The following is a 137,934-nucleotide window of genomic DNA, read 5'->3' on the forward strand; positions in this document are numbered from 1 at the left end:
AGAACCACAGACCACGGGAAGCAAATGGCAGCTTCCTCACATACACCCATTGGCCAAGCCCGGGACTTGAACCCTTGCGGACACAGGTGAAAATGCTGTGATTCATCATAAAAGCAAGCGATATAGACCACAGCACCAGCTAGTGATCCTGACTGGCAAAGAAATTCGTCCTGTTTAAATCTACCCACCTTAAGGTTCGAGAAATGCATTTTTGAGTCACAGAACGTGATGGTTGCCTTCATTAGAATTTTAATACCGAAGGGTGGTTTTAGAAGGAAATGCACTTCCTACAATATATAATAGTCAGTAAACGGCTCTAACAATGTATAAATAACAACAAATACGTACCTTTAAACAGACTGATACAGTCTAGCGTAGGCATCACCTATCCAAGCTCAAAAATTGAGAAGAAAGAAAAAACAGAGAGAGAGAGAGGGAGAGAGTTACACTAGTTACACCAATGTTTACTCGGAGAAAAACTACAGAGTTATAATTCGTATCAAGCACTAATCTAGCTCTTGCCACGAGAAGCGTCATCTATTACTAAGTTCGCGTGACTCATCGCCCTAACCCACATGGTCGCGCGCTCATCTACAAATATCGGATAAGTTCAATGAATAGGACCCAGATGCACAAAAGCTCAATCGCTAGGCAATAGCATTTGAACACCTACCAGATTTCTATTTATAAATGCAAGATACAGACATGAAATGATAACTATAAATTGACCGAGTCATACCAAAGACTTACAAAAATGGTACTAACAGCTTGCTCGCTTGGCGTTCAGCATTAAGAGGTTAGTGTTAGGACTGGTCGGCCTGGTGTCAGGATCAATTAACATAAAACGCACGGACTTAAATAATAAAAATACAAATAAATGACCTTATACAGTACAAGGAAAATGGGTGAATGATTCACTGTGATTTCACAACGGAAAGATTGATGTGTTTTACTCAAATAGTAAAACAAATGTAGTATTTTACTCATGTAGTAAAATCTATTCACTCAGACAGTGAAATTATGTAAACAATAGGGACAGACATACAAATTATCTTTACAGGCCCCAAAATACACTTGGTTTTACAAACTCCAAAAATTGGAACGGCTAACACATGTATGGAGTTACACATTCCGTCACCAGCACACTCAGCTACCAGTCACACTAGCCAATCAAGCCGTCAGTATTCCAGGATTGGTCAATCAAGTAATCAGCGCCCACCAATCTCGGTCAGAAACGCCCGATCACCTGCTGATCGACCAGCAAGCACCGTTCAGTGACAGACACAAGCAGGAAGTAGAGGAGGTCAAAGAGTTCAAATACTTTGGCAGCGAAGTCACAATTAATGGTGACAGTGAAGCAGAGGTCGTACCTCGTTTGATTAAAGCCAACCAAATCATCGTCATGCTACATACAATAATGAAATCAGAAATGCTCTCTCAGGAGGAAACTAAAAATCTACAAATCTGCTGTACTAAGCATTCTTCTTTGTGGATCCGAACACTGAAAGGCCACCGGAGCCGTCCCAAGGAAACTGGACTTATTCCGTATCAAGATCCATATAAGTACAAGTCATTGTTTTGCCTAACATGGTACAGAATGACGAACGAAATGTTGACAACGTGTAATGCAAGGCCTCTGTCAGAAGCATGTCAAAATACAAATGGCTTGGACATGTCCTAAGGATGAATCCAGACAGTCTGCCTAAGATGGATTCGAGGAAGTGGAGAAGAGGACGCCTGAAAGAAACCTGAAGACTCTCCATGGAAAAAGAGCTTAAACAGACATTTGAGCTGAAGTTTAATAATATCGACCTCCTAAATTTAGACTTTTGAATCTTTCAGTAGTTCAGGCAATAAGCATTTAGTACAGTATAATTTCAAATGTAATTTCATAAATTAAAATCTTCTATTTGAAGACCTCTTTATAGGTTAAATAAATATTCGAAATCATAACAACTTCTGCTGAAGGATTTTATCGGGAAAATTGGAAAGTAAACCTAATGCTGCATTTGACAACAGTAAGGACCATTTCAAATTGACATATATTTAAGCTTGTTTACTGGTATTTCATCAAAGAAAGGATAAGCTGAGACTGTTATTGATTTAGAAGTGCACTCGCTAAGGACAATAGTAATAAAATATAAGAAAGCTAAAAGCGCATGGATTTTGAGAAATATTGCCGCGAATTTAATTGCATCCGGTTATTTGAGAATGAGTTGGATGAACACAATTATGAGCTGGAGCCAAGTATATTAATTAGGCTTCTTTACATCTGATTTGCTGCGAATGCTGCATCTCTTAGCATCTATATTGGATAACTTCGATAATGAGCGAGGTTTATGGATTTATGGATATTAATTTTGCGTTTTTATAGATAATAGTTCTGATGACACTAAAGCAAAATAGGTAAAATAGACGTGACAGAAAGTGAGGAAGATTTTAAACACAATGTTGACTTCTTGCAATACTCCATAAATATGCTTAATAAAATACTTGAGTTTGTTTTTGATTACACATGTACGCGTACATTGTTGATTGGACAAGGGCAACCTGAAAAAACAACTGGTGACTCGATAGTGTAATGCAAACTAAGGTAACATGCTGAGTAAATGTAGTAAATATACGTGTGCCATAAAGTAATTTCACGTTCATTTCTGGATAAATCTACGTTTTGTAAACGTATAAGTATGCAAAAAGAACAAGTGCTTTAAAAATGTATTATTACTTGATTAAAATAAAAATGTCACGACATTTAAGAAAGAATTATTTTTTTGCTAGGTGAGAATAATCGTATCTTGTCTCAATATAATATACTGCATTGACAAATAAATACTTAAATAACGAACTGCTATTTTGAAAATATTACATTGCCTGACAGTTAATGTTTCTACATCGCTGTAACCCAAATGTTAACGACTCGACTTACGAGTTGGCTCGGTGAAAGTTTATTATTTCCTCCAAACTCGTCGAAACATAGATCGGACTGATTAAGTCTTGTTAATCTTTCTCGCCGAAGAACACTCGCATTGACACCATAGCTCAGTTATCTTCGTCCTCGACATTACCACGATACCATATATATATATATATATATATATATATATATATATATATATATATATATATATATATATATATATATATATATATAATTCGTACTGGTTGAATGAAAGCCACCTCTGAGCGCGAGCTGAGCTCCATTACGAGTTTCTTTAACTGTCAACACGATTAAATTTCCTAGACGGCAGCTTACAAAATGGTTGTTGTGGAAATTCGAAACGTGTTATTGAATCGTCCCTAACAACAATGTATGATAGGCTGATAGTCACAAAGTATGGGGCAAAATAGGATCCTGGAAAGAAACCTGCCTTTCTTAGTCTTCTTTTCAACTTTTTAAATGTGACAATATTCAAAATTCTATGGAGCTGGTGTCTAATCAGGAAAATATGAAATGCAACCCCTTTATTGTATCATGTTTTTACCATTTTGGATTCTTTTAAATCGAGATATGTGAAATCTAAAACAATAAAGGTCATGAGAGATTAAATCCGCTATCAAGACTGGGAACTAAATCTTGATGACTAAACTCTCTATAAAGAGCTGAGCAGACGTCCATAGGCTTATCAGCCTAACAAAATGCAATCTGTAAATACGATCATGGCAGTCAATTTCCCAAACACTACAAAAGCATAAGCTATATTTGTTTATCTTTCTGAAAGGAAAATGATCTTGATGCGTTTACCTGTGTTTAAGTTTCAAATATAAATGTACCATGATGTGGATACGTTTTATTATAATTGTGTATCATTTGCTGCCCAAATTGAAAGACGGATATTGTCTGAATACTAGTATATATATATATATATATATATATATATATATATATATATATATATATATATATATATATATATATATATATATATATATATATATATATAGTACGAATTATCTTTCTATTTAATGATACGGGTGACTCAAATCATTAGATGACTGAGAATTAATTTACTGCTGCAGATTTTCTAGCAAACATATGGAGGTGAATCAACAGATTTTGTAATAAATAGGACCATGACGCGCACTCACTACCACGATATAAATGCATTGACGCATTGACTGACTCCTTACTTTAAATGTTGAAAGATGTCAAGTCAAAGTTAGATCGAAATCCCGGATATTGTCCAGTATGGAAGATACTGCATACACTTGTCAGGATTTTTTTTAACGCCAGGTTTTCTTTTCGATTTTCAGGTAATATTTTGGTTGAAAATCAGATGAATTTATTATACTTTTATTGACACTGAACTGATGTCAGTGATTGGCCAATATTTTAGATTGTGTTTGTGGTCACTGAGTTCATTTGTAGCAATGCTGTTTGGTTTGAATACAACGGAAGCATATGGATGTTAAAGAGTCTTTCGATTAATTAAAACATCAAGCTTGTTTAGAATCTTGTAATAGAGCCCTCCACCCAATCCCCACCCTTTACCACGGGAAATTTTCATCGTTGTGACTATTTATGACTATTTTAAGTTATTTATTGTCATCCCTGCCAATCCATCCAATTTCCTTTTTTGTTGTGTTTGGGTCAGCTTTTCAGACAATATTGCTTGTAGTCATGAAAATTTATAACGCGTACAATTTTAAAAGTAAATTACGTATACTTTCTGAGTGCCAGTGATCATGTTTATTGTTTACGTCTGGGTAGGTTTCTGGAATACAGTTGCTAGCACAATCCTGACAGTAGATCTGGGTAGGTTTCTGGAATACAGTTGCTAGCACAATCCTGACAGTAGATCTGTACATGAAAGATTAATAAACAGCTCTGACACAAGTTAGTCACGGTGTCCTACGTTTACGCTCTAGTGATTATGCATACATATTAAATTTAAGTCGGCTTCTGTCACACTGATACTTGTACAGTCCTAATATTATCTGTGCATGCATCCCGAAGAGTACTGCACTATATGCTAAAAGCAGGTCACTACTAGCTACTTTGCAACCTCCAGTGATCATACACACATTTCTTGTGTAGCTGAGTTTCTTGACAACTGTTTTTGAAACTGTCATGATACATGGTACGTGCATGCATCATGATAAGTACCACAGTGCGATATCAAAAGTAGATCACCCATCTATTACATCTACTGATTGTGTATACCTTTGACCTTTTAAGTGAAAATACTGGACATTGTTGCTTGTTCAGTCATCAAACATTCTTGGAGGTGAATATCAAACAATAGAGGAACCGTGACCTACATCAACCACTTAATTTGTCTTCATCATTCAACATTTGATCATCTCGTATATTGACAAATATAAAATTATTGTTTCAGACTAAGTATGCACATGTCCATTGTCTTCTGAGAGTTTCATTTTCTTTTTATATTGGTCACGAAACATAATTAATTATTTTATGTCAAGAAAAGAACCAAAAGAAAACAAAATCCTGTTGTTTTCCCCAACAGTATTTCTTAGGCTTGGTGAACAAATTACAATGAATGGACAAATAAAATATTGTGCTACACAATTGACATGCTACTACATGTAAGTCAAGTCTGACGATATACCAATATTAATGGACCTAACTAGATCAGATGGCATATACGGTTTCTGTGTAAAGATAACTATTTGTCAGCAAAACATGGAATGGTTGGGTGGAGAACAGTTCTTCAAGTCTAACAAATGTTAAATGTTCCGTGCTTGTGCAAAGACAGACATCTCCACGTGCTTCAGAGTTGTGACAACGTTGCAGATACATTACATCTGTGCTTGCTTAGTACGTATTTTAGTAAACTCTTGGTAGACTGTTCCATATCTGAGAAAGTTGACCATTATATTACTAGTGACGGATAATATCAAATTATGCATTCTTTCAATGTAACAATAGACCAACTTGCTCAGGAGTACTTTATTTATACACTTAATGAACATAAATATATGTTGGATGGTCATATTTCATATCTTTATTTTCCCTGCCTTTTTGTATTTGGTCGCATTTAGTTTGCTTTATTTTGTCTGTCGGACTGGTGGTTCAATTAGTTAGTTGCTGGTTTGACTTGTTGAACGTGTGGTTAAATTAAAGCGCTGTTTGTTTATTCTTGTTCAGATCATATTATCATATGCACGTGACACTCAAGCCAAAGATTATCACATGTTTTAAGTTATAATCTAAGGCTCCATGTTTGTGGTTTTGTTAAATCTCATCCCAGTGATAGCTTGCCGTCAGCCACTTCGAGGATTTTGTTAGGGCATACAAACCACCGTGTTGTGGCTAACCCTAAATTTATCTAACACCCATTATGAGGCACGGCACTTCATCTGACGAGATAATTTGTAGCGTAACACCAAATAGGTGTTAGGATTATTTCCAGGTGATATCTTTAGGTCATAAAGCTATATGTTGTCAGAAGACAAAATGGTTGCTTGTCAGCATAAATGTATAATGGACCAATCACCACAGGTATCTGCTACTCATTTGCATAGAACATCATACTGAGTCAAATTAACTTACCCCATGTGAATTAGTGTGAATGTTTTAGTAAATGCTGAAAATGTTCGGAAATGATATGATATATAGTTCCAGTGTGATACATAACGGATATAGGCATAAATTTGTAGCACTTCGTTAGTAGCTAAAACCACAAACTGACCATCACTTTTGACTTGCGCAGTGACCAGCCAAGTGACCTGTGTATCATCTCGTGGCATGGGAGCCCACATAATTATTGGCCGGGTGGGGGTGGGGGTGGCAAACATGTAGTCGTCGCTATTAAGATTTATGGATCTGGGCCAAATGATATTTACAGGTGAAATCCGGGGTCGGGAGTGGGGCTGTGGATTGGCAAGCCCCTATGTGCGGTCCATAGATACTGGCTCGTGTTTGAGTTTGAGTGACATACGTTCTGAGCTTGTCATTCCTGACTGATCTGACAACACATCTGCAATTTTTTATCAGTCCGTTCGAGATTTAAAAGAACCACGCCCGTGTCATATGGTGGGAGTGTATTAAAATAAGATACGGATAAAACGAAAGAGTCCTTGAAAGATCGATAACGTATTGTTGTGAAACAATTTGGATAGCAGTAGTTCTCAGGGAAAGTGTCCAGTTAGAACCATAAAGAGATTACTGTTGAAAGAGGATATGTACTTGACTAATGTAAGCTGTCAAAGCAATGTTTAAACATGATAAGGAATATGTACCTAATTTGAACTAATGATGCCAAACTTTTGACATTCAGGGGTATACTTGTTCGATTAAGTCAACCACACGTTTCACAGTATCGACAACTATATCACCATTTACCAAACCCACAAAGCAGCTGGCCACAAACCCAAAAAGCACCTGGTCCGGTTTTAGAAAAAGGTATCGATTACATATACATAAGTAACTCAAGTTTTTCCGGACTCTTTATTAGGAAAATTAAGGCACAAGCATGGCAAATAACTTATATAATGGGGCAGTCTGGATATTTTTTTAAAATCACAACAGCAATGTTTATTTCTGTTTTTTTAAACTCTTTAATTTAGTTGCCATGTTTTTGAAGAATTCTATACGGAGCTTATTATTTAGTGAGCGTTGAGAAGGTGCATTGGACTAAATGGTTTGGAATATAAGGTGTCACTGCGTTTGTTGTGTCAAGTACTTCATTAGATTTTGGTGTATGACTAAAACTGTTGATATTAAATCCATAACACTCGTTGAAAGATAACAATCAGATTCAAATGCAATTTCAAATTCAGTAGGTTTTCTGACTGCTACGATTCATTTCTGATTACATAAGATATCATAGAAAAACTCAGCGTAAATGACACGTTCACGGGCGATAGAAAGTAATAGGTCAAACTCTTGCAATCTTTAATATTGAATAAGTAATATATCTGCTATCAAGCAGGCTCCCATATATATATAAATATATGTAAACGCGAGTTTTAAAAATTAAGTTCTTTTTGGTGATTTTATATTCATTTCTTTTATTTTTATTTGTGTTATGACTGAACCTTTAACTTGTTATTGTTTTTAAAAAGCAGAGGAAAATGCTTTTCCTAACGACACACTGAGGCAGCCGAGATGACCTGGACGAGTAGCGAACACTTAACCATTCAGAATACGAACACGGCGCTCTATCACATAAACTACCACCCCGTAGAAATTGTAATGTGATGTACGATGATAGGAAGAAGTCCTATGCTTGCAAGGAATGATGTGATTGGGATCACATAAGATGAAAATGTTGGTAATGGTGGTGGAAGATGACGTTCGCTTTTCGCTGGAGACGTAGTTTTCAAAGAGCGTTTGAAAGAGAGCTGAATTATCCTAGCGACCCACCATTTACTTTTTTGGTGTGGGTGTGGGTTCGGGATGCAGAGTTTGAGATTTTCCTTCGAGCCGGAATACTTTTCTTCCTTTTCCTTCAAGACAATTTTATATTGAACGAATATAATGTAAAATTCTTTTTTCTTTCTAAATGTTAGTGCTGGAATATTTTTAAGACTATTTAAGGGAGGAAAATTATTATAAAAAATATCACAGGCGCTAGAGAAACGTAATGGTCGGTGGGACTCACTATTTAATTTTCGAGGGAAGACTGGACCTGGGATTTGCTTTCGAATCGGGATATTTGTCTTTTTTACGGCAATATATATTTTTCAACTAATATAAAGGCTATAATTGATTATAATTTTCTCCAAGTCAGAACAAGATTTATTGTATAAATCTATTCGAGGGCTGAAATAATTGGTGGTAAAAAAAACATAGTAACACCCCACCACCCATCCTCCTTAAAATTAAATATTCGATCTTTAAGCTTGTGACTGATCTCAAATTTGTAGCGCATAAAACAGCCGACTAGTTATTAGTTATGATACATCTGTATGGGTAGCATTGATCCTAAACAACCACCAAACCTGTATTACTCACGGTACTAATTCAGTTCCCACAGTAAACCTATGCAAACATCATGATATTGAAAATTCAATAACTTTAAATTTTTGAGTGCTCATGAGCAAGCCTATATGTATCAGTACAGATGAAACCTGGATGGTAGCTTTTTTTTATAGAGAAGAGGATATGAGCCGCGGCATTTTCTGGACCTGCATGTGTTTGAAACGTGTGCTTTCAATTCCGCGCCAAAGAGTCAGGTGCTAATTTTAGTAATAAGTGCTCCAAACTCAAGACAGTTAAAATACTGAAATTCCATCAACAAAACAATGTATTGATTTTGTTTCACTTACAACTAGGATAAGCTCTCAAAAGATTCTCAATCCTACAGAATAACTTACATTATCAAACAATCATGTCAGCCCAACCCATATATACTCTATTTTATTTTCACCCATTTCCAGGCTGGTTTCCATTTTTCCATACCATTAGTGCCATGTGTCCTGTATGTGAGGTTGTCTGCCCGAGGAGGCAACTCTCGATGCATTTTATTTGTTTCAGCTAGTTTCAAAAGAGATTAAAATGTATGGGCACTTTATTTTCCTCGGCTAGACAGGCTTAGCAGAGATAAACCATATAGTCAATCTGAACATGTATTTTATATTCCATTGACGTTTCCTTTATATCATCCGGGTTTATGGGCCTCTCAACAATTCCAGTAACAGAAGTTATCACATGAAAGATGCTGATAATATTTGGTTTATATTTACGAGTTTAAAGACCCCATAAATTTAACATGTTCGTATCTCATATAAGATGCAAACATATCTACATATGCATATACATATATACATTCATACCAGAGAAGCATTACTTTCTTGTTTTCATACGTGCTTGAATTAAAAATTTAAATGCTTATTTTGAGACATCAGGCATTTCTCGACTACACTTGAGGGCGTCTCTGCAGATGATGCTATGATTCTCTATGCCAGTTGGGATATAATAGCAGAGAAAGGATACTGCTGTGAGATGACCTGTCTGAAAACTATATATATCAAGTTCTTAATAACCTCGTTTAGCAAATGAATCTGCTTCAAGATAAAACTTTGGACAGAATATCTCAGGGGTATTGAGACATACTGTTGTGTACATGTATGTGTCTGTCATGCATACACGTAATGTGTACGATACTTAAACATGTTTGCGGCGTTTATGATTCTTAATGTTAATATCTTACCTTTATCAACATATTAGCACTAAAGTTGCTAAAACCTATTCTGGTTAAATGTTTTAGATGACATTGTTTAGGACATCGGTGACATTGTGTAAGGAAGCAATGAGTGTGTAGAGCAGCAATGACTTTGTGTAGGGCAGCAATGAACTCCGCTAAATTCCTTTTAACGATGCAAACTTGAGATACGTTTTAGTCCATGCCTTCCCTTCGATATTTATTTGATGCGAATAAGGATTAAACCAGAGATGTTCTTCATGGTGGCATTCGATTTACACTTGTTTATTATATTTATCATGCGCATTTTGACTAATATTCGTGTCTACCTTCTGTTCATTTCGGAACCTTCTAAACAAAGAAATCATATGGATATTTGTATGTTTAAATATTCTCATAGCAAACAGGTACTAGAAATTGTGTTGCAAACTATTTATTAAACCTGTGTCGCAAATTTATAAAGTCCATGCCGGTCCTAAATATACAATACCCATTTGATAATTCATATTAATTCATATTAATTTAACACTTCGTTAAAATAGCAAAAGGTGCCAACCGAAACTGAGCATTACATTTCTTTTTGTTTTTGAACCATGGAAAATTATTGCATTATCATCCTAACATTGTATTTTGCACCGCGATAAAATAGGATGTGTCGCCAACCGAAACTCTCGTAATCGGCTTCTAGTTTATTTTATATCCATGTGTTTTGATTGACCACGCTAAATAACTCACATGAAATATAATCTGCGATATCAAAAAATAACTGGAAGATTGCATTTTACTTAGAAACAAGCTACGTATCTTCCTAGACAAACACATATAGTTAATTTCAAATAATGACCCAAAATGTTATCCTTAGTGTAGTGAAGTGTCACGAGCCTTGTTCCTCATTAATTAATAATTTCTGCCTTACTGGTTACTTATGACAGCGTAGTTAAAACCTCTTCACCCAAAAGTTGGACCATGCCATCTTGTATGTGTACAACATTCCATAAACAAGAGTAATATTGGTACTTCAGAACAGTACCAACAAGGTCGCGAGTAAACTGGCATAAAAGAGAGTTGTTACTGTGTTTTCCAAATACAAAATCATCCCTAACTAAAAGATTTCTTCATCTTTATGCTTATAATTTATACAAGCTATTAGGTATTTGATAAGAATATAATGTTCTAATTTAAATGCTACGTCTCAGATGGTACGCACACTTCGAATGTAAATAAAACAAAAACAACTTTACTATGGAGTATGAACATTACTAATCAGGGCTTTGTCTGATCTTACCGCCGTGATTTAGAGGTTTGGAATTTACGTTGGGAGGTCAGAGCGTATTCACCGATACCACGTGGTAGATGGATATGGTAGTCATTCTTAATAGGCTAATAGAGGTTAACAACCTTAAGCGACATTTTATCGAGAAACACCTCTCTAATTTCGATAAAAAGTAGCATAAGGATATTCTCATTCATGATAATTACAACGTAATTCGTCTTTTAAAAAAAAACAAACAAAAAAAACAAAAACAAATCAACGATCGAGCGTGTGTGTATGGGTGCGTGAGAGAGAGAGAGAGAGAGAGAGAGATAAAGTAATAATAATAATAATCACATAGCATAATATAACCCTGCTGAAAGCCTAGTAGTTGTCAGAACTAGTAGCACAATCCCACTGATTATTTGTTCTATACCATTGCCTGAAAGTACAAATATGTTTCCTGTCTTAGTGACGCACGGACCGTAAACATTTTTGGACACACTGCTTCAACAAATGAGATATTTATCAAACAGGAGACCACATTTCAAAATGAATATTGTCTGATATGATTCTGAAATGGATATTTCCAACATCATCAAGGGCTCTCTCTCTCTCTCTCTCTCTCTCTCTCTCTCTCTCCATATATCTGTGTGTGTCCATTAGAGAGAGAGAGAGAGAGAGAGAGAGAGAGAGAGATAAATATTGACAAATGTGCTCAAGAGATTAATGCTCTTTTTGTCTGGGTTTATCGTCATATAACTCAGAATACCTCAACACCCATCAAATAATACTGGAATGGCTTTACGGTCATGTAAGCACCGTGTGATTGGGCATTTTAAACCACGATAAAAGCGTAACAAATAACATTAAAGACTCTTATTAGTGCAATCCAGACACACACAAATGAACATTTTGCTATTTCTTGGTGATTAGAAACATTGCATTTAGTCGCCAGTTTCGCTTTAGAAATTCCATGTAAGATAATTTCCTAAGTTTAAACTCATATGGAACTCGATCAAATTAAGCTAATTCTTGAGAAAAATCAGCTTCTGTCACATTCGGGAATATAATTTATTCTAGATATATGTTTGAAAAAGAAGTTTCATCAATGAAGAGATAAAACGCTAAATTAAACTGTTTGAGCAATTTGGCCTGTTCGATTTAATAAAGACTTCTTTTATGACTTTTTTTCTGATATTTTCAATCGATATAATTGCGCTTTGTCAGCGTGCCGAAATCATAGAGGAGACACCGTCTAAGACTATTTCCATCTAAGTAGTACCAATTGTTCTGAATCGTGTCGCTTTGTGTATCTAAAGACTACCTTTACATTCACGGAAGATCTAACGGTGATGACATCTTGAACTGTTCCGATTTCCGCGTAAGAAAATGATAGACCAAGTATATCACACCGAAGCAGCGACTTGCTTCTGCCTCATTGAACGTCTTCTTCAGAGTGTAATAAGGTTTACTTGTATGTATTAGCTGTGAAAGTGTCAATTTGTCTCTTGATACGTGGCAATACTGACAGACGTCATGGTGATTATTAGATGAACAAGGTTACAAGTGTCTTGGGTTTAACTGGGAAGTCTCTATCTACTTTGGACAGGAAATTAATGGATTTGCAATTAAATTCTAAATCAAAAGAGAGGTAAAAGAGTTTCAACTTCAGCAGGACGCAACATAAATACAGAAGGATGGCAGAATAATGCAAATACAAATGCAAGAGAGGGAGAGACAGAGAACAGTACAGAACAAATGGAGACAGTGCATATGCAAAGGCATAAATGACGAGCGGGATGGCAACTTAAATTAAAGGAATTAGAACAGACAAGAAGAGCACACTCTTCACATGTATGTACAAGTTCAGGTTTGGTGCTGTCTAACGTATTAGGTTGGTACCCCTTTTTAAGAAAAGGAGGTAGATAAATATTTTCTTAATTTTGAACAAAATGCAGGAAATTCGAAATGGTACATATGTTAAGAATCAAATTTCTTATAAGACTGATCAGAAATCATTATTTCTTCCTACATCCATCATCGAAAGAGGAAAAAGCACGATATTTCTGATTGCCGTTGGTTGGAATTTAGGCAACATAATAAGGATAGAGCTGTTCCAAATGAGGTAAAGATCATGTAGTATAAGAAATATATTTGTTTGGGTCTAGCAAGGATGATTTTATTATGTAGAATTATGAACCACTCAAGTTGAAAGGTTCTGTATTACCTGTTGGTGATTATGCCAAATTTCTTCCAATTAAAATATTAAGAAAAACAGGAGCTTTTCATAGACCTTTGTTATCAAGTATTTTGTCTTTTTGAGAAATCTTCTAGTGCAAGTGTTATTATTCAGTAGAGTGCGCATTTTAAATGTTTATCTCCATTGTGTTAATTTGTCATCGGACTTAGTCTCAGGACTCGTAACTATAAGAGAGGTGACCTCTTTGCCCATTCAGGGTGTTCGTTTATTAATAGGCAATGGTTTAACTGGGGAAAAGCAAGTGGTTAATCCACTTGCAGCTGACAAACCTTGTATGGATCAAAGTTTTAATCCAATTGAAATTCAAATCCCTGGTTTATATCCAGCTTGTGCAGTTACTAGAGGTAAGGCAAATAAAGCTCTTCAAAATAAAAATGATCAAGAGGTCATTCTTTTAGCTGACATATTTATGGGTCTGTAAATGAGGTCACCTTTGCTCCTAGTATGGATCAATGAAGAGGTATTTATCACAGTACTAATCGTTTTACAACTCATTCTCTTAATAATAACCAGGGTGATAAATGAAAATCACTTGTTGTCTCACAGGAACACGATTCTGCGATCTCCTGTTTGTTTCAGAGCGAAACTGAAGATACGCAAGTACCAACTTCTTAAAAGTGATGTTTCTAAATACTGTAAACCTTGTCACAGTTGTGAAATTGTAGGAAAACCCAATCAGAAGATACTTAAGGCTCATCTGCAACATATTCCTTCATCTGACGAACCATTCAGTAGAATAATGGAAGAATGAGACCAAGTTACGCAACCAATACTTGTTGACAATAACAAGTGCACCCATAAGATTTCTAGACTATTCCTTTAAGGAATATAAAAAACAAGGTCGTAGTAAAAGCATTTGTTACGTTTTTGATACATTTTGGCCTTCACAGAAATACAGAAAAGGATGATGACGGAAATGTCAATTTTCTGTTGTTTTCTGTTAGGGAATCAATTCAAGATTCTCTTTAAATTAGATAGTATGGTCCTTATGGAGTTAGTAAGAAAATAAGTGACTTAAATTTCATTACTAAGACTCCTGGGAGGCAAAACCAGAAATAATTTTGTCACGTGAATATCCAAAAAGAGTATATTGATAGAGATAGCCCTGTAAAGTATTCATCCAATCAAGTAGTTCCTGTTATTCACACTGAAGATTTATACGAAGATATGAAACAGGTCTGTAGTGTCTTTGGTTTAACCAGTCTTCGCAGTTCGGAAATATTGGACTATTCGGACACATTTTTTGACGTAGAAGTAAGCCATGCATCGTGTCTTTTTTAAGATGGTTTGAGCTTGAACTTTTGTACTCATACGTGTTCGTGAATAAGGGAGCAGTATTCCAACTCCGTATTTATATATATTAAGCAAGACACTTGGTTTGAAATGTCGTTGGTTGGGTAATTTAAAAAAAAAAACTTTATTGGACATATGCATTAAATATTGTACTTATCTACAGCAAACACAACGTAAACTTTGTACAGTACTCGAGTTTTTGTGTTTTGTTATGTTGTCGTTTGTGCAATTAGTTTTGTAGCTTTGTGTCCTTGAAAAAGGAATCAGTAGTTTTCTTAAGCGTTTGGTCTGGTTTCACACGTTTTGCACTGTTCGTTTGTTAGTGTTTCTGTCATATATATTATTTAATTGGTGAACACGATCTTTCTTGATCCAGTACTTTTGGAAAGATTGTTATTTTTCCGTGTGAATTGCAACACATTCTCTCTCTCTCTCTCTCTCTCTCTCTCTCTCTCTCTCTCTCTCACACACACACACACACACATAGTGCACGCCTATTAAGTAACACTGACATTTAACCTTCATATCTATTCCCAGAGTTGTTACATCGTCATGCGTAGTCTGATAAATCAAGCCCCCCAAATATGTCTTGACACCGATGGACAACTTGAGTCTTATCATTGCAGATGTTAGTATGATTTATTGATCTAACTGAAACCGTGTTTATGTTTTACATAATTTAATAGTAGTTGATAACATAACCTGATGTCCGTGTCGCGTGGTTCGCGTAATGTCTTCAAAGCTCGTCATTACCTTGTTGCAGACGACACTGATAACCACGCGATCAAGGAATACTTCAGACATGAATAACAAAGCTTGCGTGAAGTTTCAACAACGATTCATTTTTCCTTCAACCTGCTTTTTGAATATATACTACTTTATTTAGTTCTTCAGCTCTTTAGTTTGACACGCCTGGTCTACAGTATCTTGAATGTATGACACAATACAATCAACGAATTGCATACAGACTGTCTTTGATTGACTGCAGGGTATATAGTAGTCGGTTATAGTTGTTATAGCGTTTGCTATTAGTATTAGATTTTTCTTTCAGTTGCATTATCCAGATTCTTGATGTCCAGTATAACTTGGGACTTAGTATGCAGAAGACCTGTCTATATTTGCAAAGAACGTATCCCTTCTTCTGAAAACCTTTTTGCTGTAAGACTAATAGTTACAAGTGTTGCTAGAAGGTTTTAAAATGAATGAATTTTAAAATCAAGACATTTTCTAAAGGCATGACCTTATTATTCCTGCCCCCGCCGATGACGGACTTGTGTGAGATGTTTACTTAACCTTATCGAATTTGTTTAACAAGTTCATACCAAATCTCAGCATGCGTGGAAGCACATACATGATGTCTTTAAATTCCATCAATTATATACGAATAAAACTTAGATTTATCTCAGGATACATGCTTTATTAACTCAAGAAATACGTTATCGAGATCGTTCGACTGCAATAAAGTCGTCACTCGCCTTTAGTCGCCTATATTTTACTGTGTATGCTTTAGTGCACTAGTGAGTGCAATACCCCCACCCCAGCGAGCCATGGACCGCACTTCGCTTCAACTGTCTGCTGCGACAGCTCCTGTCCTTCCAGCCGTTTATCCGATCTGGTGATAGTGCATTAAGTAATACATAACATTGTCATATTGAGTGACAGGAAACTCGTGTAGGTCATACATTTGTTCGCTTGTGCCAAGTTGTGGTATAAGGAAAACAGTGGTAGACCTGACAATGCGTAAGTGGGCGTAGCGTGTGTATTGATTGGAGGCGTGCCATCAATGAATGAATCGACGCTATAAAGGACCCGAGCGCCACGCGTAAGCGCACAGGGAATTCATATTTTTGACGGATGCAGTTCTCAGCGACAGGCGAAGTGAACGTTTAGCTTTGAGTTTGCTAGCTTTTAGACAGGTAAGATTATTTTGAAGTTCTTAACTGAATACGCTAAATTCCTCTACTATAATTTCTTAGCTTTTGAATTATATTAACTTCTTGAATTGTCAATGATACTCAAACTCCTGCTCGATATCTGCCTTTTTATTTATCTAAAAATACGGTAGTATGCACCATGCTTCAAACGATGGTTACAAGTATTTCCCTATAATGAAAGTCAAAGTAAATCAGTACGTTTAGTTTTAAGACGTATATCTTCGCACGCCATTGATCCAATAAAGTTAGACAATATATCCTTAATTAAAACCACCTTGAACAATTATCAATGTGTGAAGTAGAATTGTGATTTTAAATGTTAAACAAATCGCTAGGCAAACACTTTAGCGCATAATCTTTCTTGTTTTGTCAATATTTTAACAATAAAATATGCCCTCGGATGCGGGAGGTTGTGGGTTCGAATCCCAGCCGAGTCATACCGAAGACTTATTTAAAAAATGGTACTTGCAGCTGCCTCGCTTGGCGCTCAGCATTAAGAGGTTGGTGCTAGGATTGGTCGGCCTGGTGTCAGAATATTGGGACTGGGTGGTGCATGATGTCACATGTCTGCGGTATGATGCCTCAGTGCTAGACAACACTATCAACTGCCACACTGCAGACAACGTAGCGATATGACTGAAAAATTGTTAAAGTTACTTTAAAAATCCAGACCACACACACACACACACACACACACACACTATAAAGTATAAGTCACTTGTAATTTATGCGTTTCGTATTATTCTTGTTCAGTAGGATGTCTACAGAAAAGACGATATATTTTCCTACGAAAAACGATGGTCGCACGAGAATGGTTGCATGCAAATATGAACAAAGGGGGTGCAATGTGAAACTACCGATTGAAAGCATGGGTGAACACATGGGGAGTTGCCGATTTAGAAGCGCGACAACTCAAATCGATATCACTTCAAGCAGTCGAGCTTCTCCACCAAATTATGCCAAGTGTCAATTTGAAAGTATCGGGTGTGATTTTGCTGGAACTGATAGAGAGCTCTTAGAACACGAATGTGCGTCAATGATTAGTCATTTGAAGTTCATGCTTATTTTTTGTTTGGAATCAGATTTGAAAGCCCTAAAGGCACATACAAAAGTGCAGTGTATCTCTTCTGATCTCCAGCATAAAATAAAGCAGTTTTCTAACAGCCTCGGAGATACTCAAGGTGAGCGTCAAGTGGACCACACAATGTTGGTGAGCCTGATGGAACAGATCGTGGTGCTCAAAAGAAAATTGGAGGAGAATAATCAATATTTGAATGAACATCTTGTTGCCACGGAAGATAATTTGAGACGAAAGGATGAAGAAATAAGCGCTTTGCAAAAACAACTTCAAGAGAAATCTGACTTAGATGCAGTTACCCGCTTCCGAGTAGGAGTACTGGAGGATTTCGTATTTGAACACCTTGCAAGATTTTGTCCTCATGCTCTGCCACAGCAAATGACAGCAGATCGAATTCAAGATGCGGAGCTCAGAAGTGGCGTTAACATTATGGCAATCTGTAAATTTGAAGAGAAGAAGCGACATGCCATGGCAGACAAATGTTTGGCCCTCGTAAGCGATCCATTCATCACTTCTAATTGTGTGAATATGAAATTAAAGATCTTCTTAAATGGCGATGAATTTGAAGGGGAAGCTTGTATGACAGTATACGTTGTGATCGTCAAAGGCCTGAACGATGAAAATCTGAATTGGCCATTCAGGGGAAAATTTACGTTGTATGTCTTTGACCCAGAGTCAAGTAAATATAAATTTGTTGACAGTTTCGACGCCGATCCAAACCATTTTAGCTTCCAGAAGCCTTGCACAGAAAGAAATATCGGCTACGGATTTCTGAAATCAATCCGTCACAGCGAGTTGGGGAGACTGGTAAAAGATAATAAAGTGGTCATCAAAGTCACAGTCGATGCACTGAACTGATTTCGCATTTGATAATTGCTGTGTTTAATTGAAATAGAGTGCTGGGAAAAGAATAACAATATTACAACGATATTGCATGTTCAGATGGAAGATTTACCTGGCAGTATATGCTATATCAAGATCTGCTGGATACCCGTTTAATGGCACGGAGTGGTAGCTAAGGTGTAGTAAACAATTTGCCATTGTCAGGTACTGTTTTTATGAGAATAAAAAAGTTGCATATTTCTAGCATTGTTTTGCATAAGTGAGAGATCTGTTTAAATCTTTTGAACACAAGACCTAGACATATATTACTTTAATGATATGACAGCTCACTGTTCGTTCAAATATTTTTTGTTTATGATTGATAATTTGTATCTACGGACCGGCCCAAAGTTGCTAGATGTCGCGCATTGGAATAGTCACTCAGCTAAACAGGAATACCGAAAACTATTGTGCTTAACTTATACAATGCATTGGGACTGAATCAAAATTTTTTTTATAAAGAAGTCTCTGCAAATTCCAACTTTGTTAATCGGCGAAAGGTAGAGAGATAATTATATATTTCTTATGGATTAGTGATTAATGGAATGATTAGTGATCATGGAAAGGACCCATCCCCATATTAACAAATTATGGTAAGACGTTTCATATTCGTGGCCTTTTTATGGAAGTACTGGTCTGATAAAAGTATGTAAATAGGTCATTTTTATGCTTTTCAATTCATATGGAGACTATCAAATATTTTCACTCAATATATGGTATTCATCCTTCATAGAAGTTATTCCGGATGGGGAATTTCCAATTTTTTTAATTTTATTATTATTTTTGCTGGAGGGGTCGGGGGCAAACGTATTAAGCTCGAAACTAAAATAACCATACATATTAATTTCGTGACCAACATAAACATTAGATAATGTTAGTGTTTGCATTTTTGCTGGATGCCCAAATTTGGTTTACAGCCAGGAGTACGTACATGAAAATATCAGTTATACTCAAAATCAGATTTGGTTCACTTGTAGAACGCGCTATCGTTCTTTGTATGACTGAAAATTTGGGAAACAAAATGTTTCAATCTGTTGCATGAAATCACTGCGATTTACAAATATGTCCTGGTACTGTATTTTTAATTATACTGACATAGAATGTATAGTGGTACTTATAGTCCAGTGGCTTTTTCAGTTTTGACATCTACATTGTTTTGTATTGCGATTTAAAACAAATAAAAAAACTAACTTAGATGATGTATCGTTATCACAGGTTGTTTTGAGGTTACGTCGCCATACGTAGTCTGATTAAATTAGTTGATAACGAGAACCTGATGTCCGTGTCGCGTGGTTTGCGTAATATCGTCAAGGCCTGGCTTTACCTTGTAGCAGACGACATTGATAACCACGCGATCAAGGAGTACTTCCGACATGAATAACAAAGCTTCTGTGAAGTTTCATCAATGATTCATATGAAATAGAATGTGTTTACGATCCGGTATTGAAGAAAGGCTTTATTTCCAAATTCATTTTTCCCTCAACCTGGCTTTTTAAATATCTACTACTTTATTTAGCTCTACAGCTCTTTAATTGGACACGCCTGCTCTACAGCATCTTGTCTGTATGACAATACAATCAACGAATTGCATACAGACTGTCTTAAATTGACTGCAGGGGATATCGTACTCGGTTATAATTGACTGCAGGGGATCTCGTACTCGGTTATAGTTGACTGCAGGGGATATCGTACTCGGTTATAATTGACAGCAGGGGATATCGTACTCGGTTATAGTTGACTGCAAGGGATATCGTACTCGGTTATAGTTGACTGCAGGGGATACCGTACTCGGTTATAATTAACTTCAGTGGATATCGTACTCGGTTATAGTTGTTATAGCGTTTGCTATTAATATTAGCTTTTTATTTTAGTTGCATTATCCAGATTCTTGATGTTCAGTATAATTTGGGACTTAGTCTACAGAAAATGTGTCTATCTTTGCAAATAACGTATCCCCTCCTCTGAAAACCTTGTTGCTGTAAGACTAATAATTACAAGTATTGCTAGAAGGTTTTAAAATGAATGAATTTTAAAATGAAAATATTTCCTAAAGGCATGACCTTATTATTCCTGCCCCCGCCGATGACGGACTTGTGTGAAAGTTTACTTAACGTAATCGAATTTGTTTAACAAGTTCATATCAGAACCCAGCATGCGTGGAGGCACATACATGATGTCTTTAACATCTATCAATTATATAGGAATTAAACTAAGATATATCTCAGGATACGTCTTACTAGCTCAAGAAATACGTTATCGAGATCGATCGACTTCAATAAAGTCGTTACTCGCCTTTAGTTGCCTATATTTTAATGTGTATGCTTTAGTGCACTAATGATTGCAATGCCCCCACCCCACCCCAGCGAGCCACGGACCGCACTTCGCCCCAACTGTCTGCTGCGACACCTCCTGTCCTTCTAAACGTCTATCCGATCTGGTGATACTGCATTAAGTAATACATAACAGTCATATTGATTGACAGGAAACTCTTGTAGGTCATAAATGTATTCGTTTGTGTTATTAGAAACACTAATATCAGAGAAGACGTGACAATGCGGAAAGTGGGCGTGGCGTGTAATTGGTTGGAGGGGTGTATATTACTTGGAGGACATCATAGACTGGTTCCCTGGTTAGTATGCTCCTTGCGTTGCACACCGCTATACTAACTGGGCGAACGCCAACGCCATATTGTAACGTGATGAAAACAAATGACCTCACATGGAGAGATCTAATTAATCTAACCGTGTCACATTTATTCCTTTAATATTCTCTTTCTTAATGACACAATATGAAGTTGACTAATACTTTTGATCTGAAGTATAGTAGTCGTTATCATGTGTTCAAGCTTAACCACCATTTCGTCATATAATTATTTTTCCAAATATTTTTAACTAATAGACGAAGATGAAGGAAAAGGATACAAACAACGATATTTTGATAATATTGTACATTTTAAAAAGCGTCATCTCAGAGATTCCTTCTCCAATCGATTCTTTGATAAATTTTCCGTTGAAAGTAATACACGTAGTCAGTATTGTTAAAGGTTCTGTTAAAAAGAATGGTGTATTTTAGTCATTATGTTGCAGTGAACAGTGCACTTGATGGTGGATTTTGACCCATACTGTTTCTGTCAAAGGAACATCTTTCCAAGCTCCAATTGACACAAACACCTGCTCTGAGACAAATTATAATAACAAATATATTTAACCACAATCAGATTCTCCCATTTAACAAAGACTAGTCAGAACAGAAAACTTGGTTACAATTGATTTAACCCGTCACAACATATATCAAAGTGATATGAATATGCGACCTTTTTGATGCCATAGACAGAGCCTTATATTCTTCAATCACACGTCACACGATAAATACAGTTATTGAAAAATCTGCTAAGCCCACAACCTAGCTTGTCCTGCTTTCAGACAACGTCTCCACTTTGTGCTGATAGGCTGCTCACATTTTCAGGACTAACTATTGGGAAACTTGAATACAAACATGACATCCAACTTATATTTTGTGATAGATCGCTCGTTTTATATAATTATCCGAGAATCTTGCCCCCTCCCCCATTTCAATTTAATTTTATTGAGCGACTATTATTTGAACTGAATGCAAATATATGCTCCAGCTGAGAAGGTTTAGAAAACTGGGGCTGATCTGACTTTATTCGATTGGTTTAACGATCTTATGGTTGCTTTGCGATCGTTGGATCCTTTCAACTCCTTTCCAAATCTGGACGTACTGGAACTAAAGGGTTCAGAAGAATAATTAGTTACACCGCTCATGCTGTGTCAAAAAGTTCTCTACCGTTTGGGCTATTAGTTGAGATTCAATTATTACTTCTTTAAATACACCTAATCATCGGACATGAAGGCAACGCTCGACATTCTCTGATAGCTTAATACGATTTTTCGAACACACCTAATCATCGATCTGACGGCAAAGCTCAAAGTATACAGGTGGATATCGCAAGAGGAAAGGTGTGTGCCGTAATTATTCAGAATTCACCTCTTGCGGATGCAGGAAATGTGAAATTGTTGGAAATCTTGTTTTTTATGAACCCCTCTTTATCAAAATGTGAATGATGTTTCAGTCTTGTGAATAAATTCGCAAGTATAAGGGGCCGGCCGTTTAATTTTTCTGGATGGGGTGGGCTTAAAATATGGCCTTGTAGTGTTGTAAGGGGATTTTAAGTCAGGGCAAGTGATTTTCATTAAAAGCCACATGTGCTGGTACTCTGTCTCAAACAAATTTCTCTGAGCACTGGAGCAGTTGGACAATAGTTGACATGAGGACAAAGAAGAAAACATCTTTTAAAAGAAATAATTTGAGAGTCAATAAACACACGAGTCAAGTTACAATGATTTTGTTTATTTCTTTCGTATTTAAATTATATCAGATCTCAAAAATTATTTCGAAATAATGGTGCCATTTTGATCACATGGAATTGGAGTTGAGGCTAGCGAAATTTGAGTCGGGGGTAGTGATTTGTTTAAAGTAACTTTTTCCGGGCCTGCGTCTGGAAAACAACATTCTTTAAGCTCTGTTAAACAGCAAAAATAAAATTGAGCTCTTTTGGACACATGGAAATTGAATTAAGGTTTGTTCAATTTGAGCCAGGACTCGTGAGGTTCATTCATGCTTATCTTTTGCCTTGAATCAGATTGGAAAGCCCTAAAGGCGCATACAAAAGTGTAATCTATTTCCTCTGATCTCCAGTATAAGATCAAGCAGTTTTCTAACAGCCTCTGTGACACTCAATGTGAGCTTCAAGCGGACCACATGATGCTGATGAGTCTGATGGAGTTGATCAATGTGCTCAGAAGACCATTGGAGGAGAATAATCAACATATGCATGAACATCTTTTTGCCATGGAATATACTTTGAGGCGAAATGATGAAGAAAAAAACTGCTTTACAAAGACAACTTCAAGAGAAATCAAGACTTTGATGCAGTAATCCGCTTGCGCATAGGAGTAAAGAAGGATTTCATATTTGAACACCTTATAAGATGCTGTCCTCATACTCTGCCAGAGCAAACGACAGCAAACCTAATTCAAGATAGGGTGCACGGAATTGGCGTTAACATTATGGAAATCTGTAAATTTGAAGAAAAGAAGCGGCAGACCACGACAGACAGACGTTTTGCGATCCTTTCCTCACCTCTAAATGTGTGAAGATATATTAAAGGTCTTCTTAAATGGCGATGCAGTTGAATGAGAAACTTGTATGACAGTATACGTCGTAATCGTCAGAGGCCTGAACGATGAATCTGAATTGGCCATTTGGGAAAATTTACATTTTATGTCTTTGATCCAAAAGCAAGTAACTATAAATTTGTTGACAGTTTCGACGCCGATCCAAACCGTTTTAGCTTCCAGAAGCCTTGCACAGAAGCACGCGCCATTAGGCTTTTAAGTCTCTGTATAAATATTTCAAAACAGTCAATAATGACGGCCCCTTTTTCACCAAAGTCTTTCCTAAATTCCATGGGCATGGTAACCTGATGCCCCTCCCTCTCGGGCCAAAATAAAAGAGGCTTTAATCTGATATGTAAAACATGAATAACATTTAAAAATGTCAGTAGTGAAGGGGGGCACATTAGCGACAATGGGAATTAGCATTACAGACCCCCCCCCCCCGGTCAGATTAGCGACAATGGAAATTTAACATGGCGAAAAATCGTGGGTCAGATTAGCGACAAGGAAAATTAACATGGGAATAAATCGTGGGTCACTCTAGCGACAAGGGGAATTTAACATGGAACTATAGTGTGGGTCTGTCTAACGACAAGGGGAATTTAACATGGGAATAAATCGTGGGTCACTTTACGTACAAGGGAATTGAATATGGGATTTTTTTTTTAAAAAAAAAATTTTTTTAAAAAAAAAGGGGTAGGCAATTGAAAAGTCATTCTCTTTTCGAGAAATATGGCTGGCCCTGAAAAGGGCCTTTGGTTTTTTCTTCTTCTTCTGCTTCTAATTTCTTCTTTTTCTCAACCAACTTCTTATTTTCTCTCCTACACTCTTTCTCTTCTTTTTTTTCTCCTCTTCTTTCTTCTCTTCCTCCTCTTCTTTCTTCTTCTCTTCCTCCTCTTCTTTCTTCCTCTTCTCATTTTCTTCTTCTTTTTCAATTTTTTCGTTCCATTTGCGTATTCTTATCCTTTCCTCTTCATCCTCCTTCTTCTCCTTTATCTCTTTCATGACACCACTTATCATGTCCTTTACCTTTCTTAAGTTATTAATTTCCATCTTTACACGATGGGGACTATAGGAATAGTGGTCTTCAACGAGTCTTATTAACATCTGCTCCATCATTCCTAAATTGTCTAAAACGTCTTGCAATGTTTGCATTTTGTCAACTTGGTTAGAAGCCATCTTCTTTGTAGAATGGTTTGAACGACGAATACTGTGGGTTCTTATAGTGAAAGCGCGTACGTGAAGGAAAACATCCCCTAATAACATAAAATTGATCTTACCTAGATCATGACCAAACAACGCGCGGACGTGAAGGAAAACATCCCCCTACTTTTTCATTTCATATAATAAAACCTAAACTATACTCTCCACATATGCTAAGAAACAATAAATAAACCCATAATCTACTATTCACACAAACATACCTGAGCTCTTACAAACACAAACACACAAACACATACCCTCACACAATGAAAAAAGAGTTAGTGTTTATATTCACACTACTTTACCTACACACATTGGCAAATCGATCGTTATTTCTTTTCTAGAGTATTGGGTAGCCCTGAAAAGGGCTGTTTTTTTGGAACTTCATGGACACCTGGTTAATGGTGACACCTTCCAGGCCTGGCGCCACATACACATCTTATCCCCCAGTTACTTTTTACCTTTTGGGGGGAGAGAGCAGAGGCAGGATATGTGGCTTCAGAATCCCAATTTTCGGTTTCTGGGATTCTGAAATTTTTTCTTCTCTCCTTTTCCTCCTCTTCTTTGTATCTTCTCTCCTCCTCTTTGTATCTTCTTTCCTCTTCTTCTTTATATCTTCTCTCCTCCTCTTCTTTGTTTCTTCTTTCCTCCTCCTCTTTTATCCTTCCCTCTTCCACAATGGCTTCCGCGGCCAGTTCATTTAATATGCGCCTGGCATATTCCAGATGCACATGAAGTTCCAACAGTTTAGACAGTCTCGTGTTCATTTTTGGTGTTGATCAATCAACAAGGGTAGCTAGACTGCCGAACGAGTTTCAATTTATAGTGAAAGCGCGGACGTGAAGGAAAACATTCCCTAAAAAACATAAAATTGATCTTACCTAGATCATGACCAAAAAAACAAAAAAAAAAAAAAACAACGCGCGGACCTAAAAGAAACACTCACTCACTTTTTTATGCTACCCATCACTATTTTAAAATTTTTTTATAAATCACTTCAATAGACTATCCACATACGCAAAGCAATCCAATCTAACTCCAAATATACACCTCAAACACCAAAAAAGACATCATTTTAATCTACTATCCATACCAACTTACTTAAGCACTTACAAACACAAACACACAAACACATACCCTCACATTTTTAAAAAAAGAGTTAGTGTTTATTTTCACACTACTCTACCTACACACATTGGCAAATCGATCGTTATTTCTTTTCTAGAGTATTGGGTAGCCCTGAAAAGGGCTGTTTTTTTTGTTTGCTATGGCATTCTTTTTTAGTTTCTAAGAATGCGATGTCCTCTGAGGATAGACTTTCTGGCGATAGGTCTGCTTCTTCGGAAAGAGAAGAAGAACTCTTTGGTGTCGATACGACAATCGACAAAGCCTCTGTCAGCTTCAGGTTGCTGCTGTTGTTGTTGTTGTTGTTGCTGCTGCTGTTGCTGCTGTCTCTGAAGTCTGTACTTCTCTGTCCATTCTTCTTTTTCCCTGTTCATTTCTTCTCTGAAGAGCTCTTCTATCAGGTCTTCAGTGACTTTTAACATTCTCACATTCTCTATCTCTTCTGGCTTCGGTATCAGACTGTGTCTGACCCTATGCAAATTCACGTAGGCTTCATTGAGCTTAGCTAGTTTGGAACACATCTTCTTAGGAGGATGAGTCGACAATGGATGGTTAGACTGGAAACAACCCCGGTTCCTAAAGTCAAAGCGCGGACGTGAAGGAAAACATCCCCACACGGTTTTCGAGCCGCAACGTTCAGTGAGTGTCATGAGAGGGATAGTAAGAAATGAAAGAGCATCAATCCAACATTCTTATAGCTAAACAAAAGACAAAGGCATTTTTTTTCAAAACACAACATTTTTTATTCAAAAATCACTTAACACTAAACAACAATTCTAACATTTTTAACAATAATCCAACAATATAACATCAAACAATTTTTTCTCAATTTACAGTCTACTTTAAACAGGGCTGACAACGTTGTGAATGAAATTGTGATTTACACTGTTGGAAATCATTAGGCCATTGATGGACACTACGTTTCCTAGCTTGAGACAAAAGATAAGCATAATGGTCACAAAACCATCGATCTACTTTCACATCGTTTCTAGTAGAAGAACGAGGATCAAAATGAGTCACTAAATGTTCTAAGGAATAGCCCAGGCTGCGATAATGCAGAAAATACACACAGTACTGTCCACACACCAAGGAATCTGTGCCTTGTAATTTCACATTATTGAATCGGGTGGTTTGAGCATTTCTTCTCATAAAGTCGATGATATCGTCTTCCAAAGGGGGCAATCCGTACGAATCAAAATATTCCACACATCCTTCTTGAGGAAAGTAGACGGCTACCCAGTGGGTTCCTGGGAGATGACTGTCGTCCGTGTTGATCACGTAAGCTTGATGGTCTTGAGGTTTGCGATGAGGGAGTTCATCTTTAGCACAGACGACAGGATTCCAAGAAGCTGTATACGAACTGTGGTTCAAAAGGTAATAAAGTTCCCAGGTATCCATGTTCTGTGTGTGTTTTTTTCTTCTTCTTCACAGGTAATAATAAGTCGTCAATTCGATCCTGACTTTTTGCTTGAAAATGTCTGACGAATAAACGGTTATTCGTTCTGTTTCCTCACTCTGATTCAGGAGAGCTTCGATACGATGGATCTCTTGAGTGGTTAATGGTGGACAAGAATGTTCACGCAAGTCTTTATACCACTGATGCAACATGTCTTTGTTCGAGATGAGACTCCAAGCTTCGTCCAGATACTCGTCCAATTTTTCTTCTTGACTTAACATTAGGCATTTATCGTGTTGAATTTGACTGGGATGATCGTTTTGACATCCGTAACAATTTTTCTTGATCAATTCCGTCATTTTTTCCACCAAGTGTTTGGCAAAACAGGAGACTAAATGGGCTTCTTGTTCTGGCCATCTCGACTTCATCATGATCACTTCTTCCACAGTTTACTCACATTTCATCTCCAAAGTTTCTCCACTAGGTAAAGAGGGATAACAGTCTTCCATGGCTTCTAGTAATCTAGAATGACTTCTCTCAAACTGTTGATTTCTATCGTATTGTCGAATTCTGCATACAGGATGACGTTCACTGTGTTTTCTGCGCGTAAAGCTTCTGCAAACTGAATTTCCACACGAATTTGGCCGGATTTTATAGGGTGGAAATGTCCCTCGTCGCTGCCTTGGTCTGGAGTGAAATCGAAAGCCCACAAAGCGTAGCCTCCTGCATAATCGTCGTACGTAATGCCGTGACTGGTGTTGGTTCCTAACTGTCCGGTAGCTTCGTACAGGGACAAGTAGGATCTCAAATAATTCTTCGCGGCACCAAAGTTAGGCTCAAAAGGTCGGGTACACAAGGTCTTGCCATCGCGACTGACTTCGATCTTGGACACATTGTAATGATGAAAGTTGAAAGGATTTTCATTGTAGGCTCCATTGAAAGCTGAATTCTTGACGATACCAACAATCAAACGCTTGGGTAACTGTCCTTGGAACAGATGATCTTCGATCATGGATCGCTGTCCAGCAGGAATGGTGAAGGTTTTCACTTCCACGCGACGTATCGGATACTTGGCCGTCGTTCTGCTCAACGTCTGACTGATGTCGTTTCCCACTTTAGGTAACACTTCTACGCGACGCACGTAGAGTCTGGCTTCTTCGATTTTGGTTTTGTAAGTGGCATCATTAGCAGCCATCAAATGGAAAGCGGCACTGCTGAGATTCAGTCTCAGGCGGATATCCACCCCGTTCAGCAAATACTTCTCTTGCAACCACATGTCTAGATGCAAGCGATCCATCAGTTCTAAAACACGACTTCTAGCAATTTTCGTTCGTCTTTCTACAAATCCCATTGTATTTTGAGCATCCCCAGCAACTGTAATGCTGTTGAACCTAGTCGCTTGGTCAGGTTTCCATACCACGCAAGCATCCAGATGAGTGTTCTTGGCTTCTTTTCCGTACGTCAAGAGATTTTCCAGGTAGGCTCGATAAGGGTAAGTATCCATGCTGCTGCTGACCAGTTTGTTATTCAAGTACAAGTCCACTTCGCTAAACAAGGAATGCATGAAATTATTGACGGGAGCTACTACATCATCATCGGCTAGGTCAGCATTGGGTGGTTCGATCACTTTCACTTTTAAGTATAGGTAACTGCTATTCAGATCGATGTAATCTTCGGGCTGTCCTTTGATTTCAAACTCGATGGGAGCGGAATCGGTCAATGAGGAGACCGGGTGAAATTCCACCCACTGGGATTCTTGCATGGTCATCATGGTGGGGGGCATGGCAAACATATCCAGTTCCGTCTTGGAACAAGCGCAAGACTCTCGGTGCATCATTTTTTCTGGGTTTTTTTGTTCTTTCTCAATAATCGAAAACGTCTAAGTCTCGAACGGTTCTTCTTTACTTGGCCTTTCTAGCTTGAAGTCTGGTGAAAGGGTGTTTTCTTCTTCGTCGTCTCTTTCTGCCTTGTCCTTGCTGAATGCCTGACTCGGTAGCGTGCAGGGCATTTATAGGTGTGTCTCGTCGGCCTAAAATGTCTTTGCCCGTTTGCAGCAAGACATTTTTGCCTGCCCTCATGAAGGCTTCTTTAGGGTTTTGTTTGTCGATGATGACATTTTGGAGAAATTCTTTGCCTTGCGTCAGTGCCGCATCTTTCAAGGCGTTCAATCCGCGTGTCACCATCGGTTTCAACACTGGGCCACCGAACGAAAGGCCGATTTTAACATGTCTCCTAAACCGTGTCCTCGCTGTCGAGCAACCCCTCGGTACACTGGATACATGACTTACTTACGAATCGTGAGAGAACCGTTTTCGAAAATGTAGTTTCACCGTGACTTTTCCTTTGGTGAATGGAATATTCTGTCCCAAATCTCCTTTTATAGCAATGTTGACCGTGTCCAAATACGACTTGCTGACAGGCAAATAGTGAGGATGGACAAATTCGCGGTGAACGTGGTAAGTGTTTCCACCTTCCTCGTCAGCGTTCGTCGCAGAATCCACTTTGAAAGGAATGACACGCAGTAACGGCACGGAGGTGTGTCCCACCACGTTGTACTCCACCACATCGGAATACACAAATATCAAATTCAGTCATTGGTTCAGTTCTACCGGGGTACGAAAATACTGGGCAAAAGTCTCGTTGTCGTAAATGACTGGTAATTCGGGTTGTCCTTTTTGTTCTAATTTCTTCCTCAGCTCCATGTCTCCGCCCAACATGTCAAACAATTCAGGACAAAATACAATGGACATGATTTTACTCCGCTCAAATTTCATCAAGAAGCGACGAGCTACTTTGTGGTACTCCATGGTGACACTTTTGTTCTTGACATTCTCAAAAGCTTTCCCAAACACGCCATTAAACCTGGAGGCTATGGTGCTGACCAAATGATGACCACTAAAATAATAGCCTGGGAGAATGGAGAAGTGGTAGGTCGTGGTTTTCGTTTTCTCATTATAGGTTTTAATGTCAGATATGGTTGTTCTCTTATTCAATTCCTGTGCAATTGCTCGTCATGAATTTCCACATCAAATTTATTTTGATTGGGAAGGACATTGAGGACTTGGGTCGGGTGAATCATTTCTACTAAAGCCACTTCCCAATGGGCTTCGTGATCTAAGGGGATGGCTTGAGGTAATTTAGCCGTGTAACAGCACAACGTGTTGTTGGGAAACACCTCCATGGAACTGTCACTGGGTAAGGTTAAGTAAAATTGGTTTTGGTGACTCATAATTCCAGAGTTCAGTAGCTGTCCGAGGGGATATTACTGGACGTCAGAGGCGTGTCTCCGCCCAAAATGAGGTTCTGATTGTGATTGTTGGAGTGGTGACTGACACTGGCACTGGACACAAGGTTCCCGTTGGAAGAGAATTTCAGGGAGGGATTGGGAAGCAGGTAACCGATGCAACTGCTCAATAAAATGGTCCACAATTGTTTGTCTCCTTGTTGCAAACTCAAATTGGCGATGGCTGCCCCGATGACACAATACACCACGAAGATTTGGCAGAAAAAGACGATTTGCGTTTTAGGCACACGTTCTCCACACCACACCCACAAGGGTTGTTTTTGTAAATCTTGCACAGAAGAACTGGGTGAAGGAGGAGTGGTCGACGTAGCTGCGTCTGTTGTGTGAAAGGGCATGATGGTCACTTCTTTTTATAGTCGATGACTTGCGAAGCGTCGATCCAAGAATCGAAACTGGGTGGATATCCTTTCCAACGTACTTTGACTTCTTTGACACGTCGTTTGCCCACTTTACGGGTTCTGCGTTCGAGAATGCTTTCGATGTCGTACACGTCGTCTTCTTTTTTGGTGACACGTTGTAACTCGGGCAAATAAAACGTTCCTTTGAGCACTTCTCTGTTCATGTCTTCCAATTTATAGACGGCAGGATGACGGCCATGCACTCGTCCAGTGACGCGAAACAATTCGGTCGTCCAGTTAGGTAAGTAACCTTTGTCGAAAGTGCGTTTGGTTTTGCCAATGCGCACCCAATCTCCTACGGCCAACATTCCACTTTTCTTGGGGACAGCCCTCGTCGGGGACGTACCGAACAGGCGCTCAAACACCAACACTTCGTTGTCGGGAGTTACATCTTGCGGGGCACGTCCGATGCTTCGATGGTAAGATTGGTTGTACGCTTGCACCAGGTGCGGTAAGATGTCGATGTACTTCAGAGTGTGGTGATGCGTAAAATATTTCCACATGCGTTCTTTCAAAGTGCGTTGAAAACGTTCCACGATGCTGGCTTTGGTTTCGGGATTCTCGGTGGTAAAAAAATGAATGTCACGTTTCTTTAATTCTTTTCGGAAAGCTTGGTTGAGAAATTCGGTGCCTTTGTCCGTTTGCCATCGAAGAGGGTGACGACCGCTTTGTTTCAACACCCGTTGCAGGGCTCGCACTAACTCGCTGCTCGATTTGGAAGTCAAGGGCACGACCCAGGCAAATTTGGAAAAGACGTCGATGACACAAAACAAATATTTGTAGCCGCGATTGTAGCTGGCCAAATGAGAGACATCGGCTAAATCGGCTTGCCATTGATGATCGATGCCTTCCACTCGGGTGCGACTTCTGGCAAACTTGCGTCGAATGGGTTTGTGTAAAGTGTAGGTAGCTTGTTCTTGTAACCATCGTTGCACTTGAGGTAAACGGAGACTTTTCAGTCGCGTTTTGGCAGCACGATACAATTTTTGAACTCCTGCGTAACCTGCAGGATGCGAAGGATCGTAGTAAGTGCTGGCTAAGACTTTTTCCATTTTTTTGTGTTGGTTGGTGTGTTAATAAATCACCCACTCTTCGGTGATGCTACTTTGGGTGGGTCGAAAGGGTGGTTTGGAAACGGATTTACGTGTCCGATGGGCTACGGGAGTAGAAGTCGAAGGTAGTGGTGGTGGTGGTGGTGGAGGTGGCAATGGAATGGCTTTGGTTTTCTTTTCTTTTTTCACTTCTGGTTTCCCTTCTTTCTTTTTCACTTCTGTCGAAGGAGGCGTGGACATCATCTTTTTAACCCAAGCTTTCATTTCTTCTCGTTGGGGTGTGGGGGACGGGGTCAACAAGGATGCTGCAATCTTACTCGAAATGGGAGCTGCTGACGGTGTTTGAAACACTTCTCGCATCTCTTCTTCCTCAGGCCTTCGTGGGGAAGCATCTCTGGTGACCCCAGGGGATGGTAGTAGTGGTGGTGGTAATGATGATGGTGCTGGACTTTTCATCAAGGTCTTAAAATCTTTCAGAGTGGGTAAAGCTGTTTCGTCTAAAGCTTTCTGGTGAAAGAGTTGCAGTCGTTGCAAGAGTTGACCGTACTTTTGCGATTTTTCTGTTTCGGACAAATCTTGGCGATCCATCAAGGACTGCAATTCGTGTTGTAACTGGGACATCTCGCTCAAATTGGGATTGGGAGGTAAATGCGGGGTGCGTTGTTCTTGCCACCGATGGTGTTCCATCCATCGTTTGTAAGGCACTAAAGCTAGTTTTCGTCCTTCCATGGGGTTGTCAGCGGTCGATTCTGAGATCTTGGGACTTCCGAGGGCCTTTTTATCTTGCTCCCACCAGTCCTCCCAACATGGTTCCCAAGACTCCTTTCAGTATGGGGCCTAACAAGAGAGGTAAAATGCCTCCACGTTGCACTAACTTCTTCTTTTCTTGACGAATGGGAATTTTCTTTTGAACCATTTTCCGAAGAACGTGACGATATTTACCTAAGCATTGTTTCTGGTGTTTGGACAAAGGGATCGTGCCTTTCAAAACGTTCAAACAACATTCGCACACGGTATCGATGACCTCTTTGGAGGCCGTTTGAATGAGTTTTTTTCGTAGGGGTGGAGAAGCTTTGGACAGGACAGATAACATGTCCCCATGTTTGGCTAAACGTGGTGGCAGTCCTTTCCTTTCCTTTCCTTGGGGTTTTCTGGAGGGTGACATCTTTGAGTCTTCAGGAGCACCAAAAAACACTGATACCCTACTTGGTCACAGGCCTTTTTTATACTGGAACGCGTCGCCACTGATTGTCTTTACGTCGTATCAGTTTGAGGACAGGCATGACACGTCGTGCAGGGGTACGTAACGGACTAAATCGAGCCAGTTCTTGCTTGGACAAATCCAGTAAACTTTGTAACATGCCCGATCTTTCATGGACTTTGATTTTGGGAGAAGGTACTTTGTGAGCAGCAGCCACTGCCACTAAATTGGAGGGTCCTGCCACTGGGGAAGTTCTTTTGAGGGTCATCAACGGAGAAGTTCTTGGTGTGATCAACGTCTCCAAGTACTCTTCAGTTCTGGGTGTCATCAACGGAGAAGTGGATAAACGTGAGGATGCCGGAGACGCAGTCACCGCTGTGGCAGGTCGTGGTTTGCGAGTGTAAGGTTGTGTCCTAGCCGAAGTGCCTCTCTTGCGACTAGTTTTCTTCTGTGGACTTTTCTTTTTCTGGGGACTTTTTTCTGTTTCTTTTTCTGGGGGCTTCTTTTCTTTTTCCGGGGTGGTGGTGTCTGGTCAGAGGAGGGTCCTGCCACTGGAGAAGTTCTCCTTGGGGACCTGGTCTTTTTCTTTTTCTTCTTGGGGCTTCGTTGGACTTTTGTCTTGGGGATAACTTTGGGGGCATTAGGATCCCATCTTAAGAGAGAGCGAATGATGACCCCTCCTAGAGTACCGCTCCCTCCAGGTTTCAAAATGATTTGTTTTTTGGTTTGAGTGTCGATGTGGGGATCTGCCAGTTGGACCAAAGCGACTTTGTTTCGATCGAAAAAGCGTTTGGTTTGATGAGGAATCTGAATGATTCCTTGGAGTAACTGACGTGCCGTCACCGTGAACCATCGTAAGACTTTTTTGAGACTAGCTTCTAAGACAGGAGCTCGTGTTTGTGGATTTTTTTCTCGACTGATGCCATACAAGGCACGAATCAATTTGACGGGAAGATGCGACTGAAGGGACGTCATGTTCACACTGTGTGAGACAGACGAAAAAGGGTCTGAGGTTTTTATAGATTTTTTTATGGGGAGTGAAATGAAGTCGAGGACGGAGACGTGTACAGGACAGGCCCTCCGTCTTGGCACCAGTGGTGAAACAAGTGGGTACGAAATCGCAAATCCTCGGGGGTGGTAGGTTTCAAATCGACGAGTAAATAGGCGTGTGTCGTTTGAGTGGCATCGTCGTACGCCTGAGTCAGCCAAGGCGTTCCTAACTGTTTGGCTAAGACTTGCACTTGCGATTTATCTCGAGGGCTTTTAAACAAGACTGATGGTGCGATGGGCTTTACTTTGTTGAAACAAATTTTGGGTGATGTAAATGACACTGGCATTACGGTGATGCCCTTTGCGCGTGAACCACAGTTTAATTTCTTCTTCGTCTTCTCCTAACATGTCGTCGAAAATGACCAAATGGGTTTGACGGGAGTCAGAGACGATGCCGTCGTCTTCTTTAGGAATGCCTTCCACAAACACGATGGAATCGCCTTGACTTTCTCGCAAGAGGTTGTACGCCGATTGCCACTCTTTGTAACACCACACGATCCGTTGAGGTGGCCGATCGATCAAATGATGTTTATGTTCGATCAAACGTTTGACGAATTCGGTTTTGCCTGAACCGCTAGGTCCAGCAATGAGCATGTTAAAGGGATGGCGAAGATACAAAGCCTCCCAACTGGCACGATCTAAGTGTTCGTCGATGACTTTGACAGTAGAGGAAGAGGGAGCAGAGACAGCAGAGGTAGCCATAGTGTGAGAAATGTCACTTGTGACACGAAAACAAACAAGACAAGAGTTTATATACTTTTTCAGAACACGTTTATTGAATGTTTTTTTTCAAACATGAATACGAAAGACAAAAATACATAAAAGCCAAAGGCTTAAGTACAAGGATAAAAGGCACATGATAACTATGAACGTGGAATAAACACAAGTGTCTGTACAACATGTTTTGGGTAATGTTCTAACCAGTTCTATAGTAGGGGGTAAGGTCACACAAGTGTCCTCCCGAAAGGATCTTTCAGGTCTGTCCACGACAGTCCTGTCCTGGGTGACGGGTTCTTCTGGCACCGTCACTAACACGGGTTGAAAAGTAACTTTTTTCCTTGAACAACTCTCGTGCATACTGGGCCACTTCTTGGGTCCAAGCCTCAAAACCCCATTCTTTCCAGGCACGGACATCTGTCCAATGGGGATGTAAGTCACAAGCTACACACACATCGTCATACACGTCTTGGGTAGCTAAAAGTTGACGAATCTTTTTTTCCTGTTGAGGTCGAGAAGTATCCAGATGAAAACGCAAGGCTTTGAGCAAAAGGAGTTTTTCGTGACCATTTAAGGCCATTGAGGTGGTAAGTACTGATCGTAAAGAGTCCACAAAGAATCGGCTGGTAAACGAAATCCCAGAAAACAAGTCACTAAGACACACACCACTTGTCGTCCCAAATTGAATGGATACAGTTCTTGTAATAATTGATGGTAATGATCCACGGTTTGAATATGGTCATTGAGTACCTTCCACGGAATCTGTTCAATGATATGTGACATAATCCGTGGCATGGCAACTTGATTTTATAGTGTCTTTGTTTCGGAAGCAATAAAGGTAATTTCTAACCAAACATGTTCGTTCTCCAGTAGGGAATTTAAATGTTACATACTGTAACTGAAACGTCAGAGTTTGTCTAGATGTTTCGTCTTTTTCTAAGCAGATTCCATGTAACAAATGTTGGTAATCCTTTAACTCGTCTTCCTCAATACGTTGCAGTAAGTGAATCTCGAAGTAACCAAAATTACGAACGTCTGGTCCATCATCATTCACAAACTGAAAGTGTTCAACAAGGTCTGACCACTGAAAAAATTTCTGACGAATCAGTCCTCTTATACCATTCAGGTACCAGTGGTTAAAGATCTGGTGACGTAACGGATGCAATTGTTCTTTACGTTTCACTTGTATTTTGACCAGCTCTCGGTAGATCCTTTCTCTCAACTCCTCAGGCAAGCCCAAAATGTTCTCTTGTAAAGTATCCATAAGTATATACACTGTTTTTGGAATCGTTGGGTGGTGGCCAATAGCCTCGTTTAACTTTGTGCCTAATGTAATATCCACTCATAATCAGTCTTCTTGTCCTTTGGAACAGAGCATAATTTAAAAACGGATGAATCACTTTGCGTTTGCGTTTCACTTGTATTTTGATCAGTTCTCGGTAAATGCGTCCTCTCAACTCCACAGGCAAAGCACGAATGTTCTCTAGCAAAGTATCCATGAATAGGTCATACTAAATCCTCTTTGGTCTGACACAAGAAATGTACTGTTTGCACAAACATGGTTTTACTTCAGTGTCGAATTTGAATCGTTCAGTCACTAATTTGCACATTACAATTCGTTCAGAAGTTTCCTCTTTCACCAAGTTGACATTGTGTTCAAGATGTTGGTAATTCGTTAACTCTTCCTCTGGAATTCGATGCAGTACGTTTACAATGTAGGTAGAATCGTCCATACCAAACCAATCCTTTTTAAAACTAGAGGATCGTTGATTAATGTCTGTCCGATGGAACACTTTCAATTGAATCAATCCTTGTATAGCCTTCAGGTACTAGTGGTTCAAACACCGGTGAGGTAACGGATGCAATTGTTCTTTACGTTTCACTTGTATTTTAACCAGTTCTCGATAAATGCGTTCTCTCAACTCCACAGGCAAAGCACGAATGTTCTCTTGTAAAGTATCCATCAATAGATTATGGTAAGAAGTTACTTCAATGTCTCGGTCCCACTAAGGGTAAGTAATGACAATTCGGTGACCATCGAGCATGTTCAATGTAGGCCGAATCTTGCGGTTCCCAGTGGTGAAGTGACACACCGCAACTGAAGCACTTGACTTTATCTCCTTCGCCCAAGTAGAAAAATCCGGCTCTGGCTAATTCTTCGGGGGTCGGTCCTCCCAGATACTTAGGCCATTTTCCTTTGAACGATTGAAGACGATTTTCAAAGTCGCAGTATTCCGACAAACGCACAGGAAACGAATATTCGTCTTTCACAGGTTCGTTTCGATGAGGGTTGGGTGACATGAACAGGAGTTTCCTCAGGGCTGGATGACATCCGTAAGGGGGTAGACGTGAAGGTGAACATTCCCCTTTAAAACGAAACTCAGTAAAATGTCCAAGAGGACGAGCGACATCACTTTCGCATCCCACAGGTTTGACACGCACAGCATCACTTTCCATCATAGGGGTAGGGACACTAAAGTTCCCATGATGCTTTACGCCATCGCTCAGGTCACAAGGTACAGCATCGTATCCATCGCAAGGCTCACAATCGCATTCCACTTCCGAAGTCTCACACTTGAATTGTGCCTTTCTAAACAACTTGTTTCGTGTTTCTCTGAAAGTATTCATCTTGTTCGCTCGGTCTTGGTAGTCCCAATGAACTATTGATCTTGCCTAGGGTTCCTTTTATATACAGACCAATACCGACGTGTCCATACGGTAAGGTGAAATGATTGGGAAGTCGCACTCGCTTCTGGTACACGATTTGATAGACTTTTTCCAAGGGTCGACTGACGATGTGGTGAGTGGGTAAACGTACAATCTTGTTCGGTTGATAGGTGGTCACTTTAAAGTTTGCATCCTCTCCCGACTGCAAGGCTTCTTTCAATACGCCAAAGTTGACCACTCGACTGGTACGATAATTCAGAGTCAGTCCTTTCACTTTGCACGTCGTGTGCACTTCTCCTTGTTTGTCACGGTATTCGTAGCCGTAATTTTTGGGACCGCCACTGACGAAACTTAGAATCTTGTCGTCGGGATGCTCGTCTGTCCAGGCTCCTAAACGGTCTCCTTCGACGTCAGGGTGATGTTGAATCGGGTGATGGATGTAAATGCAACTGTCCGTGTCAAAGTACAGGACACGTTCCCCTAACAGTTCTAAAGCTTCGTACAAGTTTAAGCGAGCATGAGCTGTCACGTAAGCCGCAATGATGACATTTCCAAAAGGGTCGTCTTGTACAAAGTCCAGATCTTCTTCGTAATTGACCAAGATTAAATCCTCTCGAACGACGTCTACGTGTTTCATGTATTTGGTTTTGTCGTGAATCATCTGGAAGTAGCGGGAAGGTTCTGTCAAATATTCCGTCTTGGGTAAACACGGTCGTTGTGCCATTTTACCCCACAAGCAATTTAACATCACTTTGGCAAACGATCGCCTGCCTTCGTTTTTTTCGATGTGGTCTAAAGAGATGCCTTCTTGTTCGTAGTATTTCTCTTTGAATTGTATTTGGTCTTCGGGAGTGTGACACCAGGAAGGATAGCCGCTGGCTTCTTGCTTCAGTTTCAAAAAGGCATCCACGTAGTCAGCGAAAATGCCTTTCTGACTGGGATCACCCTTGTGGTATTGTTGTGTCTTGGGAAAGTGGCAAATTTCGTACACTTCTAACAGTTGGTATCCCATGTCCAGAGCTTTGAACAATTCTACGCTGACCCAGGTTCCCGTCAAGGCCCGTTCTTCCTGGCTGTGCTGACAAGGCTGATCTTGGTTGCACGTTTCGGCACAAGTACGGCACAAGGGAAACATCAGTTTGCCTTGACAATGGTGAGGTAAGACGGGATGGTATAGGTTCGTGGGAGGCAAAACTTTACACTTGATCAAGCCTTCGTATTGTCGAATGTTTTTCAGGTCGATGTGTTCCGTCAGCAATTACGGGTGCCCTACAGGAAAGCGACAATATTTGCACACGTAGGGATAGAGCGAACACACGTCCAAGTATTTGATTTCTTCTCCTTTCTCTTCGTCGGCTTGGTACAGCAAACAGGTGGCATTGGTCCTTCCTCCGTACAAACTATCCCTCGGGTTCAGCGGGTCCATGAACTGGTAACTTTCCACGAGGCGTTTAAACTCGGGATCGGTTTTCAAACGGTGATCGTACTCGTCTTCCCACATTTCCACCACTTGGTATCCTTGCTGTTCTAACTTTAGGCGTCGCTGACAAGTGTCCTGGTACAAGTCTTCCATGGTTCGTTGTAAAAACTGATTTTTAGTGCCACGGTCAGGGTAACAGACGGGACATCCGTGAAATAAGCAACCGTTAAACTCGTACACGATCTTGGGGTTTTCTAAGTCCCAGCCATCGACCGAATACGTTCCGATGGTCTTTTCGCCCCCTCCGTTGCGGGCATGCTGAATCGACTTGTCTTCCTTGTCGCACAAGTAATGTAACCAGCGTAGGGCTTTGACCGAGTATTGGCGCTTGACAAAGTGGGTCGTTTGAGGGCTGATGACAGCCACGGTGTTTTCAGGCATGAATCGTTGTCGATACACTAAGGAACACGCTTTGGCAATGGTGCAAGCTTCTTTCAAAGGATCGACCCCTCCGTGTTCCATGAACAGTTCTCGAAATTTTCCACAGCAACGCCGTAAAATGTCCACGTCGGAACGACAATACTTTAGCATTTCTTCCTGAAAGTCGAAAGGGTCCGAGGCGTGAGCCTGGTACCAAGCGTAGAAAGCTTCTCGTTGTTCGGTACGCATGTTGTCGAGGTCGTAATAGTGAGCCTCAGGCAAATGGGGTAGAACGGCATGTTGATTGGCTTCCGTATTGAAAAAGTGTCGAAAGTACCCTTTAGCCATTTCTGTCATTCCAAACGTTTTAGGCATTCGACTCAAAGGCATGGCCAAATAGCTCATCGAATCTTTAAACTGTACTTGTCCCACTTGCATGAAAATGATTTTGGCTCCGTTCAAAGTTACTTTAGGACGTTCGGTGCCTTGTTCCGTATAGTATCTGAGAAGAAACTGTCCATCGCATCCGGAGAAATTGTGAGCCATCACTGTGGCATGACAATGACAATCTCCGTAACGTTCGATGTCCTCTTGGCTCCACGTCTTGTCTACGGGGTCTAAGACCCATTGGGCAAAATCGGCTAACGTGTTCGGTCCCCGAAAGATTTTTTCACGCCCTCCGGGAATCTTGCTGCAGTGAGGGCAATGACTGAAGATAGGTTCTTGAATGCACTTCTCGCACGCTCGATGAGCCACGCAGAAATTAGGAATGTGAATGCCGGTCTCTTGCATGCATTCGAAATCGAAAAAGATGAAATTGCCTTTCTTCTTGTGACCATCCTCTTTCTCTGGTGGGGGTTGGTATTTTTGCACGTAACATTGGTGTTCCAAGTCCACGATGTGGTGACAAATGTGACATTTTTTCTTTCCTGAACATACGTGTGCCTTGGTATTATTGGTACGTATGACTTGTCCACACGTAGGGCACAATCTCAGGAGTTGACAAGCACATTTCTTCTGTGAACCTTGCGTTTTCAGATGTTATTGGTAACAAGTAGGGCTGACAAACGTGCGCAGACAAGTTGAACAAGGCACTGGTTCTTCGCTCAGACAGGGTAAAGAGGCCAAACATCCTGAGCATTTCAATCCACAATGCTTGTGTTGCTCTCGATTATTATAACCATGGTCACATTTCTCACAGTAATAACTGTATCCCAGGAATCCGGTGATACTGGTAATGGTATCGAAATGGTCATCGTGATAATAAACATGAATGTATTTTCCGTCCTTAAAATGTTGGCCTCGAAACAACAGAGGCCCACGCATTTCTTGAGGGTGCACTTTTAAGGTGTATCGTGGAGCTAGGGCATCTTGCAATTTTTGCATCTCAGGAATGCCACAGGGTGTGTCTTTGGACAGGCCAGCTTGTTGCAACAGGAGTTCTGCTTCGTTTCGTTGTTTGGCTCGATCGGATCGTTGAATAGTTTTCCAGGTTCTTTTCCATTCTACCGTGTCGTTCTTGTTGGCATAGGTTCGTCCCACCACGATGGCACGGGCTAAACACATCTGGTCATGAGGGTTGTGAATTCGGACGAGACTCTTTTTGGTGTTGCGAAGGTCGTCCACCAATAACATCTTTTTGCGTCCAGTCCCTTGAGGAGGAGAGACGTGGGTCATGTCCAGTGTGGCTTTACCATCGGTGATGTCAAACTGATCATTAGATTGTTGTACGTGTTGAATCTTGTCCATGACTTTGGAAGCAGTCAATTCTGCAGGGGTGCTAAACTCGATCCAAACAGGGGATTTCAAACCGTCGTGTTGTATGGAAAGTCTCAAGCGATCGTCTTCTTTGGGTTGACATTGTCGCTTGAGTGCAGTGAGCAAAGAATCCCACACCCCAGTGATAAACACTTCTGCTTTCTCTAACGGCACTTCAGCCTTGAAATCTTTAAACTTCACCGTGTATTTGTAAGCCGTGGTTCTAAATTTTCTAGAGGAGCGCTTTTCCGTCTCTCGAATGGAATAGTATTTTTCTGGGTTGACTAAGGGTGGTGAACTTGGTTTAGAGGTTTCAAATTCTGGTTCACTCATGTCCTCTTCAAAATCACTGGCATGAATTTGTGCCAAGATTTCAGCCCTGGTACGAGGCGATAGATCACGTTTCTGCCTCTTACTTTCTTCTTCTTTCTTCTCGAATGAATAGGATCGTTTCATCTTGAGTGAAAAACGTCAAATGACTCAAGTTTAAACACCATAGACTAATTTATAGTCATGGCAGACCAGCGTATATAAAAGGGTGTGTGTCTTGTCCTTTCACTATTCATTTCACTCTCAAGCCGAGCACAACGATGGAAGAGACTAACCAAATCGAACGTTTCGTCAGAGCTTTGCGAGGGGTCATTAGAAAATTCTCTTCAGACCAGCCCACGGACTACTCTCCTTCCTTTCGAGATAAAAGTCAAGATACTTGCTATATCTGTCAGAAGAAAGGGCATTGGTCTTCAGAGTGTCCAGACCGTCAAAAAAGAAACAAAACAGGGGCTAAAAAGGACAAAAGTAAAGATACCTGTTATTATTGTAAAGAAAAAGGACATTGGTCTCCAGATTGCCCAAAAAAGAAACAAGAGGAATCAGAAAAAAAGAGGAATTCTTCAGAAGAAGAGAGGGATTCTTCAGAGGAAGAAAAGGATTCTTCAGAGGAAGAGATGGATTCTTCAGAGGAAGAAGAGGAAGAAAGAAGACAATTCTATTTACAAGAGGCAAAGAAACAGGAGAAGAAAAGAAGAAGGGAAGAAAATGAGGAAAAAAGGTGAAGAAATTCAAAAAACAGAGAGACTAAATAAGGAGAAACAAGAAGTCAATGAACTTTTAATTAAAGTGTTCCGTTGTGAATTGTGAATTGGATTGTAAAAAAATGGATAAAAGAATAAATTAATGATATAAGGTAAGTGTCTTTGAGTTATGATTTTAAAATAAGAAGCTACACTCACGCACTCATACACAGACACGTACTAGAGGGGTAAAATGGGTGGGGTTTTGTTTGAGTTATTGGCAAATTGAAATTGTATTTCTTTTCGAGAAATGTGGGTGGCCCTGAAAAGGGCCTTTTATTGGTGTAGGGGTGAGTTTAAGCAATCAACTTTAACTGCCTTAAGCCTTTGCCACGGCCAAGCCCTACTTCTGGACTGCGTAATGTTGATGATGATTGGGTTGAAATCACTAAGGGTGGTACGGTAGGCTTAGTCACAGGGTTGACGTGTTTAGCTCGGGAAGGTCGTATTCTCTTCGGTCGTAATAAAGAAGTCTGATACATTTGTTTCAGACTTCTTAACTCCGCTAAAATGTCCAACAGTACCGTGACCGTTTGATTTTCACCCTCTTGTTTCTTTGCTGCTGCTACTTCTTCTTGCTGTTGTTTTTTTCTTACCTCTTCTTCTTGCTGCTGTTGCTGTAGGAGAAAAGCTTGTTCCGCTTCCTTTTGTCGTTGTATAAATTTCTCCATTTCTTCTTTCTGTTTCTGTCTAAAATTCTCCACTTGCGGTAATGAAGAAGGTAACGAAGGTTCCGGAACAAATTCTTGCGAGGAGAGAAAATCCACAAAATCCAAATTCACCTCTTCTGAAAGTAAGTCCGGGTTCCCTTGGGCAGTCTCCCCTGTTGGTGCACCCCAATGGATCGTTTTCTGAGTTTCCGTCATGTTGAATCACTGTCGCATAGATTGACTGTACACAAGCGCTAGCAAATCTATATAGACTACGTGACGTCACAGACTGCTCTCTTGGATTGGATGCGGGCTGACTGAATTTTGTAACGCGTGTTTGGATTGGTGAATGAACTCAATCCGTTTCAATCCTACCTCTACCTATAAATAAGCGCAGTTCACTGCATTGATTCACCTGTTCTCGTCGCTTCAAGATGTGGACCACAGTTGAGTCATCCACCCTTGTGTCTTCCATGATGTTTAGGACGGACATGCTCATGTATGTCCGATCCAAGTGGACCGTTGTCCACGGGACAAACACCAGCCTGTGGATACGTAGGATCTACGTTGAAAGACAAGGATGCCTGAAAAGAGTGCTGATTTACGGACCAACAGTAAGACGCAGCCTAAGGACAAGAAGAAGACCAATGCGGTGCCCTTTATGTTAATGAATACATTAACATAAACCCAAAGGCCCTTTTCAGGGCCAGCCATATTTCTCGAAAAGAGAATGACTTTTCAATTGCCTACCCCTTTTTTTTTAAAAAAAATTTTTATAAAAAAAAAATCCCATATTCAATTCCCTTGTACGTAAAGTGACCCACGATTTATTCCCATGTTAAATTCCCCTTGTCGTTAGACAGACCCACACTATAGTTCCATGCTAAATTCCCCTTGTCGCTAGAGTGACCCACGATTTATTCCCATGTTAATTTCCCTTGTCGCTAATCTGACCCACGATTTTTCGCCATGTTAAATTTCCATTGTCGCTAATCTGACCCGGGGGGGAGTCTGTAATGCTAATTCCCATTGTCGTTAATGTGCCCCCCTTCACTACTAATGTCCTATACACGGTTCATGTTGATACCTGAAATCTATATGCAATATCTTGCAATGTCCTTGACACAGATGATGTTGATACCTGAAATCTATATGCAATATCTTGCAAGGGGAGGTTGAGCTTAAGTCTCATTAGTGTCATTATCATTTTTTCAAACTTTCCAACTTCTAATCCTCTACTGGTTGGAATATATAGAGCAACACATTCAAGCCGGGTCACCAGGGTCATGTAGCTCTGTATTTCAGTCTAATATTTAACTTTATCATCATTATCACAAAATGAGTCCTGATTCATTTTGTAGCTGCTTAATTCATCTTTTAGCAGTGTATTTTCAGTAATCAGGTGTTGCATGTCACTGTCAACTACACCCTGGCTAATGGAGTTAGTTTTTGGTGTCAGTTCTTGATCTGATTCCATCTTTCCCTTTACTGTAAAAGAACAAATAGAATTGCCCCTGTGATCAGCAGATTTATCCCCTTCCTGGGCAAAAGATGTTTCATGAAAATGCTGCAAATCCAGCAACACTTTAGCTATGTCATGTTCTTCTCTGGTCTTCTGTCTGTGTTGCATTCGGTTGTACCTGTAATTTAAAAATGTTTCAGCCTGAAGCTCTATCAAACAGAATATATGAGAGTACAATCAGGGGTGTAGTGCTGTGGGAATGGTGTTCCCTTCTCTCTCTAGCATTACGCCACTGATTATACTACATATCAGCTTTTTTAAAAACACATTTAAGGAATTCATAGGAAAGGCAGCTGTTTCTTTAATAAATGGAGTATATGGTATCTTAAATATTAACAACGTAATTAATATTAAAAAAGTAAAACCTTAGTAAATACATATTATTAAAAAAGTTCTTATTCGGTTATGAATACAATGTACGGTATTAAACTGAGTGACATTGGTCAAACTGAGGAAATGATACAATATATAAGGGAAACTTTTTTGACAGGTGAGAAAAAAATCCAAATTTGTAAAGGAACAGGAGACTGTTTAACAATACTGTAAATATCGTCGGATGCACATATTTATCGTAACTTAGGCCGTAGACATATTCAGAAAACAATTACCATGAATTGTCCGTCAATCTATCTTGTCTTTCTTCTTCGTCATCTTCATCTGCAACTTCGGATTCGTCGGTATTGTAAATATAGGGTTCAAACTGGTACGGATTAATTTGGGTGCCGGCAGCCGCTTCTACACCATTATCAGAATCTTCCGAGCTTATTAAATCCCCATCTTCGAATGGCGAAGACCCGCAGGACAGTGACAATTCACTTCCTTCAAAATCGCAGCTTTCTGAAGACTTTTCCATAATAAAACGATACCAAGTCGGCCTTTGTTTACAATAAGTGTTCAAAATGTGACGTCACGCTTTGTTTTCACTAAATGCCAGAAGTGGTCGGCGGTTGCATTCGGTTATTATTGTAAACAGGTGCAAACGCGATATTAGGTAGGCTCCCACGGTTATTACTGAAATTGTTTCAATCGGATTTTTGTACATTCGTATTTTGAATATCTATTCTCTTTCACCATGAAATAAACTGAACAAATGTAGATACACTGTTATGGCACTTTAAAGTATTCGCTTGCTCTCCTTCAAATTTATTCACAACAGGTATAGTGTAAAATTTACGTTTCACGGAATCGTCTGCACGGTTTGTACAACCTTTACCCAGCATGTATTAACCACTGTGCGACTGCAAATTCTATTCAGTGATGAACAGCCCCGCAAAACAAAATCATTGACCCACAAAATGGCGGATGACTTTACCGTGCCCATATGTTATGACGTTATATGATAACTCTGTATTCACGGCGACATAGAACTACATCCTGCTAATGTGTTTGTTATTATACTGATTTATCTAATACATATAGGTACTTACGGTACTGTTGCTTTCTCAGTTTTGACGTCCACTTATAAGTATTGCGATTTAAAACATTTTGGGATGATGGATCGCTGTCACAAACGTTTCTATTTTTCTATCGATGTCGGTTTAACAGTTCTCTCTCTCTCTCTCTCTCTGTCTCTCTCTGTCTCTCTCTCTCTCTCTCTCTCTCTTACACACACACACACACACACACACACACACACAAAAGTGTTAATAGTGGTATCCTACCCACAAGGCTATATTTTTTGAAAATGTTGTATTACTTTAATCATAGTTAATCAAGCAAATTAATATGTTTTATACAAACTTAATAGGGTCCCGAGTGGCCGAGTGGTCTAAAGCGCTTTCCGTCACGGATCACTGCCATCTCACCTGTGTCTACATGGGTTCGAGTCTCGGGATCGGCCAATGTGGAAAAGTGAGAAAGCTTGCTGGTAGCATCTCGTGGGTCGGTGGTTCTTTCCCGGGTTTTCCCGGGTTCTTCATCCACCATTAATATTGGCCGCCATGTATAGCCTATCTTGTGCTGAAAAATGGCGTTAAACCCTATAACAAAAACAACAACAACAAACTTAGTAAGGACCGCTCCGGTGGCCTAGTGGTTAGAGCGTCCGCCTCGGATGCGGGAGGTCGTGGGTTCGATCCCCGGCCGAGTCATACCAGAGACTTAAAAAGTGGTACTAACAGCTGCCTCGCTTGGCGTTCAGCATTAAGAGGTTAGTGTTAGGACTGGTCGGCCTGGTGTCAGGATAATGTGACTGGGTGGGACATCATGCTACATGTCTGCGGCATGATGCCCCAGTGCTAGGAATCACTATAAACTGCCATATTGCAGATATCGTAGCGATATGACTGAAAAATTGTTAAAGCTACTTTAAAAATCAAAATCACATCACATCACAAACTTAGTAAGAAAATGAAATATGATTTAGGTGTCAGATTAATTAGTAGCATAAACAATTATCTTGTTTATGGCCTCAGTTTCCTAAATAATAAATCTAGACAGCAATTTTAAAGGTTCTTTTGAATAATGGCGCCTTATCATCAATAATAAGTAGCGAACCGTGATGTATTGATAATGCAATTTTCACCTCCACAGTTTTCGTCAAGAAAAAAAAATCGTTAGAAATTCCATTTGACACAAACACCTGGTCTGAGACAAATTAGATATCCAATATGTGTAACCACGCTGAAGATTATAGTAGTTGAACATCACATTTATTTACAAATGATTTAACCTGTCAAAACATGCTTTAAAGTGATATGTATATGCAACCCTTTTGATGCCATAAATTACATTGTAAAGGAAATTAATTCAACATCGGCTAAACCTATGGTTTAGTTGGTCCAACTTTTACAAAACGTTTCTACTGTGTACGCCAGGGCATCTCACATTTTCAGGACTGGATGTTGGGAAACTAAAATACAAACGTAACATGCAACTTATATTCTGAAATAATAGATCGATCGTTTTGAATAAATATCAGAGAAACTCGCCCTCATTTCTCTCTGTTAAATTTTACTGAGGGCCTATTATGTGAACTGAATGCAGATATTTGCTCCATTTAAGAAGTTTTCTAAAACTGTGAAGGACCTGGTTGTATTCGACTTATTAAAATATCTTATGGTTGCCTTCATATCTTCTTATCCTTTCAATTCCTTTCCAGTCTAATTCCGGACACGTTGGAACTAAAGGGTATGGAAGACTGTGAAGTTACGCCTCCGATGATGTGTCAGATACTTTATTTCTAAAACTGGTGAGATTTATTTACGACTACTCTAAGGTCACCGCAAATGTAATAGGCATAATCACTGAACTGACAGCAAAGCTGAATAGTCTAGAATCTAGACTCTAGATAATACCCTTGAAGGTCTACTAGTTCACTCATACGACTTTCGTTTATGTGATACATTTAACCATCTAGAAGTGAATTGTAAAGTTATTTTGTCAAATACCTCATCATCAGTGATAATAATGACTGCAAAACATCGACTTTTTATCACTGCAGGCAGCACGCTCCTAGCAGATTTTGCGCTCGTAATTTCCGTAAGACAAAGCGGAAGTGACGCAGTGTAGGGAACAGTGCTTTCTTATTTTCATTGTAGTTGCGTTCACTGGTTAGAGCCGTTTGTGAAACAAAAAGGTAAAAAGGTGTATTGTTGGAGGTTGTAACAATACTACTCGAGAAGGAATGAGTTGCATTAATTTCTTACTAATCCGGATTAAGCAGATACGAACGAAAAGAAAAGACTGAGATGAGCTGACCAGTGACAGGCGAAATAGTCAAGTTGTCTGTAGTGATCATTTCAGAGAAGACGATTTCTATCCCGCCTATAAAATTAAACAGTCGCTTGGGATTAAGACCAGCAAACGATTCCTGCCAAGTGCAGTGTTTTCTTGCCAGATAAGTCTGAATCGGTTCACACTAGATAAAAAATAAACAACGGTACCAGCCTAACAATATGTAATATGAGAAGGACTTTTCAAAAGCGAGAGCAACAAGGGTAAAAGGTTTATAGATTTTATCATGCTATATTATTAGTTGTCAACCCCTACACTCTTATGCCTAGCAAAAAAAAAAAAAAAAAAAAAAAAAAAAATGGGAGAGGGTAGTTTTAGTGAGAGGATGTTTGCAAATCATAACAGGTTCAAGCCTACCCAAATATAAATACGAATCCTGCTTTATCATGATCTGTGTGTGCCTGTATATGTGTTTGCCACCCTCACATCCCACTATCTTTTGCCCTTCACCCAGAACAACTCAAATGGATGCCCATGCTTGTTTCCTGTCTGCTGCAGTGATAAAATGTCGATGTTTTGCAGTCTTTATTATCAATAATAATAATGACAAATTTCAAGTTGTCTTCTCTTGCTAACATGGTAAGAATAGTTGATTTATTGATTGTGTTTAATTGTAAAGGCTAATTAGCGTTACGGTACTGGGATTAAATTACCTTCCTTGCGTCAATGGATGCTGGTATTGGTCGGATTTAAACCAACAACCCATTGATTATGAGTATGAAAGGTAATGTTTATTCGACTATTTTGTGGCCATTTTAGGTACGGGGATTTTAAGTCAGGGCAAGTGATTTTTTTCTGATCAATATACATCCATTCAGTCATATGACAGTAAGATTGTTGCGGTCATTTGTTTGTATATGAACACGCAAGTAATTATTGTTTAATCTCAAAACGATCTACCCATTACCTCTGGAACTTCAGAGTTATGCATAAGAGAAACTCTAAAACTCTTGAAATTGCAATAGTGGTAAGAACACAGTACTCTCCATAGGTTGTTTACTTATTTAATAATGAGAAGTTACAATGAGTATTATTTAAGGATTATACAGTTTCCCATATATACAAATAAAGTCAAATAGAAAAGTGAAAATGAATTCACATCAGAAAGAATCATCTCCAACAATACTGGTACTTGACCTTAAGGTTATTATGAAGACTTACGGTGAATTTTCATAATATAAAGCAGAAAGCTGGAGGAAGAGTCTTTATCGCTATACAGCCTACAAGTTAATTGATAATCTTTTAGCGGCCATTACATACAGGAAGCATAAATGTTAGTATATTTTCCTCTTTTCTTTATTAGGTATTAAACCAAAACTGTTTTGATATGACCTGCTTGCTACGGTTTATTTAATACCGTTTGAAACACAAACCAAAGAAAGGGTATCTTCTTAGTTTCTACCTACTGATAACTCCGTAATGTCTGTATTATTCTGGAAAGGCGACTCAGAATCTTGTGTAATAGCCGACGTCTTTTCAAATGCATATTTCCTAGACTTGCACATGAAAAATAAGGATACACACTATATTACGTGATAGAAAATAGACACGTGTAACATCGTCGCATGGACCACTAGTTAGTGGAAGATATTTTTCCTACAAGCAAGTAAATCTTGACCTCATATTCAGTTTAACAGTTGATAGGTTATACACACTTCTTGTAGTAGATAATAATATCAACAAAAAGCTTTTATCTAATACTACAATTACTTGAAATTGTTCTAGGTTATCCTTCGTATTTACAGATATAGTTCACATGAATACAATACACTACTATTTGAGTTGTGATTTTGATGTTTTCAAGTAATTTATATGTGCTGTGTGTTCTTTTTTTATGGCTTTAATGCAATGGAAAAATAGCAAAGGCAGTAGCAATCACATTCTTGGGTTATATAAATTTGAACTTTAAACATTGTTTCAATAGTTACCGCAGTTATGAATAAATTTTTTTTATAGAAAAAAGAGGTAGTAGCACATGACGTGGTTCTGAAAATTAAATCAAACAAAGCAACTATATTGTCAAGACGTCAATTCATAGAACACAGATCTTGTTGAAGTAGATATGCCAGAAACCGGCCCCATGTCTATCTTGTTTTCATTGTTATAGTTTCCTGAGTTCAGTACATCTGCAAGCAAAAATATATGACTTGCAGTGCGTAATGAAGGACGCAGACGACATTATGTTCAACGAATAGAATCGACGAATGAATACACAGCAACTTGCTCATTTTAAACGCGACACCTCTGTTTGAAACGAGAAAATGGAAAATATATTAACTCAGACAAGTAACGTCCAGTGCCATATTAAATGTAGATGGTGTAGGTACCAACTAAGAAAGAATTGAATTTGTATTGTTTTTATATGAATACAGATCCGATAGCTTTTTAAGACAGTGTTAGATTGCAGTTCACGTAGTCCGGTTTGAAGTTTAAATTGCGAACAAACTGACCAAGGTTCATATTAGCGCACTATATGAAGCGGTGAGGAGAAGAGAAATCTAGTTCAAATCCTGAAATTTACTTCAGGAACATTTCAGATTATAATAGTCAACAGTTATTGAAATGTCCTCACATAAACCCAGAGATGGGAAGCAAAAATGAATCTTTCTCTTGCAGATACTTTCTATAAGGGCAAAATAACTACAATATTTAGTGAATACCCCCCCCCCCGCCAGTGTTTTTGGAAGAGATATGGTAAGAGTCGGAAAGGTATGCGAGGGAACGGTCGTTACGGACTAAATGGAGGGCATCACCATACCACACAATACAAATGTGGGGAAAATAATGATGTATATTAATTGATGAGAAAATGTTTACCTTATATATAGCATTTAGTCATGTACATTTATGACTTACAGTAAGGAATATATATATAATATATGTTCGCGCTAGTAACTGAAATGCGAAACAAACTAATATTTCCCTACGTACGATAAATTCACTGTGATATACAATGTATTGGTGCTTTTTGTATAACTAAAGTACGGATATAAAATACAAATGAAAATACTTATAGCAGATTGGTTGTATTCTGCATTACCGTATACATTGTTTCATATGAAGATTTCACAACAATGTTCAACGGTGTCATTTAACATAGTTACCTCTCTCTCTCTCTCTCTCGGTCCCACATTTTTCACTGTCTCTATCTCCCGGGTGCCTGCTGTTAATTTTTTTGAACATGTGATTAAACTATTACCGCTTCTTTGAAGCAGACTACCGCGCTTAATCCCTTTATTTAGAACAACAAGTAGTTATCCGCCTTTCTTTCTGACATTAGTGGTCCGACACTATGCAGCACTGTGATATTTAAGTAGCGCTAGATTATGCGAATGTATGCATCATTGGGAAACAAAAAAGTTATCGACACCGCATATTAGCAACAGTTGGGTTGAGGAGTTATTTACAGGTGACGCATGAGGGGGGATAATGGAGAAATCCTACCTTCATTAAATATTCGTACATTCAGATATGCAAATGTTTCCTCTAAAAACGATGGTTTTGATTGGTTGTACAATACATTCCTCAGAAACAATCCCATAAACCACCAATTCTACCTCCTGCTTCCGCTTGAACCAAAATTCGTGCGAACGCCTTTCAAATTTGAGCGATAACGATTAATAATTGCTGCATCTTAGTTACCATATTCTCGATTCATATATATTTAAAAATTGTTAGACATATATGTAATTATAATTAATCACGCTTTGATTTATTTTACAGTTTATCATAGTGCGCAAATTTAACAAACTAGTTTGTATAGACCATAGTCACGTTACCAACTGCCAGACCAATTTGAATTTTCGTTTCAGTCCTTTTAAGTTTTATCAATTTGACTTTATTTTCTATTTGTTGTGAATATTGGCTGAATTTATTTGATATTGTACTTGCATTGCTAAGTTTTTTTGTTCATTTATATGTATTAGTGTTTAAATTTGATTACTACCTAAGTAAGAAGTTTGCATATTCACATACTAGTTAAGGTATTGGAACTGATAGCGTGAAGAATATACTAGAAAATATTTTATTAGTTATATTCATTTGATACGTTTTTACCCCAAGATAGTAGTTTGTTTTCTGAAGTGTTTATGATTAACTTCCATTTTATTACACTTGATCTGGTGTGAAAAGTATAATTTAGTGTTTATGTAATTTATATTTTCTTTTTAGAAAGACAGTTACTTCTTTTAAATAGTGGATATTCATTGTATATTTTGCATAGCTGCCGCATACTTGTCAGAATGTCGAGGAGCATTTTCGTTGCAGGTGATTCCAATTTGAAGCAACTCAGTTGTCTTCTGAATCTTCCCAACTTATTCCTGTTGACTATTCCTGGTGCAAAATTGGTTGGAGATGTCACCAATTGTAAATCCAAAGTGTTAGATGTTGTCCGAGCCCAAAAACCTGACCTGCTGATTCTTCACATAGGTTCGAATGATGTTGGAAAAGATGTTAGCATATTTACAAGGTATTTTTACTTGTAAATTTGACTTTGAAAACATTTATTATTTGTGCCCAATATTTGCAGCATAACTATTATAAATTTCTATTGTATATTTAATTTATTATATTGATCTTACAGAGTACAACTGGCTAGTGATGAATTCCAAATATTCTCTCTAATTATAATATGACCAGCATAATTTTCAATAACAAATTTACATGATTAGCATTAATATTGACTACTCATCATACAGTCTAAGACATTGACCCTGATATTTATGTTTTGGGGTCAAGGTTTCATTGCCTAATTAATTGTGCTTGTGTAGCATGTTTTGATGTCACCTAGCATCATATTGAGAAGTCAGATTTCAGAAATATCTCAAACTTTATGCAGCCCGTATTGATGCTTTTCTACAAATTAAAGTCACAATGATTTAGCGAGATTGTTCTTACTCTGATGCCTTTTTTCTAATAAATTAAAATTCTCACACAATCATGTGGACCTGATTTCAAGTTATGTTGGCCTACATTTCATTTGCTTGAAATGTGATTTATGCCGGGAATGCCATAATCAGATTAAGTTGAAGTATGTTTCTTTAACAAAATGAATAAAAACATAAAAGTTTTGAAGAAAGTGTTTCAGTAGCTTCATTTAATTCAAGATTCTTGTCACAATTTTAACTGATTTTGGTATTCTCAGCTTCCAACAATCTACATTTATTAACTAATAATCCACCAAATGCCACAAATAAACAGGCTTAACATCAGGAGGAGGGTAACATTAATTAGGTAATAGATATTGCACTTTATGACAATACAATTTTGACATTGCTACAACAAAAATGAAGTGTGTTGATTGTTCCGAAATCTTGCCATATGATGTCAAAATGGGATATTTATTTTTGCTTAGAGCTTGAGAGTTGAACAAAATAACCCTGGTAGCAGATGTTTTAAATTTTTGTATCATTTTCTTTATATTTCCCAAATGGCAGCAGTTACTATGGTGGTGAATTTCTGAAATTTTCAGTTTTATTAGTCATGTTTTGTTTGCATTTTAGTTAATTCTTTTTGTGCACTTCTTGCTTTCAGTTGTTACAGGGACTTTATTCGTCAGCTGCTGGAAATGAATCCCACGATGCTGGTCACTGTTTGTGGAATTCTGCCTCGAACCACCAGTAACTTTAAATCTTTTCATTGGAACTCTACTGTTTTACCAGACTTACAAAGAGGATGTGCTGCTCTAAATGATGTCATTATGAGCTTAAGCCGAGAATGTGATAAGTGCCATTTTATTGACTATAACCCATTGTTTGATCGAAGTATGCATTTGGCACGTGATGGACTCCATGTAAATATAAATGGTGCATATGTATTGAAAACAGTATTGGAGTCATTTGTTGTTAGTTTGGACATGGAGCAGATAAACAGCGCTGAAAAATTGTTATCCTTGGACCTTGTCGATACCCGTATGTCTTATGTGGATGTAGTGAAGCAGTTTCCACCCAGAGATAAACTTAAGTCGATGGATTACAAGGATAAGGTGACTAACATAAATTATAGTTTTTACATAAAATCTAAACTTGCTTTTAACATGAATAAGGTCACATATTCACATCAGTCTATATTTGGTAAATGATTTTGGTATTACAGCAATATGTCCATGTTAAATCATAATGTTCTGCCCCTATTTGTTTTTAGAAAATGTCAACTTCATGTTTGTCCTTTTTAAAATGATAGGTAAAATTATTAATGTGCTTATTATATACTTAAGAGTAATTGGACTGACCAAAGTACAGAATTGTTTTGTTTACATATATTGTTAATGTTTTATAATTATTTAAGGAGAGCTGCATTTTTAGCAAAAAGCCATTTATTCCCAAATTCAGGAGGTATAAACGATACAGAGTACCTGTTTCAACACGAGTTAAAAAGGTATGAGCATATTGTATTAGATATAAAGATAAATTGAAAAATGTATCATCTAAAGTAAGAAATTATACTAAAGTCTCCCCTGCCCCCCCCCCCCCATTGTTATCCCTATTTTCATGAGTCAGTTCGTCACATTTTCACATTATGGCCATAAATCTGTAAAGCTTGATATTTTTTCAATAAAATCTGGGTCAATTAATCGTCTTGACCCGGCCACAACGTCTTCTGAATAACTCCTGTCTTGAATTATATGTTGTATAATTTATTTATATTGTCCTAGTGGTGTCATATACCAGTTTCAACTACATGTTCCACTTCATGGTTTTGAGTCAAAGGTTAGGTTAGGCCTACGTCAGGCTTATCCAGGCTGCAACTTTTTAACGATATCTGGGTTTTCACAAAGATTTCATAGAATTATTCATATGAAACGTGAATCATATGATCATGTGTCATATCTACACCCACCCATAAATTGTGAAAGTCATTGACACATCTATTGTTCATAGATCAAAACTCTTATACTCTAGCTTTATCTGTGCAGTAACTTTCTTTGCCATAACTATCTAATGCCTAATAGTTTTGCACTAATATTTTAGCGGAATTGTTTCAGTCGACCTGCTTTGTGTTGGGGGTGAAAGGTTGAATCAGTTATACCACATGTACAGGCTGGAATTGTTATAAGAATTCTGATTTTTCACATATACAGTGATGTTGGTTATATAAACTCACACACAGAAAGCTTGGAATGTCCAGGTATGGTTCAAGGGTTGCAATAGACATAATGTAGCTTTTGTCTTGTCTCAGAGTTTGAAAGTCTTGTTAAATTTTAAAAATAGTTTGAGGAATTGTTCATATGAATCCGATGCTGTCAAGTCCACTCACACTCCAAAAAATGAATGTCAGTTTCTCATAGTTGGTTCCAGTTATGTGACTTTCAGCCTTAACCATCTCACAGTGTGTTAAAATGTCATTAAACATCACTTCCATCACCATCACACCATTGCCTTTTTGAACATCAAAAAAGTGGATGTGGGAAGAGACATTTTTATTTCTTATTAAATCTGAAAGATTTTATAAATAAATTTCATGATTATTGTTAGTCTATTTTCCAAAATGTACATAGCTCGCTTGTTTCATAAGTTAGGTTTCACAGCTCAGGCAGATATATCATTCACAAGAAAAAGATATCAATTTTCTCATCCTGACATGCATCACTTTTATCTCTGCTTTATATTTATTTTAATTTCAATAAAAATGAAACTCTTTTCAGTCTCATAGAACTAGAGTTTGTTCTCAGAAAAGGTTTGTTTTTCTCATGTTTTTTTATGTTGATTCCCCTTTTGATATTTCATTTCTGTTCATTTTTTACATTTACAAGTAAAATGATTAAAGGTGGATAAATTGTAAGCCAATTGTCAGGTTATATTATATCATTAATCTTGTCGGAAAAGCAGAAATATTTCACATTTAAATACAGATTTCTTATTTACATAACAAGTTTTATTCTTAAAATCCTATGATTCAATAAGTACCATCATTATTCTAGTTGAGTTATAAGACCAGAAATTTACCTCTGATGTTGCATCTCATTTGTATTGCAATCACATTTCAGTAAATGCATATTAGCCCACTGTCATGATAATGTGTGACACAATATGTCTTTGGCATGGTTTTGACATCACTATATACCATAGATGCACAAGCCCTTGCCAGTGGGCCTAATCTGGCGTGTGAACAGTAATAATATTAAAGAAATTTGTTTTCAGCCCTCGATTGGTCTTAGAAAATGCAATCTGGTCTTTGGCCAAAACCGGTTTTACACCCTGGCTATAGACTGTGACAAGGAAACCTTATAGTTATGTAACTGATAAATTGTTAAAGCTTCATTAAAAATCCAATAAGACTAATTAAAATCTTTCTCAGATGACTCCAGTTGCTCTTTATCAGTTACTATACAAATGATGACATAAATCATGCCACCTTATAAAGTTAATGCGATCTCTGAATGTGGATGTTAATTTACAGTACAATTATCCTTGTCACAATGTGCATGTTAATTTACCATTAAATTATCCTTTCATCAGCACATAATGAAATCATACAGTGTGGCATATCTTTATTTACAGTACAAAGGCTCAGTATGTTCACTACCTTCTATATTGTTATTTTTTATAAAATTACTAGTTATTATTCAGTCATAACAAAATGTGTTCATTATGGACCAGACTGGTTTCTTTTTTCTTTCAATTCATTTTAATAATGCACATACTTCAGAAATGAAATTTGTTATATTGTTACTACTAACAACATTTGTTTTAATTTTTAAAAAAATTCCCCTGGCCTGAAGAAGTATAAAACCACTAAAAAGAATATATACAACACTCATGCAATGAAAATTTTCAATTTCTTTGAAAGGTATTAAAATCGTATTGGGGTTCCTGTGGGTATTTATGACAGCCAGTGTGTTTCAGAATTTGTGATTAGTTAACTTTTCAATTATTGTTATAATTTATAACCTAAATGCATTTGTTTTTACTTCATTTGTACATTAAATATTCAAACAATGTTGTTTACTGCTTTAATAATTGTTTTATATTTTGCCATACATTTATATGAAACATAAAAATTACAATATCTGGCATTCTAAGATATAGAGGATTGGTACTGTACATTTAATCAATTATGTAAGGCCATGCCTGCTATATTTTCCAATTATAGAGATTATGATCAATCCTGCAGCTTAGTTAAAAAATATGTTAACCTATTCTGCATGTCTATTTATAGATGATAATACTGAATCTGTTCACTTATACAAGAGCAAAATTTTCACACTGATTATATATTTGATTCAAGTTTATTCAATGTGCATGTGTTCATTAATACATACATTATGGGTGTGTTGATTGGAACCTGTGTAAAAGCAGCTTCAGTTTACATACTTTGTTATAGTTGTTAGTATTTAATATTGTTATTTTTCTTGTCTTTCTTTTCCCTTTTTCCAAGTGATATTTTTTTACTTGAGCAGGAAAATAATCATCAGTTATGCTATTGTTTGATGATAGTAATTTACTGATATCTGTACAGCTGCGTTGCTACATTATGATTAATAAATCATCTGAGAATTGTTAACTGGTAGTGCTTGTGTACTGAACATATATACCATCATAGATTAAGAATGGCCTATTCATTTCTTTTTGTGGAAAACTGACATTGCCAGCAATATGAATCTATCTTAACATTTTATATAAACTGCATATTTGCTAAATGGTAATAATAATTGAAATTACATTTTTATGCATCTTTATTTCACAATAATATTTTATATTAGAGTGAATATTCTTCATCAGATTCCACCCCTTACAGCCAATGTGTGTAGCCATCATTATAATATTGTTCGCATATTCTTATTTTTCTTTAAAAAAATTCTCTTGAAAGACACGTACGTATTTTTACATTTATAATTCGAGTGACGCATTTGCCAGGTCTTTTATTTAACTGTATCAGGTGTCCTTTTTTATGTGTCAAGAGTTATTGCTGATACTTTGATAAATTTGTTTCGATTAATTTTTTCTCAGGAAAATAACCATTGAAATGTTTTTGATGATATATACTTTTTATGCAGATTAGAGCAGCATGAGATAATAGTGCATGTCAGTGAGGATGTTGCTGTAATATTGCCACCAACAGCTATTCATAACATATACAAGGTAATTGTTTAGTATTAAGGTATAAATGTTAATTATCAAAGTATAAATGTTTCAGTCTGAAAGTTAAAAAAAAAGTTAATGAATAAAAGACCGGTGCTGTTTGCGGTATTATAGTTCGTTATAGAAACTACAGTGAAAGTAATGACTTTGGAAATTTCCTTTTTTTAAAAATATATGATAATATAATTAACAAGGTATTTATTTATAAATTTCAGAGCAAATGATGATATAGGCAACTTTGCATATGACTGTGTTAATGACAACATTTGTTGTTATCAAATTTGCTTGATTTTGTGCCATCATATAAAGTTTAACTTTTTAAGGATCGACATATTCATGCTGCCTGTACACACCAGAAACCAAAAGTGAAAAGATTCATCCAGAAAATCATCCCTGCAAAGGTAAGTAGAAAATACTATACAATTTTTTTTTCTTATTTTATCATTCTAAATACTGTTTTGTGGCTACTGTTTTCACATTTGACCAGTAAAGAAGAAATCTGATCTTGAGATTTTTTATATATATTTTTGAATCACTGTTCTTTAATAATAATGAATACTAAGCTATTAAAAAGTGCAGCATTGTTAGCATTTAAGTGCTTTTCTATTTTCCTAAAACACTATTACTGTTGAAATATTTTTATTTTTTTTAGGTATTCTGCTGTCCTGAGTGCCGTGTGAAATGCACTAAGGAAGACTTTCTTTTGAACCATTACTTGAGCAGACATGTTCCTCATTGAAAGAAAATGGAGGAGATCATGTGTATGTTTCTTGAAGTAGTTATTGCCAAATTATTATTAAATTTTCAAAAAATTAACCCAGTTAATTTGCTTATTCTTGGTGAAATAGATGCATTACAATTATATCGTGTTATATATTTGGTGCTTTTGACCTGTAAATTCTGTGATATGAAGTTGATTGTTTTTCATTTTCCAGCATAGATACACAAATATTGTTTTATTCCTTAATTATTACTTAGCTTTTTGTTTCCTCTTTGTAAGCCTTTTCTTTAATTAATCTAAAACATTTATTCCTTTCCAGATAAGGATGCTTCATTCAAACCAAACCATATGAAGGTATGAAATATATTAGTTTCTGCTTAAATACAATTCAGAACTGAATAATTTTAATTATGTTTACCAAAATTATATTTTGGCTTCTTGTGTTAAGGCAGCCATCACTTGTTTTGAATGAGGACAACTTATACTACTTCGTTTGTTTAGTGTGTTCCAGAAATACATACATAACTAATTCATGGTGTACATTTTTTAATTAATGCATATGATTCATGATTGGGTATTTGAACACACACACACACGCATAGTTACTTTAACATGACACATAAAGTTGACTTAAATAAAATTATTTCTGAAACCTTAATACAGTCCATGTTATATTTTAATGTTCCTATAATAATATCTTGAAAAGATATCAATTTTCTTTTTGATGATAATAATTCATGCATAAATTAAAATTTATCTTCCAACAGAATCAGGGTACAATTTTCATCTTTGTTGATATCTGTGTATGTATAGCTATTTAATACTTCTAGTGTCCTATTTATAAAATGCTCAACAACCCTCAGTCATTGGCTTTATAATGAATTTACCCTTTTACAGGATGAGATATATACTTGTAAAGCATCCAGTCACATAAGTTCCATAACTGATAGTGATTTTATTGCATTGGATGTTCCTGAAATGCAGTTATTTGGTAAATATACATTTCAGTATTACAGTTATGTATCTGGTCTGTTTACTATTTTCATCTCTCTCACTTTCTGTGTGTGTCTATATATATATATATATATATATATATATATATATATATATATATATATATATATATATATATATATATAGTGCCATCCTAATGTGCCATTTTATTAAGACTGAGGTATAGTATGTGTAAAGTGGAACTTTAATGTGACTTAATCGTTTTCCCTTTATTTAATTTGAACATTATTTTGTGTCTTTCACAATAAATGATTCAACATTTATTTGTCAATAAGGCATGAATAATTTCCTTTCAGACACGATACTCAGCTTTGTGGATTTAATGCCATATATCATCCGTGATAGTCATTTTTTATCAGAAAGAAAACCAGGATATTACGATATAATATTTACTCTGGCTCAAGACGCTGATGCCTTTAGTAATATCATTAAGCAAATTATCAGATCTTTCTTATGCTGTTTCTCGCCATTGTATAAGCACATACCTTGCATACTCATGCAAAATTCCTGTCAACAAAGTGATGCCATGCCACCTTTAACATCACCTTGAATACAGTTGTTACATATTGTTGATGGATGTTTCGTTCATTTATTATTAAATTTATCATCTTTATCAATATATAGGCATGAAATGTGAACAAAGAGACAAAAGAGATCAAACAGTGCTGTCAAACTGTTTGTCATTTGTAAAGAAAATTGCTGAATTTTGTTGGAAGAACTTTGCAAAAATGAAACTGATCCTTTCTGGTGATGTTGAAGAAAATCCTGGACCTCCAGTGGTAATTATTTCTATATTGTCATCTATACCTTTGTGAGAAAGCTTGCCAGGAGCTCCTTATGGGTTGGTTGTTTTTCATGGGGTTTTCCCTGGTTCTTCCTCAACCAATTAATACGGGCTGCCATGTATAGCCTATCGTGTGCTAAAAAATGGTGTTAAACCCCACAACAACAACAACAACATACCTTTTGGGTACACACATTTTATTTTTTTTCTCCCTTCTGTTCACAATATATATATTAAAAATTATCATACGAGGAATTGATATGTATATCACTAAAACAGAATATGTATCAATGAGAAATAAGTTCTAGGAAATTCCTGATCAGCAAATATAACTAGCAGTATTGTGTACAGTCAGAATTGTGAAAGTTTCTATGCAGTGTGAGTGATCATAATAAACCAAATTTAACTCATTCGGCCCCAGAGGTTTTTGTCTTTTTTGCCTGAAATGTGCGTAGGAAGGACATTTGGGGTACTATTTTTGAATACATCGTAATACAGCTGTTTTAAACAAATTATCCATGAGAATAATGCTTAGTTGTATTAGAAACATCAATTTCTGCTTCCGGGTCTTTGAAGTAGGGTACAGCCTCATCACGCCTACAGACAGGATCGGGGCTGAATTGGTTAACTGCCAGTGTTTCCTTAATATACAAGATTAGCATTTTAAACTTATTTGTTTTCCTGGTCATCTTTTTCTCTTTTTTATACTTTTAAAAGGTAGGAAAATACTTTCAAACAGGTTCAGTTTTGTTTAACACGTGAATTAGTTCTCATAGTTACAGTATTTTAGTTCCCCATATCATGCCCTATTCTACTAATCTCTCTCTAGATCGAATGTTCCTGGGAATCTTGCACAGAAACATTCCAAACAGAGCAGCTTTTAGGACAGCATGTAATAGGTCATATTCATCCTGGCATGTTATGTCAATGGAAAGACTGTGCTTTTACCAGTTACGATGGAAATGAGTTGGAAACACATGTATTAAAACACATTTATTTGGTATGTAATCTTACAGTTTTTGCATTTTTTGTCTACATTGTAGAGTGTGACTCAGTTATTGTCATATATTTCTTTTTTCATTCATTCATGAATAATGTAGTCCTTAAAACATAATAATAGTGCACTGAAACTTTTGAAAATGTCAATCACATGCTACAGTCATCACAAATTGGTTACATCACAGGCAAAATTAAATAAGTTGGGCTATGAAAATTATTTGGCCTAGAAAAATCTGCTGTGGCCAGTAACACTAGTTTGGTCCTTATGAAGACCTTAATCATAATTATAGTAACTTTGTAATGACAATATTAACTGCTTCATTATTACAATTGTACTTATTTGGCTTAAATATTCCATATACTGTGTAACATATTAAAATAATCTTCTTCATAGTAACATTAATGAAGAAATGTATTTCAGCAGTGGCAGGTGAAACTGGAAGAGGAACTTTCTTTCAAAACCAGCTACAGCATTAGTCATATATAAAAGACAATTATTTCTGATGACCTAACCATGTTTTTGGTTACTTGCTATGAATTTCTTCATCTTTAAGTTGTGAAAATCTGACTGTTGGTGAATGAGAGCCCAGTTCTTTATTCACTGTCATGTTTTTAAGGCCATCTTGATTATCATATGAGTTAATTCTTGGACAACATTTGAATGTTAAGAATATATTTTGTTTTCAGCTTCTTTATGTACTGTTCTCTGGAATATACATGATATTTAAGGTTTTGTTGTAATGAAAAAAATTACTTATTTTAAACATTTAAAAAAATATTTTATCACATTTGCAGGAACAGTTTTCTTTTCATTCCATTGAAGAATGGCAACAAGCTTTACCTCTTGGACAGTTATCAAAAATAACTAGTGATCTGCATTTATGTCCAGTGCCATTGGTGAGATATTACAATGATTGTCATTAGAAATGCGCCTTGAAATTAAAAAATGCATGTTTTTGGTTCACTGATAGTTCTATTTATCACATAGCTTTCATTATCATATCAGTTATCCATATTGTATGGTATAGTTAAACTTACGATTTCTTAATTTTCTGTGATCTAGTTTTACCTTTATTATTTTGTAACATGAAATTTTGTGACAGTTTCTTAATATTCCAACTTTAATTATTTTTCAGTGGATATTTCATGATAAGTTTTTATTTCATTTGTTGATTTGAAAGGAATTATTTACCTAAACTAATTTGTTCCTATATTTTTTTTTTCCTCTTACATATATAAAATATTGCTATATGCAGAATGAGCAGTTATATTGGAACTGATTAAGACAATATTCCACTCGAGGAATAGTTTAATTATAATGTAATACATTACTACTAATGCGTACCTTGATTATTTTTTATTTTTTTAGGTAATCAGCTCACCCTCTTTTCTCATTTAACTTTCAGTCTGTGTGTAATGTCTCTCATACATAACAATCTGCATAGTTTCCTAATAATTAAGCTCATTTGATAACATTTTGATGATAACAAAGATCTTTATAAAATAGTATTTATAGTGATATTCAAGATGTTTTATTTACAGTTAACTTTATTTTTCTGTCAACAGCGAAGCAAACTGCATCTTCTTTTACTGGATGAAGATTTCAGAATGCCACCAAAATACCCATACACTATTGAAGATCACAGCCAGTACTTATCTATGCTAAACAGTTCCAATGCTCGTGAATTTGAAAAGCAAACTGCAGAATATATTTGCAAGAGGCAGCTTCTAGGAGAAAAGTGGACAACAGATGACAGTATAGAAGTTAAAACTCCTGTGTCAAATTCTTTACAGCAGGAAGCCGCATTACATCCTACAGATATTAACAATAAAACTTTATCCAGGAAAAGAAAGTCAGATTTATCAGAAGTTAGCATTGCTAAAATGTGTTTACAACCAATTTGGAAAAGTGCCATAAAGCCATTTACATAGAGCATGACATCATCAGTCAGTTGATAGAGTGCCATTTCATGGATTCGAAGAATAAGCAGCTTCAACAATTTGAGGATGCTGCTATAAATATAGCCACTTTTCCTAATTGTACTGAGGGAGTATTCGTATTTACTTTACTTAAAATTATAAATGACAGCAGTGAAGCACCATTTTATTATATGCGATATATTGAATCAGGATATTATCAAAATTTTATGGTGGAGAATTTTTCACATCTAATATGTGAGAAATTGACTATCTCAAAAGAATCACTTTTCTTGTGCAACATTGCCACTGATGAAGATAAAAAAAGATAACACAGAGGAAAATGAAAGGTTCACATAAAAGTCATAGCAGACCAGATAAAGTATATAAATATAATTTAAGTAATTTGAAGGAAAGAAAACTACAACTTGCAGAGCATGCTGAAAATTTCACCAACTTGGAATTACGTGCCTGTTTTGTTCTTACCACTCGCAAAGGATTCACTGTTAAAATCGGCAAAGATGTATCGGATGCCTATTACATGTCCTGTGACAATGAAATGCTGAAGACTCCTGCTATTCGTGATATCATATGTCATTATCCAGAGATCAGAATTTTGGATCGTTATGAGAAATCTTCAGTAGACTTTCTAAAAAGTTTTGCTTCTGTTGAGTCTCTATATGAACAAAGTATTATGCTAAATTTATTATCAAATGACCATGGAATTGACATAATAAAATTTCTGTATCGCTTTTCTATCTGTTATAGTGCTAAATCATTAAGGAACAAGGTGCTTTATCTTTACAAGAACAAATAATTTGGTGAATTATTCAAAGTCTACAGAGACCTTTGCCAGGAAAATGATCACAATAATAGTGCCAGTGAAAATATTGTGTATCATGCTGAACCTGCGCCAGTACGTAGGAAAATGTTCACACCACGTGGAAAGATTGTGACAGCAGAAATGGTATTGAAAACTGTTGACCTAAAGAATGAAAATGTAATGAAAGATATAAGTATCTATGATAATTTCAAGAAACAGCTACTTGAATATGGAGATTTAGTTATACAGGTTTTTGATGAGCACAAATTAATTGCTGCCATGAATGACTATGATGATGAAACGGGAGAATTCAAGAAGTCTGAGTATGTCGTGACGACAAGGGATCAGTTTGAAAATGGAATGTTCTACACTTGTACATGTAAAATTTATCGCACACTTTTAGAATATTTCAGTGATATAGAAGAAGAACAGTATGATGCCTTGGATATAAATGGTATAAAGTGCATGCATTGTCGAGTATTAAAAGAAGATATTTTTCCAGATATTGAAAGTGATGAAAATGCAGCAATTACAAACATACAAGCAGTGATACAGAGAAGTCTATCATTCAAAGATATGAAGGTAGTTGAGTTGTCATCTTGCCGACCAAATACAAAGAAATTTTCAGTCTTGCATGATGATGAAATTTCATTTGTACATTTAACGTTCAGTGACCGTGTTCAGCGTTTTATACTTTCATGTACAAATGGTTTCTGCAGAAGTAGAAAGGGATTCAAAAGAAATGTAGATTTGCTCACTAAAGGAGGAAACCTATGTTGCCATTTGCTGGAACTAAAAAATGCGCCTCATTACTGGATGGAGTTTTCCAATTGTTTATTTAATGATACTGCAGATGATTTGCAAACTGAAGCCTTTACTGAAAGTATGGATGTTGAAATGAATATTGAAGACCAGTTTTCAACAGGAAATGACTCAAACTTTAATGTCAATGATGGACTTTGGTCCTTTCCTTGTGTAAGTACACATTCAGCACGAAAACAGCAAGATTCAAAATTGGCCAAGAACATAAGGGAAAGATACATTTGGATCACTTCAGACTTTAGCAATATCGAAAATGGTTGTGTAAAAGGACCTGACCTTGTGAATGAGATACCAGAGTTTCCATGTCATTGCGGTGCTGGGTGGACTGATTTAGATCATTTAAATGGTAAAACTGTTTTTGATCGTACATTGACCATTTACACAAAAATTGCACCAGTGCATCGTAGAGTTTTAACACAAATATGTGTTAAAACTGAAGCACCATGTAAAATAAAATGGGATGAAGGGCAATCTCTCTGCATTCATGTTGCTACAAGGGACACTGCTGCAGGTGATGAGATTGGTTGGGCATTTGTAAACCAGGTTTTGTGTTCTAAATTGACGTTTTCATCATTTTGTGACCTTAGAACTAAAGATTACCGTGAATCAAATCCAGATTTCCGCACATTCATGGATCATGTAGTATTTAGGAAATGGTGGTTCAGCTGGGCTTCAAATATGAAGATAGATTTCAGAAAACCCTGTCTAGTTTGTGGGTTTGCCCCAAATCAGTTTGCATGTGATGGAACGAAAGTTGGAGTTGGGTTTCGCAATGCTAACTTTGAGGAAATAAGCAAGCCAGATGACCCTGATACCATCTTACCAACACTGCACAGAAGAATGACAAGATGTTTCCTTCCTGACAGGACAGGCATTGATAAAGATAGCTTAAAACAAGCCAGAGAACATTTGCATTACATAAGCAGTGTAATTTTAAAAGAAATACCACAGCAGGAGATTCTGCCACATGAAGAACAATTTAACAGAAATAATTTACTTTTGTCTTTGTTATGTGATTCAGTTAAGCCGGTTTTCAGACGATTTCTTGCACACATGTCAGAGGATGAAAATATTTTACCAGATGAAAATATTGCATTTGCTAATGTTGTTAAAATGTTGTCTACAACAGCTCCTATCATTAGCTTGATCCCTCATGCATATTTAGATTGCATTGTAGAACTTTTGGATCATATGACAGGAGAAAAGGTTAATAATGGTGGAGATCTTTTCTTCAATAGAAAAATGCAGGAAATGCGTGAATATTCACCTGAAATAAGAGATTTGATTGCAACATCAATGCTTGGCAACATTAATGAGAATGGTGAAGATTGTATACGCCAAGATGTAGTTGACTTCATTCGCTATTTAATAACACAAGTTAGTGAAATAAATGTAGCTCCAGCTGAACCTGCATTGCCACAGTTTGGTACTTATAATCCTCCAAAGTTCGGGAGAGCATACTATTTTTCTGAGTCGGGAAGGAAATTGCGTTCAGTCAGAAAATTTTCTATTGACTGTGAAAGGAAAACAACATTGGCTTATGATGATCCACCTTTAGATCATGATCGCTGTGAAAAATATTTCTCTAAAACTCATATTTCCGCACCTGGTACTTCATCTTTATTTCTTTGGTTCTGTCCTAATCATGGACATTGTTATGGATTTCATATGACAAATGCCGAAGGACGTAAAGACCCATCAGCATCAATTTTTTCCCACTTGGAAACTCCACCAAAGAATATATTTTATGACTTTGCATGTAATCTCCATGAGTATTGTTTAAACCGAGAAAGTGGCTTTTTTAGAGACGTTAGATTCTTCCATGACATTTTCCATGGGTTTGCTCACAAATGTTCCTGTGCATATCGATCATCAAGACTGATTGGATTTGACTCTATAAATTCTTCAATATGTGAACAATTTAACAGTTTCATTCAGTGTATTAAATCATCAGCTCGTCAAATGACCCAAGAACATTCTTGCTTCTACTTACAATTTTTCATACATGAATGGAATGTAAGAAAAAGTGAAAGGTATCAAAAACAAATGACAGTTGCTTTAGCTGGAGTTTAGATGTATGTTATAGATCATTGGAACACTTTCATATTCTTAAATTTCTTTGCTGCATTTTACATTGTTTTCTTTGATACAATTTCTGGGTATATTATTGCAGTTGAGGGAGTAATTTTCACTCCAAAATTTAGATGTGAAACATATTTACAATATATAAAATGATCATAAACAGAGACAAATTTCATAAAGTAATGTAAAGGTACTTTTTTTCTATTAAAAAATGACATTTGATATTATTGTTACACATGATAAGATGTCAGATTAAGTTGAAGGTTGAAAAAGCATCCGAAGATTCCAAATAGGTACTTTTGTTTATATTTCTAAGTTTTTAAAAGACTTATTTTCGTAACTACATTGAAATAAACTTATTACAGTTTCTACTGTACGTTATTAAGCAGTATTATAGTAAACACATTCCATATTTTCCAAGCTCAATTTTTTTCAGATTATTAAATATAAGGGTTTATTGTACATGAAAACAAGAATCACAACTTTTTGCTTTATTAAAAATCGTTGCCATCTTTTCCAGTAGCAGCATACCTTTATTCTTTCAATAGTTCACTGACATACTAACCATCATTGGTACTCTGTCATAAGAAATGTTTAAGTTTCCATTGGCTCATATGTAGTTTGTCTCGTGCTTTCTTCTCTATATCCTGAGATATGTAAAGTTTCCCATTTTTCAATCAGTATCCAAAGATATGCTTCCCATGTGAGCCTGAAGTTAATTTGCATTAAACAAATCTCATTTACATGTTCTAGCCTCACAAAATATGGCTTCATTTTTTTCCTATGCCGCCATTCCAACTTTTCAACATCCTTTACCTGATCACAATTTCCAAAGCCTAGATCTTTTTAATAACTCCAGTCTTTGCCCACTGTTTCAGCTTCTTAGGGTTTTCACATTTGTTCTTTTGAAGATTTGTCCTTCATGCCTGCTTTTTTTCATCTATTTTTATTTTGTTTATAATCATTTTTTATTATACTCATCCATAATACTATAAATACAAGCTTTAGTACTATTCACTATTGCTGCTATATCTTTAATCAAATGTACTTGACAAATGTATCCATATTTTAACACCCACTTAGACATTTTTATTTGCTCCATTAAACAAAAAATTCTACATTTATCAATCAACATTAGCGATTCACTTCATCATTACCCGACCACTATCACTAATTTCTTTTGGTCTGTTACACTTTAAACATTTGGATTGTAACTGACAAACTCTGATAAAATTATTTTACAATCCTTATGTTTCTCCAGTCATACTTTAAAGAATTATTGTTCATTTTACTACTGTATTAAAAATTATACACTTATATTTTGTGGTTAATTTCAAAAATGTTAACTGGCACAAATGTTGTGTGTATCAGTCAACAGAAAAATTAATAGAGAGCCGGAGATCGTTTTAGTTCTTTATTTCATAAATTTTGCTAGCTTTTCTTATTCAGATGCTACTAACATTTTAGTTTTTTTCACTGCTCAGCTCTTAAACTGCAGGTAAATGGCACAGTATTTGCCTTTTTTCCGTCCTTTCATAATGATGTAAATTCATTAATTTTTTCATTGCCCTAATAATTTTATATACATATATTACATTTGCAAGTTAACTCCTGCTGGATAGAATGACATGTTAATAACATGTTAGTGGTTTGCACTGCTCAGCTCCTTAAACTGAAGGTAGAAGACACGACACATTATTAGCTTTATTTCTAATGTTTTCATAATGTTATATAGTTAGCAATTCTTCCATTAACCCCATACCTTTTTTATAAATTACATTACATTTAATACAGGGGCCCCGAGTGGTCTAATTACAAGCAGTTTATTGTCTCCAGGTATTGTCCTGAAGGTCAACGGTCACAAAGAAATGTATATTTATCAACATAACACTTACCAGAGAGCCATAACTATCGTCCGATCTTTGATGTACTTTTTTTTTTCTTTTTTTTTTTGTGTACTCTAATGCTAATGTTAGAGTGCCTGCAAGTTAACTCCTGCCAGACAGAACAACATGTTAATAACATGTTAGTGGTTTTCACTGCTCAGCTCCTTAAACTGCGGGTAGACGGCACAGTATTAGCTTTACTTCTCATGTTTTCATAATGGTATATAGTTAGCAATTCTTCCATTAACCCAATAATTTTTTTAATAAATTACGTTACATTTAATACATAGGTCTTAATTTTGCTTCATTATGATATTATGTCAACTTGTGAAATTGACAAGAGCAGTTTAAATTTGACTGACATCATGATGAGTAAGTATAGGATTTCCTCATTCTTTAAATATGAAACCAATAATGATAAAATGACCTTTTCTATGATTTTGATACAAACTTATAATATATGTAAATAAGGTTTTAAATATTTTCCTCCTGCTGTTTTATTTTATTTTACTTTCTTTTTGTACACTAATATTAGGATTACTGTCAGATCTTTGTTTGGGGGCCCCAAGTGGTCTGAAGCGCCATCAGTGTTACGGATCACTGTCATCTCACCTCTGTCTGCGTGGGCTTGAGTTGCTGGTTCGGCCTATGTTGGCATGTGAGAAAGCTTGCTAGTAGCTTCTCGTGGGTCGGTGGTTCTTTCCGGGGTTTCCCCGGGTTCTTCCTCCACCATTAATACTGGCCGCCATGTATAGCCTATCTTGTGCTGAAAAATGGCGTTAAACCCTCCAACAACACCAACAACACCAAGATCTTTGTTTTATTTACAATAAATCTTCACATATTTTGAGAGTCATGGTCTAAACTGCGAATATTCTTCGTTCCTTCAATGTTAAACAAATTTGTATGTTATGTTAATATTCAAGAGTAGAATAAAAATGGTCTAAGTTTTGACTTTTTCGGTGCAACAGATGCACAATTCAAATATTCATTATTTTAACAAAATGTATTATCTGTAATAGTGCTAATATCTTATGTTTATAGTAGCCAATATTTTCAATCGCGTTTATAATACATTATCCCTATTTAAGAGTAGAACATTATTTCCACTTCTTACTGATAATAGCTTCACATTTGTTTGCCCATTTGATAATTTAATTTTGTTTAAATTTATTTTCTTAGTATTATTCACCTTATCCAGGTAGTAATGGGTCAGGAATCCATTACACCGACTGCCTTATTGTTCTTTATAATTACACATTACTGCAAGTGTAATAATGGTTAACACTAGTACATAGTATTAGATTGTAATTGTAAGTTGATTGCACATTTGATTATTGTTTGGGGAGATAGACAGAGATAGATAAATAATTTATTGTAATATTTTTTTTAATAATTATTTTTTTTTTTGCACTCCAATGCTAATGCTAGAGTGCCTGCAAGTTAACTCCTGCCAGACAGAACAACATGTTAATAACATGTTAGTGGTTTTCACTGCTCAGCTCCTTAAACTGCGGGTAGACGGCACAGTATTAGATTTACTTCTCATGTTTTCATAACGGTATATAGTTAGCAATTCTTCCATTAACCCAATACTTTTTTTAATAAATTACGTTAGATGTAATACATAGGACTTAATTTTGCTTCATTATGATATTATGTCAACTTGTGAAATTGACAAGAGCAGTTTAAATTTGACGGACATCATGATGAGTAAGTATAGGATTTCCTCATTCTTTAAATATGAAACCAATAATGATAAAATGACCTTTTCTATGAATTTGATACGAACTTATATGTAAATAATGTTTTAAATATTTTCCTCCTGCTGTTTCAATTTATTTTACTTTCTTTTTATACACTAATATTAAGATTACTGTCAGATCTTTGTCTTACTTAAATAAATCTTCATATATTTTGATAGTCATGATCTATACTGCGAATATTCTTCATTCCTTCAATATTAAACAAGTTTTTATGTTAATATTCAAGAGTAGAATAATGGTCTAAGTTTTGACTTTTGAATATTATTATTAATATGGTTTGGATGTATGTAATAGTTACAACACATTATTTTTTCAAATACAGTTTTATGAACAAGATTAATAATATTTATTTTGAAGAAATATCTACTTAAAAATTACAAGCAGTTTATTGTCTCCAAGTATTGTCTTGAAGGTCAACGGTCACAAAGAAATGTATATTTATCCACATAACAGTCACCAGAGTCATAAATCTTGTCCGATCTTTAATGTACTACTTTTTTAAATTTATTTATTTTTTTTTTATTTTTATTTTTTTATTTTTTTTTTTTGGTTTCACTCTAGTCCTTATGCTAGAGTGCCTGCAAGTTAACTCCTGCCGGACAGAACGACATGTTAATAACATTTTAGTGGTTTTCACTGCTCAGCTCTTTAAACTGCGGGTAGACGGCACAGTATTAGCTTTACTTCCCATCTTTTCCTAATGGTATATTGTAAGTAATTCTTTCGTTAACCCAATACTTTTATATATTTCATTCCATTCAATACATGGGTCTTAATTTTTCTTCATTATGATGTGATATCTACTGCTGAAATTGACTGGCGCTATTACCCCTTAGGATAATGACCAACTGATGTTTATGTTTTATATCATCAGTTGTCATATATTTTATTGGGTTTTAGTGAAATGCATCAGACATCTTCATTTATTTTAACTTTTTAAATAATGTTATTTCAAGATTTTCATATAAAATCTTATATTGCTGTATCTGTTGTTATTAAATTGTGTTTTCTTCTTCAAAATACTTTTGTATTATTATTGTGGCTGTCAATAAATAAAAAAAAGTTTCCAAAATAACATTTCAATTTTTTTATCTCTCTTACTCACTCTCTCGATCGCTGTCATTTGCACTCTCTCTCTCTCTCTCTCTCTCTCTCTCTCTCTCTCTCTCTCTCCTTCCTAACTACCGGTATTATCTGAGAGACTGTGTGCTGTGTCCTGTTCATTCTAAGCCAACTTGGATATGCGAGAAAGCTTGCCGGTAGGTTCTCGTGGGTCGGTGGTTCTTTACGGTGATATCCCGGCTTTTTCCTCCACCATTAATACTGGCCGCCATGTATAGCCTATATTGTGCTGAAAAATGGCGTTAAATCCTATGACAATGAAAACAACAACTCTCTCTCTCTCTCTCTCTCTCTCTCTCTCTCCTTCCTAACTATATTCTGAGAGACTGTGTGCTGTGTCCTGTTCATTCTAAGCCAACGTTGATATGCGAGAAAGCTTGCCGGTAGGTTCTCGTGGGTCGGTGGTTAACCCCCAATTCCCTACATGCGTACGTGCTAAATGGACGGCCCCTAAGTAGTTATTGACATTGGTTCAGTTAAATAAACGTTCTAAGATAATAAATATCGATTCAATGCATATCAGCAGTAACTGCAAGAGCAAACGAGGGGCCTGATTTGGATCATTTTGGCCAGGTCCCTTAGACTTACGTGCGGTGACCACCATCGTGAGCATGGCATTTGGAAATAAACTTTTAAAAAATTATTATATAAAACTTAAGTTATAATTTTCTTCCATCACTTACGGGCGAACCCCCCCCCCTCTCTCTCTCTCTCTCTCTCTCTCTCTCTCTCTCTATATATATATATATATATATATATATATATATATATATATGTGTGTGTGTGTGTGTGTGTGTGTGTGTGTGTGTGTGTGTGTTAATTCACAGATAACAGTAACCCTAACCATAAAGTAAACAACTGCATTTTACTCCTAAACCGTTTGATTTTTTGTCATTAACAAAGCTATAGGGCTCTAAGATACAAATACTGTTGTGAAAACAGCCACCAAATCGCATGTCCTTTCAGACCAACATTGCCGTTGGGTGGAAAACTATAGTGATAAATATGGGGATTTTTGTTGGCCGGGAAAATGCCAACAAAACCCTAATAGGACAGGTAGGGAAAGCGAATATGAACATAAGCTCTCCGAGATAGACATAACCAGAACATGCATTCCTAAACATGGGTGTGAAGTTCAAGCCAACAACTAAACTTCTACATAGAAAATTTCAGTAACAGGTAAAGAATTTACTAGAAAATTCACGGTAATGAAGTTTTTAAATGGTAAACAAAACATAACGAAAACATAATTTGTAATGATAAAGTTCTTGGTACCCGCAACATTCAGCCTCCTGCGATTCATTGTGATGGAAATAACAGAACGAACTTGTATGCAGGCATCACAGTATATACCCGAAAAATCGCAAAGAGATAAATGTGATTGTGCAAAGATTAATAAATTATAAATTTATTGCAAATAAAATTTCCGGCTACTTAAGCCCACCGATAATGTTAGACATAGGCACATTTACAACTTGTTAAAAATTCAGAAATTTCAATCTTGGTCAGTCACTTCTAAAATTCCCACATGAAGTCCCATCGTTCATTTATAGTGAGCGAATCGTATAACATTGCGCAATAAATATACTCCTTTTTGGCGTGTGTGAACTGGATTTTTAACGTAGCTTTAACAATGTTTAAGCATTGGGGCATCATACTGGAGACATGTAGCATGATGTCCCACCCAGTCACATTATCCTGACACCAGGCCGACCAGTCCTACCACTAACCTCTTAACGCTGAGCAACTAGCGAGGCAACTGTGTATACCATTTTTATTAATCTTTGGTATGGCTCGGCGTGGGTTCGAACCGGCGACCAACCTCATCCTAGAAGGAAGCTATAACAACCAGGCCACTGGGGCGGTCCCTTTGACGGCTAAACATATGGCGTATCAGAAACTAAGTGTTAGGGAACTATTTCAAGAATAACCACGACAAGAAAACTCCGTTTTAGAAGTTAAAAAATTGTTAAAGCTGGGTTTTAAAAAGTATAACTTTTAATTTAACTGTAATTGGTTCCTACAAATATCTGACACGTTAAAGCCAACCTACACGTGCTAACTCTTGCACATACCTTCCTTCCATTCTAAACACACTTTTATTTGCATTCGGAAATCTCATATTATTAGGTTACACATAGATTATGTTGCAGAAATGGAAGATTTTCATAAAGCAAAAATACAAGGAAAATGACAAAATTACCAAACTCTTGAAAGATGTATCTCGTCAAGGCGCATCTTTTGACAGAACTGTTATAAAATTCGGATGATCTGTCCGATAGCTACAACCCTAACCATAAACCTAACCCCTACATATGTGGGGGCGCTATGTGCTGCAGACAGACGAACCACTATATACCAATATATACAAAATATCTCGCCAAGGTCGATCTAGGAAAGGAAACCGCATGACCAATTTCCAAGTAATTACAGAGATATTTCATAAAAAAATCATAAAAGCAACCCTAAATGACAAATATCCATTTTCAAATCGAAACATCTGTATTGATTTTGATGAAAAAGTAAATATCGATAGGGCTCCATGAGACACGGATTGCGGTGAAAACCGTCCGAATCATCATGTCCGTCCGCACGTTATTACCAGAAAACCACAACACTAAACAATAACCCTAATTAACAAGAATGAAATTTTCTCCAAAATGATTCAACTGATTTTAATCAACGATGTATCGTTGGATTACTCTTGACAACGCTCATCTTGGGACACAAGTATCGTAAAATTACTATAATCTGTCCGCTCGATACAGTGCAAAAAGCTCATTTCACATTACAGTGAGCGCTGTAGGTCATAGATAAAAAATTTTTTTACAGGAACAAAAAAAAACCAATCAGTATTATACATCATGTCTTCATAAATTGAAACCGCTCCGGTGGCCTAGTGGTTAGAGCGTTCGCCTCGGATGCGGGAGGTCGTGGGTTCGATCACCGGCCGAGTCATACCAAAGACTTACAAAAACGGTACTAACAGCTGCCTCAGCATTAAGAGGTTAGTGTTAGGACTGGTCGGCCCGGTGTCAGGATAATGTGACTGGGTGGGACATCATGCTACATGTCTGCGGCATGATGACCCAGTGCTAGACATCACTATAAACTGTCACATTGCAGACATCGTAGCGATATGACTGAAAAATTGTTAAAGCTATGTTAAAATTCCAAATCACATCACATCCAAATCACATAAATGAAAACATTATATCAAAATTTTAAAGCAACCTAATAAAAACTATTTAAAAAAAATAAAATCAGCTTTTTGTTTAAAATAAACCAAAACCAAATGAAAACCAAACAAATGCGGGTTGCTTTTACTTCCGTAGTGGTAATGTCGTGACTGAACACGTAGGTCATCACCCGCGGGTTATAACACACCTGATTCTCCCCAGAACACCATTACCACCACATTTATGCATCGAGACCGTTTCGGTGGCTTAGTGGTTAGAGCGTCCGCCTCGGATGCGGGAGGTCGTGGGTTCGCTCCCAGGCATACCAAAGACAGGTTACATATTAAACAAATTATTATTGAGGTTTCACGACACGCACACACACACACCGTTTCCTAGGCGTACGTACGTTATCTGTAGACTCCCTAGCCCCCCGACACGCAGGCTTATGCATTTTGGTTAAACACCCTCCCCCTCCATGCGTACTTACTAAATAGATGGCCCCTATTACGGACTTTAGGGTGGTTACCTGCCACCCTATGGCCATATAAAGATGCGGTTACTCTTTTTAAACGATGCTCTCCTCTACCATAGCCAAACCATCGGTTGTTGTTACCTCGATTGCCGTTTCCTCGGTACCGTTGATAGTTGTACAGGCTGCTATTCATATTACTACTCAGTTTAACTCTGTCTGGTCTACAATGGGCTTGAGATATAATGTATATTTTTTTAAAATTTGAATTGGCCCAGCGTCATTCTGCAAGTTCAGCTGCTTTTTGACCATCCTCATCTCTCGCAAAAAGTCATTATAGTTAGAGAAGGTGTCGAACTTAGGGCAAGTTTGGCTCTTCAGGAGGTCACTCCTCAGGTCGACCATTCCTAACCTCTTAATGTTGAGCAGCAACAGAGGCAGCTCCTAATAACATTTTTTGTTAGAAGTATTCGGTATGACTACTACAATTCCACAGTTAATTTTTGAATGTTAAACTAACGGGAAAAAGTGACAGTGCTGTTCTTTTAACCATTTATATAAATGTTAACTGTACTGAATTCGAAAAATGAAAATAAATGCAGCTATTGTATGTGAATTCACGATGTGCAAAAATTTCCATTGTCCTGACTGACGATCACCAAGCCAAAATAATGCAATGTTTTTTAATAATCTTTCCATGAAGCAGTGGGGGTGGGTGGAAGTAGAGAATAGAAGAGTACAATAGTAGAATGATATACATGGTGGTATAGAAATCGGCTGAGGAGTCTCACACCAATAATTGAGGACCATCAATTTGCTATCATTTGTATGATGCAAATATAGGAATTGAATAGCATTTGAATACAATGACAGAGTTACTTGGGTTTCTGACGAGGGTAATGAATTATGGAGTGAAGTATGAACTTTGTGATCCAGCAGAACATCTAGTGAATTGAATAATGCATGAAAACTTTCGTTTGCTTACTAATGATGATGTAATTTCTGACATGTCAAAGAGAACTTTAAACATGCATACAGTAAATTCTGTATTAAATAGCAGGAGGGAGGAAACAAAATGTTTGCTCATTTTTTGCAACTAGATTAACCAAGGACTTGCATTTTTATATAAATGTGTGTGCCTTAATATAATGATATATAGCATCCTCTGCTGATATATGACTTATTTAAGTCCACCTAAGCTTTATATTGTTAATACCATTTATCAAACACCCTCATGGGCTTTATGTAGTAGCATTATTAATGAGATTTATGAAACCCAGGGTGCATATGACAATGTCTTAAACCATTCAACCACCAGAGGCTGTTTTTATTTGTGTCTGGGAAATTGTGATGCAGACATGTAACATGATATCCCACCCAGTCGCATTATATTGACATTGGCCTCTGTATATTCAAGTACTAAAGAAATATTTGACGAAGATAAATGTTTTATTCAATATTTTTTTAATACAGAAAAACAGTAACAATAACAATAACAATATCTAAATACAAACAGATTATGGAATTTAACAATGAAAAAGAGTTAAAATATAACTAAGATGGACATAAATATTACATATGTTTCATTTCTCTCCTTTTAATAATTATTACAAGACCTGTTAACAAGTGAAAAAAAAAGCCTTAATCATAACGCAAAGCACTAGCAGCAAAAATGCAATCTCTTAGTACATAAATTGTGTTATGGTTTTATTGAAATTAATGGTGTTTATAAATCACAATATAAATGTAGTACTAATATTAGTAACCTTACTCTTACCAAGCGGACAGGGTACTAACATGAGCATATACGTGTCAATGGAGCAAGCTGGGTGTGATTCACAACTGGTGCTCTTTTAGCCTAATGTCATATAAATCACTGTTGTCAACCTGAAGGATATACAGCCTGTCATAGGTGGCTTTGAAAAAAGTTGTAGAAGGGAATTTCATCTGTAAAAATTATATTCCAGTTTCTGCCTGATTGAGTCAAAATGTTTGGTCAAGTTTGATTCATCAAACATTCATTTGCAAGCACCCTATTAATATAACTTTCACTGCATTATTGTAAAGAGAGCAAAAGTCGATAAATTGATTTAATGATAAATACTGTTGACATGTGAAAAACATATACTCACAAGGAACATAGCCCATTAGTTTTAATCTGCATGCACATAATTTTTTATCAAGGAATATACTGAACTGTTATTTGCCAAGTTAAGTTGCAGAAAGTAACACTTATAATGTACTATTACATTAATGTGTCAACAGGTACCCTTTGTACAAGAACAATACAACTTTATTTAGACCATGATAATTCTCTCCTTATTTTCTTTTGAAGTAATATTTAATGTATAGGATGTCTGAATAAAATGAAAATAGATCATTTCACTTATAGCAATTATGATACATATCACTGCACACACAAAAAACATACCTCTACATCCTCTTTATCTTGCTCTCTCTCTCTCTCTCTCTCTTAACAATAAAGGGATTAATATCAAATTAAACCCAATTTAAATGAGAAGTATATTCGGCACAACAAAGATAATAATACTTCGTCTCTTTTAACTGAAAAATATAGGAGAGCACCAGTAACATAGAAAACTTTTTTTAATTATGTGACTTATAAAATTCCTGGTCTAGGACCACATCTTTGAAAAACTTATTAACGCAGCTAAGCAACCAAAGAGAAGAAGAAAATTTACAGTTGTATAAAATAGAGATATGATATTACCATAATAATATTTCAGATCTATATTTAATGCAAAAATATTTCAACGAGATCTTTTATATTTCTAAACTATACAACTAAAATCGTTTCTAATAAGTCCAACATTTTTACTCGGCTAATCAACCCAGTAACTATCTGAATAATTATTATTAATTATGAACTGCTGAATTGTCCATAATTTGTATGTTTTTAGGGATATTAATCTGTTGAAAATAATCACTTAGTTAATTATGTGAAAATGATTATTTTACTTTTATGCAGATAGGAGAAAATGCGATTTTTGTTTTGCAAATCACCGATTTTATTTTATTTTTTACTTATTATTAAATTAACTCCTTTTTAGTTGCCCAGATAACTTAGCTCCTTGTCTTTATAAAATTATCTATCACCAACAATAACATCTATAATAATAATAATAATAATAATAATAATAATGCTTTATTTTTAGAGGGTGACTCATTAGCCAAGGACTAATGTTGGTTGAGGCCCTCTTATGGAGAGCATCACAATGCACATTATATGAAGATAGGAATAATTGCTGTTTATTTTAACATGTTTAGTATTAAAATACTAAATTCGATTAGCTATTAGAAGCACATACATGCTCATGATATCTTTTCTTAAATAGTCTAATATTTTCAGCAGATTTTACATGTAGTGGAAGCTTATTCCACATAACTGAACCAGAATATTGGTATTGTGTTGAAAATGGCCTGAATAAATCCTGAAGATACTCTGGTGCAGTTCCATGTAGACATTTATATAAAAGAACTGCCTTGTGAAAATCTATCCTGTCATATATTGTGAAACATTTTAGTTATGTAAATAATGCTTTTGAAGGATGATCAACAGATGCATCTAAAATTACATGTGCTGCTCGTTTCTGAAGTTTATAAATCATGTCAAGCTCAGATTTAGCACAATTTTCCCATACATTATAACAATAATCCATTTTTGGAAGAATATATGACTTGTAGTATAAATTGCGAGTTTCCGTAGGTAAATATTTCTTGATTCTGCTGAGAAGGGCAATTTTGGATGACAGTGTTTTACAAAACTTATCAATATGGTCATTCTATTATAAATTATTATCTACGGACACACTACAAGCCTTTCATGTTTGACATTTTCTAATGGATGATTATTTATTGCAAGAGACAGTTTTGAGTTCCCTTACCTGTGTAGCTTAAGTGATGTCCCCAAAATCATACATTATGTTTTATCTTCATTAACTACCATCCTATTTTGTTGTGGCTAGTTATGGAGTCAAATAAGGCCTGAGTTTAATCTTGTTTGGTTAACTTCATTATCATAACTAGACATATACAAGGTTGCATCATCTGCAAACAAATATGTAATTGTGGATTAATTATTTAATGGCAGATCATTGATATAGATAAGGAAGAGGAGAGTGCCCAAAACTGAGCCTTGAGGGCCCCCTGAATGCCTAGTGTGAGTTTGAGAGCTAATATTGCCAATGCTTACTTGTTGAGACCTTTGGTTTAGGTATGATCTAAGCCAGTTTAAAGAAGGATTGTTGAACCTGTAACAGTTCAATTTTTTGAATCAGAATTTCATGATCAATAAGATCAAAGGCTTTCTTGAAGTCAAGGAAAACAATCCCAGCCATATGTCCATTATCCATTTTTATCCATTTCCTTCAGCCAAAGATCAATTAATTTGGTAAGTTCTGTTTGGCACGATTGGTATTTTCTAAATCCTGTTTGCATTTTATGAAATAGAGAGTATGTTTCAAAAAATGTATAGACCTGAATGGCTCAATGTTTTTCAAATAGTTTTTACAATACTGATAGAATTGATATTGGTCGGTAATTTCCTGGATCCTTCTTTTCTCCTTTCTTAAAGATATGTGTAACCTTTGCACATTTCAGTGTTTCTGGAAAATTACCAATCATTATAATTAAATTTATGATATGCATTAGTGGCTTTGTTATTACTTGTGCAGCCATTTTAAGAATTCGTGGACCAATACCATCCAATCCAGAGGATTTATTAATATTCAGCTTAATTACAATATCAAAAACATCAGCTTCACTAACACTGGCTACTGAAAATTAATTATCACCAGGAATTTTAGCTATTATAAATAACAGAAGAGCATCAAGTTCAATTTTTTTATGCTAGTCTGGTTCTGAATACTTTTATTGGAGATATTTATGAAGAAATTGTTGAACATTTCCACAATGTCTTGTACAGATGTTGCCATATCAAATAAACAGTGTGACCCCGCTATAGCTTGCTTTGATGTAACACGAATTTGGATATGACATGGCTATGGCATGGCTTCTGAAATTAAATATACATGTACTCTTCTCATAGGGGCCCTGAGTGGTCAAGTGGTCTAAAGCGCTCTCCGTTACGGATCACTGCCATCTCACCTCTGTCTGCGTTGGTTCGAGTCTAGGATTTGGCCAATGTGGGTATGTGAGAAAGCTTGCCAGTAACTTCTCGTGGGTCAGTGGTTCTTCATGGGGTTAGCCCTGGTTCTTCCTCCACCAATAATACTGGCCACTATGCATGTTATATCATAATCTGCTTATCCTGACATCTGGCCTGAGTACTGTATGTTCCGTGAGATCTCATTACTTTTTTTCCTTAAATCATTTTTGGTAGTGGATATCATCCTCACAAGGAACTAGCTCATAATGGATGTTTTGGAAGAAATAGTGTTGGTTTATTGGCCGCTCGCTAGTAATTAATATTTTTATTTTCACTGAACTCTGTAAGTGGATTGTAAAATTAAAGAACACTCGTATTTTCTGTAGTAATCACTACCAACAGAACGGAACACCTGTGTATTCATTTTATGATGGCCTTCTAAAAAAAAAAAATGTATGATGGAAGGCAGCATTACTTCGCCAACAGAAATGTAACGGGAAACAACCCACCAAAACAGAGATCCAATTGTTGGTCTATCTATGATAACGAGCTTTGCTACAGTCAACAAACTTTTGAACGTATGAAACATAAGAAACTGCTACAACTGACCAAACAAATGCTATTTCCTTTTTTTCTTCATGAAAACTTATGCTTACAATTGCTAAAAACATTGGCACAAAACGCAAACTAAATGTCCAGACTTTTGAAGCCATATAGTCTACATATAATCAAAAGTGCCCTTTTTGCAAACGCTTTTATAACCCCTCCAGCCCACCATATTTTAGGTAACTTAATTGGTTGGTTAAAACAGGGTTTGATTTATAACACAACTGGGTTCTATGGAGCCAAACTACATTGTTACAGCAGGATCACACTGTATTGCTTTATTAATAGGAAAAGCATGGAAGCATCAGCAAGTGTGATCAGAAATGCAATATTTTGAATATTAATGTACAATGAATTAGCTAATACAGATATGTCTAGTACTAATAATTAGTGAGCCGTAAAAAGTTAATGCTGTTCAGGACTGAGGAATTATGCTTGTGCTCCAAGACTTAGCAGAGGTCACATTCTCTGTGTAAATCTGCTGTATGTAGTAGCTACTGTACATGGCTTTCCGTGGAGAATAACACAGTTCTTCTCCATCATAAGAATGACATTCTTCACTGGATCTGAAAGATAAAAACTTCCAGTAAGTAAGGAATTAAGGGATTTCATATTTATGATACTTATATATTTTACTGTGTGCCTTACAGGTTCCTGTAACTAATGCAGAAAAATAAAAACTATATATATATAGAAAATATATATAGTATGTACGCTGTATCAATGATATACCTCAAGATGTATAAATTTTTCATTAAAAGGAAACAAGACTTGCTGGTATATCAAATTGTTTTATAATGATACTTTTAAATCCATGTTTTAGGATGTATGAATACATACCAACCTCTGACGAGGAAAAAGTGTAATCCAAGTGGACAAAAAGAGAAATAGAAGCAGAAAAAGAGGAATCCACATATAACATGCTACAGTTTCAATAAACAATGATTTATTTGCCCCTCTATTCTTTTAACATCCTTTACTGCTTCAAGTTTTCATATGTAGCACTTTTAGTTTTAGAAAGCAACAGATTTTCATGTTGCATTTTAAAACACTGTACCAGCTGAGACCATGAATGTTTTGCACACCAGTAGAGCACAAAGTACTGGGTTACTGAGCCTGGATCTGAATTCACTTTTATGTTTGTTAACAATACTGAACAATCTCTCACTGTCAGCATTAGAATGGTAAAGAACCAATATTCCTTTCATAGCCTGACAAAGAAGAGGAAATTTATATCTTCAAGTGATTGTGTCTTTTAGCTGGGAAATAAGGTGCCACTGCACATCAACTCTATCTGCATTAAGTATATTGTCAGGTAGAATCTAAACTTTATATTTCAGGAATTCTCCTTCCAGATGATCCAAGGCAGACGAGGGTATTAGAAAGTGATATCTCTTGAAAAAGAATCTAACACTTTGGAAGCTTTTTGACTGTCTCTCATTTACATCAGCAACTGAAGCTTTAAAAGCACTTCATCTCCATATGTGAATTTCTGGAGCATGTAATCACAGGCTGTAGCATAATAATCTCAAAAAATTATCATAAAACACGTTCACAGCTAGAGTAGAACTGTGTTCTATGAATTCTCTTGCTTCTGCACCAATAGCAAGATCTTCATTATCTTTCTATTAAGAACTTGGTAAATAACACCTCTGTGTTTATGACATTCATGTCCGCACTTTAGTTCTGCTGCAGATAAGAAGTTCCCTTAGTATTGGAGTTCGTAAGACGAGCCATTCATATATTCATCTTTGAAGGATTCGGGTTTTTTTTTGTCTTTTTCTGATCCACCTGTGAATTTTTTTGAAAAAATATATGTGTTCTAACACAAACATCGACTAGAATACATCTGAAGACTTTTAGAGCCAAATAGTAAAATTATTTCCACATGGCCTGCAATAGATGTCACGTGATGCTGCCCTTGTGTCCTCATCTTTGTAGGATTCTGTTATTTTTTGTTTCGTTTACTTTTGGCTTTTTCTAATCCATCTGTGAAATTATTTGAAAGGAGATATTTTTGCTCTCATACACGCATCGACTCAAATAAATTACACTTTAGCACCAAATACCTATAGACTGGTTTTGTACTAAATATAAATTAGAAAAAAGAATCTGTGAGTAAAGATTAAAAATTAGAAAACCAGTCTGTTGTCTCGTAAACTAAGCCATGAAGCTGCTATGTATAGAATACGAGGTCAAAAGTTTGAAAGTAGAGCATGTTTCTGGGTAATAGGATAGTTGCTATAAATAGAACATAATACTGTTAAGAAAAAGCATGGACAAGTTTACTCTTATATTGTAGTTATGTAGAAGCCATCTTTTCTAAAATATGGTATGTGGGATTAATGGGATGTTAATAAAAGCGAGAAAACAAACAATTGATTGTTTTTGGAAGGTGGATATACCGAAAAAGCGTAATCCATATACGTTTAGGTGTAAGGCGTAATTTAGTGAAAAAAAAGCGTAAAAATTGGCATGTATGTGTATGTAGTATAAATAAATTTATAGTTTAACATGACTCAAAATTATGCAGCCACAAAAAGTTCATTATCAATGTCCTACAAAAATGTCATCGATTATTGTAATAATAAAGCATAATGATACATTTCAAACAGATCACTGAAATTTAAAGATTATCTGTCTCACTGTCACTTTACTTTAATGTTCTTTACACTGTAGGTACGTATTAAATCCGACCTTCATAGGTCACATTTTCTAAATTGTCATAAAATTTATTATTATGCACAATTTTGCATCACCCCTCACCCATAAAATCCCTGTGTAACTTCTTTATGGATGATATCTTAGAAGTGTATCACTAATCAAAATAACCGATGAAAATTTATTTCACTTGTATGAGATAATAAAAATGTGTTAGTAGATTGAACACTTTCATTTCCAGTATAACCATGATCATCCCATACAAGTTTCTGAAAACATAAGACATCTTCATTATGGTAAAATGCTGATCAACTTAAATTTTTTTAAATTCTAGAGCCAATAGCATAATGAAACCATGATAGCTGGTACATGTAGTTGAAATCACCTTAGGAGAACCTTGGAAAGTGCTTCAACAGAGTGCCCCGGACAGAGGATGTTGGGGTTTTAATGGCTTATGCTCAAATAAGGGGTAACAGGAGTCTGCTAATGTTACCGACTATATTTCCAGTGACATGGCAAAATAACATACTCATAGACATTAATGTCCTCAAAGCATTTGATATTACCAGTAAATGGGTTATCAATGGATGCAATATTATCGGAACATTTCTAACTCAATTGGCATGTGACACTGAAATATGACATAGAAGCAGTATATGTCAAATGTAACAGGAGGATTCACTGTCACTCACTGCACTAACTGACTGAGGCAATGTGCCTTTATAATGAAACTAAAAAATATTGGCAAAATTCATGACTGAAATGTGAAAGTAAGTTTTCGTAGTTAAAAAAATTGGAGATTTGGAAAGGGGCTGTCCATTTAGTACATACACATGGAGGGAGCTGGGGTTAACCGTAATGCATACACTTGCGTATGGAGTGGTATAATGATAACGTACGTACGCATAACCTATTCGACTGGGTTCAGTTGGCATTTGAATTTTAGCGGACATGAGACAAACTTTTTAAAGTTACACAGTTATTTCTTGGATGCAGCCAGACATTCAGTGTCGGTGGACGATCTGTTTTATAAAAAAAACATAAATACTATTAATCCTTGATTGTTCATACATGAATTAAATATAGGCCGTTATACAGAATTGGGGTGGTCAAGCATACGTACACAGGTTGGGGTGTGTGTAAAAAAGTATGCATGTGTACAGGGAGGGGTGTAGGGGTGAAGCTTTGCCAGACTTTTGCATACATACTAAATGGATGGCACCAAAGAAACTGGTGCAAGCCTAAACTTAGTATGTTACCTGTAAAATCAAATAAACTGTTATTAAAAAAAAATAACACATAGGAATTAAAAGATCAACTAACAAATATTCAATAACCATTGTAATTCCAACTATTGTCAACTTATTAATGGTACTGAAACTAACATTAGTGAGCAAGACAAGAAATTATGTACCAGCTTTTTTTCCCACTAGACACTGGCAAATTTAAAATTAAGAACTATCATGGGAACAAGTCCTATAATAAATAAAATTGAAGAATGATGCTTGATTGTGGCACCAATAGTAACATCAGTGCAGGTAATGAATGGCCATGACATCACTTTCATCATTTTTATCATCAAAGCGTGCTACTGAATAAATGCTCCCACCATAAATCTTTTAAAAAAATGACAAATGTGAAGAAAGCGGTAAGCAGTTTAGATTCTGTTGATGTAAATTATTTAGTGTGTAACTTTTCATCGTTTAATATATCCATAGTTGTTTACAAGTCTTTGATTCAGATTTTTTGTGCATTACAGAAAGTGAAACAAATCTAACGAAGCGTTTTGATACTTTAAGAAATATTGTATAATAATTAATAGCAGCAAGATAACTCATTTGTGAAAAAACAATAATTAAAACGCACACTTAATAGTTTGCAATTTAAAATGTACCTGTTAAAATAAATTGATCTATCACCACTTGTCAATCATGCCTATCAAATTAACCAATCAGCGAGTGTAAGTTATACACACCTACAGGCATTGCTTTTGTCCACCATTTTCCTCTGACAAGCAGCATGTGGCAAAAATGAATAGATTATTATAAGTATTTACAAAGTTTGCAATGATTTGTTGATTTCTACATAGATAAGGGTGAAAATAAAGAATGTATACGGTATCCTAGTGGGACCCAAAGTGGATGCACATTATGACAATAGTAACTGCAACAACACAATGGGCTTAACAAAACCTAATGACACTAATTCACATAAAACTGGCCGATGTATGCAAAACAAAAGAACATTCTTCAGCAGATACACTGAAGAATTCAACATTAACAAAATATAAAAACACTTGCAAATAAGAAAACATGGTTTACCTTATCTCATGCAAAATGTACAGTAGCATGTATAAGGAAACACAAAAACTTAACGTAAGAATGAACCTTCATCTTTCTGATTAACATACCCTAAAAAATAGACTTTAGTCTGGTAGATTTCTCTTTGCCTTTGATGAAGCAGTCGTTCTGGATTTGCCCAATGCCATTACTGTTCAAATGAACAAATGAAAGAAAAAGAATATATTGCATTAGATGTCTATAAATCTTGCATACTATTCGTCAAAACAAAAAGGAATAACAACATACACATAATACATAAAATTGTTTATGAAACATATTAGATCATATTATTTACATCGGAGTCCACTTTAAGTCAGTACTCAGAAATAAGTCCCTACATTTCTTTAAAAAAATAACCCCTCATGATGGCACAACAACATAATCATATTTTTTGGACTGGTGACTGAAGGATTTTCAGCTGGTCTTTGCAACAGTGTCACTTTGTTATAATTGAAAATGTAACTTTCAATATGAAAAATCGGTGGTCACATTAAGCTTTATCACAGTATTGTGTGCTCTGATTTTATCTTTGCCTTATTCCAATTTCAAATATGGTCTATGTGTTAAGTATTTTGATTTGAAATACATGTAACATGAAAAGGAAAAGAAAAAGGTCAGCTTTTATATACTGACTATAAACTTAAAAACTGATGCAGACAGCATTAAGTTTCATAATTTTCACCTGCTTGAACTCTTTAACTTTAAACGTGACTCTACATCACTGTTTTCATTGATTTTTGAATTAAGTTTGCTTATATTTTCACAGAGTGTTTATGTAAATATACCAAAATAACTGTGTCAATGACAGTGACACACACATATACACACAGTATATATCCAGTTCTGTATTGTCTTCACAAAATTGTGAGCTTCATGTTTTAAGCTCATTTGATGTATCAGTATTATGGATAATGGGTACGAATGTGCAACCTTATGCAGCCCTTAAAATAAAAATTTCTGTTCATTTCATGATGTTATCAATTACATACTGAACCATAAAATTAATAGAAGCAGAGATATCGAGTAAAAAAACAAAATGGTAGAAAAGTTTATTTGAATTCTATATTGAAACACTTCTGGAAAACAAGCATAAAGAGAAATACTGCAAATTACGCTGGTCATTTTGTTCCTTCTTTCAGAATGATCTCTTGACAATGGATGAATTGTGGAATAAGAAATCAAAACAGGCATTGCCAACTTTTCAAAACAGTTTTTATTTTATCTTTCTTTTTTCATTTTTCCTATATTTTTTCGTCTGATATTTGAAAACCGGTCAAACAAAGCACTGTAGAGTTATAACCCTCTCAATAGTCTTTATCCTTACTAAAAAAAACAAGTGCCTGTGACTGTAAATACTATTTAAGATGAATTATAATGTAAAGAATAACAAAGCAAACTAATAATAATTATTCATGACTAATGAGTTCGTGTGTGGTTTAGATTTTTTAATGAATTTTTAAAATAATTTCCCTCATATTGCTATGATGTCTGCAGTGTGATTGTTTATAGTGATGTCTAGCACTGGGGCATCATGCCACAGACATTTAGCATGATGTCCCACCCAGTCACATTAACCTGACACCAGGCCGACCAGTCCTAACACTAACCTCTTAATGATGAGCGCCAAGCGAAGCAGCTGTTAGTACCATTTTTGTAAGTCTTTGGTATGACTTGGCCACAGGATTGAACCCATGACCTCCAGCATCTGAGGTGGACTCTCTAACCAATAGGCCACCAGAGCGGTTCATGACTGATGAAGTCTAAAATAACTTGCAAGATGTATCGTTTTGTATCGATTCCCCATCTGTTGTATCAATAGGTGTACCATAGCAGCTAAAGTATGCTGCTAAATGAAAGAGCAGATCATGAACATTCAAATTCATTTGCATAACCAGCATGTAAATCTGAAAATTAAATGATATGAAATCATCAATGTGAACAAACAAACATTGAAAATTTGAATAATGCACTTAATAATAATAATGTGAAATAACTTACACATGATGAATTGAAAGTGAAATATATAAGACTTAATGGAACTATTGCTTTTAATACAGATACATAGCACTTGTTGCCTTTAGTGCTTGTAGGAAAAAATAATAATTGTGGCTGATACAGGGTAAAATATTTACTTTATTGTAAAATGGAGCAATTGAACACTTGTGACAAAGATTTTAAGTTTATATTAATAAATAACAGACAATTAAAAAATGACCATACAAAGCTTAAGGTAAGGAAAACGTACCATTTTTTATGACAAATTGAAATGTTCTTGTTAGCTTGTCTTTAGCATAGGACTCATCTATAATATTTCAACACAGCGAAGATGTCATGTGAACATTTTTTTGACTATAAGGTGACAAAGCCCTTCTGTAAAGATCCATATAATTATCAGCTGAAATAAAGAAGGAAATACTCATAAATTACAATGATATTTTATACGCAAAGGAACAGTAAAGATACTATGGTCTAAAGAAAAAACATGTTAAAAATAATGCTTAATTGATCAAATAATTTAACCTAAGAACAGTAAGTTTGGTGATTATAATATGGTGATAATGATGTTAGGGGTTCTCCATAAAGTATGTATGAAACAACTGTGATATTTTACCACCTTTCCCCTTACAGACTGCACAGAATATATTTTTGTACACCCCACTGTGTAAACATATTGGTGAGTCACCATCCCTTTTCCAAGAATAGCTGGGACAATTGAATTTTGAATGATGAAGTTATTAGGATATTCATTAAATATAAGCAGAGGTTTAAATTAATACTAAGTAATGAAACTTTACAAATGAAAATAAGAAAGTGTTAAACAGCAACTAATATTTAGTAGATTTTATCAGGTTAAAAAGTGTAATAGTCAAAAATCAGAAAGTGACTAAATTTATGATTTCAACCAATCGAACTGGCTTACTGGAATATTTTCAGGCTTGTCATCACTTGGAATGACAAAATGACCGATTTCAATTTTTATCACCAGCTTTGACATCATCGAAATCATGAACATCAACAGTTCTTTTCATGAGTGAGAACTATTGTAAGCTGTGTATAATCATGTGACATTTCATGCTGAACTGTAAATGGTGATAAATTCCAAACACAACACATACATGCTTTTGAATCTCACTATTATAAAAGTAATTGGACAATATGTGTCAAACAGGTAATCAATGTGCCTCTTGGTTCATCCAAATGCAATATGTTGTCAAAAAATGGCAAGGTACCGCTTCACAAATTCTCATGAGGCATCAGGGTTTGGATTGCATAATATGTCAGATCATGAGATATCCCAACCGGTCCTGTGAGAAAATGAAGAATAAATATGTCTTCCACAATGTGCACCATGGGCAAGAACACTACAAGGTAATCACACTTCATAACTTTAAGTAGTAACTGGCTCTGCTTGACTTGGCATAGGAGCCACTCTGCATCTAACTCATCGGCTGGTTATGATTCTGACTTGACTGGCTCAACGTCTCTAAATAAACATCAGTTATCAAGGGATTTTGACAACTGCAGCTGCAGAAAATGCTAATTAACAGTCACCCTGCTGCTAATGCTTTTTCAAAACACTTCACCCTCACTCCATGTATACATACTTTATGGATGACCCATTAGTTTAAGAGAAAAAACATATATGACAGAAAGAATTAGACAGGTCAGTATCACAAGCTTTATATAAATCATTATATAATAATGGTAAATGTAAATTTATATGGACAAGTTATTTCAGAGGTCTCGGAAATGCTTAATCACGAGTATTTGGACGCCAATGTTTTATCTTGGATGTAATAGGTGGGCGGCAACAATCAAAGACTTGCCTGTCATGCTTCAGCCACCTGCTTAGTGGGTAAATGTGTTGATTCATTAGCTGTGTTGATATTTACATTGACATAATTTAGTGGCTGAAAGACCCATTGATATACAGGTTGCCATTATAAGAGTACATTAAAAAAGAACACGATGCAATAGCTGGGTGGCAGGTTGAAAGACTCTAACTGGTGGCTGGGTGGGACAATGTATTGATATTTACTGTGAATGAATTCAGAGGCAGAAAGAACCGGAGATGTAAATGTGGTCATTTATAAGAGTACATCAAATAAATAAATTTATATTTTATTATTGTCTTAATTTCTGAGCAAAGTAGAATAAGCAGTGCATGTGACCTCGGAATCAATACATGCCGAGACTTAAACAAAATACCATTCGCAAATTTGGATAAGTATTTTGGGGTTAAACAGCAAACTGACAAAGACTGTAAAGAGATTCAGAAGAGTACTCAAGTTCCTAGTCTAGAACTGATAGTTCGGATGACACAGTATCTAAATGTATGAAAGTGCTTGGAATAAGACATTCTTTGGACTGATAAAATGTGCGTGTGTGTGTGTTTAACGTAGCTTTAATAATTGTTCAGTCCTATCACTATGATGTCTAAAGTGCGACAGTTTATAGTGATGTCTTGCACTGGCGCATCATGCCACAGACATGTAACATGATGTCCCACGCAGTCACATTATCCTGACGTGACACCAGGCTGACCATTCCTAACACTAACCTCTTAATGCTGACCGCCAAGCGAGGCAGCTGTTATTACCATTTTTGTAAGTCTTTGGTATGACTCGACCGGGGATCGAACCCACGACCTACCGCATCCGAGATGGACTCTCTAAACACTAGGCCACCGGAGCGGTGGGGGGAAGATGATGTTACATGTCTGCAGCATGATGCCCCAGTACTAGACATCACCATAAACTGCCACACTGCAGACATCATAGTGATAGGACTGAACAATTATTACAGCTACGTTAAACACACACACACGCACATACTCGTTTTCCAGAAATCAACTGGCAAAGAAGAACTAGTATCTTACGGTCCTGTAGTGCATATAAAATATGTACATGATAGGTGGTGCTATGCAAAAAAAACTTAAATTTTCGAGATATTAAACCCGCGATATCGTAGGAAGAAATGTAACTGCAAGAACCAAACTAAAAGTAAATGAATTCTTACTAACAGTTTCATTATATATAATAGTACTAAATAGTAATAAAACAATGCGATCGTATTACCAATTCACGAAAACTGATAACGGTAACAGTCTGGCGTATATAATGTATGGTTTAAATTCCATTTTAATTTCAAAACTTATCTATTAAAATATAAACTTTTAACGTTTAATGAATTCAAAGTTACGTTTTAAACAATAATATAATAATAATAATAATAATAATAATAATAATATTTGAGAAATTGAGACAATCCACGAAAATTGATAACGCAAACAATGGTGTTGTCAGTTGAATTAGTAGTTAAATATTGTAATAGTAAACAATATAAAATGTAATTATCAGCGCTTAAATAAAACGTGAAATGAATTATTAGTAATGGTTAAAGTATATATACCACCAGCCCGATAACACAATACTATATTTTGAGCAGAACAAGTCTCAATGGCGAAAGGAACTAGGTTGTTTTCTTTAAAACCACAATGTCGAATGAAAACCGTCGTTTGTACCAAATTCATTTGCATATTTGCATATATGAATATTTAATGACTGGCAGGATTTCTCCGTTATCCCAAGTGATATCATCAAAATCATGAACCATAGCAGTTCTTTTCTCAGGTGACAATTTTTGTAAGGTGTGTGCGATCATGTGACATTTCAAGATGGCTTAGGATGAGTAATTAATTTAAGACACGCTTCTGAATCTCACGCTTATAAAAGTAAAGGACAATACGTGTCTAAAAGGCAATCCATGTGTCTATCCAAATACAATACTGTCCCAGTCTGGCAAGGTATGGCTTCACAAATTCGCATGAGGCACCATGGTCTGGAATGCATAATCTGTCAGAATCATGAGATAAAATAACTGGTCATGTCAGAAAATGAAGAGGAAAAAATGTCTTCTGCAAAGTGCACCATGTGCAATAAAACTACAGCATATCACACTTCATAATTCTAAGCAGATATTGACTCTGCCTGACATGGCATACCAGCCACTTTGCATCTAACTCATCTGCTAGTTATGTTTCTGACTTGACTAGTCTTCATAAACATCACTGTTATCAAGGAATATTGACCCCTATCGCTGCAGAACATACTTAGCAGTTACCCTGCCACATATACAGGCTACTGCTTTTTGAATTTTTTTCAACACATCCCACCTCCACTCAATGAATACATACTTTATGCTCGACCTATTAGTGTCACAGAAAAAATAAAGTGACAGAATTAACTAATCATATCATTATCACAAGATTTACCAGTACATGCATTATATAATATACAGGTGACCGCTCTGGTGGCCTAGTGGTTAAAGCATCCGCCTCGGATGTGGAAGGTCGTGGATTCAAACCACAACTGAGTCATATCAAAGACTTCAAAAAATAGTAATAACAGCTGCCTTGCTTGGTGCTCAGTATCAAGAGGTTAGTGTTAGGACTGGTCGGCCTGGTGTCAGGATAATGTGCCTGGGTGGAAGATGATGCTGCATGTCTGGGGAATGATAAACCAGTGCTAGACATCACTATAAGCTGCCACTGCAGACATTATAGTGATATGACTTAAACTGTTTTAAAGCTATGTTAAAAATCTAAAACACATACTGTAATATACAGGCAAATGTACGTTTATATGGACATGTTATTCGCAAAACTCGAACAGTACTGATTGTTATTGTCACCAGATATGGATATGCACTGACAAAGTTATCATTCAACTTAATGCATCCGCTGAACAGACTTCTGATGTTAATGATCAGCTGACTGTAAAATATCAATATGATTACCATAAAGGTTGTAAAATGTCTGTTTTAGGAGATTTTTGGATGGATTTTGGTACGTATAGGATATGGGAAGATATGGACCAGTATATAGACCCAGCAAAGTCTTTACAACTACTATGGTAACATACATTTGAGTGATGAAGCTGTATAATGTATATTTATCATTTAAGTAGATCAAAAAGGGTCTTAAAACTTGTGTAGTTATGTCACAAAATTTATGAGACTCAGTCAATTCAGTTTTTGATTTAAAATGATTAAAATTCGAATTATTTGTTTCCTTTTGTTTTGATTTTCTGTTGTCTACTATACATGAGTGCTTTGATATTTCAGGTCATAAAGTCTACAATCAGCAAGTAAGTTAATAAAAACAATGACCCTCAAGATATAATTTAAGTCTGTTGTTGTCATTTGTATTAAAATGAATTTATTTTCCACTATAAATCAGATGGCTGTGGGAAACAAACAATAAACAGACGTTATGTAAAGTCCTAGCTGTGAAAGGGGAGTTACTCTGATATTGCAGTAAGACCAGCAACAAAAAAAATAATCTGATAATGGCATATACTTGTATTAATGTTGGAAATTTAATGTATCATTGTGTTGCACAAAGTGTAATCAACTTGAAAAATGGATGCTACTTCTATGGTACACATTATGCCACCTGTGCCCTACAGCAAGAGAAACTTATAAGAAAGAATTAAAGAAATGCATTTGTAAATAACCACCCACAATGACTGGAGTTGCTCTGTGATTGTTGCTGAGAATGAACAATCAATATGAGGATGAAAGTACATATCAACCTAAGACTGTTTGAACAACAACCGGTGTTCCAATGAAAAGTAATAAATTGTGTATAATGCAGCTTTCAAGTCAACACCTGTTAAATGCAAAAGCCACCACAAAAACGACATTAACATGCTTCACATTTTGATTCTTATTTGCTAACAAAGATTCGATTTCCTAGTCATTGACCATCACAGTAATCATATGATCTAACTCTTGTATAACATTATCAGACAACAAACTGGCTAAACATTTTGTTAAAGTGATAGAAATTTTAAGAAGATATTGATTCTATCTGAGAACATAGGTTAAGGATATTATTTTGAAACAGTAGTATTCATGGGTTTATTTATCAAATAGTGTACGCGTCAGCAATCCTGACATTTTCCCAAAATAAACTGGTGATTTAGAACTAGTAACCTATGGTCATGTGGTACATATAAGTACACAATATGTGGTGCAATAGATAAAATAAATACCGAAAAGGTAAAAAATATCGAGATACCACAGAACCAGTATCGTCGGAAGCTAGGCCACACCATATTGGTTTTTCCACAGGGGCTCGTATCGTTACTTACAACTGACCTGTCATACATGTACTATTATACGATATTTATGTTGTCGAAATATCTAAAATGGGGAGGCAAGGGTCAGAGGAAACTCGGACTAATGTACTATATAATAACTAAAATATAGCACATGCATGACAGGTCCATTGTAAACAACGATACGAGCCCCTGTGGGTTTTTCAAAGATTTTTTTTTACCAGTCCTCGAAAATTAATAAGGGTAATAAACTAAGAAGTGTTTTAATCGGAAAGAAATGTAATTGCCAGTACCCAAATAAAATGTAAATTATTTCTTAGTAACGCTGTCAGTATACATACTAATACGAGTACTGCCGTGTAGACAAAATAATGCGATCTTATTACTAAAACACGAAAACTGATAACGGTCATAAATGGGTATGAGGCGTACTGTTTCGTTTAATTTCAGTTCTAATTTAAAAACGTGTCTATTAAAAAATATAAACGTACAAAGAATTCATAGATACGGTTATAATAACAATAATAATAATAATAATAAAAATAAATAATAATAATAATAAAACTAAAACTACTAGCGAAATAACCTTGCAATTCAACCAATCCACGAAAATTGATAACGCCACCAATGGCGGTCTAATTTCAAATAGAACTTAAAAAATTTTAATAATAAACAAAATAAAATGTAATTACCAGCGCTGAAATGAAACGTACAATGCATTATTAGTAACGGTTCAAGTATATACACAACCGGTCTGATAACATAATACTAAATTTCCAGCAGCACAAGTCTCAACGTCAATGTTATTTTCTATAAACCACAATGTCCAATGAAAACCATCGTTTCAACAAAGTCATTTGCATATTTGCATAAATGAATATTTAATGACTGGTAGGATTTCTCCATTATCCCAAATGATGTATTGGTGCTTTTTGTATAACTAAAGTACGGATGTAAAACACAAATGAAAATACTTATAGCAGATTGGTTGTATTCTGCATTACCGTATACATTGTTTCATATGAAGATTTCACAACAATGTTTCAACGGTGTCATTTAACATATGTGCCTCTCTCTCTCTCTCTCTCTCTCTGGGTCCCACATTTTCACTGTCTCTATCTCCCGGGTGCCTGTTAATTTGTTTGAACATGTGATTAAACTATTACCGCTTCTTTGAAGCAGACTACCGCGCTTAAAACCCATTTATTTAGAACAACAAGTAGTTCTCCGCCTTTCTTTCTGACATTAGTGGTCCGACACTATGCAGCACTGTGATATTTAAGTAGCGCTAAATATGCGAATGTATGCATCAGTGGGGAGCAAACAAGTTATCGACACCGCATAATAACAACAGTTGGGTTGAGGAGTTATTTACAGGTGACGCATAGACGGAGCAATGGTGGCTAGGGGGGTTAAAAGGCAAATAACAAAAAGTTGTTTGGATACATGATCAGGTGCCATTCTGTCAATTAGCAGCTGAAACACATTCCGTCGATATATATATATATATATATATATATATATATATATATATATATATATATATATATATATATATATATAACCCCATAAAGCATAAGTCACTTGTAATTTATGCGTTTCGTATTATTCTTGTTCAGTAGGATGTCTACAGAAAAGACGATATATTTTCCTACGAAAAACGATAGCCGCACGAGAATGGTTGCATGCAAATATGAACAAAGGGGGTGCATTGTGAAAATACCGATTGAAAGCATGGGTGAACACAAGGGGAGTTGCCGATTTAGAAGCGCGACAACTCAAATCGATGTCACTTCAAGCAGTCGAGCTTCTCCACCAAATTATGTCAAGTGTCATTTTGAAAGTGTCGGGTGTGATTTTGTTGGAACTGATAGAGAGCTCTTAGAACACGAATGTGCATCATTGATTAGTCATTTGAAGTTCATGCTTATTTTTTGTTTGGAATCAAATTTGAAAGCCCTAAAGGCACATACAAAAATGCAGTGTATCTCTTCTGATCTCCAGCATAAAATAAAGCAGTTTTCTAACAGCCTCGGAGATACTCAAGGTGAGCGTCAAGTGGACCACATAATGTTGGTGAGCCTGATGGAACAGATCGTGGTGCTCAAAAGAAAATTGGAGGAGAATATTCAGCATTTGAATGAACATCTTGTTGCCACGGAAGATAATTTGAGACGAAAGGATGAAGAAATAAGCGCATTGCAAAAACAACTTCAAGAGAAATCTGACTTAGATGCAGTTACCCGCTTCCGAGTAGGAGTACTGGAGGATTTCGTATTTGAACACCTTGCAAGATTTTGTCCTCATGCTCTGCCAGAGCAAATGACAGCAGATCGAATTCAAGATGCGGAGCTCAGAAGTGGCGTTAACATTATGGCAATCTGTAAATTTGAAGAGAAGAAGCGACATGCCATGGCAGACAAATGTTTGGCCCTCGTAAGCGATCCATTCATCACTTCTAATTGTGTGAATATGAAATTAAAGATCTTCTTAAATGGCGATGAAGTTGAAGGGGAAGCTTGTATGACAGTATACGTTGTGATCGTGAAAGGCCTGAACGATGAAAATCTGAATTGGCCATTCAGGGGAAAATTTACATTGTATGTCTTTGACCCAGAGTCAAGTAAATATAAATTTGTTGACAGTTTCGACGCCGATCCAAGCCATTTTAGCTTCCAGAAGCCTTGCACAGAAAGAAATATCGGCTACGGATTTCTGGAATCAATCCGTCACGGAGATTTTGGGGAGACTGGCAAAAGATGATAAAGTGGTGATCAAAGTCACAGTCGATGCACTGAACTGATTTCTCATTTGATAATTGCTGTGTTTAATTGAAATAGAGTGCTGGGAAAAGAATAACAATATTACAACGATATTGTATGTTCAGATAGAAGATTTACTTGGCAGTATATGCTATATCAAGATCTGCTGGATACCAGTTTAATGGCACGGAGTCGTAGCTAAGGTGTATTAAACAATTTGCTATTGTCAGGTACTGGTTTTATGAGAATAAAAAAAGTTGCATATTTCTAGCATTGTTTTGCATAAGTGAGAGATCTGTTTAAATCTTTTGAACACAAGACCTAGACATATATTACTTTAATGATATGACAGCTCTCTGTTCGTTCAAATATTTTTTGTTTATGATTGATAATTTGTATCTACCGACCAACCCGAAGTTGCTAGATGTCGCTCATTGGAATAGTCAGTCAGCTAAACAGGAATACCGAAAACTATTGTGCTTAACTTATACAATGCATTGGGACTGAATCACATTTTTCTATAAAGAAGTCTCTGCAAATTCCAACTTTGTTAATCGGCGAAAGGTAGAGAGATAATTATATATTTCTTATGGATTAGTGATTAATGGAATGATTAGTGATCATGGAAAGGACCCATCCCCATATTAACAAATTATGGTAAGACGTTTCATATTCGTGGCCTTTTTATGGAAGTACTGGTCTGATAAAAGTATATAAATAGGTCATTTTTATGCTTTTCAATTCATAAGGAGACTATCAAATATTTTCACTCAATATATGGTATTCATCCTTCATAGAAGTTATTCCGGATGGGGAATTTCCAATTTTTTTAATTTTATTATTATTTTTGCTGGAGGGGTCGGGGGCAAACGTATTAAGCTCGAAACTAAAATAACCATACATATTAATTTCGTGACCAACATAAACATTAGATAATGTTAGTGTTTGCATTTTTGCTGGATGCCCAAATTTGGTTTACAGCCAGGAGTATGTACATGAAAATATCAGTTATACTCAAAATCAGATTTGGTTCACTTGTAGAACGCGCTATCGTTCTTTGTATGACTGAAAATCTGAGAAAGAAAATGTTTCAATCTGTTGCATGAAATCACTGCGATATACAAATATGTCCTGGTACTGTATTTTTAATTATACTGACATAGAATGCATAGTGGTACTTATAGTCCAGTGGCTTTTTCAGTTTTGACATCTACATTGTTTTGTATTGCGATTTAAAACAAATAAAAAAAACTAACTTAGATGATGTATCGTTATCACAGGTTGTTTTGAGGTTACGTCGCCATACGTAGTCTGATTAAATTAGTTGATAACGAGAACCTGATGTCCGTGTCGCGTGGTTTGCGTAATATCGTCAAGGCCTGGCTTTACCTTGTAGCAGACGACATTGATAACCACGCGATCAAGGAGTACTTCGACATGAATAACAAAGCTTCTGTGAAGTTTCATCAGTGATTCATATGAAATAGAATGTGTTTACGATCCGGTATTGAAGAAAGGCTTTATTTCCAAATTCATTTTTCCCTCAACCTGGCTTTTTAAATATCTACTACTTTATTTAGCTCTACAGCTCTTTAATTGGACACGCCTGCTCTACAGCATCTTGTCTGTATGACAATACAATCAACGAATTGCATACAGACTGTCTTAAATTGACTGCAGGGGATATCGTACTCGGTTATAATTGACAGCAGGGGATATCGTACTCGGTTATAGTTGACTGCAAGGGATATCGTACTCGGTTATAGTTGACTGCAGGGGATACTGTACTCGGTTATAATTAACTTCAGTGGATATCGTACTCGGTTATAGTTGTTATAGCGTTTGCTATTAATATTAGCTTTTTATTTTAGTTGCATTATCCAGATTCTTGATGTTCAGTATAATTTGGGACTTAGTCTACAGAAAATGTGTCTATCTTTGCAAATAACGTATCCCCTCCTCTGAAAACCTTGTTGTTGTAAGACTAATAATTACAAGTATTGCTAGAAGGTTTTAAAATGAATGAATTTTGAAATGAAAATATTTTCTAAAGGCATGACCTTATTATACCTGCCCCCGCCGATGACGGACTTGTGTGAGAAGTTTACTTAACGTAATCGAATTTGTTTAACAAGTTCATATCAGAACCCAGCATGCGTGGAGGCACATACATGATGTCTTTAACATCTATCAATTATATAGGAATTAAACTAGGATTTATCTCAGGATACGTCTTACTAGCTCAAGAAATACGTTATCGAGATCGATCGACTTCAATAAAGTCGTTACTCGCCTTTAGTTGCCTATATTTTAATGTGTATGCTTTAGTGCACTAATGATTGCAATGCCCCCACCCCACCCCAGCGAGCCACGGACCGCACTTCGCCCCAACTGTCTGCTGCGACACCTCCTGTCCTTCTAAACGTCTATCCGATCTGGTGATACTGCATTAAGTAATACATAACAGTCATATTGATTGACAGGAAACTCTTGTAGGTCATAAATGTATTCGTTTGTGGTATTAGAAACACTAATATCAGAGAAGACGTGACAATGCGGAAAGTGGGCGTGGCGTGTAATTGGTTGGAGGGGTGTATATTGCTTGGAGGACATCATAGACTGGTTCCCTGGTTAGTATGCTCCTTGCGTTGCACTCCGCTATACTAACTGGGCGAACGCCAACGCCATATTGTAACGTGATGAAAACAAATGACCTCACATGGAGAGATCTAATTAATCTAACCGTGTCACATTTATTCCTTTAATATTCTCTTTCTTAATGACACAATATGAAGTTGACTAATACTTTTGATCTGAAGTATAGTAGTCGTTATCATGTGTTCAAGCTTAACCACCAATTCGTCATATAATTATTTTTCCAAATATTTTTAACTAATAGCCGAAGATGAAGGAAAAGGGTACAAACAACGATATTTTGATAATATTGTACATTTTAAAAAGCGTCATCTCAGAGATTCCTTCTCCAATCGATTCTTTGATAAATTTTCCGTTGAAAGTAATACACGTAGTCAGTATTGTTAAAGGTTCTGTTAAAAATAATGGTGTATTTTAGTCATTATGTTGCAGTGAACAGTGCACTTGATGGTGGATTTTGACCCATACTGTTTCTGTCAAAGAAACATCTTTCCAAGCTCCAATTGACACAAACACCTGCTCTGAGACAAATTATAATAACAAATATATTTAACCACAATCAGATTCTCCCATTTAACAAAGACTGTAGTCAGAACAGAAAACTTGGTTACAGTTGATTTAACCCGTCACAACATATATTAAAGTGATATGAATATGCGACCTTTTTGATGCCATAGACAGAGCATTATATTCTTCAATCACACGTCACACGGTAAATACAATTATTGAAAAATCTGCTAAGCCCACAACCTAGCTTGTCCTGCTTTCAGACAACGTCTCGACTTTGTGCTGAAAGGCTGCTCACATTTTCAGGACTAACTATTGGGAAACTTGAATACAAACATGACATCCAACTTATATTTTATAATAGATCGATCGTTTTTTATAATTATCCGAGAATCTTGCCCCCTCCCCCCTTTCAATTTAATTTTATTGAGCGACTATTATTTGAACTGAATGCAAATATATGCTCCAGTTGAGAAGGTTTAGAAAACTGGGGCTGATCTGACTTTATTCGATTGGTTTAACGATCTTATGGTTGCTTTGCGATCGTTGGATCCTTTCAACTATTTTCCAAATCTGGACGTACTGGAACTAAAGGGTTCAGAAGAATAATTAGTTACACCGCTCATGCTGTGTCAAAAAGTTCTCTACCGTTTGGGCTATTAGTTGAGATTCAATTGTTACTTCTTTAAATACACCTAATCATCGGACATGAAGGCAAAGCTCGACATTCTCTGATAGCTTAATACGATTTTTCGAACACACCTAATCATCGACCTGACGGCAAAGCTCAAAGTATACAGGTGGATATCGCAAGAGGAAAGGTGTGTGCCGTAATTATTCAGAATTCACCTCTTGCGGATGCAGGAAATGTGAAATTGTTGGAAATCTTGTTTTTTATGAACCCCTCTTTATCAAAATGTGAATGATGTTTTAGTCTTGTGAATAAATTCGCAAGTATAAGGGGCCGGCCGTTTAATTTTTCTGGATGGGGTGGGCTTAAAATATGGCCTTGTAGTGTTGTAAGGGGATTTTAAGTCAGGGCAAGTGATTTTCATTAAAAGCCACATGCGCTGGTACTCTGTCTCAAACAAATTTCTCTGAGCACTGGAGCAGTTGGACAATAGTTGACATGAGGACAAAGAAGAAAACATCTTTTAAAAGAAATAATTTGAGAGTCAATAAACACACGAGTCAAGTTACAATGATTTTGTTTATTTCTTTCGTATTTAAATTATATCAGATTTCAAAAATTATTTCGAAATAATGGTGCCATTTTGATCACATTGAATTGGAGTTGAGGCTAGCGAAATTTGAGTCAGGGGGTAGTGATTTGTTTAAAGCAACTTTTTCCGGGCCTGCGTCTGGAAAACAACATTCTTTAAGCTCTGTTAAACAGCAAAAATAAAACTGAGCTCTTTTGGACACATGGAAATGGAATTAAGGTTTGTTCAATTTCAGCCAGGACTCGTGAGGTTCATTCATGCTTATCTTTTGCCTTGAATCAGATTGGAAAGCCCTAAAGGCGCATACAAAAGTGTAATCTATTTCCTCTGATCTCCAGTATAAGATCAAGCAGTTTTCTAACAGCCTCTGTGACACTCAGTGTGAGATGGAGTTGATCATGGTGCTCAAAAGACCATTAGAGGAGAATAATCAACATATGCATGAACATCTTTTTTGCCATGGAATATACTTTGAGGCGAAATGATGAAGAAAAAAAACTGCTTTACAAAGACAACTTCAAGAGAAATCAAGACTTTGATGCAGTAATCCGCTTGCGCATAGGAGTAAAGAAGGATTTCATATTTGAACACCTTATAAGATGCTGTCCTCATACTCTGCCAGAGCAAACGACAGCAAACCTAATTCAAGATAGGGTGCACGGAATTGGCGTTAACATTATGGAAATCTGTAAATTTGAAGAAAAGAAGCGGCAGACCACGACAGACAGACGTTTTGCGATCCTTTCCTCACCTCTAAATGTGTGAAGATATATTAAAGGTCTTCTTAAATGGCGATACCGTTGAATGAGAAACTTGTATGACAGTATATGTCGTAATCGTCAGAGGCCTGAACGATGAATCTGAATTGGCCATTTGGGAAAATTTACATTTTATGTCTTTGATCCAAAAGCAAGTAACTATAAATTTGTTGACAGTTTCGACGCCGATCCAAACCGTTTTAGCTTCCAGAAGCCTTGCACAGAAGTACGCGCCATTAGGCTTTTAAGTCTCTGTATAAATATTTCAAAACAGTCAATAATGATGGCCCCTTTTTCACCAAAGTCTTTCCTAAATTCCATGGGCATGGTAACCTGATGCCCTTCCCTCTCGGGCCAAAATAAAAGAGGCTTTAATCTAATATATAAAACATGAATAACATTTAAAAATGCCCTATACACGGTTGATGTTGATACCTGAAATCTATATGCATTATCTTGCAATGTCCTTGACACAGATGATGTTGATACCTGAAATCGATATGCAATATCTTGCAAGGGGAGGTTGAGCTTAAGTCTCATTAGTGTCATCATCATTTTTTCAAACTTTCCAACTGCTAATCCTCTACTGGTTGGAATATATAGAGCAACAAATTCAAGCAGGGTCACCAGGGTCATGTAGCTCTGTATTTCAGTCTAATATTTAACTTTATCTTCATTATCACAAAATGATTCCTGATTCATTTTGTAGCTGCTTAATTTATCTTTTAGCAGTGTATTTTCAGTAATCAGGTGTTGCATGTCACTGTCAACTACACTCTGGCTAATGGAGTTAGTTTTTGGTGTCAGTTCTTGATCTGATTCCATCTTTCCCTTTACTGTAAAAGAACAAATAGAATTGCCCCTGTGATCAGCAGATTTATCCCCTTCCTGGGCAAAAGATGTTTCATGAAAATGCTGCAAATCCAGCAACACTTTAGCTATGTCATGTTCTTCTCTGGTCTTCTGTCTGTGTTGCATTCGGTTGTACCTGTAATTTAAAAATGTTTCAGCCTGAAGCTCTATCAAATAGAATATATGAGAGTACAATCAGGGGCGTAGTGCTGTGGGAATGGTGTTCCCTTCTCTCTCTAGCATTACACCACTGATTATACTACATATCAGCTTTTTTAAAAACACATTTAAGGAATTCATAGGAGAGGCAGCTGTTTCTTTAATAAATGGAGTATATGGTATCTTAAATATTAACAACGTAATTAATATTAAAAAAGTAAAACCTTAGTAAATACATATTATTAAAAAAGTTCTTATTCGGTTATGAATACAATGTACGGTATTAAACTGAGTGACATTGGTCAAACTGAGGAAATGATACAATATATAAGGGAAACTTTTTTGACAGGTGAGAAAAAAATCCAGATTTGTAAAGGAACAGGAGACTGTTTAACAATACTGTAAATATCGTCGGATGCACATATTTATCGTAACTTAGGCCGTAGACATATTCAGAAAACAATTACCATGAATTGTCCGTCAATCTATCTTGTCTTTCTTCTTCGTCATCTTCATCTGCAACTTCGGATTCGTCGGTATTGGAAATATAGGGTTCAAACTGGTACGGATTAATTTGGGTGCCGGCAGCCGCTTCTACACCATTATCAGAATCTTCCGAGCTTATTAAATCCCCATCTTCGAATGGCGAAGACCCGCAGGACAGTGACAATTCACTTCCTTCAAAATCGCAGCTTTCTGAAGACTTTTCCATAATAAAACGATACCAACTCGGCCTTTGTTTACAACAAGTGTTCAAAACGTGACGTCACGCTTTGTTTTCACTAAATGCCAGAAGTGGTCGGCGGTTGCATTCGGTTATTATTGTAAACAGGTGCAAACGCGATATTAGGTAGGCTCCCACGGTTATTACTGAAATTGTTTCAATCGGATTTTTGTACATTCGTATTTTGAATATCTATTCTCTTTCACCATGAAATAAACTGAACAAATGTAGATACACTGTTATTGCACTTTAAAGTATTCGCTTGCTCTCCTTCAAATTTATTCACAACAGGTACAGTGTAAAATTTACGTTTCACGGAATCGTCTGCACGGTTTGTACAACCTTTACCCAGCATGTATTAACCACTGTGCGACTGCAAATTCTATTCAGTGATGAACAGCCCCGCAAAACAAAATCATTGACCCACAAAATGGCGGATGACTTTACCGTGCCCATATGTTATGACGTTATATGATAACTCTGTATTCACGGCGACATAGAACTACATCCTGCTAATGTATTTGTTATTATACTGATTTATCTAATACATATAGGTACTTACGGTACTGTTGCTTTCTCAGTTTTGACGTCCACTTATAAGTATTGCGATTTAAAACATTTTGGGATGATGGATCGCTGTCACAAACGTTTCTATTTTTCTATCGATGTCGGTTTAACAATTCTCTCTCTCTCTCTCTCTCTCTCTCTCACACACACACACACACACACACACACACACAACAGTGTTAATAGTGGTATCCTACCCACAAGGCTATTGAAAATGTTGTATTACTTTAATCATAGTTAATCAAGCAAATTAATACGTTTTATACAAACTTAATAGGGTCCCGAGTGGCCGAGTGGTCTAAAGCACTTTCCGTCACGGATCACTGCCATCTCACCTGTGTCTACATGGGTTCGAGTCTCGGGATCGGCCAATGTGGAAAAGTGAGAAAGCTTGCTGGTAGCATCTCGTGGGTCGGTGGTTCTTTCCCGGGTTTTCCCGGGTTCTTCATCCACCATTAATATTGGCCGCCATGTATAGCCTATCTTGTGCTGAAAAATGGCATTAAACCGTATAACAAAAACAACAACAACAGCAAACTTAGTAAGGACCGCTCCGGTGGCCTAGTGGTTAGAGCATCCGCCTCGGATGCGGGAGGTCGTGGGTTCGATCCCCGGCCGAGTCATACCAGAGACTTAAAAAATGGTACTAACAGCTGCCTCGCTTGGCGTTCAGCATTAAGAGGTTAGTGTTAGGACTGGTCGGCCTGGTGTCAGGATAATGTGACTGGGTGGGACATCATGCTACATGTCTGCGGCATGATGCCCCAGTGCTAGACATCACTATAAACTGCCACATTGCAGACATCGTAGCGATATGACTGAAAAATTGTTAAAGCTATGTTAGAAATCAAAATCACACACACACACACACACACACACACACAGAGCAAAGAAACTTCGTTAGTTCGGAGTTTCATATTCATGCATAGCACATGGCTTACATGTAGTAAATCAACATGTTTTACTCGTTAAGTGTTTGTCCATGAATAGCTAGCGAATACTGCATGTGGACGACTCCTACCTTCTCAGTTGTAAAATCGAAAGTTTAGAGAACATATCTGTGAGCTTCCGAATTTCAAATGTCTCGATGTTTGAAGCTGACGTTTTCTCTTGCACTTGCTATATCTTCAAAGTAATACGCAACACATGGATGCCGGCAGACATTTTTTTCCAGGGGTGGGGCAAACCAAAATAAAAGGGACGAAGGCTTGTAGTTTACACACACACATACACACACCAACACACACACAATTTCCCCCTCCCCCCCTTATTGAGCGCATGCGCATGAAGCAACGCTTGATATTTAACCTTTATGCCTGGTCGCAGAGGTGTTTACATCCTCAAATAGTGATTACTGTTTCCATATCTTACAACTGTTAAGAAGAGAATTTGATGTCTGTATTCCGTGGTTAATGTAATATGATCCAGGCCTGGGTTTTACCTTTGTAGCAGACGACATAGATAACCACGCGATCAAGGAAAGCTTCAGATATGGATTTTTTTGGGGGCATAACAAACCTTCCGTTAATTATTAACATTGCCTCACATCTTTTTCTCGTTTATGTTTCTTTTAAGGGTGAAATTGAATCCAGTTTTGATGAAGGGGTTTCTTTCCAATCGCTGTTTGTCTCCAATCAACCTTTGAATAGCTTCTAATGTATTTAGTGTTCATCAGCAGGGGCGTCCTGGCTGGGATCTAAAACATAAAATGCGTAAAGTCGCAGGTCGCATGAGCAAGAACGGTTCATTATCACCAACTTGGATGCAGTCATTTTCTTCTCGTAGGAGTACTGGAGGAGTTTCACGTTTGAACACCCAACAAGATTTTGCCCTCGTATTCTAACCAGAGCAATAGACAGTAGATACAATTCAAGATGGGCAGAGCCGTAGAGAGCAATCACGTGCCCTGGGGTAAGAAACACCCGGGCCACTCCTAGCTCTTGTTCAAACAAAAAAATTCTTTTATCAAATTAAAAAGTGCTGTCGGCCCGGGCCCACTTACTGATCATTTCACACGCTGGTGCCACGGATTGAACCCAGGACCACAGAGGTGCAAAGCAACGGTTCTAATAGAAACTCGAGTGTGTACGCACATTGTTACCTAAAACAAGCCTACAACTCTTTTCAAAAGGTGGTATTTAAAATCAATATCGGTGGTGTACCTTACATGCAATAAAAGTTCCAGGGAATGTACGATTTCTGCCTTACTTAGGGGAAATGTTATGTGTTTAGGCTCTTTTAAACAGTAACAAGAAAACGTGAAGACAACAAGCTTTGTAAAATTTAACAAATAATTTCTTTCCCTAGAAAAACAAGGTAAAAATGAGAAAAAGAACTTACGTTTTTACGAATCAAATAAAAAAATAATCCAAGAATAATCCAAGAATTAAAAAATAGCAGCCATTGTAATTTAATATTCTAATGAATCGGAGTTTGAGTCCCGACGAAGTCCAAAATGAAAGATGATGATGTGTGCTGTAGTCAGTGTAGTACTGATATGTCAACAGTTCTTTGTTGAACCACATAAAATAATATTCCGGTACTTGAATTCTGGAAGGCGAAACAATTACTACATGTTTCTAGAACAATTTTACATGTCTAATGTCACGCACTCCCAGTACGGCCTCGATTTCACTATGAATTCCACACTAAGAAAGAATATATAAAAAATCAGAAAGTTGTTCAGTTTAAATTATGAATTAAGGTCAGAAAGTAGGTCAGCATTAGATACAAAGTTTCCATATTAGTGTTTACGAAAAACTAAACTTCATTTCTGGAAAAGGTCAAATGCAATAAATAAAATTGCATTACAATAGCATATGATGGAATAAAAGAATTTAAAAAAAATTAAAACCGACAAACAAATAATTAAATTAAATCAAATATAAAGTAAATCAAATGTACGTAACACTTCCCACCGTAAACCAACAAACAATTCCATTAAATCAAATATAAATTAAATCAAATATACATAACAGAAAAAAAACCCCAAGAACAATACAGTATATATAATACTTTAGAATTTGGTTATGCCTATTATTATGCATTCATTGAATTATTTCATCTAAACTCTAGATTAACACGTTTCGAATATGTACGTAATTATAACCAAGATTCACAAACATGCGATATTTTATAATGAGAACATTTACGGTTATGTAGGTGTCTGAGATAAATAAAGCTATAAAACAGGTTATGTAGGTGTCTGAGATAAATAAAGCTATAAAACAGGCTATGTAGGTGTCTGAGATAAATAAAGCTATAAAACAGGTTATGTATTCTAAAGTCTTAGTAAAGTCCTAACTGGGTGCTTTGCTCATAAACTGGTTTGGTCATCTTCTTCACGCTGTATGCGTTAAAGTATTTGTTATTGTCAAGACGGAAGTCTGGAGTATTTAGACGAGGTGGCCTTGATAATACTAGTTTCTAATAAGAACGTCTCGGCGCAATTCACTTGACTAGCTTTGCTTCTGCATTGTCGTCTAAAATATAATGCTGGATATCCACACATTAATCTTTCTTTACTATTGATGATTTATTTCGTGATTGCTAAGAGTGTACAATTTTATTACTGTTATTTTCAGTTATATCCACGGCAATACACTTTCAGTTTAAGATTAAAAGTTAAAAAGATTGGCACAATCAATTTTATTGTATGTTCATATTTATATAAAAGTCTGCAATAAGTTCTTCCCAATTGGATGATGGTTAGATAATCAAGACATGAACATACTAGTTTTGAAAGATTCTACCTTACGTCCTTTGCTTGCCGTACAATAAAAGGAATATGATACTGGATATGTCTTTATGCAAGGATGCAAATTTCTGTCGATCTATGAAGGGCATATTGATTTGGGCTAGGGAACAATTAATTACATTTATGGGGACATGCGCTTGTTCAATCGCTATACTGCAATGATTTCTAATGTATGTATCGGGAGAGGACATTATTCTTAATTAAGCCTTCGTTTACTTAGCCGTTAGACGACTTGGAAGGGGACTTTCAACTTCGATTTTATATCGGAACTGTCAGATTTGAAATTTTTCAGATCTATTGTTTGGAATTCTTTAAGTCATACTGACCGCAATTTTAGAGTCTTATTATAAAAGGAGGTAAAAATAATTAACCCTGATTCGTTACGCTAAATAAGGGGCGTGTTTCCCACACGAAACTCCTTGGATTTTAAATATAGCCCCCATCGAAAAATCTAGTCAGTCTGCAATTTTCCTGCAAGAGTGAAAATATAAGGGACTCCGAGACGGAATTTGGAAGACATTCTCTCGTAAAACATTGGTCAAAGGGACTGGATGTCTCGAAAGCCAACGGCCACAGTTTTAGAGGTAGAAGCGAACAAAGCTTGAAAGCACAAAGGGAAATAGCTCCACGGACGTATCAGCTGAAGTATCTACTGACGTATCCACTGAGGCATCTACTTACGTATCCACCTACCCACACAAAGTCTGAGGGCTGAAAAGGGGCGAGACAGTAAGGAGGTGGGAAAATGGAAACAGCGAAAGGACCTGGAGGAACCACCACAGTGAAGTTGGAGTGGACTGGAATAAGCAGGTTATGAAGTTGTACAAGGCAATGACTTCGATCGTTCACTTGATTATATGATGAACTAATTCTATCATTAAAACAGATCGGCGATTTATATAAATATATCTATGTCTGAAATTTGGTGAAAAGTTTATTCCAAAAAGAAGTGTATCTTCCTAATGTAATGTATTATCCCAATTGTTTATTTAATTGATTAATTTGTTTGTTTTTGTTTTTCCATATACGGGCTCGTGTCATTCTGTTCTATACATCTGCTCAGATCTCTATTTATTCCATCTATCATTTCACACTTTATTTTAAAATTTACTCGATCCGGGCAACACTACCGAGGGCGATTTCCCTCTAGATAACGATAGCCAAATAAAGCGGACACCTTGTAAAAAGATAAAACCTCACACCACCACCACCAGTAGCAGAACCTCCACACTTTTCCACATTTTTTTCCACGTCAATACCTACATGCTTTAGAGAGAGAGAGAGAGAGAGAGAGAGAGAGAGAGAGAGAGAGACACTGTCTGGCCCAACCATTTTTACTTCAGCACAATTCCTTTAATTATTATTTCAGCCAAGATAGGTATTCATCTTGAAAAGAACTTGTATGTACGTGTGTCTTAGTTTCACTTTCGTTTCTCTATGTATTTTTAAAATCTATTACTACTTTAGTAAAATGAAAATATAATGACATTTAAGAAAGGATTAACTTTGACCAGGTGAGAACAACCGTATGTTGTCATTGTAGACTGCATTAACAAATAAATACTTCAATAACTAACTACTATTTATAAATATTACATTGTCAGAAAACTCTACAGGACTGTAACCCAAATGTTAACGATTCGCGAGGCGCTAGGTGAAAGGTTGCTCCAACAAATCAGTGTGAGACATGCAATGATTATCAGCTTAGCTGCAGGTGTGCCAGTAAATCAAATGCTGTTCAAACCTTTAGAAGTTATTTGTCTGGTGGGCGGTCCATACATACTTGCACGTGTTAGAGTTTGAGTGACATACGTTAATTTTAATTTAGCTTGTCACTCCTGTCTAAGCAGACAACAAAACTGCTATTTGTTTTAACCAGTCCGCATGTTTCATATGGTGGGCGTAGGGTATAAATGAACACGCATATAAAAGTGAGCACCTGTACGAGATTGTTCCTAGTTGTGTTCTCCATAATGTTATGAAAAGAGAACACAACATTATGGATAACACAACTAGGAGCAATCTATTAATATGGCTATGGAACTGTAGACGTATCATAAGTAACATCAATGAAATAAAAATCAAACTCAGAGATCAAGTTCCAAAGCATGATATAATTTGCATTCAGGAAAGTAAGATCACCGAAAATCCCCAGGAAAATACCCCAAATCACATGATACTCTCCAGATTACTTTAAAAATTGAACTAGCTGGCAGAGAGTGGGCCTCGTAATCTTTATCTCAGAAAATTTACCAAATATAACACAAGTAAACACAACACCTGCACCAGGTAGTAGCGAGACTTTCGAGCTACAATCTCTAATAGTCCAAACGGGAGGATGTAGTATCCAAACTTTTCAACATCTACGACCCGGGAGGAAACACTAACGTTACAAATTTAACAACTTATAGGCAAAAAACCAAACACCGAATATAAGACGGCATCGTCATTTGCGGGGACTTCAACGCACACAACTAGCCGAGGGGTGGGGGGGGGGGGGCTAGTAGGGCAGACAAAAGAGGCAGGTTGGTTGAGGCATGGGCTGCCGAATCCAACCAGACCATCCTTAATGACGGTGTAACAGGCAGTAATATACCCCCAGTCCGGAGTATACCTGGGGCTAAAGCGGCCTAGGCTAGATTATACCCGGGTATATTATGGCCTGGGCCAATTTATACCCCATGGTTATATTATGGCCTAGGCCAATTCATACCCCTCAGGCCAAATTATATCCCCATGATATCAATAGTGTTGAGCGATATACACAAGAATTACTTAATTTTTCAACATAATATTGAGGATTCAGCTTTGTCAGGTAAGTTAAGTGACATGTTTCAGTCGTACTCGTAGTCTGTCAAGGTATGTACATACAATACAAGATTATATATATATATATATATATATATATATATATATATATATATATATATATATATATATATATATATATATATATATATATATATATATTTCTGTCCAGAGACAGTGTTTATCATGTGGTACAGTATCGTGGTAGTGTCAATGCACAACAATTTGAGCTTTTTGTGGAAAACTTGAAGAAGGAATCAAGAATCATGATACAATATATACCTCACATTCTTCCAGTCCAATTGTATTGAATAACTATAATATTTCCAACATCCCCATCAGTATGTTCTAGTTTTTAAATAACAATGGTATTCTTATTTCTTTAAGCTGAAGCTAAAACATACCTCAGTAAACTCAGAAAAGGCGGTGATGATTGTTGTTCATGTTTTCCTGCTACAAGTAAAGACCAGAATGATCAGTAAATATTAATTTAATATACAAGTGGGGCATATTCTGGCCTGAAGGGGTATGGTCTGGCCGAGGCTAATTTACACCCCCGGCCATAGTTTAGCCTATGACACTTTATCCCAGGAGTATACTCTGGCCTGGGCCAAACTATACCCAGGTTTAATCTGGGCAGGGGTTAATTTGGCCTGCTACAACGGGACTAAAACACGTCTCAACCCGGAGGATGATTATCTCTCTGCCATCGACCTAACCACATGTTCGCCGAAATTAGCACAGATAACTGATTTGGAGAGTAGATCAACGCGATTCATTAGACAGCAACCACTTCCTAATCATCATCACTCTGCGTATGGCGGTGCAGTTTAACCCCATTAATAAACACCTCCGTTGGAAATATGATAGCGCAGATTGGTAATCTTTCAGGAAAATACTAACCGAAATAAACACCACTAGCTTAGAAAATGACGATATAAACATATATTATGAAAACATAATTAGCACCATTCAAGCAGCAACAACAACTAGTATACCAAAAACCAGTGGGACACAATCTAAACAAACAGTACCCTGGTGGAACAATCAATGTAAAAGGGCCCATAAAGAAAAACGAACTGAACTTAAAAAATTTAAACGCTCAGGCAACTCACTAGATTTTACATCTTACAAAGAAAAGGAAAAAACCTAAAACAAATAGTTAAACAGGCAAAGGAAAAATCTTGGCAAAACTTTTGCTCTAAAATTTATATTAACACTAGCACAAAACAAGTATGGGATCAAATTAAATAAATTAGGTGAAAAACAGTAAATATCACTCCCAAAATAGCAGTGCCATCACAAAAAAGGAAAAAAAAAAAATAGCCAACCATTTCACTACAATGAGTAGCGACCTAAACCACACCCCAACATTCCGACAACACAAGGAAAAGTGGGGGAAACTCATTAACATCTATTTAAAGACCTAGGTCCAAAAACATCCAAATTGAATAGCGAAATAACACTATACGAGTAGGAAATAGCATTGGGAGCACAAAAGAGAAACATATCCAGGGGAAGACCAGATAGGCTATATCATATATAAAAACTTACCCGTAAACATAACGAACTCAATCGTAAAGCTATTAAACACAATTTGGACCGTAGGTAAACTGCCTTATAAATGGAAACAAGCTATTGTAATCCCAAAACAAGGTAAAGATTCCAATGATATTAATTATTATAGTCCCATCTCCCTCACAAACAACATCTGCAAAATCATGGAGACAATAATAACAAATCGACTGAAATATCACTTAGAAAGCAACAACTTAATAACCGAAAATCAATGCAGATTTAGAAACAAAAGATCCACTACGGACCAACTTATGCGATTGGAAGCGGCCATTAAAATAGAATTCAATTCTAACCGAACACTGGACAGGGATTTAATAGCAGTATTCCTCAACCAGGAAAAAGCTTCTGACCTCGTTAGGACAAATGGCTTAATAGCCAAATTAAACCATTTCGGAATTACAGGACGAATGTTCAAATTTATCGATAATTTCTTAACTGACCGTAAAATAATAGCTAGAGTTGGGGACACTTGCTCTGAAATATTCTCACTTGAAAATGGTACACGGCAAGGGAGCGTACTCAGCCCGACACTCTTTAACATCATGATAAACGACAAAGACCTAAACTTAACTTCAAACAAAATTGAAATGTCACAATTTGCGGACGACAGCGGGCTATGGAGACCAGGAAACCCCGCAAGACACCAAGTTATCAGTGAAATCCAAAGGAGCCTAGACAATATAGGGATATGGGCAGATAAATGGGGGTTCAAATTATCCCATGAAAAAAAAAACTATTGCTGTACTATTTACATCTAAACGTAGTATAAAATTAAAATACCCTAAACTCACCGTCCAGAATAAAACCATCAAATTTGTCAAAGTAGCACGATTCCTGGGTATGTACTATGATGAACACCTTAATTGGGGTCAACACATAATCAATCTAGTAAATAGCTGTAATAAAGATCTAAACTTGCTGAAAAACCTTAAAGGGACCACCTGGGGATCCAACCAGGAAACACTATAACCATTATATAGAGCACTAATACGACCAAATTTGGATTACTGAAGTCAGATATACAACTCGTCTCCTCAACAACACCTCAAAAAGGCTAGATACGATCCAACGAACAGCACTATCTATATGTACAGGCACTCTGCCGTCTGTATCATTAGCTGACTTCTAAATTCTACCTTTGCACCTAAGACGACAGGAGCTAATCCTAAGATATGCAGCACGAATAACAACCCACCTAAATACCCCCCCCCCCGCCCCCGTATGGCCATTAATAAATGCAATAAAACATTCAGTAGCAAATTAGTTCCAAACATCCCTGCAGGAAAGCTAATTTATCAACTACTTGGACAACTCCAAAAACTAATTTCCAGGCCGAAATAACTGAACACTTTAACCCAACCCCCCAAAATACTAACCATCAATCAACACGCAAATCACGAAACTGGACAAGAGCTAAAGTTAAAAACAGTTATAACAATGGAAATTGTGGCCACGTATCCTAATTCGGTAAAAATTTAGACTGATGGGTCCAAAATATTAGAGCCCCTCCCCCCAGAACAGCAGCAGCAACAGTAATCCCTAAATCTAATATCCAAATAGGAAGCAGACTACCTGGCCACTGCTCTATCTATACAGCAGAATTCTGGACCTTCTTGGAAGATCTCAAATGGATTAAAGAAAACAACACTGACAAAGCAGTAATAATAAGTGACTCGCTTAGCGTCATTCTTTCTATACTCGCAAATAATGCTAAATCAAGAGAAAATTTCCTTAGTCAAACCTATCTATTACTCAAAGAACTAAATAGCACACCGCTCCGGTGGTCTAGTGGTTAGAGCGTACGCTTCGGATGCGGGAGGTCGTGGGTTTAATCCCAGGCCGAGTCATACCAAAGACTTACAAAAATGGTATTAACAGCTGCCTCGCTTGGCGCTCAGCGATATGACTGAAAAATTGTTAAAGCTACTTTAAAATTCCAAATCACACACACACACACACACACACACACACACACACACTAAATAACAACCAACAATGAGTAAAATTCATGTGGATCCCATCCCACATCGATATCAAAGGAAATGAACTAGCTGACCAAGTAGCGAAACACAAACTAAACGACCCCAAAACCTACTAACATTCAGTACAGTGTCAGCGAATTGATCATTATAGCGAAAACCCACATTAACAGAAAAAGCGGGAATACCGGAACCAAAACACCAAAGGTCAGAAACTAGTTTCCATACAAAAAGATGCAGACAGAACTAGGAGACCACAAGTTAACAACTCCGATCTAAAGATCATTAATATAATCCTCATCGGGAAAACAAAATTGGACAGCAGTTTTGGAAAGCACATAGGACCTAAGCCTTCCAACATTGATTGGTTCCACTGCCAGATTCCAGATGATTTAACTCACATTTTCAAAAACTGCCAAAGGCTCAAAAAAGAAAGATCTAAATTCAAAAGGGAGCAAAATAAAATTGGATCCCCTGATACATCTGCAGCATTCACATTGATTGCAAACCACAACATAAACAACACGTATGCAAACATAAGTAACTTCATCCGTGAGTCAGGACTAATAACAAAATATAAGTTAAACCAAATGGATCAAAATAATATTAGGCGTCTTTGAAATGCCCCACGGACGTTAATATCTGTGGGACTCGAACACTCGGCAAAGATATCTGTCTTTTCAAAAATCTGGATCGATAGGGACTTAATAAACTAAATCTCAGAATAAGAAATTCTACCTCGCCACACATACTATTAGCTAATCACTAAATAATGTATCAATAAACACTCCTAATAATTATAATTTAAAAAAGACACGGAAGGACATGCAGGGTGGAGCAGCATGCCGCCCCTGACAGGTGAGGGGCGAGGACATGCATGTCACTAGGACATAATTGTCGCCAGTGCGCGAACTTGGACCTACTACCTGGGGGGGGGGGGGGTTTACACGCTGCACCCCTTAACTCCCTATTTTTTCTTTTTTTAAAAATTATATTATTTTCTTTTTTCAATTTCCTTCTTTTGTTTTCTACCCTGTTTAACCTCTACCAACATCAAAACTAACACTCTGCATGAACACTGCTAGTAACACGGTTTAACCTGAAGGTGACAGCTATAATTTATGCAAGGGCTTTTAATTAAACACTGAACAGACCCAAATTTAGAATTAATAAGGTGGTCAAACACACAAGACCATCAGGCCCCGTCGCACAAGGTGGCCAACAAACATTCATTTGTAGGAAAGTAAGACCCGAAATTATCTCATATAAGGTGGTCTGAACACCAGAGACCATCAGGCCCCACCGCACAAGGCTGCAACCAAAACTTTCTTTCTTAATAAGGTTCACAAATGACCCCAAATGTTATGCAACATATAAGGTCGTCTAAAGTCCAGAACCATCAGGACCAGCCACACAAGGTGGCAAACCTAGTCGTATAACAAAGCTGTCATCTAAGGTCCCCTTATCCATCCTAACCCTAAAAAAAGGATCCTAAACAAAAACAATACAGCTTTTCTTTCCAAATTTTACAAGACGACCAATTTTAGGCCATATATACAGGAGTCTACGAGCACCGACCTGTGAACCGGCATCCAACCTGCCCACCCTCTCCTCCCTTGACACAGTCGGACATCAAAACGAATTAGCTTTCAGTGCACGCCCATAACACTACTGGAAATTCAGTAAAATTACAACATAAATATGAGTGTGTGCTGGGTCTAGTCCCACTCATAAACACGTTACACTGCTCAGTGGATACAGCCATGAAACACGAGTGTGTGCTGGGTCTATTCCCACTCGTTCTAAGCCCTATATTAGGTAGTCAGGGACTTTCAATTAGTCCCACTACCTGACGACTTTAATCAAAAAGTGATCATTGAGCACATACATGTCTGGGGGAAGTGGCTCCAATTCCTTCAGTTAGGAGTAATTGAACAGATGCTGTGCAGGCATAAAATAGTGGTACATGCACTGATGTGCGAAAACCACTATAATTCAAAAGAAGTAAGAGCCGTTAAGTAGTGTTGGGAGACTGTTTGGATAGAAATAGTCTTCAGCAACAGGTAAATTGAAACTGTCGAGTTACAACCTTCGTTCCGGAAAGTACCCTGGCAGTTAAGTGCATTCTTTATTTAATGCAATTAATGTCCCTCAAATATTCCTCATGTTCAGTAGTAGTTAGTTGATACAGACGAAGTAAAATTATTTCTTGGATATATACGGAATACAGTCAGTTCTATTTATGGACGTGAATCTATCAGTTTGGCAGCATTTTGTATGGCTTTCTAAATGAAAGTTTTACCACTGATAGCGTTTAAGACGACCTAATATCCACGTATAATATTCTTACTATGACCGCGTGTAATTTTTTCAAAGGCAAGCAATTTTAGAGGAAAATGTTTGTTAAATTCCAGTTTGTATTTACCTGAGAGGAGAGCATCTAGTGTTTGGGTTGTCCGTATACTAGTGTGTTTGTGGTCATCTTTGTATAACAAGATTTTCTTTATCTCCAGCAATTTTCATGCAGAAACCCATTTTATCTTAGGAAAAGAAATAATAAGCGCATGCTACCCATTCTCTTTTTCCAGTACTGACTCTGTTTTTGTCTCTGAGTAGTAGCGTGGGACAAACAAGTATATTGTTTGACAGTTTTATTTTTAAATACCTTAATCCCCAATTACTAATATTTTGATAGCCTCATATCCAGTTTACTCGTGTTTGGAATGAGATGCCCCCGTACACTGACTATATGCATTAAGTCACACCTACCGCTGGATCATTTCAATATTTCTTTCCTCTAGTTTTAGTACAATACACCAGACAGATGCGACCTACCTCTAGCGACCGGGTTTGATCCGATTACATTTACATTACACGGGTAATTAAAAAAAAATAATAACACAATTTGGATAGAAATAGTCTTCAGCAACAGGTAAATTGAAACTGTCGAGTTAAAACTTTTGTTCCGGAAAGTACCCTGGCAGTTAAGTGTACTCTTTAAATTAAATGTAATAAATGTCCCTCAAAATTTTCTCGTGTTCAGTAGTAGTTAGTTGACACAGACGAAGTAAAATTATTTCTTGGATATATACGGAAAACAGTCGATTCTATTCATGGAAGTGAATCTATCAGTTTGGCAGCATTTTGCATGGACGTTAATCTCTCATTTTGGCAGCACTTTGCATGGCTTTCTAACTGATAGTTTTACCATTGGTAGCGTTTGAAGACGACCTAATATCCACGTATACTATTCTTACTATGACCGCACTATTCTTACTATATATCCACACACGTTTGTTACAAACATTGATGGTGACACGTTTAATACGTAATGAAAAACAAACCTATCGGATTTACAAAGATTCAATAAATACAAAAGATATATATTTATGTACATACCACATTCCCTAGCACATTACACATTCCCAAACACTGAGATAATGTGATAGGCAGACACACGCACATTAAATATCAATACCTGCATTCATGTATGAATGGTGTATGATAACGAAGTGAATATGTTTGTTGAATCATTGCATGAACTTCAATATAAGCTCTTTCGGGAGAAGACAGGAAAGTGTAATCAACATTTAAGCAGTGTTCAATATAGGAGGACTTTATGTTAATTTTGTGAGTGATTAGGTAAACATGGTTGTGTATTTATCGATGTGTACAATTTACCTAATTACTCACAAAGTAAATAAAGTCCGAATTACCTTTTGTTAATTTTGTGAGTGATTAGGTAGAATTTACACATCGATAAATACACAACCATGATCATTTATTTAATCCTTATAATTCCAATTTCGTCCTTTCTATCGTCAAATCAACTTATTCCATCAATAATAGATTCGAATTAAAGTAGCGCGTACTTTCCTTTCATTCGCCTCTTCACATCGCCCCATAATGCATAACCTGTACAGAATCACAAGAACAGTTTGGCTACTGATACGGACTGAACAAGTGTGCTTAATTAAATTTCCAATCAGACCTTAAATCATTATCAATTTTATCAATGAACAACACGGAAATGTGAACAAGATGTTGCTATCCCTTACTAAAATAAAGGTAACAATGAAGTAAATGTTATACAGGAATAACATTTTATGTCATTCTCAACAGCGTTAATACCATTCAGAGATCTAATGTGAAATGAAATGTGACTACTGTCACTGTCAGCGGCGTCGCTAGGGTTGGTGTCACCCAGTGCAGTAAACTCATGGTGTCACCCCTCCAGACTGAAATCCGACTGGACCGAGCAGTGTGTGCTCTGTAAAATTTGCAATTTTTCATTTTGGTGGCACCCCTCTGAGATGGTGTCACCCGGTGCAGTCCGCACCCCTCGCATCCTCCCCCCCCCCCCCAGCGACGCCACTGGTCACTGTTACATTTATTCAGAAACGTCATACTTTATATCTTAGGCAATGGCTACCCTTAGTGACAGCACATTTCTTTTTATATAAAAAATATCAGCATTCTTGTTTATATTTTGTCAGTCCTACCTGCTACGTCAGATAATAATGACCTTACATAATAACAACTGATAGGTATAGAACAAGTGTGCTAAATGAAATTTCCAAACAAACCTTAAACCATTATAGATTTTATCAATAAACAACATGGAAATATGAACAAAATGGTGTAATCCCTAACCAAAATAAAGGTAATAATTAAATAAATTTTATATAGGAATAACATTTTATATCAATTTCAACAGTGTTCATACTTAACAAGACCCTTTCAGTTATTTAATGTGAAATTAAAAGTGCAGTTGTTGAATGTAGAGTTGCTCGCAAAAACCGGACATATGTTTTGTTTGGTTGCATAGTTGAGTGTTGGAGCGCTGGAAGGACTGAGCAATTAGAGTGTTCGAACTTCAGATTGGAGAGTTTATCAATGGTTACTAATTCGAGGAAGCTACTGTTATATTGAATACAATAAATGATAGGAATTTCGGACGGTTCGTTCCAATTGGTCTTATCTTTTTCTCTTTCTTTCTATTTTTGGGCAAATTATTCGCAATGGCATGTATGTATGTATGTATGTATGTATGTATGTATGTATGTGTATGTATGTATGTATGCATGCATGCATGCATATACGTATGTATGTATGTGTGTGTACGTACGTACGCACGCACGCACGAATGTATGTCTGTCTGTCTGTCTGTATGTATGTATGTATGCCTGTATGTATGTATGTATGTACGTATGTAAGTGTGTGTGCGTGTTCGCGTGCGTATGTATGTATGTATGTACGTCCGTCCGTCCGTATGTATGTATGTATGCATGCATGAATGCAGGTATGTCTGTCTGTCTGTCTGTCTGCATGCATGCATGCATGCATGTATGTATTGTGTGTATGTATGTATGTATGTATGTTTGTATGTATGTATGCATGCATGAATGCAGGTATGTATGTATGTATGTACGTACGTACGTACGTATGTATGTATGTATGTATATATGTATGTATGTATGTATATATGTATGTATGTATATATGTATGTATGCATGCATGAATGCAGGTATGTATGTATACATGTATAATTGTATGCATGTATGTATGTATGCATGTGTGTGTGTGTGTGTGTGTGTGTGTGTGTGTGTGTATAATTATGTGGATCTTGCGCTCCGTGTTGACGTCATACCATGTCTCATTTCTGTATTTCTGTTGCTCTTTATCTTTTTCTTTCATGATGCTTGGACAATAATCACGTTTATGTGATTAAATGTCAACCCTAATTTTTACTATCACATAAATAAAAAGATCGTACTATTTATCTCTATAAATGTAGATAATGCTACATTTAAATGTAATGTTGATAGGCATTTTTTATTGCAAGAATTTAAAATCATTTTCCGGTTCAGCTAAAGCGGTATCAGTTATCAATACAGTTGGTAACTCCATTATGCAATATCTATCTATAGATAGATATTTCACAATGGAATAACACTAACCGTGCCTGTACAACTGTGTTAGTGCCATGAATTGAGGAATGCATCATAACTTCGATTTAGAAATGGGAACAATTAAAAATTAAAATTAAAATCATGTTCTTTCTATTTAATTTTGTTTTCAAAATCTCATGGCTCTGAAGTTTATTCAGATTATATGCAGACTACATGCCTGATATACTTAAATGAAAGGCATCAACTTTCTAACTAGTCTCACAATCAAGTATGATATCTGATTCAACTTGTGCGCCATGACAAAATTATAAATGCAAATGCAGTATATATTTCTTATGAAAGCTTGATGTGGAAATATCACGCAAGAAAGTGGACTGTAAACCTCATCAGCGATATTTCTTTTCTTGACATTAATTGTTTACAGCACACTAAACATGTTGATGCCTTTGATATATATATATATATATATATATATATATATATATATATATATATATATATATATATATATATATATATATATATATATATATATATGAATATTACGTCACAGGGCTGCATATGAACATGCAAGTAACTCCTATTTCATCTCAAAACTCGTTATATACCTGGGCTTGAGAGTTCTGTGCAAGTAAAATCTTACAAACAATTTGCAATATTGGTAAGAACACAATGCTTTATCAAGGGTATTTAATTATGAGAAGATTTATTGAGTATTGTTTATGGATTGTACAATTGACAAGAAATATATATACAGTCACATAGAAAAGCAAGAATCAAATTCACACAAAAAATAATCATTTCCAACAATGTTGATACTTCACCTTAACACCAATGTGCAGTTTTAATGAAGAGTGATTTTTGTCATACAAAGCAGGAAGCTGGAGGGAGTAGTCTTGTTTTTTCTCTCTCTCTATTCTGGCTACCAAGTTAAATGACAATATATTATGTGGAGTTACATACACAAAGCATGCTCGCTAGTATATGCTTTTTACCTCTGAGTTGCTTTATGGCATCATACGCCAATGTATGAGCTTAGTTTAATACTAAAATTTAAACGTGAATACGAATCAGCAGGGTTTATTTCAGATTAAAGAATACAGAAACGAAAATCTGTATGTCCGTGACATGCTTATGATCAATAAAAAGCAACAAATCACACGCATCTACTTTGTATGAAAAAACACCACTTTCAGTTTAATATTTATAAAACTCAGATAAAGGAACCAGTTTGTATATCCATACTGAACCATTTAGACTGTTGACCGCTCCGGTGTCCAGGTGGTTAGAGCATCCGCATCGGATGCAGGTGGTCGTGGGATTGATCCCTGGCTGAGCCATGTCAAAAACTTACAAAAATGGTACTAACAGCTACCTCGCTTGGCGCTCAGCATTAAGAGGTTAGTGTTAGGACTGGTTGGCCTGGTGTCAGGATAATGCGAATGGGTGGGACCTCAAGCTACATGTCTGCGGCATGATGCCCCAGTGGTAGACATCACTATAAACTGTCACAATGCAGACATCATAGCGATATGACTGAAAAATTGTTAAAGCTACGCTAAAAATCAAAATCAATCATTCACACACACACAATCACATTTAGACTGTTGTTTCTTTTGACTGCTCCAGTCTCCATTTATGAATCAATACCAGGTAGCGCTTCTCTTTCTTTCTTTCTTCGCTTGTTGGTTGTTGATGTTGATTTGTTTTATTTTGTTTTTCAAAGCTGAAAATCCAAGAATATTAATGAATGGGAACAACTAAAGGTCAAATAGACTACATTGTGCTTAAATACAACATACTTCGATCTTTAATATTGAAAAATGGAATTAATCTTCTAACACAGCACATATAACGCATATTCGAATGTTTAAATAATGTTTGAATATACTGTTTCATGCTAAATGCATAAAAACAATTAAAAAAGTTACATGCAACGATAAATGAAGCGATGAAATGTTGGCAAAATATGATCAAAACCTAAAACAAAAATTATTATAATAGGATTATTTTATTATGTATCATTATTTCTAAACTCAGTGATCATGCCAACAAAATTTAGGAGGGAGATGAAAAATCTTTTGCTTCTAAGAACCTTAGCGAATAAAAGATTAAAACTATTATATGACTTTCATAAATTTTATTATATGAGTATAAGATTTTATGTATTTCCTGAAAAATACCCGACACTGATTTTATTTTTCAAAACTGCAAAGTAACTGAGTGAAATAACTTCAAGAATATTTGAATTTTCCGATATCAAACCTTTACTTTGGGCAATCTTGACGTCATTTGTGTCATAATGCCTTATTACAGGTGTGTAAGATACAAATAACAACAACTAACAAACAAGCATTATATGGGTTTAGGAAGACAAATGGTACAATCGTTAGGTTATAGACCTGAAATTGAATGTGTAATAGCAAACGTTACAAATTAATATACTCTATCTGAGAATATTATAAACAATAAAATCATTTAATATCGTTTTCTTCAAACTGATATATACATTCTTTCAAATAAAAACTCAAATTAAAACTTTGACTATTGATCTCTTTGTGCTTCTTTCGGGCTTAATTTTATTCTAGAATGCCTGTTTATTAAATTTGGTGTGTTACATACCCGTGTTTATAATTTGGCTGTTTTTATTTCCTGACTGGTTCGTTTTCCACAACTTTATTCAACAAGTTTTTCTACACTAGGTTAAGAGTGTACTTAATTTATGTGCAAACAAAACATTTGTCTGATCGTATCTTCAAGAGAGAGAACGATTGATTATAATGTTGGTACATACGTCACAAAGGATTTAAAAAGAACAGAGGTCAAGATCAAAACAGTCTAGTATGTCAATGATATTATATTTCATTTCCGCTTCCTGTGTATGTGTTACAAAGGAGGAGGGGAGGGAACGGAACGGATTGGCGGAAGAGAGCATAACAGCAGTTTTAAAAAAATGCACAAGCTACAGAAAGTGTTAATTAATTAATTATCTGTACTTTTAAAAAGATTGGGATCAGGATGATGTTTGTTTTACCTATTATGAGATTTCATAATCTATAAATAGGAAGCTGTGACACAATTCTAGAGTATTGTCCAGGTCAGATTTAGCGGCATGTCTGTTAGACATCATCCTGATCCCGAACTTTTTAAAAGTACAGATAATTAATTAATTAACACTTTTTGTAGTTTGTGCATCATTAACATTCAGAAATGAGCTATTTATACATTCGAGCTGAGACAAAGGTTTAAAATTAGGATGAATATTATGAAAATGTTTAGAAAAGTCAGTCGTAACACAGGTATAGGTCACATAAATACAGGATAATCTTATTGGAGTTGTGATTTCGACGTTTTGGACTAATTTGGATGCGTGGCGTGTTCCCTGTGGCCGTAATGCAATGGACACATAGTAAAGAGAGTAGCAATATCCGACTTGATTTATATAAATTTAAACTTCAAAAATTGTTTCAATAGTTAACGTCATTATTCATTATTGCTTGTACACATAAAGCTAAAGCTTTGCACAGTTTGAAAAAGGTTGAAGATATAATCGTTCTGAAAATAAAACCAAGCCAAGCAAATATAGAATACAACTCGTCAGTCCTACCTTTTCACTTGCCAAAGGGTGCAGTTGTTTCCTACTTATACGGTGCGTTTTAGGGGGGTATGCGATACAAATACAAAACGCTAAATAATAGTTTTGTATGCATTTATTTGATACACTTCCAAAATTTGACAATAATGAAAGGAAGAGGATAAATAGCAGTCATGTGTTTCATGACCTCAGAAAATATAACATTAAGTAATGTGAAACACGAATGTAAAAAAGTAATGGGTAGCGAAACCCAAACCCGCAGGATGGACAGCACTGTTTTATATGAATATAGACCCGAACACTTTCCAAGCCTATGCAATATTGCAGTCCACATATTCCGGTTTGAGATTGCGACAAATTAACCACAATTCATCTTAGAGCACGGCATGAAAGTAGTGAAGAGACTCACTTAGGGAGGAGAAGTCCTGAAATTATTTCAGGAGTATTCAGATTATAACAGTCCATTGCTATGTATATGTCTTCACAGAACCTCAGTGATGAGAGGCAAAAGTGATTCCTTCTCTTGTATATACTTTTTATAAGGGCAATATAACTACAATGTTTAGTGAATCATCACCCACCCAAATGTTTTTGGAGGAAATTTGGTTAGGGACGTAGGGGCGAACGAGAGAACGAATGGAACGGAAAAAATGGAGGGTATCACGATAACACGCAGTAAAGTGTGGGGATAATAATGATGCCTGTCAATTTAATGAAGAAAAAAAATCAAGCTTGTAGTCATGTACATTTATAATTTCTGTACAAGTTCACCCTGGCATCAACAGCCACGACAATTTTATTCTTGACCTCCTAACTGAAATGCGAAGCAAATGAATGATTCCCTCCCTACACAATATGAATTCACCGCCATAATGATATGTGCCGAGTGGCTTTTTTGTATAACCATAGTAAGGATGTAAAATGTAAAAGAAACCTCAGAAGATTAGTAGATTGGCTGTATTCCGTATATCGTATACATTGTTACAAATGACGACTTCATAAAAATGTTTCAACGGTGCCATTTAACCTACGGGAATGGTGCTAGTTTTCACTTCCACGCGGCGTATCGGATACTTAGCGGTCGATCTGTTCAAAGTGGCACTGCTTCGATTCAGTCTGAGACGGACATCCACCCTGTTCAGCAAAAATTTTCGTGTAATCACATGACCAAATGCATGGACTTGTGTAATTTTGCTTAGATGGTCTTTAAACCCCACATTGTGGGCATCTAGACTTTTGAACTTGCCCGGCGTGTCAGGTGTCCATTCCAAACAGGCATCCAGATGAGTCTCTTTGGCTTCTTTTCCATACGTCAAGAGATTTTCTAGGTACACTCGAAAGCGTCCAAGTCATTGATATGAGTTTCTCGTCGGACCAAACTGTTTTTTTTTCCAGTTTTCAGCAAGACATTTTTGCCTGCTCTTAAGAAAGCTTCTTTGGCATTTTGTTTGACGATGATGAATGTTTGGAGAAATTCTTTGCCTTGCGTTAAATCCAGCAATCTTCTTGTCGCCATTTCTAAACAGAGGCAACTCCTCGGTACACTGGATACATGACTTAGAAGTCGTTAGAGAATCGTTTTCGAACATGGAGTTTCACCGTGACTTTTCCTTTGGAGAATGGGATATTTTGTCACAGATCTCATTTATACTAATATTAGCAGTGTCAAAATACGACTTAATAAACGTAAACGGGTAACTAATGAGGATGTACAAACTCGCGGTGAATGTGATACGTGTTTCCACTTTCTTCGTCATTCGTTGTGACTGTATCCACTTTGAAAGGAATGACTCTCAGTAACAGTGCGGCTGTGTGTCCCACTACGTTGTACTCCACCACATCGGAATACACAAATATCAAAGTCAATCCTACGTTCACTTCTACAGGGGATCGAAAATACGTTAACAATTTCGTATTGCTGTTGATCTTCGGGATGAAATTCGGTGCCATGTTTGTGTCTCCACCCAAATTTTAAAACAAGCTACAATTAAAACCGATGGACAACGTTTGGGCATAATTAAATTTATCAGCAGGCGACGACCCACTTCATGGTACTCGAAGTGAAAATTCGATGGTGACACTTCGCTTGGCTTTGTCTAGGGCTTTGCCAAGTAGTTCCTCAAACCTGGGAGCAATCGTGTCCACCAAATGCTGACCGCTAAAATAATTGCCTACCGGACGTTTCACAGCATAGATGATGAATGGATGGATTGATTGCTGAATTTTTGATACCTGAAAACCCGATGTCATTCGTGGTTTGCTGCACTTGGTCGTTCAGGATGTCGACTTCGAAAGTGTTTTTAATTTTCAGTGATGTTTTTATTTGTGTATGGAAAATCATTTCGACCAAAGACACTTCCCAACCGGCTTCGTGATCTAAGTGGATGACGTGAAGTACTTCAGTCATGAAACAGCACAAGGTATTGTGAGGAAACAATCCATGGAACTATTACTGGGTAATGTTAAGTAAAATTGGTTATTCATAATTCCAGAGTTCTGCTGTCAGATGGGCCACTGGAGGTCAGATGAGTCTCTAAAAGAGGGTTGTTGTTATTGTTTTGGTGGTGATTGTTGGGAGGGTGAATGACTTTGGTCGCAAGACTCTCGTTGTTACCGTCAGAGTATTTCATGGAATGATTGGTGAGAAGGTAATCTATGCAACTGCTCAGTATAATGGTCCACAATAATGTATCTCCTTGTTGCAAACTCCTTGTTCCAAAATATCGATCAAGAGATTACTGCGGTCGTCCCAATAAAGGAAGGTAGTGACAGTGCAGAGACCATCGAACATGTTCCAGGTAAGCTGAATCGTTCTGCTCCCACTGATGAAGTGACACACCGTAGCTGAAGCACTTGACTTTATCCCCTTCGCTCAAGTAGACAAATCCGGCTCTGGCTAATTGTTTGGGGGTAGGTCTTCCTAGCTATTTAAGTCACTTTCTTTGGACGGTATGGAATCATCATTCAAAGTCGCATCATTCAGACAAACGCACAGGGAACGGATATTCTTCCTTCACAGGCTCACTTCGATGAGGGTATGGTGAAACCCGCTGTAGTTTGTTGAGGCATGGATATCATCCATAGGGTGGTAGCCGCATGGTTTCACGTGGAGAATGACATTGACAGTGAAAGCCAGTAAATATTCAACGTTAGCGAGTGTCATCGCTTTAACATCCATCAGGTTTGACACGCACATCGTTACTTTCCATGGTAGGTGTAGTAGTCGTAGTATGACAGTAGTAGTAGTAATAGTAGTAGTAGTTGTAAAGGTCTCGTAGACTACCTTAGGTTGGGTTAGGGTGCTCCCAGTATTATCTTTAATTATTACAGAAGGCCCACTCTGGCGCGTATTTGTTAGAAATTGAAGTAGTGATAGAGATGCAAAGCTCCGAGCCCCCAGTCAGCGATACCGACAGTTAAATTACTGAATACACAAAACGCGAAATTCAAATAAACAACAAATTTAATGCCATTCAATTACGAATAGTCCTTCCTCAAATGAAATTCAATATTCAAAACCATATCACTCGTCTTTCACTCGACCAAGTGACGGCCTATTTCATTATCTGACTTAGTGTGCTAGATTTTCCTCCTGTCCTATGTTTCTACTCATCTATAGTATTTCTTGACTGGTACCCAGTACCCCTTCAGTCCAACAACCACGTCCTTCACCCTTCCAATTCCTCCACTTCCGTTCTCTCCTTTTCTTGTCTCCCAGAGACTCGGGACCAACTGTACCAGGGTATTTCCCTTCTCTGTCTCCTACAACACATTCGGTCCGTAAAAGCTTCCTTTCCGAAGCTCCTTTGTAATTCCCAGAATAACAATGTTTCCCGCAAATTTCGAATGACGTTGGAGTATCTTATAACTTATGTAATTCCCTCAAGATGGTTTAGCGACTACTGACGTTTAGTTTCAAGACACTAGATTTAAACTTGCAATGCCAATGGTGGCCACGCCTTGCTCAATTCTGAGTGGATGTCGATTCACCCATGGTCTATATAATTAGTAGTTCGCAAGACTGACACTCGCACCATTTATGAAGCGAATAATTAGCCTCAGGGTCTAGCATATACATGTTGCAATCTGGCTATTGTTCCTTACTTATAACGTGACAGTAGTCATAACAAAATTCCCAGTATGTGGTGATGAATCGCGTAGGTCACAGCATACGGCATCCATGCAATTGCAATACACTTCACTTGAGAATCACCGAACTTGAATTGTGACTGTTTAAATAGATTCATCTTTCTCGCTTGGCAATTATAGTCACAATGAACTATCGGTCTTGGACGTTTTCCCTTTTTATATGCTGACCAATATCGACGTGTCCGTAAGGTAAAGTGAAGTGATTCGGAAACCGCACTCGCTTCATGTACAGGATTTGATACAGTTCTTCCAAATGTCGACTGACGATTTGGTGTGTGGCTAAACGTACAATCTTGTGAGGTTCGTAGGTGGTCACTTTAAATTGTTGATCCTCTCCATACTGTCCATACTGCAAAGCTTCTTTCAATACCCCAAGGTTCACTATTTGACTGATGCGATAAATGAGAGTCAACCCTTTCACTTTACGCTAGATGTGCACTTCTCATTGTGGGTTACTGTAGCCGTAATTTTTGCGACCACCACTAGCAAAACTTGTCGGCAGGGTGCTCGTCCGTTCAGGCTCCTAAACGTACACTTTTGATGTCAGATACATAACCAAAATGCAAACTTTGAGTTCAGTATAATAACCTGGGTAATATCTTTAATTAATGACTTTGAAACCATATCTTGATAGTTTTCCAAACATAGACAATTTGATCTGGATCACGAAACACACCTTTCATGCTTTTTCGGACAAGACTTTTCCATATTGTACCAGACACCACATGATGAAAGAAAATTAAATCCATATATTTATTGTGAGTAGCAACTTTCAAGTTGTAATTACAAAAGATCCATTTTTCAGATTTACTTTAAAGACCTCTTTTTCGGAAACTTCAAAGATAGTTCTTCTCGATTGTTATATTAATCCCCTTCATTACAATATGATTTAGTTTGTTCAGCATTTCACTGCATTTCGAGGGGTGTCAACAAGAATTAATAGATCCTCTGCGCCCATTAAAGCAACCAAAAGCTATATCGTGGCTGGTTTTAGCTTGAACATTTTGTAAGTAATGCCAAATAACTACCAAAATTTCTGGTAAATTTCTGGTAAAATAATACAACATATATTTCAACCAAAGAACCATTAAAAGTAAGTCACTCCATAATGAATCCTAACTCAGCCATTATTACCTTGACATATAGCTTGAGAAAATCAACATTTTGTTTAAAATTTAATCAAAAAGGCTACCGTTTTAGGTTGTTTATTTTTGGAAGGATTTCTCAAAATTTAAAATTCACAATACAATCTTCCATTATATTTCTTGAAATATCTCCAGATAGGTGCAGAACAGATATAGGATTTATAGTACTACAGCCCTTTTTGAAAACCTTCTTCATTCTCGCCAGTTAATTTCTTTTGTTGTGACGAGTCTTTATTGGCTTATTTAAAATTGATTAAAAAACTTATTTAATAAAGTCAGTAACCAAACACCTCTGAATTTAAAATTGAACAGACTAGTAAAAAGTGGCGTGTGATAGGAATCAGAAGCCTAAACGAATTCAGACACGATACCATCAAGATGTTTATTGAATAATATCTTATTTAAAAATTTGGGAAATTTTTCATCTAAACAGCATTGCGAAGGTTGTGTTTTGCAACACCTCGATGCAAATGTAATTGATGCCCCAGATCTGTAAGGGGTATTCATCGACAGATCTGTAATGAAGTTATTGTTGCCATCACAAAGTCCAGACTAAGGCAACAAAAGTGTCACACGCATATACTTTTTACTCTATATAAGGCACGAAACCCTAAGACACAATTCATGGTATCACAGTCTAACACACTGCACTACCAGCATTTTGCATGCTGCAAGCAAACTTACCAAAGTCCCTGTCACTGCCGTAACTACCAATTTTATTCCTGAAATGATTAGATTTACTAAAAAATGTAATATTTTATTACAATGACCACTAAAGTTTCGTTTATGTTTGATATAGTTATGTACTGAATATAAAAAACATTTTGACCAATTCAAATAAATCGGCAAAATCAACATACACTATGGCAAGGCGTGTGATAAACTTGTGTACTTGTGATAAACTTGCAACTTTTGATCTAAGCCATGTTACTTTGTACAAGGAAAAACGTTCTTCTTCTTAATATATTTACAACTTTTTTTCAGGTGTGGTATAAATAAGGCCTAACATAATATCAGAATTTAAATCAATATTTATTTGTGCTCTTTCTTTAGCAATTCAGGTAACAACACTAAATTCTCGTTACCATAACATATGATCTTTTGATTTGTATCTTGCCAATTTACTTACCTTGCGATTCAGGGTTTATAAAATTTAAATTCTCACTTCTTAATTACGCTTCCTATTATTCAGTTGCTTTCACTTTCTTCTTCAGCATTTGTTCTAGCAAATCAACATGTCCCAATTAGCCCATCCATTTTCACTTCCAGTCTCTTATTTTCCTCCATCAAAGTTTCATTTTTTAATCTTAGTTTGTCGATCTTTTACTGGAACAAACTGAATCTGGTATCCAGTGACTTCATGTGATTACGTATATATATATCATGACTGGCGCAAGGTCGGCCAGAGAGGCAGGAAGAAACAGGTCACCGCAACTGTTGCTCACCGTGGCGGAGTCACTGCATTAATTCGAGGCACTGACTAAAACAAACTACTCTAAGGGTCTATGAATATGTGGTGTATGATAGTCCTGACAGCAGTATTTTGATAGTTACTTAGAACGGGTTAGGTGAAAAGGTTGGAACCTGATGATATATGTTTGTTGAACCAAAAGCTACTCGTTTCATTTTCTACTTAAAGAAAATATACCGCATTGTGCCCACGCTTGTTTAGTTGTAACCGGAAACACCGATAAAAAAGCAGATCCAGCCTCGTTTGAGAATATGGTTACACAGAATCATAAAACGATAGTATCTTTATCTTACTTCTATAAGAAATGACCGTAAAATTATGGCTCTTTATGGAGTAAAAAAAAGATAGGTGTGTAATAAATGTAATTTCCTGTCGCAATTGCCAGGTTTAATCATCTTTTTTATGACTATTTTATGACGGGTGAAACAATTGCACTCATGGCCCATTACATAGAAGACTGCTAGCGGGTAGAAGCAATTTCAAATACATATTTATCTATATTTGTAATATAACGTGTTTTGTAAATTTTATTTTGAAATAGAAACAAAAGAGATATAAGACGAAGCTAATCAAAATAAGTTACATGTGCATTATTACCTAAAACGAAAATGAAACAGCAACCATTTGGGACTCGCAGCCTTAATTGTTATAGAGTTATGCCAATTCGTTATAGATCGGACCTTGTACATATAGCGAGAAAGAATGATAAACTTAGCCCAACTCTAAATCCAAACAATAATACAACGATTGGAGATCCTCGATTGGTCAATATCAAGCGATATGATAGACCCTTGCTAAAATGCGTCGATTTTAAACCATTTTTTACACGAAAAGGTATCCCATTCAGGAATATTTACAGATTGCTATGCATGTTAATGAATGCAGCATCATATGATGTAATTATGGATTGAAGTAGAAATCAAACATTTTGTATCTATACATTATGTCTTACGATGGGGTACATATTGACCTAATAAGGTACTAATTCACCAATTATTTCATTTAAATCCTTGTTTCATGGCCATCAAACAGAGTCGTGTCGAGGCTATGTAGATAATATTATGAAAGGGACATTTCAGGTTATGCCTGAGAGAGACGGTAAAATAAGTTTTCTATTTGCAACGACATTTTCTCTTTCCCCTCGTGCATGACCAGACGGGTTTTTTCATCGATATATCCCAAGGCTAAGTACTATAGAGTTTAGATAACCAAGGGATTTTAAAACATCTTTAGTTTTACGCGAATCTCTCTCTCTCTCTCAAAAATCTGCATATGCAATAAATTGCATGTCTGTAATTCTAAATATAGCGCGCCGGGAAACACTGTTTTAAATTCATTCAGTTTGTACATTAGTCTTTATTGATCTAAATCTAAACATAAACGTTGTGTTTGTCTCATAGAAACAATATTAAATTGGTATTCTCAGAAAAGAGCTACCTTTGAATGGAAAGCTTTCATACCATGATTAACAAAATTTACGTATTAAGTAGTCCTTATTTCCATACAACTATTTAAATTGAGTTAATAAGTTTCTTTGTCTCTACTTTATATCACGACAAATTAGCAATGGTACATATGTCCGGCAGGCTATCTGAACCTTGTGACTTCTTGGAATTTCACCCAACGTGTCTATATAGTAAATATGTCCAAGAGGACTGATTAAAATGAAATCAAAAGCAAACTGTATTTTTTTTTTTACTTATAGTGACATTTTAGCCAGATGTTGTACAATTATAGCATGTGGGCACACAATATATTGGATGGATTTCTGCTGCTGACTCTTGGATTGTTGAACATGGCATGGAGATATTGTTAAATCAATTATATATATATATATATATATATATATATATATATATATATATATATATATATATATATATATATATATATAACTTGTCGATGAATTCTTGTATAAAATATTGAATAGACTTTTCACAGAATTGGTTGCTATAATATCAGTAACTATCAATGATTAAAATATGTATTTATTTTAGTCTGATCCACATATTTTCACATGAACAAACGCTATACAGCAAACGCAAAAAGGTCAAAGTGTCAGTTATGGTGAATAGAACATTTCGGCTGGCGTTGTAAAGGCTTATACCGTAGAATAATGATGATTCTCTCTCTCTCTCTCTCTCTCTCTCTCTGGGATTGAATTAGAACCAGAATTCACAATAACACTTTATACAGCCATCAAACGTTTACTGTTTCTAAATATACAACATTCACCGGAAGTAATGTGGGCATTATTACAATGGCATGAATTAAACTGCATTTCCTTTCCTAGCTTACAAACTTTCTATTTACAGAACATTTGATAATTTTCAAACATGTACACAGATGACGCGGGTGTGGAAAACCTAGGATAACTCTAATATCGTAGTGCTGCGAATTCCGTAATGTATCAGAAGTTTGATTTGAACATGAATGAGCACTAATGAACCTGTTGGTTTTCATCAGTACAGCTGTTAAGTCAACTAGTTTACATTGCATTAATTATTATATTCCTTGTTATATTTAACAGCGTTGACATTGCTAAGCTTCTTAAGATAGGTACAATGTTCTTTTGCAGCACTTTTTTTATACTAACACACCATCCAAGGACTTTCCTGTTGTTCTATTATTTATAATCTTTACAGTTACGCTATTGCAATTTTTGTTACAAGTTATAAAGATTCAATCGCAATATATTCACACTCCGCCCCGAACATCAAGGGATTATGTTACAGGAGCGGAGTGTACCATCATATCTCTACCTAAAAGTAGTGCTAGGTTAATCAGAATATACCATTTGGGTAATTAATTAATTATTGTTTTTTTTTTTTTTTAACGCATAACCTGTACCGTTTCTTCTGAGGATATTTGCACACGGTTCAGAAGGTTTCCAGTAGTGTTTGCTGGTAAAAATCTGAAATACTTTAAATATCCGGAGTTGGAGAGCGTGGTATTAGTTTCAAAGTGCTAGTGTATTAGGTGTATAATAGAATAACAATACAAAAATATGCCTCAGTTTGATAATATCAAGGAAATTACACTTAATTTTACTGGCATAGCAATAAAAGTGTCTGAAATATGTGTTTAATTCTTCAAAAATTAACTCCATGTTGCAGATAACAAATATGAATATAGATGAGTGTAAGTCATTGCTACTCTCCAGCAAGAACTTTTTTATCGAAACTTTTTGAAGATAAAAACCAAACCTCGAGATCTAAATCCCAGTCTCTAACTTTATTAGAATCAAGTTTGAATTACGGAATTTCAAAGATGTTTTCTCGTTTTCTCTAACTTTATTAGAATCAAGTTTGAATTACGGAATTTCAAAGATGTTTTCTCTAACTTTATTAGAATCAAGTTTGAATTACGGAATTTCAAAGATGTTTTTTCTAACTTTATTAGAATCAAGTTTGAATTACGGAATTTCAAAGATGTTTTCTCTAACTTCATTAGAATCAAGTTTGAATTACGGAATTTCAAAGATGTTTTCTCTAACTTTATTAGAATCAAATTTGAATTACGGAATTTCAAAGATGTTTTCCCTCTGGTAAACTATTAAATTTTGCTGGTATAGCTTAATTCCAAGTGTCGTATCAGATATCCGAATTTTCAGTTTAAGCTAAGTGTCGCACTCAATGAAATATCGCTATTACTGGGGAATCCCTTTATTGTTCAAACTTTTGGCGCAAGAAACTCAGGATCAAAAACAAAACCCTAAGTCTACATATTTATTATGAAAAAGCTACAATCAGAAAGCTTCAAACGTTTCTTAATTTGGGTCTCTCAGCTAAACAGCCAAATTTACGTAACTTAGATGCACCCCAAGTATCATATACATCTCAATGAGACGTTCGGAGCTTGAGCAAGAAAATGGTTTCGATAATACGGCGCCAAGGCTCCAACTCAGCCATCCCGATCATATATGTATGAGACAAGACATGCTATAAAATTTGGTTGACTGGACACTTGGTAAAACAACCACATTAGATTAAGGCATATTTGACATATTTAGTCCGAGTATTTAAAGATGCGAATAATTAAAGTCCATTTATAAAATCAGATATTGTTTATGAATTCTTATACGCATGAAAATTATACAAGTTATCTTCAGACGAGTACTTCCTTTTTTATACGTTAGGGATCAACGTTTTGTGTTAGTCTCACAATTAAATATGATAACGTGCAAAGGTCATAATGACAAGGTTAGTCTGGAATCACCATGCAAGAGAAACAACCAAGATTCTTCACCAGCAACATTTCCTTTCCTAGCCCTGTGCATGCAAGTGTCATGGATTCTTTTCTCTCTATGTTAATTACGTTTTAAAACTTGTTGATAGTTGACTGTAAATGTAGGGGTACACATCGACGTATGAATACAGCATTTCACTAGCTATTGCCCTTACAGATGTTATTAGTTACACAGGTTAATAGTCAGGTGAATCGGGAGCATATTATCTGTCTAGATGAATAATCATTTATACCTGTAAGTTTTAACATTTTTGATACGTAAAATCATGTCATATTGCTTTTAAAGAGAGATCTTTGGTCTTAAAATTCGTTGTATTCAGCAACCACGAAATTTGTGGCACAGTGAATATAGTCAACTGAATGTTTCTTAAGTGACAAGCGTGTGATTATCATGTTTAGCCAGTAGAAAATAATCTTCTTTGTCTTGTTCTGTTAGAACTGTTTTAGTTTTTAAATGTCATTACGGTATCGAAACCATTCCGCCCAGGAATGCCTTCTTTGAGCATTTAGTTATGGAAAAGTTCAGCCGAAAATGGGAGTATGTTTCCCTTCTTGCAAACATTTATGCTCATGTAATACTTCGATCATGCTCTGATCGTTATGGATTAGTAATTATATTTAATTGATGTATCGATTATGTGCTATCCAATATGTAACTGTCGAAAGCACGTCCAAGAACAGTTCCAATAGCAGACGGTCGAGCAGTGCAAACTCGATATACTCGTACATTGTACGTCATCTAAATATCAAACATCACAGGGTTTAAAGTCTTTGAATCTGATATACCGGTTTAGGTCTTATTTTGACTGATTAAAATGTATGGTTACCTCGTGTAGTCATCGTTGTGCCAATGACACCTTTCATCAGATACAGGTGCCAATGGATAATTCCCAGCTCTGATTGGCAAAATTTTGTTTCTTCTTTGAAACTTACTAATCTGACACCTGAAAATATGTACGCTACGAAGTATGTACACAATTAACAGATATTCGCAGGCACCACTATTAAATCAGTTTGACTTAAATTGAGTGAGTTGAAATCGTCTTCTTACTATATATGCAAGAATGAAGCCACTCTGGTACTGCTGACGTTTATACCAAATGACCCGTAAACTTTAATGAGATGTACATCTGATACGAAATCACAAAATCCAAAACAACCTTGTTGAGGATGATGTTACTAGGTGACAAGCTAGTGCTGACATTTGTAGGTCGCGTCGAACCTCAAGTGCCATTTTTTTTATCTAGGTAGACACACTTTTCTTTCTTCTTCTGATGATACATATAATATGTAAATTGAACCCAACAAAACTGAGTACGCAGATTTGAATAAAGATCACTTATCGTGGCAATGGCATCACTCTCTGTTTACGCTGAATGTTTGTTTCATGTATTACAACTGTATTAATTACAGTGTAAGGCAAAGTGCGCCTTTAGCCCATACAGAGAGATAGTGTAGACTCGTTTCTCTTCTCATTGTACCAAATATCACTCGGGCATAATTGCTATTCGGGTTGAGTCAAAATGTGCATCCTGATCAGCATTTGCTAAAACGTGAAACATTTGTAAAGTTTACGACATTATTTCGGTCAATTATATCATGGTTTACACCATGTTTGTATGGAACCATGAATTAGTTATCCCCATCTCACATATGTCAAAAGTGCGGTGGACATTTTTTGACGCAGATAATTTCTCAACCTGTAATAAAACTCCAAAGTCATTTGAGAATCAGAGTAGGTTATTTAACGATAGTTTTCTGTGTAAGAGTTGATTCATAATCATATTATGATAAGATTAACAGCATCGATTATCAATCAGTGTCAGAAGGAAAATTGTCAGAAAATTGAAAATGAAACT

General features: G+C 36.4%; 7 protein-coding genes and 1 long non-coding RNA gene across 16 annotated transcripts; 5 read left to right on the forward strand and 3 right to left on the reverse strand.

Moving 5' to 3' along the window:
* Window positions 1-16,724: 16,724 nt before the first annotated feature.
* Window positions 16,725-19,900, forward strand: LOC149805654 (TNF receptor-associated factor 3-like). 2 transcript variants are annotated; one of them, XM_089950302.1, is made up of 2 exons: window positions 16,725-16,833; window positions 17,605-19,898. In XM_089950302.1, exon 2 carries the CDS (start codon window positions 17,609-17,611, stop codon window positions 18,785-18,787), a length of 1,179 nt encoding a protein of 392 aa, XP_089806428.1. In that variant the 5' UTR covers window positions 16,725-16,833; window positions 17,605-17,608; the 3' UTR covers window positions 18,788-19,898. The 2 variants fall into 2 exon arrangements, with proteins under 2 accessions (XP_089806428.1, XP_089806429.1); XM_089950303.1 differs by having other exon boundaries at window positions 16,728-16,833; window positions 17,608-19,900.
* Window positions 19,901-44,749: 24,849 nt separating this feature from the next.
* On the reverse strand, window positions 44,750-46,171 carry LOC149805655 (uncharacterized). Its single transcript, XM_089934552.1, has 2 exons — window positions 45,574-46,171; window positions 44,750-45,083 (listed from the first exon to the last, which is right to left on the reverse strand). The coding sequence occupies exons 1-2, from the start codon at window positions 45,816-45,818 to the stop codon at window positions 44,750-44,752; spliced, it is 579 nt and encodes a 192-aa protein (XP_089790678.1). The 5' UTR covers window positions 45,819-46,171.
* A 6,099-nt stretch (window positions 46,172-52,270) lies between these two features.
* On the forward strand, window positions 52,271-59,518 carry LOC149805656 (uncharacterized). The gene is made up of 6 exons (XM_089934563.1): window positions 52,271-53,168; window positions 54,233-54,683; window positions 54,986-55,075; window positions 56,343-56,374; window positions 58,695-58,779; window positions 59,432-59,518. The coding sequence occupies exons 1-6, from the start codon at window positions 52,942-52,944 to the stop codon at window positions 59,516-59,518; spliced, it is 972 nt and encodes a 323-aa protein (XP_089790689.1). The 5' UTR covers window positions 52,271-52,941.
* LOC149805657 (uncharacterized) lies at window positions 58,727-64,648 on the forward strand. Of its 2 annotated transcripts, XM_089950306.1 has the most exons (8): window positions 58,727-58,779; window positions 59,103-59,180; window positions 59,820-59,854; window positions 60,398-60,491; window positions 61,139-61,293; window positions 62,128-62,298; window positions 63,093-63,194; window positions 63,864-64,646. In XM_089950306.1, the coding sequence occupies exons 3-8, from the start codon at window positions 59,849-59,851 to the stop codon at window positions 64,227-64,229; spliced, it is 894 nt and encodes a 297-aa protein (XP_089806432.1). In that variant the 5' UTR covers window positions 58,727-58,779; window positions 59,103-59,180; window positions 59,820-59,848; the 3' UTR covers window positions 64,230-64,646. The 2 variants fall into 2 exon arrangements, with proteins under 2 accessions (XP_089806432.1, XP_089806431.1); XM_089950305.1 differs by lacking the exons at window positions 58,727-58,779; window positions 59,103-59,180 and adding an exon at window positions 59,430-59,540 and having other exon boundaries at window positions 63,864-64,648.
* Window positions 64,649-64,690: 42 nt separating this feature from the next.
* Window positions 64,691-68,037, forward strand: LOC149805658 (uncharacterized). Its single transcript, XM_089950304.1, has one exon. The coding sequence runs from the start codon at window positions 65,143-65,145 to the stop codon at window positions 67,930-67,932; it is 2,790 nt and encodes a 929-aa protein (XP_089806430.1). The 5' UTR covers window positions 64,691-65,142; the 3' UTR covers window positions 67,933-68,037.
* Window positions 68,038-77,796: 9,759 nt separating this feature from the next.
* LOC149805659 (uncharacterized) lies at window positions 77,797-96,106 on the reverse strand. Of its 7 annotated transcripts, none has more exons than XR_016419730.1 (5): window positions 95,919-96,106; window positions 89,349-89,498; window positions 88,711-89,007; window positions 87,172-87,229; window positions 77,797-82,666 (listed from the first exon to the last, which is right to left on the reverse strand). It is a non-coding gene; the product is annotated as an uncharacterized LOC149805659 (long non-coding RNA). The 7 variants fall into 7 exon arrangements; XR_016419729.1 differs by having other exon boundaries at window positions 87,172-87,251; XR_016419728.1 differs by lacking the exon at window positions 88,711-89,007 and having other exon boundaries at window positions 87,172-87,251; window positions 95,940-96,106.
* Window positions 96,107-96,960: 854 nt separating this feature from the next.
* On the forward strand, window positions 96,961-97,989 carry LOC149805660 (TNF receptor-associated factor 3-like). The gene has a single exon (XM_089934576.1). The coding sequence runs from the start codon at window positions 96,961-96,963 to the stop codon at window positions 97,987-97,989; it is 1,029 nt and encodes a 342-aa protein (XP_089790702.1).
* Window positions 97,990-102,346: 4,357 nt separating this feature from the next.
* On the reverse strand, window positions 102,347-105,026 carry LOC149805661 (uncharacterized). The gene is made up of 2 exons (XM_089950308.1): window positions 104,610-105,026; window positions 102,347-104,119 (listed from the first exon to the last, which is right to left on the reverse strand). Exons 1-2 carry the CDS (start codon window positions 104,852-104,854, stop codon window positions 103,786-103,788), a joined length of 579 nt encoding a protein of 192 aa, XP_089806434.1. The 5' UTR covers window positions 104,855-105,026; the 3' UTR covers window positions 102,347-103,785.
* Between the last annotated feature and the right edge of the window lie 32,908 nt (window positions 105,027-137,934).

Source organism: Sinohyriopsis cumingii, chromosome 2, assembly GCF_028554795.1.
Source record: "Sinohyriopsis cumingii isolate HCF-2022 chromosome 2, ASM2855479v2, whole genome shotgun sequence".
Lineage (NCBI taxonomy): Eukaryota > Metazoa > Mollusca > Bivalvia > Unionida > Unionidae > Sinohyriopsis > Sinohyriopsis cumingii.

What these genes read in the sequence shown, in the direction of transcription:
- LOC149805654 (XM_089950302.1), top strand. Translation starts at nt 17,609, where the DNA reads ATGTCTACAGAAAAGACGATATATTTTCCTACGAAAAACGATGGTCGC.
- LOC149805655 (XM_089934552.1), bottom strand. Translation starts at nt 45,818, where the DNA reads ATGGAAAAGTCTTCAGAAAGCTGCGATTTTGAAGGAAGTGAATTGTCA. An exon ending in AGATTGACGGACAATTCATG is followed by an intron (nt 45,084 to 45,573) that starts GTAATTGTTTTC and finishes TTTAAATTACAG; the next exon opens with GTACAACCGAATGCAACACA.
- LOC149805656 (XM_089934563.1), top strand. Translation starts at nt 52,942, where the DNA reads ATGTCGAGGAGCATTTTCGTTGCAGGTGATTCCAATTTGAAGCAACTC. An exon ending in TTTCAACACGAGTTAAAAAG is followed by an intron (nt 55,076 to 56,342) that starts GTATGAGCATAT and finishes AACTCTTTTCAG; the next exon opens with TCTCATAGAACTAGAGTTTG. An exon ending in CTATTCATAACATATACAAG is followed by an intron (nt 58,780 to 59,431) that starts GTAATTGTTTAG and finishes TATTTTTTTTAG; the next exon opens with GTATTCTGCTGTCCTGAGTG.
- LOC149805657 (XM_089950305.1), top strand. An exon ending in TATTAAAACACATTTATTTG is followed by an intron (nt 62,299 to 63,092) that starts GTATGTAATCTT and finishes TCACATTTGCAG; the next exon opens with GAACAGTTTTCTTTTCATTC. An exon ending in ATTTATGTCCAGTGCCATTG is followed by an intron (nt 63,195 to 63,863) that starts GTGAGATATTAC and finishes TTCTGTCAACAG; the next exon opens with CGAAGCAAACTGCATCTTCT.
- LOC149805658 (XM_089950304.1), top strand. Translation starts at nt 65,143, where the DNA reads ATGTTCACACCACGTGGAAAGATTGTGACAGCAGAAATGGTATTGAAA.
- LOC149805660 (XM_089934576.1), top strand. Translation starts at nt 96,961, where the DNA reads ATGGGTGAACACAAGGGGAGTTGCCGATTTAGAAGCGCGACAACTCAA.
- LOC149805661 (XM_089950308.1), bottom strand. Translation starts at nt 104,854, where the DNA reads ATGGAAAAGTCTTCAGAAAGCTGCGATTTTGAAGGAAGTGAATTGTCA. An exon ending in AGATTGACGGACAATTCATG is followed by an intron (nt 104,120 to 104,609) that starts GTAATTGTTTTC and finishes TTTAAATTACAG; the next exon opens with GTACAACCGAATGCAACACA.